Source organism: Salvia splendens, chromosome 6 (assembly GCF_004379255.2).
Source record: "Salvia splendens isolate huo1 chromosome 6, SspV2, whole genome shotgun sequence".
Taxonomy (NCBI): domain Eukaryota; kingdom Viridiplantae; phylum Streptophyta; class Magnoliopsida; order Lamiales; family Lamiaceae; genus Salvia; species Salvia splendens.
Genome location: NC_056037.1, coordinates 21,374,552 through 21,503,859, shown reverse-complemented (window position 1 = coordinate 21,503,859; position 129,308 = coordinate 21,374,552). Strand labels below are relative to the sequence as shown.

At 37.9% G+C, this 129,308-nt stretch overlaps 4 protein-coding genes and 3 long non-coding RNA genes across 8 annotated transcripts; 3 read left to right on the top strand and 4 right to left on the bottom strand.

Moving 5' to 3' along the window:
* Positions 1-22,395: 22,395 nt before the first annotated feature.
* LOC121808962 (secreted RxLR effector protein 161-like) lies at positions 22,396-22,941 on the bottom strand. The gene has a single exon (XM_042209519.1). The coding sequence runs from the start codon at positions 22,939-22,941 to the stop codon at positions 22,396-22,398; it is 546 nt and encodes a 181-aa protein (XP_042065453.1).
* Positions 22,942-30,076: 7,135 nt separating this feature from the next.
* Positions 30,077-31,671, bottom strand: LOC121809830. Its single transcript, XR_006052311.1, has 2 exons — positions 30,487-31,671; positions 30,077-30,378 (listed from the first exon to the last, which is right to left on the bottom strand). It is a non-coding gene; the product is annotated as an uncharacterized LOC121809830 (long non-coding RNA).
* Positions 30,699-34,389, top strand: LOC121809831. The gene is made up of 2 exons (XR_006052312.1): positions 30,699-30,835; positions 34,168-34,389. It is a non-coding gene; the product is annotated as an uncharacterized LOC121809831 (long non-coding RNA).
* An 18,301-nt stretch (positions 34,390-52,690) lies between these two features.
* LOC121806751 (probable 1-acyl-sn-glycerol-3-phosphate acyltransferase 5) lies at positions 52,691-55,153 on the bottom strand. 2 transcript variants are annotated; one of them, XM_042206885.1, is made up of 4 exons: positions 55,001-55,153; positions 53,977-54,630; positions 53,703-53,833; positions 52,691-53,211 (listed from the first exon to the last, which is right to left on the bottom strand). In XM_042206885.1, exons 2-4 carry the CDS (start codon positions 54,537-54,539, stop codon positions 52,805-52,807), a joined length of 1,101 nt encoding a protein of 366 aa, XP_042062819.1. In that variant the 5' UTR covers positions 54,540-54,630; positions 55,001-55,153; the 3' UTR covers positions 52,691-52,804. The 2 variants fall into 2 exon arrangements, with proteins under 2 accessions (XP_042062819.1, XP_042062820.1); XM_042206886.1 differs by having other exon boundaries at positions 54,699-55,121.
* Positions 55,154-59,763: 4,610 nt separating this feature from the next.
* LOC121809779 (cytochrome c biogenesis protein CCS1, chloroplastic-like) lies at positions 59,764-63,577 on the top strand. The gene is made up of 8 exons (XM_042210578.1): positions 59,764-60,198; positions 61,315-61,534; positions 61,613-61,724; positions 61,951-62,223; positions 62,297-62,562; positions 62,652-62,808; positions 62,892-62,975; positions 63,081-63,577. The coding sequence occupies exons 1-8, from the start codon at positions 59,841-59,843 to the stop codon at positions 63,225-63,227; spliced, it is 1,617 nt and encodes a 538-aa protein (XP_042066512.1). The 5' UTR covers positions 59,764-59,840; the 3' UTR covers positions 63,228-63,577.
* A 25,182-nt stretch (positions 63,578-88,759) lies between these two features.
* LOC121806342 lies at positions 88,760-91,192 on the bottom strand. Its single transcript, XR_006051663.1, has 2 exons — positions 89,815-91,192; positions 88,760-89,256 (listed from the first exon to the last, which is right to left on the bottom strand). It is a non-coding gene; the product is annotated as an uncharacterized LOC121806342 (long non-coding RNA).
* A 15,775-nt stretch (positions 91,193-106,967) lies between these two features.
* On the top strand, positions 106,968-123,023 carry LOC121806538 (4-hydroxy-3-methylbut-2-enyl diphosphate reductase, chloroplastic-like). The gene is made up of 9 exons (XM_042206617.1): positions 106,968-107,196; positions 107,715-107,914; positions 109,127-109,273; positions 116,741-116,773; positions 117,130-117,261; positions 117,574-117,648; positions 120,852-120,957; positions 122,635-122,729; positions 122,880-123,023. The coding sequence occupies exons 1-9, from the start codon at positions 106,968-106,970 to the stop codon at positions 123,021-123,023; spliced, it is 1,161 nt and encodes a 386-aa protein (XP_042062551.1).
* Positions 123,024-129,308: the final 6,285 nt, after the last annotated feature.

The window sequence follows — 129,308 nt, the reverse complement described above, 5'->3', positions numbered from 1 at the left end:
CTAAAAGAAATAAAATAGGTATAAAAAGTTGGGGTGTTACAATCTACCCATCTTAACAAAAATTTCGTCCCGAAATTTGCTTACGTCCTTCGAATATAGAATTTCTCCATCATCTTGTCTTCCAAGCAGCTTCCTCATGTCGTTTAATTATAAATTTGTAGTTGAAAGTCACATCGCTGCCACTTTTAATAAATTACGCGAGATTAGACTATATTAAATTAAATCCGCCGCAGTTCGCATCATCCCTCCTTGTCTTGCACGCTCTTTTTGCGTTTGAACTTCATTTCGTCTTCGCTATCTTCCACTTCTTGAAATCTTCCTCGTATTCTTTTTATTTTTGTCGTTAAGGGAAAGCGTAGGAAATAGTAAAATAGTTCACACATCAAAATTTCCGTAACAGAAAAGGAGTGGCTGATTTTTGTGGGAAGAGATATATAATAATTATGTGGAGATTTGGTTTGTTGGAAAGATTTTAGAGGGAAGATGGAGATTTGATGAATAAAACCGTGTAGAATGAGGTTAGGAGAAGGAATTCATGTTGACTGAGGATTTAACTACTGAGATTAGAATAATTAATTAATATTTCACAGCTTCTTAAAATTGGTCCCAACTAAAAGAAATAAAATAGGTATAAAAAGTTGGGGTGTTACAATCTACCCATCTTACAAAAATTTCGTCCCGAAATTTGCTTACGTCCTTCGAATATAGAATTTCTCCATCATCTTGTCTTCCAAGCAGCTTCCTCATGTCGTTTAATTAACATTGTAGTTGAAAGTCACATCGCTGCCACTTTTAATAAATTACGCGAGATTAGACTTTATTAAATTAAATCGCGCAGTTCGCATCATCCCTCCTTGCTTGCAGCCTCTTTTGCGTTTGAACTTCATTTCGTCTTCGCTATCTTCCACTTCTTGAAATCTTCCTCGTATTCTTTTTATTTTTGTCGTTCAGGGAAAACGTAGGAAATAGTAAAATAGTTCACACATCACATTTCCGTAACAGAAAAGTAGTGGCTGATTTTTTTGGAAGAGTATTATAGTCAATTATGTGTAGAATTTGGTTTACAATCTGAACAGATTAGGGAATATTTAGATATGATGTATAAACCAGTGTAGATTAGGTTAGGAGAAGAATTCAGTTGAGCTGAGGTTTGACTACAGGATTTGAATAATTATTACTATTTCACTTCTTAATTGGTCCTCACTAAGAGATAAATAATTAAAAAAGGGTTGGTTTGTTTACAATGCTACCCCTCTTAACAAAAATTTCATCCCGAAATTTTCCTCTTTCTTACGTCCTCGATTAGAATTCGTCCATCATCTTGTCTTCCAAGCTTTTCCTCATGTCGTTTAATTAATATTGTAGTTGAAAGTACACATCGCTGACCACTTTAAATAAATTACGCGGATTAACTATATTAAATTAATTCGCGGCACTTCGCATATAATACCTCCTTGCTGCACGCCTATCTTTTGCATATTGAACTTCATTTCGTCTTCGCTATCTTCCACTTCTTGAACTCTTCCTCGTATTCTTTTTATTTTTGTCGTTAAGGGAAAGCGTATGAAATAGTAAAATAGTTCACATATCAAAATTTCCGTAACAGAAAAGGAGTGACTTTTTTTTGTGGGAAGAGATTAATAATTATGTGGAGATTTGGGTTTGTTGAAAGATTTTAGGGAAGATGGCGATATTGATGAATAAACCGTGTAGAATGAGTAGGAGAAGGAATTCATGTTGACTGAGGATTTAACTGCAGGATTAGAATAATTAATTAATATTTCAGCTTCTTAAAATTGGTCCCAACTAAAAGAAATAAAATAGGTATAAAAAGTTGGGGTGTTACAATCTACCCATCTTAACAAAAATTTCGTCCCGAAATTTTCTTACGTCCTTCGAATATAGAATTTCTCCATCATCTTGTCTTCCAAGCAGCTTCCTCATGTCGTTTAATTAATATTGTAGTTGAAAGTCACATCGCTGCCACTTTTAATAAATTACGCGAGATTAGACTATATTAAATTAAATCGCGCACTTCGCATCATCCCTCCTTGTCTTGCACGCTCTTTTGCATTTGAACTTCATTTCGTCTTCGCTATCTTCCACTTCTTGAAATCTTCCTCGTATTCTTTTTATTTTTGTCGTTAAGGGAAAGCGTAGGAAATAGTAAAATAGTTCACATATCAAAATTTTCGTAACAAAAAAGGAGTGGCTGATTTTTGTGGGAAGAGATATATAATAAATTATGTGGAGATTTGGTTTGTTGGAAAGATTTTAGGGAAGATGGAGATATTGATGAATAAACCGTGTAGAATGAGGTTAGGAGAAGGAATTCATGTTGACTGAGGATTTAACTGCAGGATTAGAATAATTAATTAATATTTCAGCTTCTTAAAATTGGTCCCAACTAAAAGAAATAAAATAGGTATAAAAAGTTGGGGTGTTACAATCTACCCATCTTAACAAAAATTTCGTCCCGAAATTTGCTTACGTCCTTCGAATATAGAATTTCTCCATCATCTTGTCTTCCAAGCAGCTTCCTCATGTCGTTTAATTAACATTGTAGTTGAAAGTCACATCGCTGCCACTTTTAATAAATTACGCGAGATTAGACTATATTAAATTAAATCGCGCACTTCGCATCATCCCTCCTTGTCTTGCACGCTCTTTTGCGTTTGAACTTCATTTCTTCTTCGCTATCTTCCACTTCTTGAAATCTTCCTCGTATTCTTTTTATTTTTGTCGTTAAGGGAAAGCGTAGGAAATAGTAAAATAGTTCACATATCAAAATTTTCGTAACAAAAAAGGAGTGGCTGATTTTTGTGGGAAGAGATATATAATAAATTATGTGGAGATTTGGTTTGTTGGAAAGATTTTAGGGAAGATGGAGATATTGATGAATAAACCGTGTAGAATGAGGTTAGGAGAAGGAATTCATGTTGACTGAGGATTTAACTGCAGGATTAGAATAATTAATTAATATTTCAGCTTCTTAAAATTGGTCCCAACTAAAAGAAATAAAATAGGTATAAAAAGTTGGAGTGTTACAATCTACCCATCTTAACAAAAATTTCGTCCCGAAATTTGCTTACGTCCTTCGAATATAGAATTTCTCCATCATCTTGTCTTCCAAGCAGCTTCCTCATGTCGTTTAATTAACATTGTAGTTGAAAGTCACATCGCTGCCACTTTTAATAAATTACGCGAGATTAGACTTTATTAAATTAAATCGCGCAGTTCGCATCATCCCTCCTTGTCTTGCACGCTCTTTTGCGTTTGAACTTCATTTCGTCTTCGCTATCTTCCACTTCTTGAAATCTTCCTCGTATTCTTTTTATTTTTGTCGTTCAGGGAAAACGTAGGAAATAGTAAAATAGTTCACACATCAAAATTTCCGTAACAGAAAAGGAGTGGCTGATTTTTGTGGGAAGAGATATATAATAAATTATGTGGAGATTTGGTTTGTTGGAAAGATTTTAGGGAAGATGGAGATATTGATGTATAAACCGTGTAGAATGAGGTTAGGAGAAGGAATTCATGTTGACTGAGGATTTGACTACAGGATTAGAATAATTAATTAATATTTCAGCTTCTTAAAATTGGTCCCAACTAAAAGAAATAAAATAGGTATAAAAAGTTGGGTTGTTACAATCTACCCATCTTAACAAAAATTTCGTCCCGAAATTTGCTTACGTCCTTCGAATATAGAATTTCTCCATCATCTTGTCTTCCAAGCAGCTTCCTCATGTCGTTTAATTAACATTGTAGTTGAAAGTCACATCGCTGCCACTTTTAATAAATTACGCGAGATTAGACTTTATTAAATTAAATCGCGCAGTTCGCATCATCCCTCCTTGTCTTGCACGCTCTTTTGCGTTTGAACTTCATTTCGTCTTCGCTATCTTCCACTTCTTGAAATCTTCCTCTCATTCTTTTTATTTTTGTCGTTCAGGGAAAATGTAGGAAATAGTAAAATTGTGCACACATCAAAATTTCCGTAACAGAAAAGGAGTGGCTGATTTTTGTGGGAAGAGATATATAATAAATTATGTGGAGATTTGGTTTGTTGGAAAGATTTTAGGGAAGATGGAGATATTGATGAATAAACCGTGTAGAATGAGGTTAGGAGAAGGAATTCATGTTGACTGAGGATTTGACTATAGGATTAGAATAATTAATTAATATTTCAGCTTCTTAAAATTGGTCCCAACTAAAAGAAATAAAATAGGTATAAAAAGTTGGGTTGTTACAATCTACCCATCTTAACAAAAATTTCGTCCCGAAATTTGCTTACGTCCTTCGAATATAGAATTTCTCCATCATCTTGTCTTCCAAGCAGCTTCCTCATGTCGTTTAATTAACATTGTAGTTGAAAGTCACATCGCTGCCACTTTTAATAAATTACGCGAGATTAGACTTTATTAAATTAAATCGCGCAGTTCGCATCATCCCTCCTTGTCTTGCACGCTCTTTTGCGTTTGAACTTCATTTCGTCTTCGCTATCTTCCACTTCTTGAAATCTTCCTCGTATTCTTTTTATTTTTGTCGTTCAGGGAAAACGTAGGAAATAGTAAAATAGTTCACACATCAAAATTTCCGTAACAGAAAAGGAGTGGCTGATTTTTGTGGGAAGAGATATATAATAAATTATGTGGAGATTTGGTTTGTTGGAAAGATTTTAGGGAAGATGGAGATATTGATGAATAAACCGTGTAGAATGAGGTTAGGAGAAGGAATTCATGTTGACTGAGGATTTGACTGCAGGATTAGAATAATTAATTAATATTTCAGCTTCTTAAAATTGGTCCCAACTAAAAGAAATAAAATAGGTATAAAAAGTTGGGGTGTTACAATCTACCCATCTTAACAAAAATTTCTTCCCGAAATTTGCTTACGTCCTTCGAATATAGAATTTCTCCATCATCTTGTTTTCCAAGCAGCTTCCTCATGTCGTTTAATTAACATTGTAGTTGAAAGTCACATCGCCGCCACTTTTAATAAATTACGCGAGATTAGACTTTATTAAATTAAATCGCGCAGTTCGCATCATCCCTCCTTGTCTTGCACGCTCTTTTGCGTTTGAACTTCATTTCGTCTTCGCTATCTTCCACTTCTTGAAATCTTCCTCGTATTCTTTTTATTTTTGTCGTTCAGGGAAAGCGTAGGAAATAGTAAAATAGTTCACACATCAAAATTTCCGTAACAGAAAAGGAGTGGCTGATTTTTGTGGGAAGAGATATATAATCAATTATGTGGAGATTTGGTTTGTTGGAAAGATTTTAGGGAAGATGGAGATATTGATGAATAAACCGTGTAGAATGAGGTTAGGAGAAGGAATTCATGTTGACTGAGGATTTGACTGCAGGATTAGAATAATTAATTAATATTTCAGCTTCTTAAAATTGGTCCCAACTAAAAGAAATAAAATAGGTATAAAAAGTTGGGGTGTTACAATCTACCCATCTTAACAAAAATTTCGTCCCGAAATTTGCTTACGTCCTTCGAATATAGAATTTCTCCATCATCTTGTCTTCCAAGCAGCTTCCTCATGTCGTTTAATTAACATTATACTTGAAAGTCACATCGCTGCCACTTTTAATAAATTACGCGAGATTAGACTTTATTAAATTAAATCGCGCAGTTCGCATCATCCCTCCTTGTCTTGCACGCTCTTTTGCGTTTGAACTTCATTTCGTCTTCGCTATCTTCCACTTCTTGAAATCTTCCTCGTATTCTTTTTATTTTTGTCGTTCAGGGAAAACGTAGGAAATAGTAAAATAGTTCACACATCAAAATTTCCGTAACAGAAAAGGAGTGGCTGATTTTTGTGGGAAGAGATATATAATAAATTATGTGGAGATTTGGTTTGTTGGAAAGATTTTAGGGAAGATGGAGATATTGATGAATAAACCGTGTAGAATGAGGTTAGGAGAAGGAATTCATGTTGACTGAGGATTTGACTGCAGGATTAGAATAATTAATTAATATTTCAGCTTCTTAAAATTGGTCCCAACTAAAAGAAATAAAATAGGTATAAAAAGTTGGGGTGTTACAATCTACCCATCTTAACAAAAATTTCTTCCCGAAATTTGCTTACGTCCTTCAAATATAGAATTTCTCCATCATCTTGTCTTCCAAGCAGCTTCCTCATGTCGTTTAATTAACATTGTAGTTGAAAGTCACATCGCTGCCACTTTTAATAAATTACGCGAGATTAGACTATATTAAATTAAATCGCGCACTTCGCATCATCCCTCCTTGTCTTGCTCGCTCTTTTGCATTTGAACTTCATTTCGTCTTCGCTATCTTCCACTTCTAGAAATCTTCCTCGTATTCTTTTTATTTTTGTCGTTCAGGGAAAGCGTAGGAAATAGTAAAATAGTTCACACATCAAAATTTCCGTAACAGAAAAGGAGTGGCTGATTTTTGTTGGAAGAGATATATAATAAATTATGTGGAGATTTGGTTTGTTGGAAAGATTTTAGGGAAGTTGGAGATATTGATGAATAAACCGTGTAGAATGAGGTTAGGAGAAGGAATTCATGTTGACTGAGGATTTGACTGCAGGATTAGAATAATTAATTAATATTTCAGCTTCTTAAAATTGGTCCCAACTAAAAGAAATAAAATAGGTATAAAAAGTTGGGGTGTTACAATCTACCCATCTTAACAAAAATTTCGTCCCGAAATTTGCTTACGTCCTTCGAATATAGAATTTCTCCATCATCTTGTCTTCCAAGCAGCTTCCTCATGTCGTTTAATTAACATTGTAGTTGAAAGTCACATCGCTGCCACTTTTAATAAATTACGCGAGATTAGACTTTATTAAATTAAATCGCGCAGTTCGCATCATCCCTCCTTGTCTTGCACGCTCTTTTGCGTTTGAACTTCATTTCGTCTTCGCTATCTTCCACTTCTTGAAATCTTCCTCGTATTCTTTTTATTTTTGTCGTTCAGGGAAAGCGTAGGAAATAGTAAAATAGTTCACACATCAAAATTTCCGTAACAGAAAAGGAGTGGCTGATTTTTGTGGGAAGAGATATATAATAAATTATGTGGTGATTTGGTTTGTTGGAAAGATTTTAGGGAAAATGGAGATATTGATGAATAAACCGTGTAGAATGAGGTTAGGAGAAGGAATTCATGTTGACTGAGGATTTGACTTCAGGATTAGAATAATTAACTAATATTTCAGCTTCTTAAAATTGGTCCCAACTAAAAGAAATAAAATAGGTATAAAAAGTTGGAGTGTTACAATCTACCCATCTTAACAAAAATTTCGTCCCGAAATTTGCTTACGTCCTTCGAATATAGAATTTCTCCATCATCTTGTCTTCCAAGCAGCTTCCTCATGTCGTTTAATTAACATTGTAGTTGAAAGTCACATCGCTGCCACTTTTAATAAATTACGCGAGATTAGACTATATTAAATTAAATCGCGCAGTTCGCATCATCCCTCCTTGTCTTGCACGCTCTTTTGCGTTTGAACTTCATTTCGTCTTCGCTATCTTCCACTTCTTGAAATCTTCCTCGTATTCTTTTTATTTTTGTCGTTCAGGGAAAACGTAGGAAATAGTAAAATAGTTCACACATCAAAATTTCCGTAACAGAAAAGGAGTGGCTGATTTTTGTGGGAAGAGATATATAATAAATTATGTGGAGATTTGGTTTGTTGGAAAGATTTTAGGGAAGATGGAGATATTGATGTATAAACCGTGTAGAATGAGGTTAGGAGAAGGAATTCATGTTGACTGAGGATTTGACTACAGGATTTGAATAATTAATTAATATTTCAGCTTCTTAAAATTGGTCCCAACTAAAAGAAATAAAATAGGTATAAAAAGTTGGGGTGTTACAATCTACCCATCTTAACAAAAATTTCGTCCCGAAATTTGCTTACGTCCTTCGAATATAGAATTTCTCCATCATCTTGTCTTCCAAGCAGCTTCCTCATGTCGTTTAATTAACATTGTAGTTGAAAGTCACATCGCTGCCACTTTTAATAAATTACGCGAGATTAGACTATATTAAATTAAATCGCGCACTTCGCATCATCCTTCCTTGTCTTGCACGCTCTTTTGCTTTTGAACTTCATTTCGTCTTCGCTATCTTCCACTTCTTGAAATCTTCCTCGTATTCTTTTTATTTTTGTCGTTCAGGGAAAACGTAGGAAATAGTTAAATAGTTCACACATCAAAATTTCCGTAACAGAAAAGGAGTGGCTGATTTTTGTGGGAAGAGATATATAATAAATTATGTGGAGATTTGGTTTGTTGGAAAGATTTTAGGGAAGATGGAGATATTGATGTATAAACCGTGTAGAATGAGGTTAGGAGAAGGAATTCATGTTGACTGAGGATTTGACTGCAGGATTAGAATAATTAATTAATATTTCAGCTTCTTAAAATTGGTCCCAACTAAAAGAAATAAAATAGGTATAAAAAGTTGGGGTATTACAATCTACCCATCTTAACAAAAATTTCGTCTCGAAATTTGCTTACGTCCTTCGAATATAGAATTTCTCCATCATCTTGTCTTCCAAGCAGCTTCCTCATGTCGTTTAATTAACATTGTAGTTGAAAGTCACATCGCTGCCACTTTTAATAAATTACGCGAGATTAGACTTTATTAAATTAAATCGCGCAGTTCGCATCATCCCTCCTTGTCTTGCACGCTCTTTTGCGTTTGAACTTCATTTCGTCTTCGCTATCTTCCACTTCTTGAAATCTTCCTCGTATTCTTTTTATTTTTGTCGTTCAGGGAAAACGTAGGAAATAGTAAAATAGTTCACACATCAAAATTTCCGTAACAGAAAAGGAGTGGCTGATTTTTGTGGGAAGAGATATATAATAAATTATGTGGAGATTTTGTTTGTTGGAAAGATTTTAGGGAAGATGGAGAAATTGATGTATAAACCGTGTAGAATGAGGTTAGGAGAAGGAATTCATGTTGACTGAGGATTTGACTACATGATTCGAATAATTAATTAATATTTCAGCTTCTTAAAATTGGTCCCAACTAAAAGAAATAAAATAAGTATAAAAAGTTGGGTTGTTACAATCTACCCATCTTAACAAAAATTTCGTCCCGAAATTTGCTTACGTCCTTCGAATATAGAATTTCTCCATCATCTTGTCTTCCAAGCAGCTTCCTCATGTCGTTTAATTAACATTGTAGTTGAAAGTCACATCGCAGCCACTTTTAATAAATTACGCGAGATTAGACTTTATTAAATTAAATCGCGCAAATCGCATCATCCCTCCTTGTCTTGCACGCACTTTTGCGTTTGAACTTCATTTCGTCTTCGCTATCTTCCACTTCTTGAAATCTTCCTCGTATTCTTTTTATTTTTGTCGTTCAGGGAAAACATAGGAAATAGTAAAATAGTTCACACATCAAAATTTCCGTAACAGAAAAGGAGTGGCTGATTTTTGTGGGTAGAGATATATAATAAATTATGTGGAGATTTGGTTTGTTGGAAAGATTTTAGGGAAGATGGAGATATTGATGAATAAACCGTGTAGAATGAGGTTAGGAGAAGGAATTCATGTTGACTGAGGATTTGACTGCAGGATTAGAATAATTAATTAATATTTCAGCTTCTTAAAATTGGTCCCAACTAAAAGAAATAAAATAGGTATAAAAAGTTGGGGTATTACAATCTACCCATCTTAACCAAAATTTCGTCCCGAAATTTGCTTACGTCCTTCGAATATAGAATTTCCCCATCATCTTGTCTTCCAAGCAGCTTCCTCATATCGTTTAATTAACATTGTAGTTAAAGTCACATCGCTGCCACTTTTAATAAATTACGCGAGATTAGACTATATTAAATTAAATCGCGCAGTTCGCATCATCCCTCCTTGTCTTGCACGCTCTTTTGCGTTTGAATTTCATTTCGTCTTCGCTATCTTCCACTTCTTGAAATCTTCCTCGTATTCTTTTTATTTTTGTCGTTCAGGGAAAACGTAGGAAATAGTAAAATAGTTCACACATCAAAATTTCCGTAACAGAAAAGGAGTGGCTGATTTTTGTGGGAAGAGATATATAATAAATTATGTGGAGATTTGGTTTGTTGGAAAGATTTTAGGGAAGATGGAGATATTGATGTATAAACCGTGTAGAATGAGGTTAGGAGAAGGAATTCATGTTGACTGAGGATTTGACTACAGGATTTGAATAATTAATTAATATTTCAGCTTCTTAAAATTGGTCCCAACTAAAAGAAATAAAACAAGTATAAAAAGTTGGGTTGTTACAATCTACCCATCTTGACAATAATTTCGTCCCAAAATTTGCTTACGTCCTTCGAATATAGAATTTCTCCATCATCTTGTCTTCCAAGCAGCTTCCTCATGTCGTTTAATTAACATTGTAGTTGAAAGTCACATCGCTGCCACTTTTAATAAATTACTCGAGATTAGACTATATTAAATTAAATCGCGCACTTCGCATCATCCCTCCTTGTCTTGCACGCTCTTTTGCATTTAAACTTCATTTCGTCTTCGCTATCTTCCACTTCTTGAAATCTTCCTCGCATTCTTTTTATTTTTGTCGTTCAGGGAAAACGTAGGAAATAGTAAAATAGTTCACACATCAAAATTTCCGAAACAGAAAAGGAGTGGCTGATTTTTGTGGGAAGAGATATATAATAAATTATGTGGAGATTTTGTTTGTTGGAAAGATTTTAGGGAAGATGGAGAAATTGATGTATAAACCGTGTAGAATGAGGTTAGGAGAAGGAATTCATGTTGACTGAGGATTTGACTACATGATTCGAATAATTAATTAATATTTCAGCTTCTTAAAATTGGTCCCAACTAAAAGAAATAAAATAAGTATAAAAAGTTGGGTTGTTACAATCTACCCATCTTAACAAAAATTTCGTCCCGAAATTTGCTTACGTCCTTCGAATATAGAATTTCTCCATCATCTTGTCTTCCAAGCAGCTTCCTCATGTCGTTTAATTAACATTGTAGTTGAAAGTCACGTCGCAGCCACTTTTAATAAATTACGCGAGATTAGACTTTATTAAATTAAATCGCGCAGTTCGCATCATCCCTCCTTGTCTTGCACGCACTTTTGCGTTTGAACTTCATTTCGTCTTCGCTATCTTCCACTTCTGGAAATCTTCCTCGTATTCTTTTTATTTTTGTCGTTCAGGGAAAACATAGGAGATAGTAAAATAGTTCACACATCAAAATTTCCGTAACAGAAAAGGAGTGGCTGATTTTTGTGGGTAGAGATATATAATAAATTATGTGGAGATTTGGTTTGTTGGAAAGATTTTAGGGAAGATGGAGATATTGATGAATAAACCGTGTAGAATGAGGTTAAGAGAAGGAATTCATGTTGACTGAGGATTTGACTGCAGGATTAGAATAATTAATTAATATTTCAGCTTCTTAAAATTGGTCCCAACTAAAAGAAATAAAATAGGTATAAAAAGTTGGGGTATTACAATCTACCCATCTTAACCAAAATTTCGTCCCGAAATTTGCTTACGTCCTTCGAATATAGAATTTCTCCATCATCTTGTCTTCCAAGCAGCTTCCTCATATCGTTTAATTAACATTGTAGTTAAAAGTTACATCGCTGCCACTTTTAATAAATTACGCGAGATTAGACTATATTAAATTAAATCGCGCAGTTCGCATCATCCCTCCTTGTCTTGCACGCTCTTTTGCGTTTGAATTTCATTTCGTCTTCGCTATCTTCCACTTCTTGAAATCTTCCTCGTATTCTTTTTATTTTTGTCGTTCAGGGAAAACGTAGGAAATAGTAAAATAGTTCACACATCAAAATTTCCGTAACAGAAAAGGAGTGGCTGATTTTTGTGGGAAGAGATATATAATAAATTATGTGGAGATTTGGTTTGTTGGAAAGATTTTAGGGAAGATGGAGATATTGATGTATAAACCGTGTAGAATGAGGTTAGGAGAAGGAATTCATGTTGACTGAGGATTTGACTACAGGATTCGAATAATTAATTAATATTTCAGCTTCTTAAAATTGGTCCCAACTAAAAAAATGAAATAGGTATAAAAAGTTGGGTTGTTACAATCTACCCAACTTAACAAAAATTTCGTCCCGAAATTTGCTTACGTCCTTCGAATATAGAATTTCTCCATCATCTTGTCTTCCAAGCAGCTTCCTCATGTCGTTTAATTAACATTGTAGTTGAAAGTCACATCGCTGCCACTTTTAATAAATTACGCGAGATTAGACTATATTAAATTAAATCGCGCAGTTCGCATTATCCCTTCTTGTCTTGCACGCACTTTTGCGTTTGAACTTCATTTCGTCTTCGCTATCTTCCACTTCTTGAAATCTTCCTCGTATTCTTTTTATTTTTGTCGTTCAGGGAAAACGTAGGAAATAGTAAAATAGTTCACAAATCAAAATTTCCGTAACAGAAAAGGAGTGGCTGATTTTTGTGGGAAGAGATATATAATAAATTATGTGGAGATTTGGTTTGTTGGAAAGATTTTAGGGAAGATGGAGATATTGATGTATAAACCGTGTAGAATGAGGTTAGGAGAAGGAATTCATGTTGACTGAGGATTTGACTACAGGATTTGAATAATTAATTAATATTTCAGCTTCTTAAAATTGGTCCCAACTAAAAGAAATAAAATAAGTATAAAAAGTTGGGTTGTTACAATCTACCCATCTTGACAAAAATTTCGTCCCAAAATTTGCTTACGTCCTTCGAATATAGAATTTCTCCATCATCTTGTCTTCCAAGCAGCTTCCTCATGTCGTTTAATTAACATTGTAGTTGAAAGTCACATCGCTGCCACTTTTAATAAATTACGCGAGATTAGACTATATTAAATTAAATAGCGCACTTCGCATCATCCCTCCTTGTCTTGCACGCTCTTTTGCATTTGAACTTCATTTCGTCTTCGCTATCTTCCACTTCTTGAAATCTTCCTCGCATTCTTTTTATTTTTGTCGTTCATGGAAAACGTAGGAAATAGTAAAATAGTTCACACATCAAAATTTCCGAAACAGAAAAGGAGTGGCTGATTTTTGTGGGAAGAGATATATAATAAATTATGTGGAGATTTGGTTTGTTGGAAAGATTTTAGGGAAGATGGAGATATTGATGTATAAACCGTGTAGAATGAGGTTAGGAGAAGGAATTCATGTTGACTGAGGATTTGACTACAGGATTTGAATAATTAATTAATATTTCAGCTTCTTAAAATTGGTCCCAACTAAAAGAAATAAAATAAGTATAAAAAGTTGGGTTGTTACAATCAACCCATCTTGACAAAAATTTCGTCCCGCAATTTGCTTACGTCCTTCGAATATAGAATTTCTCCATCATCTTGTCTTCCAAGCAGCTTCCTCATGTCGTTTAATTAACATTGTGTTGAAAGTCACATCGCTGCCACTTTTAATAAATTACGCGAGATTAGACTATATTAAATTAAATCGCGCACTTCGCATCATCCCTCCTTGTCTTGCACGCTCTTTTGCATTTAAACTTCATTTCGTCTTCGCTATCTTCCACTTCTTGAAATCTTCCTCGCATTCTTTTTATTTTTGTCGTTCATGGAAAACGTAGGAAATAGTAAAATAGTTCACACATCAAAATTTCCGAAACAGAAAAGGAGTGGCTGATTTTTGTGGGAAGAGATATATAATAAATTATGTGGAGATATTGTTTGTTGGAAAGATTTTAGGTAAGATGGAGAAATTGATGTATAAACCGTGTAGAATGAGGTTAGGAGAAGGAATTCATGTTGACTGAGGATTTGACTACATGATTCGAATAATTAATTAATATTTCAGCTTCTTAAAATTGGTCCCAACTAAAAGAAATAAAATAAGTATAAAAAGTTGGGTTGTTACAATCTACCCATCTTAACAAAAATTTCGTCCCGAAATTTGCTTACGTCCTTCGAATATAGAATTTCTCCATCATCTTGTCTTCCAAGCAGCTTCCTCATGTCGTTTAATTAACATTGTAGTTGAAAGTCACATCGCTACCACTTTTAATAAATTACGCGAGATTAGACTATATTAAATTAAATCGCGCACTTCGCATCATCCCTCCTTGTCTTGCACGCTCTTTTGCGTTTAAACTTCATTTCGTCTTCGCTATCTTCCACTTCTTGAAATCTTCCTCGCATTCTTTTTATTTTTGTCGTTCATGGAAAACGTAGGAAATAGTAAAATAGTTCACACATCAAAATTTCCGTAACAGAAAAAGAGTGGCTGATTTTTGTGGGAAGAGATATATAATAAATTATGTGGAGATTTGGTTTGTTGGAAAGATTTTAGGGAAGATGGAGATATTGATGTATAAACCGTGTAGAATGAGGTTAGGAGAAGGAATTCATGTTGACTGAGGATTTGACTACAAGATTTGAATAATTAATTAATATTTCAGCTTCTTAAAATTGGTCCCAACTAAAAGAAATAAAATAAGTATAAAAAGTTGGGTTGTTACAATCTACCCATCTTAACAAAAATTTCGTCCCGAAATTTGCTTACGTCCTTCGAATATAGAATTTCTCCATCATCTTGTCTTCCAAGCAGCTTCCTCATGTCGTTTAATTAACATTGTAGTTGAAAGTCACATCGCTACCACTTTTAATAAATTACGCGAGATTAGACTATATTAAATTAAATCGCGCACTTCGCATCATCCCTCCTTGTCTTGCACGCTCTTTTGCGTTTGAACTTCATTTCGTCTTCGCTATCTTCCACTTCTTGAAATCTTCCTCGTATTCTTTTTATTTTTGTCGTTCAGGGAAAACGTAGGAAATAGTAAAATAGTTCACACATCAAAATTTCCGTAACAGAAAAAGAGTGGCTGATTTTTGTGGGAAGAGATATATAATAAATTATGTGGAGATTTGGTTTGTTGGAAAGATTTTAGGGAAGATGGAGATATTGATGTATAAACCGTGTAGAATGAGGTTAGGAGAAGGAATTCATGTTGACTGAGGATTTGACTACAGGATTTGAATAATTAATTAATATTTCAGCTTCTTAAAATTGGTCCCAACTAAAAGAAATAAAATAAGTATAAAAAGTTGGGTTGTTACAATCTACCCATCTTGACAAAAATTTCGTCCCAAAATTTGCTTACGTCCTTCGAATATAGAATTTCTCCATCATCTTGTCTTCCAAGCAGCTTCCTCATGTCGTTTAATTAACATTGTAGTTGAAAGTCACATCGCTGCCACTTTTAATAAATTACGCGAGATTAGACTATATTAAATTAAATAGCGCACTTCGCATCATCCCTCCTTGTCTTGCATGCTCTTTTGCATTTGAACTTCATTTCGTCTTCGCTATCTTCCACTTCTTGAAATCTTCCTCGTATTCTTTTTATTTTTGTCGTTCAGGGAAAGCGTAGGAAATAGTAAAATAGTTCACACATCAAAATTTCCGTAACAGAAAAGGAGTGGCTGATTTTTGTGGGAAGAGATATATAATAAATTATGTGGAGATTTGGTTTGTTGGAAAGATTTTAGGGAAGATGGAGATATTGATGAATAAACCGTGTAGAATGAGGTTAGGAGAAGGAATTCATGTTGACTGAGGATTTGACTGCAGGATTAGAATAATTAATTAATATTTCAGCTTCTTAAAATTGGTCCCAACTAAAAGAAATAAAATAGGTATAAAAAGTTGGGGTGTTACAATCTACCCATCTTTTTATTTTTGTCGTTCAGGGAAAACGTAGGAAATAGTAAAATAGTTCACACATCAAAATTTCCGTAACAGAAAAGGAGTGGCTGATTTTTGTGGGAAGAGATATATAATAAATTATGTGGAGATTTGGTTTGTTGGAAAGATTTTAGGGAAGATGGAGATATTGATGTATAAACCGTGTAGAATGAGGTTAGGAGAAGGAATTCATGTTGACTGAGGATTTGACTACAGGATTTGAATAATTAATTAATATTTCAGCTTCTTAAAATTGGTCCCAACTAAAAGAAATAAAATAAGTATAAAAAGTTGGGTTGTTACAATCTACCCATCTTGACAAAAATTTCGTCCCGCAATTTGCTTACGTCCTTCGAATATAGAATTTCTCCATCATCTTGTCTTCCATGCAGCTTCCTCATGTCGTTTAATTAACATTGTAGTTGAAAGTCACATCGCTGCCACTTTTAATAAATTACGCGAGATTAGACTATATTAAATTAAATCGCGCACTTCGCATCATCCCTCCTTGTCTTGCACGCTCTTTTGCATTTAAACTTCATTTCGTCTTCGCTATCTTCCACTTCTTGAAATCTTCCTCGCATTCTTTTTATTTTTGTCGTTCAAAGAAAACGTAGGAAATAGTAAAATAGTTCACACATCAAAATTTCCGAAACAGAAAAGGAGTGGCTGATTTTTGTGGGAAGAGATATATAATAAATTATGTGGAGATTTGGTTTGTTGGAAAGATTTTAGGGAAGATGGAGAAATTGATGTATAAACCGTGTAGAATGAGGTTGGGAGAAGGAATTCATGTTGACTGAGGATTTGACTACATGATTCGAATAATTAATTAATATTTCAGCTTCTTAAAATTGGTCCCAACTAAAAGAAATAAAATAAGTATAAAAAGTTGGGTTGTTACAATCTACCCATCTTAACAAAAATTTCGTCCCGAAATTTGCTTACGTCCTTCGAATATAGAATTTCTCCATCATCTTGTCTTCCAAGCAGCTTCCTCATGTCGTTTAATTAACATTGTAGTTGAAAGTCACATCGCTACCACTTTTAATAAATTACGCGAGATTAGACTATATTAAATTAAATCGCGCACTTCGCATCATCCCTCCTTGTCTTGCACGCTCTTTTGCGTTTGAACTTCATTTCGTCTTCGCTATCTTCCACTTCTTGAAATCTTCCTCGTATTCTTTTTATTTTTGTCGTTCAGGGAAAACGTAGGAAATAGTAAAATAGTTCACACATCAAAATTTCCGTAACAGAAAAAGAGTGGCTGATTTTTGTGGGAAGAGATATATAATAAATTATGTGGAGATTTGGTTTGTTGGAAAGATTTTAGGGAAGATGGAGATATTGATGAATAAACCGTGTAGAATGAGGTTAGGAGAAGGAATTCATGTTGACTGAGGATTTGACTGCAGGATTAGAATAATTAATTAATATTTCAGCTTCTTAAAATTGGTCCCAACTAAAAGAAATAAAATAGGTATAAAAAGTTGGGGTGTTACAATCTACCCATCTTAACAAAAATTTCGTCCCGAAATTTGCTTACGTCCTTCGAATATAGAATTTCTCCATCATCTTGTCTTTCAAGCAGCTTTCTCATATCGTTTAATTAACATTGTAGTTGAAAGTCACATCGCTGCCACTTTTAATAAATTACGCGAGATTAGACTATATTAAATTAAATCGCGCACTTCGCATCATCCCTCCTTGTCTTGCACGCTCTTTTGCGTTTAAACTTCATTTCGTCTTCGCTATCTTCCACTTCTTGAAATCTTCCTCGCATTCTTTTTATTTTTGTCGTTCAGGGAAAACGTAGGAAATAGTAAAATAGTTCACACATCAAAATTTCCGTAACAGAAAAGGAGTGGCTGATTTTTGTGGGAAGAGATATATAATAAATTATGTGGAGATTTGGTTTGTTGGAAAGATTTTAGGGAAGATGGAGATATTGATGTATAAACCGTGTAGAATGAGGTTAGGAGAAGGAATTCATGTTGACTAAGGATTTGACTACAGGATTCGAATAATTAATTAATATTTCAGCTTCTTAAAATTGGTCCCAACTAAAAGAAATAAAATAATTATAAAAAGTTGGGTTGTTAAAATCTACCCATCTTTACAAAAATTTCGTCCCGAAATTTGCTTACGTCCTTCGAATATAGAATTTCTCCATCATCTTGTCTTCCAAGCAGCTTCCTCATGTCGTTTAATTAACATTGTAGTTGAAAGTCACATCGCTGCCACTTTTAATAAATTACGCGAGATTAGACTATATTAAATTAAATCGCGCACTTCGCATCATCCCTCCTTGTCTTGCACGCTCTTTTGCATTTAAACTTCATTTCGTCTACGCTATCTTCCACTTCTTGAAATCTTCCTCGCATTCTTTTTATTTTTGTCGTTCAGGGAAAGCGTAGGAAATAGTAAAATAGTTCACACATCAAAATTTCCGTAACAGAAAAGGAGTGGCTGATTTTTGTGGGAAGAGATATATAATAAATTATGTGGAGATTTGGTTTGTTGGAAAGATTTTAGGGAAGATGGAGATATTGATGAATAAACCGTGTAGAATGAGGTTAGGAGAAGGAATTCATGTTGACTGAGGATTTGACTGCAGGATTAGAATAATTAATTAATATTTCAGCTTCTTAAAATTGGTCCCAACTAAAAGAAATAAAATAGGTATAAAAAGTTGGGGTGTTACAATCTACCCATCTTAACAAAAATTTCGTCCCGAAATTTGCTTACGTCCTTCGAATATAGAATTTCTCCATCATATTGTCTTTCAAGCAGCTTTCTCATATCGTTTAATTAACATTGTAGTTGAAAGTCACATCGCTGCCACTTTTAATAAATTACGCGAGATTAGACTATATTAAATTAAATCGCGCACTTCGCATCATCCCTCCTTGTCTTGCACGCTCTTTTGCGTTTGAACTTCATTTCGTCTTCGCTATCTTCCACTTCTTGAACATACAATCCGTCGTCCCTCATCAAAAACTCGTTTTTTTCTCAAACATCAGCAAATACTCTTCTCAACTCGAAATCAATCCCTCAATAGAAAGATTCTACTCCCTCCTTATAAAAATTTTCTCATCTTTCTTTCTAAAAAATTTTCTCTTCTTCCTTTCTCCAAAGTTTACTCATAAAAATTTTCACATAAAAATATATTACCTCTTTCTTGGTTGAGCGTGGCGAAACGGGATGTTGAGCATTCCAAATTTAACCTTATTTTAGTCTAGCGAATCGAATCTAGACTAGGGCTGAAAAAGACTCTCGGGTCCAGAGCGGAAATAAAAATTGCTCTGATACCACTTTGTCACGCCCGCATTTTCTAAGGATAGAAAACACGGTTGATCACGACTAGGGGAGGATTAAAGAAGCGGGGAAGAAAGGGGAAAACAACACAACTCGACCATAGTTCGAAACAAATGAGAATAGCTTGAATAAAAATCAGAGTATCATTTTAACAATTGACAACTCAAAGGGATTATATCCCAACAATACATAAACTCAAAAGAAACAACATTCAGTGGAAGCATTTCGAGAGTAGAATAATGCTATGTATGAAGACACAACATATTCTAGACATTTGATAGACATTCTTCACTTTTATGCTCAACACCCACCGCGCTCGTCACCGCTCAACCTGCACATTTTTTTTAAAAAGAAATGCAGGGCTGAGTACTTGATGCACTCAGTGGACAAATGCCAAAACAATTTTATAAAAACAGTTATATTATGCCACCATTGAGTGACCTCGGGGTTTTAACTTGAAAAGGCCCGAGACACTAAAAATATCTCAAACACAAACTTTCAACTCATCCTCAAATCGTTTTTCTTCATCATTTCAAAACACAACCATTTCTCCTTGAATTATTTAAGAAACTGCCATATTTGTTCTTTAGGGTGCCATGTAAGGGGGCCACTTTCCACGAGCACGAAAATCGGCCAACCCGTTCGATGACTCACGGTCCTCATCGTGTACACTAGTCCGAGTAGGGACGCACCCTTGCTAGGACCCGAATTCGATTAAACTCATAGTAGGGACTCACTCCCCACTAAGCAATCATCAACATCAACATCAATCTCATCAACATCAACAACATAATGTGAAACGAGAATGTGGCCGCAAACTCAATCAATGGACCGGCCGACCCAAAAGACGGCTCACGATCCCCATTGGTGTACACTAGCCTGAGTAGGTACTCACTCCCTAGTCAGACCCGAATTCGATTTCAATAGGTCTAGTAGGGACAACTCCCTTGCTAAACAAACAAATAGGCATTTCTCAAAACAAAATATGGCATGGTATTCCCTTTGCAAACTTTATTTTCCTCAAAAACGTATTTGAAACACAAATCACTTTTCCGTCAAGGTCGATCATCAATTCACATCACATCATCAAAGCTAAGCAATTTATAATATCACTCAATAAATCAACACATAGCACCACATAACATGCACAACAACACTTTCACTTTGATTACATATCTCGCCTCATCATTGGAATAAATATAATAAATCAATCACACATAACATGATGCTCAAACCGATATCTTAAAACGAAAGCTCTTAAAAACACTTTAGTTCGAAAGCCCACCTCGTTCGTTTAAAGCCTTAACTTGTGTTCCATTCCATTTTTGAAAAGTGTGCATGACGTCACCCCTTGATTTGCCTAATAACATCCCCAACTTATTTCTTTAATTTGCCAGAATCGGCCCACTTATGGCCAAAATCCTTAAAAAAAAGAATAGCTCATAAAATACTCCATCGTCCCATGCATTCTTTTTTCCAAACAAAACCCTACTTGAGGGAAATCAGCGGCGCCTCCATTCCTCTTCCTCTCTCTCTCTCGCTGGTTGTCGCCGGCAAAAGCACAGCCCCACCGCCGCCAATGCCGCGACGCAGCAGGAGCTGATGCTGCTGCTCGTTGGTTCACCCTTCCTCCGTCCAGCCTGGTCTCTCCATCGCCGCTGCCCCACGCTCCAAATTGCAGCGTCGTCGCCGCTTCCATCTCCTTCGCTGCCTTCCTCACACCGCTGTTGTCACTGCATGCGGACAGCTTCGTCGCTGCTCGGTCGTCATCGCCTGCAGCCAGCGCTCCTTACTTTTTCCCTCAGTCAGATAGCAGCCTTGCTGCTGCCAAGGTGCAGTTGACGTCGTCGCCTCGCGAGTTCGTCGGACTGCTGTTCTAGCCCCTTCACCGTCGACTCGAGACAAGTCGTGGATGTCTATCAAAATTCAGCCCGTCTCGGCCACAGCCGCCGCTCAGTCGCTGCTGCTGCTGTTCGGGATTCGTCGAGCAGACGTGCAGTGCCATCGCTGTCCCGATCAGCATCGCACCGCCGCTGTCACTCCTCCATCTATCTCTCGTCATCCCCTCTTCACTCTCATGTCTCCGATTTCATAGAAAGAACTCTTAACGCTTCACATGCCTCCATCTCCTTTCCTCTTTCGATCACCATCACTCATCTCTCTGTCAATTCGTTTTGTTCCATCAATGTAAACTCTGTAACTAACGGTTCTTTCCCTATTTCTATCCCAGATTTATGAAAGATGGAGACGTGTGATATATAGATGAAACCTTAATTGTTCTTGTTCCTATTTTTCAGGTGGTGCTGCCAAAATTTCCGTAATAGAAAAGGAGTGGCTGATTTTTATGGGAAGAGATATACAATAAATTATGTGGAGATTTGGTTTGTTGGAGAGATTTTAGAGAAGATGGAGATATTGATGAATAAACCGTGTAGAATGAGGTTAGGAGAAGGAATTCATGTTGACTGAGGATTTGACTGCAGGATTAGAATAATTAATTAATATTTCAGCTTCTTAAAATTGGTCCCAACTAAAAGAAATAAAATAGGTATAAAAAGTTGGGGTGTTACACAACTGCAACACGGTTGCTTCACTCTGTATCGTCTGCAGGCAAGGGAAACCTACAAAGAGGAAGCTATACTTCGTTTGCGAAAGAAAAGAATGTCGTTTCTCAAGTAGTGTGAGCCTATCGACGTAGACGACGTCGTGACTTCCTCAACCTCACTGCTCAGATCTGATTTTGAGAGTTTTGGCTTGATTTTTGTTGGAAATGTTTTTGGATTATTTGTGTGAGCTGATGTTGATAAGAGATGAAGTTCGAGAGAATGTTGAATCTTATTTCACAGAGAGAATCGATCGATTATACAAGAATCGCAAAGTGGGAAAAGCTAAACTAAACTAACTAACTAACCGACTATTTAAACAACTCAAGAACTAACGGCTAGTTAGATCAACGGCTAGGACTTATTCCATATACTAATCTTTCATCCGACGGTAGCTGAACATCCGAAGCTTGAGTGGGCTTCAGCGAGCCTTTTCTTCCATTTCTCTCGTGAATTGAATCGTTGAAGTAGTTGGTGTAGCTCAGTGATCATCCTCACAAATCTCCACATTGATTACTTAGCTCACCATTACTTCATTTCGCATATATTCACAAGCTCCATACACAAATCAAGCTTGCTCTTGGGCAATGGTTTTGTTAGCATATCGGCTGGATTCTCAGCCGTGTTCACCTTGAACACTTTCACCTCACCCTCTTCTATCTTCTCCCGAATGAAGTGTAAGCGCATGTCGATGTGCTTGCTCCTTTTTGGTACACTTGATGTTTGGCTAAGCATAATGCACTTGAATTGTCACAGCCAATAGCCACTGCCTCTTGAACTATCCAAAGTCTTTCAATATACCCCTGAGCCAGAAACTCTCCTTGACTGTAGCTGCTAGAGCCATAAATTCTGCCTCTGTTGTGGACAATGCAACCACAGCTTGAAGGCTACTCTTCCAACTTATAGCAGCACCATAGAGTGTAAATATGTAGACAGACTGGGACCTTCTAGTGTCTATGTTTCCTGCATAATCAGAATCTGACCACCCCATCAAAGCATCATCTGTACACTCCTTTGCACCATCAAACAAGATTCCAATGTTGCTGGCTCCTTTCTGATATTTCATCAACCACCTCAGAGCTAACCAGTGCTCCTTCCTATGGTTTGACATGTACCTGCTGGTTGCAGACACAGCTTGAGCTATGTCAGGCCTTGTGCTAATCATAGCATACATAGCACTGCTAATTATACTTGCATAAGGTATCTTCTGCATTTCAGCTGCTTTTGCATCAGATTTTGGTCTTTGGTCCATTGAGATATTATAGTGCTGACCCATAGGAACTGACACTTCTTTCACATTTTCAAGCCCAAATTTTCTGAGCATTCTTGAGACATAGTCATACTGAGTTAGCCATATCTTTCTCCCTCATATCTCTGATAATGTTTATCCCCAGAATTCGTTTGGTTGGCCTCAGATCCTTCATCTCAAATGCTGATCTTAAACCATTTTTAACTTTCTGGATTTCTTGTTTACATGCTCCAGCCAACAACATGTCATCAACATAAAGTAATAAGTAAGCCACAACAGCTCCACCTTCATGCTTAATGTAAACACATTCATCAAACTTGAAGCTCACAAAACCAGTGTTGAGCATATGATCATCAAACTTCCTATGCCATTGCCTGCTAGCCTGCTTCAAGCCATATATGCTTTTCTTTAAGAGACAGACCATTCCTTTATCTTTTGGTCTAATGAAGCCCTCAGGCTGCTGCATATAAATTATCTCTCTGAGATCTCTATGCAAGAAGACCATTTTTACATCAAGCTGCTCTAGCTCCCATCCTCTTCTTGCCACTATGGATAGCAGTATCCTGATTGATGCATGCTTCACTAAAGGGCTAAAAACCTCATCAAAGCCAACACATTGTTCTTATGTGAAGCCCCTAGCCACTAACCTTGCTTTGAACCTTACCCCACACTCTCAGCAGCTTCAATCTTTTTATTAAAAATCCATTTACAGCTTACAACTCTTCTTCCATCTGGTTTCTCCACCAACACCCAAGTACCATTTTTAACAAGGATTTTATTTCCTCTATCATAGCCTGCATCCACCTCTCCCATTCTTTACTCTGCATAGCTTCATTATAAGAGCAAGGCTCTGAATATTCAACCTCCTCTGCCACTAATAAAGCATAGAAAAGGAATTCTGCATCTGAGTACTTGGCTGGTGGTTTGATAGTTCTTGATCTATCCCTTGCAAGTTTCCAGTTTCCAGATTTGTTGGATCAGGCTGTTGAATGGTTTGATCACTCATCACTGGATCAGAAGGCATCTCAATAGTTTGATCAAATTGTTCAGGCTCCACCTGAATTGTAGGCTCCACCTCAATCTCAGAAGTGGAACTTATTGCTGCAGCACTTATATCATCTGACCTTTTTCTGAATGGAAGTCATTTTCCCAGAATATTACATCTCTACTAATGATAACTTTTCCATTTCCAGGCTCTATGCACTAAAGCCTATAACCCTTGACTCCTGGTTGATACCCCAGCATTACACATTTCAATGCCCGAGCTTCCAATTTTCCTTGCTTCACATGAGCAAAAGCCTTGCATCCAAAAGCTCTGAGTTCAGTGTATCTGCCATAGCTCCCACACCATCTGAAATCTGGAGTGTCTCCATTTATGCTGGAGGATGGACATTTGTTCATGAGCTTGGCTGCAGTAGAGGCTGCCTCTTCCCAAAATCTCTTTTCCATTCCAGAAGCAAGAAGCATGCATCTCTCTCTTTCCAGAATTGTTCTATTTGCTCTCTCTGCTACCCCATTTTGTTGGGGGTTTAATGGTACAGTCCTGTGTCTTTTGATGCCCTTTGATTTACAGAACTCATCAAACTCCTTAGATAGATATTCAAGTCCATTATCAGTTCTGAGACACTTCAAGCACATGCCTCTTTCTGCCTCTACCTCTGCACACCATTCCTTGAATTTCTTGAAGGCTTCAGATTTTTCTTTTAATATGTATAGCCATAACTTTCTTGAATGATCATCAATAATGCTCATGTAATATCGACCACCCCCAATGGATTTCTCTTGAGAGGGGCCCCGAAGATCACTATGTGCATAGTCTAGAGGTTGTGAGGAAGAGTGAGTGCTTCTGGTGTATGGCAATTTCTTAGCCTTTCCCAAAATGCACTCCTCACATGGGACTGTTACCTCATCACCTGAGCACTGCAGAACACTCCTTTTAACTAACTCCTTCAAACTCCCCATTGATGGATGACCAAGCCTTGTATGCCATTGGCTCAGTGTACTAGATGCCACAAGATGTGCTTCACCAGAGTTCTTACTGCAGATGAGTGCAGTCATATATTACAGACTCCCCCTCCTTTCTGCCCTCATAAGCACTTTCCCATCCTTACATACCTCCATTTTGCCATTTACAGAGTTGAAGGAGCACCCTTTTCTCTCCAGAAAACCGAGTGATATCAAATTCTTTTTTACATCAGGAATGTATCTAACTCCACTCAGCACTATTGTGCCTCTTTTATCACCAGATTGCAATCTCACAGAGCCAATACCTTGTATTGAGCAGACTTGATTATTGCCAAGTACCACAGAACCAATGGCCTCACCAATATCTTCAAACCACTCAATGTTTGGACACATGTGGAAGCTACAGCCAGAGTCCATAATCCAAGACCCCAGAACATTATCATCAACCACATTCAAAACCTCATTCACCTCCTCATCCTCCATTCCTTCAGTTGAGTTAACCGTCTTCCCTTCACTTTCTTGCTTTCTCTTCCAAGCAAAACAATCTTTCTTTAAGTGACCAAGCTTCTTACACCAATGGCAGGATCGTGTCTCCTTCTGACCAACTGAAGCATTCTTGAATGTTTCTTGAGGTTTCTTGAACAACTTCTTCCCTTTGTACTTTCTAACGTTGAGGCTCTCTGCATTCGATCCAGTAGTCTTCAACTCACATTTCTGAAGTTATTTTGCTCTCAAAGCTGTTTGAACTTCAAGTAATGTGATGGTTCTATCACGACCATATAGAAAAGCATCACAAAATTGATTAAAAGATGGTGGCATAGCGTTCATTAGCAAGATTGCCTTGTCCTCGTCTCCTATCGACACATCGATGTTCTCAAGGTCATCCACCACCTTATTGAACTCTTCCAACTGCTCCAAAACCCCAGTTCCTTCCAAGAATCTATAGGAGTAGAGGCGCTGCTTCATAAACAGCCTATTCGCCAGAGATTTCGTGAGGTAAAGATCTTCCAGTTTTGACAAGATGCTCGCCGCCGTTTTCTCCTTCGCAACCTCGCGAAGCACCTTATCACCAAGGCTAAGCATGATTGCACTATGCGCTTTTGCCTCAATCTCAGCTTTCTTGGCAGCCGTCTTCTCATCCACGGCTGTCTTTCCCTTATCTCCCTCTTCTTCAGCCGACAATGCCTTTGCCAAACCCTGCTGGATTAACATCGCTCGCATCTTCATTCTCCAAAGAGCAAAGTCGTTCTGGCCGGTAAATTTTTCTGCCTCAAACCTAGAAGCCATCGTCTTCGCGGATTCGCTTCCCCTAAGAAAAACGCAAAATCAGAACAGCTCAAGAACACGCTCCTCGTCCCACAAACGACGCCAATTTGTTGGAAATGTTTTTGGATTATTTGCGTGAGCTGATGTTGATAAGAGATGAAGAAGTTCGAGAGAATGTTGAATCTTATTTCACATAGAGAATCGATCGATTATACAAGAATCGCAAAGTGGGAAAAGCTAAACCAAGCTAACTAACTAACCGACTATTTAAAAACCTCAAGAACTAACCGCTAGTTAGATCAACGGCTAGGACTTATTCCATATACTAATCTTTCATCCGACGGCAGCTGAACATCTGAAGCTTGAGTGAGCTTCAGCGAGCCTTTTCTTCCATTTCTCTCTTGAATTGAATCGTTGAAGTAGCTGGTGTAGCTCAGTGATCATCCTCACAATTTTATCATCAAGCAAGGAGAACAATAGGGTAATAGAAAAATTAGTGAATGTTGTAATATATGGTGTTTGTTTCTTTGTTGTTGTAGTGATTGTTTTATCACACCCCGACTTGAGATCCAATTATTATGAGCCCAAATGATTTATTAATTTTTCACCCCACTTTGAATATGCAAGAATTAAACGTCTCACCCAATTTCTATTTCACAAAATCAGGCTTTGACAAGCTGAAAAAGGGAACCAAATCGGTTTCTACATACATATAGCCCCATGATCCCACGTTTCTATATCATACGATCTTTCTCCACTATTCATTCAGTTTCAAATCGATGGAGGCAGCGGCGGTGACTGGACCGAGGCGAGAGCAGCAGCAAGAATCCGACAGTGGTTGTTCGGTGGTGACGGCAGATCGAGAGCGCAGTGGTGCTGTGGAAGAGAATAGAGATAACAGTAGTGGTGAGAAGTAGTAATGGAGAAGTGAGAGAGAAGGAGTTGTTTTGGGTGGTTGATCGTGAGTTTGAGAGAGAGATATGAGAGTGTTTGTTGGCGAAAGATTTAGAGAGTTAGAGAGTTTGGAGACGAAGATGACTGTGAAATTGGGGAAGGAAGAGAGAGAGGAGATGACCGAGACGGAGGCGCAGTGGATTCGGCGCAAGAACTGGGGCGACGCGAAGGAGATAGAAACGGCAAGGCGCAACGTTCTGGATCAGCAGCTAAGACGAGCAGCGACGGTGCTGTGATGGAGACGGTGAGGAGAAAGGCCGGGGCAGCGACGTGAAACACCTAGAGGACAACGAAGTGACGAACTCGCTGCTGTGATTACCACGGTGCTGCAATCAGTGAAGAAGAGAGATTATGAATTTCACTCCCATTTTGGGATTTCATCTAAGGTGAAAAGTAATGAAGTATTGGGCTTTGTTTTATTTTAATGTTTGGGACAAATGATTAATTTTAATATTTGAGCCTACTGTTTTTGATAAGGAGATGGATTGGAATGGAAGATTAGGCCGGAGTACATTAAATCAATGAGTGACTTCATGCACGCGTTTCAAGAATGAAATGGAACACAAGTTAAGGCTTTAAACGAACGAGGTGGGCTTTCGAACTAAGTATTTTGTGGGCTTTCGAACTACAGTATTTTTTTCAAGAGCTTTCGATTTAATATATCGGTTTGTGCATCATGTTAAGTGTCGAAATGTCTTCTAAGTGTGATTGAAATTATTCCATGATTATGTGAGATATATGGGTTTAAAGTGAAAGTGATTGTCCTGTGTTGCAATGTATAGCTTATTGAGTGGCTGTGGTTGTGATCTGCTCGACTTTGTTGATATGATGTGATATGATGCTCGACCTTGATAGAAAAATGATTTATGTTTCAAATACGTTTTTGAGGAAAATAAAGTTTGCAAAGGTTATTGTCATGCCATGTTTTATTTTGAGAAATGTCTATCTATTTGTTTAGCAAGGGAGTTGTCCCTACTAGACCTATTGAAATCGAATTCAGGTCTGACTAGGGAGTGAGTCCCTACTCAGACTAGTTTACACCAATGGGGATCGTGAGCCGTCTTTTGGGTCGGCCGGTACAGTGATCGAGTTTGCGGCCACATTCTCGTTTCACGAATTGATGATGTCGATGTTGATGTTGATGATGTTGTTGATGGGCTAGGGAGCGGAGTGACCCTACTATGCCAGACGATGGTAATCGAATTCGGGTCCTAGCAAGGGTGCGTCCCTACTCGGACTAGTGTACACGATGAGGACCGTGAGTCATCGAATTGGTTGGCCAATTTTCGTGCTCGTGGAAAGTGGACACCTTACACGGCACCTTAAAGAACAGATATGACAGTTTCTTAAATAACTCAAGGAGAAATAATTGTGTTTTTGGAAATGATGAGGAAGATGATTTGAGGATTAGTCGAAAGTTTGTGTTTTAAAATATTTTTAGTGTCTCATGCCTTTTCTAAAGTAAAACCCCGAGGTCACTCAATGGCGTCATGGCATAACTGTTTCTATTAAAATGTTTTGGCGTATGTTCACTAAGTACTAAGTCATGCATATGTTTTCCCTATATGCAAGTTGAGTTGTGACGAACACGGTGGGTGTGAGCAGAGTTGGTGAAGATTTGTGTTTGCTTTTAAATGTTCCGAATATATTATGTCTTCATACATAATATTATTCTTCTCTTGAATGCTTCCGTTGAATGTTGTTTCTTTTGAGTGCATATATTGATGAGATATTGTATTCCTTTGAGATGTCAATTGTTGAGACAATACTCTGATTTTATTCCAGTTATTTCTATTATTTCAAGCTATGGTGTTGTTGTGTTATTTTCCCCGTTTCTTCTCCGCTTCTTTAACCCTCCCCTAGTCGTGATCAACTGTGTTTTCTATCCTTAGAAAATGCGAGCGTAACATGTTTGTATGTTGAAGTAATTGAAATGAAATTTCACATGTTTAGATTACAAAACTGGAGTACAATTGTTGCAATGCAAACTAAAATTAATCAAAAATTAATCCTCCCTCCGTCCCCAAAAATAAGGACATTTGGGACAGCATGAGAATTAATGCATAATTGGTAAAGAAAAATAAGAGAGATAAGAAGAATGGTAGTTAAATCAGTGTTAGTGGATAATTAGACCCACATTATTATTAGTGTTTAATGGTGGGTCCTAGTGTTATAAATTGTAAATAAATTGATATATATGGGTAATGAGTTTGGGAGAACTTTCTGTAAATAGAAATGATATATTTTTATGGTACGGAGGAAAAATGAAAGTTTTCTTATTTTTATGGGACGGGGGTACAAATTTGGTTACATACAAAATGTTTGATAAAACTCCCTTCGGATTTGGAAAGATTGTTGATGTAAAATACTTTCGAAGTGAACAATCTGAGATGATTGTGGTATCATATTCGTTTGGTTTGTCTTATAAATAGATAGGAAGTTATTGTCAGGTTGTCTTACAATTAGATGCACACAACAACCAAGTCATAATGGAGTAAATATTTCGTATACTGACAACACAATTCAAAATAGGCATTCATATTCATATCATACGTCGAAGTAGTCCCAAAATAAGGATACAAACCCAACAACCAATGGCACTGACTGATTCCAAAAAGAGTAAAAATAAGGTTACAAACCTTGCACTGACTGATCCCAAAACAAGTATTCTTTCATCACAACATGCTCACAGTAGTAACACAAGAGTATCATAAAATAAATATAATCATTCCACTCAAAAATATGATTGTGCAAAAGGGTAATTACGTTATTCTACACCCCATGTAAACAATAATCCCAAACTACAAAAATTATCTTATCCAAACACTATTCTTTTTTCGGTGTGAAAATTTTATCCTATTTTAACCATGATGATATATCTTATCCACCCAATAAATGTAATACATGCCATTATTACTTTTTCTTTATGTTAATGTCTTCGTTAAAATTTAATGGAACCCGCTACCCCTTTTGTTGATTATTAATATTCTCTCTCTGTTCGTTAAAATTTAAATAAGAATCGAACGAACCAAAACGATTTTCATATAATTATGAAAATTTACAAACATCGATAAAGAATAGAAGGTTTATTCTAGACTAAAAGTGTTTGAATATCTTTTTATATACATATCAAGCTACTATCTAGTTACAAAATATTTTACACAAGAATTGATGAGATGGAGTTTAAGAATACAAAATATGCATTTTGGGCCTCATCTCCCCAAGCCCAAATCACACTCTTCACGGGCCGTGTCAGAGGTAGCCGTTGGGCCGGGGGCAGCGAGGCCGTATCGCGGATGGCAGCTGGCAGCCCAAGTCTTGTTCCACCTGCAAGATAAAAACAAACTTGATCAATAAAGAACAAGAGGAATTTAAAGAAAGCATATTAAAGGAATGGGACAACCCCTCTTTAACTTGGGAAGACCCAAGACTCACCAAGAACAGAAAGTTAATGCCTGCAAATCCCCTCCTCAAACCAGCACCTATGGACTACTATCCTCCAAAAACCACCCCTGCAATGAGCAAACAAATTGGAGTAATAACCAAGTACCACCAAATTCAAGTCATACAAGGTGAATCAACTAGAGAGATATGCTGCAAAGTGGAGACAAACTACCATATCAGTCATTTAATTCACCAAAGTACACCAAAATTTCTCTACAAAGACCCCCTCCATACCACCTTCGGATCCCCTCCCACACACCCCAAAAATTAAGCAAATTTGGAGAGTTAGAGAGCTTGTTGTTCTAGGAGCAAGAATTCAAGGCAGTAACTACTTCAAGAGGTATTTCACCTCCATCCCTTCTCCCAGTCTTTTCTCATAGCATCATGTAGAAGCTTAAAAACTTGAATCACAATCTGCCCAAGCATGCTCTCTTACTTTTAGAATAAAGCTTAACAATCCCTCATCTACAACAGTAGCAAGCACAAAACCTTCTTGTTTAAAGACCAAGAAATTAACGTTTAGAAAATTGTTGTAACACAGAGTTTAGAACGAGAAATACTAGGCAGCCTCATGAACAAAACCAGTAGAAGCTTAAGCTGATCAAGAACTCACCCCAGCAAACTATATCATACAAGACTTTAACTTGGAAATTAAATCTAGCTAGAGGGCTTAGCTTAGTACGGGGCTGTCCGGCACGAGTCGAACGACGACGGAGTTAGACACCCAGCCTGGAATTCCTGGGTTGAGCCGACGGCGCTGAGGGATGGCGACTGAACCGCCAAGAAACGGAGCCACCACCGAAGAGTGAGAGGGGAGGTGGAGCTCGGAGAATCGCGACGGCTATGGCGCGACGAAGAGGGCAGCGGTCGGCGTGCCCTCCAGAGACGCGGTTTCTCACCTGAACCGACTGAGCCTCGGTCGATATAGGAGTAGGAGTGAACGTCTAGACGCGAGGGTATCGACGACCCTGCGACGCCGCCGACAGAGCGCCGGCGGTTGACTGCCGCGATGGAAGCAAATCGGCGTGAGGGAAGGGAGGCGCCGTTGAGCTAGGGTTGTGAGATTAGGGATTGGTATGAAGGAGTGATTTGGGGGAGGAGTTTTGACCGATGGGGTGGAAGAGTAAGAGGGTAGGGCTGATGGTGTTGGGACTACCGCTGCCGAAGACACAAAAAACAAACAGGTCCTTACGGATCTATTTAGGTGATTATGCATTCGATTTCAATATCATGCAATTAACTTAGATCTATAGATGAACACATCATAAACACGTAAACATGCATTTTGATGTAGATTTGATTGTTACCTCATGATACATCATAGGATTGATGTTGCTTGCTGTACCACCAGGAGATCCTTGATTTATCGACCACGAATCTTCCATACTATTCCCACATCCTTGATTATTCATCCGTGTGGGCAGATCTCGAACAATCAAATAAAAGTGATATGAGATCTAGGGAAAACCAATCACAAACACGAAATTATCTTGATCTAATCTTATGAATTAGGATAGATGAAGAACAAAAACTAAAACCCTAATTCTCCCATGTGCTAGGCACGAAAACCGAGGCCAAGAGTGAGAGAGTGAGAGAGAGGCGCCGACTTTAGGCGGCTAGGGTTAGGGTTTGGAGTGTTGTGTGTTGTGTTGTGATGTGCTAGGGTTTCCCATCTCTTTACTATTTATAAGCTTGGACTTATTGGGCTAGAATGGGGATCCATGGAATGAAATAGATGTTGGGCTCACCCATTAGATAAATATCTAATTAAATCAAATGAGTCATGGTTTAATATATTATTAATGGTATATTATTTTGTTCCACTAAAGAATAATATTACACTCTCATCTAAATCACCAAATTACAAATAACTTGAATCCATTTTATTTTATAATATTTCCCGCGTTTAAGATTATCTTAATCCGTCAATTTAATTCTTTGTCTGCTATATGACTTGAACTAAATTAATTCTCTAAAGAGTTTTCTAGTTTGAAACTTTATTTATTATTCATGGAATAAAATTCCAACTTTCCAAATTTTTGAATAATAAATTCTTTTTTCAAACACCTCTTGAGGATTTAATCATACCACACTAGGCACGCGAATTCTATGAAATAATATTCCAATACCTTCATGTTATTCAATTACTACCACCCAAGATATCATGTTTGAGTTATGTACAAACTCTCCCATATTGATAAGTCAAAGTGGCGTCTGATTAAATAAACAATATTGATATTCATTTCATAGACTAGAAAATACTAAAATTTCTGAAATATATTCTTTCAGTAGATAGCAATAAAGAATACATTTCGTATTAGATCCTTTCAATGCTTTACCACACCGGTGTTACTAATATCTTCTTAGGTAAGAGAGAATTATCACAAACACCGCAACAATACCAATAGGTAGCCAAAATCTATATAGGTTGTAAATACGTTTTTCTTCTTACTAGATCTGTCCAAGTCGCCTACTGGAAAACTGATGAGCAATCATCGAATTTCCCTACTTTGACCTTCTTAGTGAGAAGCCTTAGACTTGTTTAATATATTTCAATAAATAAACCATTATATTATATTATTTATTCTCATAATTAGGTAAACAAGTGAACGTGGCGTTTCTCGTATACATGCACAAGCTGATTGTACAAAGGCATGTAAGCTCGAAGCATCTTTTAGTATACAAACCCCAACAGATGGGCCACTATTTTCTTGAGGTTGGGACTTGTTTCTTTGAATTGGGAAATTAATTTTTAGGTTGGGAAATTAATTGGAGGAATGGGCTACCCTTGAAGGAATTTAATTATAGAGTTGGGTCACTCCTTAATAATTTTAGGTTGGGATAAGAACCTCCTAAATTTTTGGCCCGATCAAGTAATTGATAGACCACTAATTAATTTCACGATGATAAACTTAATTTCCCGGACTTTATTTTAATGCTTGAATAATTTGCATAGGAGGGAATGCTCTCTTAGTTAAGCGAATAACTTTGTAAATCTCCAAATAAATTAAATCGCTTGATTTAATTAATGCTCAAGGACTTTTCTAGGAAATGGAAAAAGAATTCAAGGACCACGCACTTAGGAATGCATTAACGTTTAAGTCTTCTTAATTTCTTAAGCCTAATTAAGTATTATTCTTATTTCTAAGGGGCGTCTTCGCACGTCGTTTAAGACCGAATCAAGGGTACTTTTCGACTAAGTAGATAGCTATTAAGGTGGGCATTCTTTTAAAAATGTGACTTTTAGCATAAATATGTGAAATTTTCTATACATGTTTGTCATGCCATGTTTTGCTTTTACGATACCTATCCGCTTGGCTATGCCAACTATGATAAATCGAATTCGGGTCCCAGTAGGGCCGCAAACCCTACTCGGACTAGTGTACACATATGGGGATCGTGAGCTAACTTTCGAGTTGGCCGGTCCAGTGATCGTCGTGGAATGTGGCTACATTCTCGGTTCTCATACGTTTTAGATATGGTATCTATGTTATGTGATTGCGCAATCAATTTTATGAAATTAAAGTAATTTTAGTGACTCTGCCCTTTTAAATAAAACCTCGTGTTCACTCAACTGTGGCTGACAAATTAAAACGAAACTTATGTTTTTGGCACTATGTCCACTGAGTATATTAAGTACTCAGCTCTGCATGTTTCTTTTCTAACGTGCAGGTTGAACGTGATCGAGGAGGTGAAGGTGTTGGGAGATGATATTAATAAGTAGCAATAGGTAGCCCAAAGTAGTGTGCCTTCACACATGCTACTTTGTCTTGGTCTCTTCTGGTGCATTAGGAACTTTTTACTAGGAACTTATGAACCTAGATAACTCACTCAGATTTTTATTTTGACCTTGTATCACTTTCGCATCTGGAACAATTGTTTGAGCTTGACTTATCAATTATGTTTCCTTTTATTTCAAGACTTTTGGTCACAATATGGCCACGCTCACTATCACTAGTAAGATGTGGTCGTGACAATAAAAATACTGATTATGAAATATCCCTTTAGTAAATCTTTTGAGCCTTCATAGACAAGGTTGCCCCACCAGATTGATTTGTTTTGTGTATGGAGAGGCTCTGATGAGCCTCATTTAATGCATTGACTTTTGGGTGATATTATACGTATTTGGAGAGATAATGCGCAAAATTTGAGTTTTTTTTTAAATTAACTCATATAGAAAGGAGAAAATTACAAATAAACTCCTATAGAAAGGAGGAAATTACAATTGATGTCAAGAGGGCTCAAACTCGGCACATCATACAATAATATCTAAGCTCATTGCCGCTAGGACAAAGGCTCTGGACATGCGCGAAATTAGAGTTAAATGTGCAGGAATTGCCGGTGGATCAGTTTGAAGGTGTAACTTGACCAAGCATATGAAATCGTCGCAATTTGGAGCAAAAATGCAAAAATATCCGCCAACTGATCAAGGAAACAAAATGGCGTGTTGGCATGACAAATTGTACGAGAAAAGATCTAAACCCTCTTTTACTACAAGGGCATATATGCCAAATCAGAAGAGATGGTGGTCCAGAGCCTTTGTCCTAGTGGCAAGGAGCTTAGACATTATTGTCTGAGGTGCCGAGTTCGAGCCCTCTTGACATCAGTTGTAATTTCCTCCTTTCTATAGTATAGGAGTTTATTTGTAATTTCCTCCTTCGTATAGGAGTTAATTTTTGCAAAAAAAAAATCAGAAGAGGTGGTGCCCCAGGGTTTTGAAGCTGGATCAGAAGCTTTCCACATTAAAGAACTTGCGCTTAACGCCACCGCTCACTTAGCTTAGTTTAGTTTAGTTTAGTTTAGTTTAGTTTAGCTCTCGGTTCTCAGTGTTCTTAGCCTAGTTGTTCCCGAAACAATTGCGCATTTACTGTTTTTGCAAACACATTAGTGTAGATTTAAGGTGTGTTGATGTTTTTGATAGTGGAATTGACGCCTCCATATTTGAAGCTCATTCACTCCTCGCTTTCTAGTTAGATTTAACGGTTTTGACGGAGGAATTGTAACGCCCCACTTTTTGAACCCTAATTTTTTCGAACCCTAAGTCGAGTGCTTTTATTTCTTTGATGGTCGCGAATTAAATGACAAATAGTTATGTGACTTCCTTGGTGACCTAATTTTATTTTGACCGAGTCAAATTCGTTGATTTTATGACGTGGCTTTTAAATAATTGATGCGGGATGAAATATATTGCGGTGAATTATTTCTTCCTAAGGGTGAGTGAGATTTAAATAGGATCATCAATAATTACCTTGCCCTTTTGTTGACAAATTTTCGACCACTATTAATTGTAGGAGAGGAATTCTATTTTCTTGGATTTAATTATTTGCTTGGGATAATTATCCAATTAAATCCAAAGCCTAATTACTTTATTTCTTCATGAGAAAATCGATTCCTATTGTTGTGCTAAGGGAGATTTTGAAATCTTCCAAATTTTGTGAGAGGAAGGAATTATTTATTATTTATTTGGATCCCTTCTTTATTTCTCTTCATGAATGAATTGGAATATCTTAGCAAATCCTACCTTACTTTATTTTATTAAAGATTTGAAAATTTTTCCTTGTGGGAGGGCCAAATCACACGCCTACTTCCTTATAATGTGGGAGGACTTTTATTAATTTTCTGCTCCGTATTATTTTATTCTACTCCGTGAAATACAAATTTAATCATAGGCTAATTAAATAGCCTATGATTTTCGAAATTTCCTCAAATTCCTCCCGAAATTCACGCCACTCTACCCCTTCAAATCTCCCCAAATCCTCATCTAATTAATTCTCCCAAATCTTTCATTAATTGTGGGGTATTCTATTCTTAACTCTATAAATAAGAGACTAAACCCCTAACCTAGCCACCACTCCCTCTTCCCACACGCCCATCCCCTCCCCTCCACTCCTCTCACACTTGTTCTTCTACTCCACTCAAGATCCTTTGCACCCTTGCCAAGAGTTTGTTGAAGAATCAAGATTTCTATTTGTTCTACCGATTGTTTCGATCAAGGAAGGTACAATCAAACCTCTATTCTTCATCCTCTCCATTCAAACATTCTTTTGACTCCCTCATGCATATAGTGAGTGTAGGGATCTCAAATCTAAGGATCTAATCGGTGGGGAAATTGTGTTTGTATGTGTGTATGCGTTTGAATACAATTGCGTGAAGTTTAAATAGATCATTGGTGAATGATGTGTGATTATATGAAAACATGAGTGTGAGGACTCTTTTAAGCATGTTTGTGTGTTAGAAGCATGAAAAGGGTATGTTTGAATGAATGGGGATAAAACCCTAATTCGAATTTTGAAACATGAAAAAACGGTGAGTTCGGGCAGTAGGCTCCGACGCGTATTTGACCGACCAAATGAACTCCTTTTTGTTCGATTCCTTTTTCTGAGTAAACTTCATGGTGTCTTCTATGTTGTGTGTGCGTTTCAACCCTTTTGGACAAAGGATGAATGTTTGGTAAATTTTTGAAGTTAACTGCGCAGTTCTGCCCGAAAATGTTTTCTCGACCAGTAGGTTACGTTTTCGATTTGACCAACCAAAAAAAGGTTATTTTGACGTGAATTTTTAACTGGAAGTTATTTGATGAGTCTACTGCATTGTGGTAAAATTTTAGCCCCAACGGAAGTCGGGTGAATTTTTGATGATTTTTACAAAATGATTTCGTAGTGCTGCCAGATTTCTATCTTTACAAAAAAGCAACTATGTTGTTATGTGAAGTGATATACATGATTTATATATGTGTTAAAGAACCACTCTATGATGAAGTGATATGTTATTCAAGGATGTATGTTATGGTGTGTTTCCTTTTGTCGATGGGGAAAAAGGAAAAACGTGGGGACATGCATAATTATGAGTCAATGTTTGTGACTGATTGATATTACATATTATCTAAAGGTGATAACTCGTGCGCGAAGCGTGATAACAAAGGGAAAGCAGTACTTGAAATCTAAACGGTCGAGGTGGGCTTTCTTTTAAATGAGGACAATGTCCTAAATGCTTTATTGACGGAAAATTTCTATGTTTATCATGGCGTGTTTTGTTTTAACGTGGCTATCTGATGTGGTATTTGCCACAATTGTTTAAATCGAATTCGGGTCCTCGTAGGGCCGCAAACCCTACTTGGATCAGTGTACACCTATGGTAGACCGTGTGCAAGCGTACGGGCTGGCCGGTCTAGTGACCTGGTTTGCGGCCACATTCCTTGTTATGTATGAGCAGATATGGTTGACGTCTATGGGAAAATGACTGCGCAGTCGCGATTTTTGAACAATGGAATATTTTGGTGCCTCGGGCCTTTCTAGAGCTAAAACCCCGATGGTTACTTACATATGGCATGATAAAATATACTCTTATCTAAAATGTTTTCGGCATGAGCCACTGAGTATTTTATAGTACTCCGCCCTGCATGTGTTTTCCCTATGTGCAGGTTGAGCGGCGACGAGTGGTTCGTGGTGTTGAGCAAAAATAAATGAATTACTATGGTTGTCTTGAAACTCCGAGTGCCGTGGTGTCTTCACACATGACTTCACTCTTCTCTTGGATGCTTCCGCTGTGACATTTTCTTTACTTATCTTTTATTGAACTTTGAAACTGTTTAATTGGATGTGGAAAACCCGTCATCTTTTGGATAATGTCAAACCTTTAAGTCTTTTCCTTTATTAAACATAAATACCCTTGGTCGTTTATTTATTTAACTTAAATTCTTGGTCAAACCGTTATTGAAACTCTAGTTTACTATGTCTGTTCATCAAGTCCTTTAATCACGATCGCCGCTTTTACTAACCCTAAAGGGCGGTCGTGACAGTTTGGTATCAGAGCCTCAGTTCTTTCCGCTCTGGACCCAAGAGTCTTGTTTAAGTCAAAAATATATTCACGTGTAAATTGGCTAAATGAAAAACGTCGAGAGCTCAACACCACAACTCGTCCTTGCTCAACCACGAAGAATGAGGTAAAAAGTATTCTGATGGATTTTGTTATGAACTGTGAAATGTTGGAAATTTCGATAGGAATATTACTCTTGTGTGAGGAAAATACTTCTATGAAAATCGAAGTTAATATAACAGTTTGGAAGTTTTGGCTTGGGATATGAAATGATGAATATGTATGGATATGAAATTGCCAATTGCGTCTATGCCAACGATAATAATGCCAATATGTATGAATATGTATGGATATGAAAATGAACTTGTATATTTTACTCGAATATGTGTTAAATCTATGAGTTGGATGAAATTATATGATGATGATTATGCGATTGCAGCATGAAGCAATATCTATGATAGTAAATTGAGCATGCTACTGTACCTAGTTGTAAAGTGTGCAATGAATGTAAACCTTACGATAATAATGAACGTGGAGATGCAAAATGCTTAGTACAAGGCGAGCGGCCTATGGGGAAGTCGGCATACTACGACTCGACGAAACGCGAAAACGTGCAAACAAATAACCTTGGGATATAAATTCTTGACATGATGCTACTTACATACCTAAGTCTTTTGATAATAGCCATCTTCATACGCATCATGTTCTCAGCATCTCACTTTTAGATGGCCCATCAGTATTATGCCCCGATGCGTAATCGTTACTCCAGCAATAGGAACCACCCAGTTGAGTGCTACCAAGACTACGAGTGGGATGGGAAGCTCTTCCTTATGTCCTACGTCACCGGGTTTTATGATAGATGGATGAATGCCTACGCGTATGGGGGAGCCACCCATCACGAGGGGATCCAAAAGCTCATCTACACTCTACCATCTCCTTGGAGCGAGTGGACCGCCCAAGCGTCTGAGTCTTTCATATGGTATAGCATGCCCGAATATACCGCAGGGGGGATTTGGTCGGCCTTATAAAGGTGCTACTTCCGGCCATGACAGCTGCATTTGACGGACCGCCACGTGATCCACCTCCACATATCTATCCGCCGATTCAAGCCCGCATGCGGAAGAATCACTGCGACAAGGAGCCACATGTCTCTCGTGTTCCTAAGAGAATGAGACTCGGGATGCGTATCTCAGCCCCTCTAAGAATAGACAGAGAGGTCGATGGGATGCTCGGGATGACCCCTCCACTCGTAGGTGCCGAGGAGGAAAGTGAGGAGGAGGATCCAGACGAGGAGGAGGACCCAAATGAAGGAGGTGTTGGAGAAACCGAAGGGAAAGAGGATGGGGGTGGAAAGGATTAGACATGATGATTTTAGAATACCTTATTAAGATGTCCCACGTTTTGATACTTTACCGTTTTGCTTGACTTTGGCATTTCTTTTTCCACGTTGTTTTACCCTTGTGTTTTCTTTATGATGGAACTAAGACCTCTTAGCGGCAACATTTGATAATTCTATGGAAATTTTTGTCCTTGCTATCCTATTGCACAATCGTACCCTGCCATGCTATCGTTGTCTTTTACGTTTAATTGAATATTTGTGATTTGCCATTCTATTGTATAAATTGTCTCCAATTACACTATTGAATGATTACCTTCTATTATTCTGTCGAGCAATCCCTCTTTTGCCACCTTGTAACACAATTGCCTCTTGCTATGCTACTCTGCAATTACTCTCTTGCTATCACTTTGTACAGTTGTATTTTGATGCCCTGTTTTGCAAAAGCTCCTTATTATTCTATGATGCAATTGTCCTTTGATCCCCACTTTTCAACCATACCACATAACCATTCTTGGGATTTCATGCAATAATAATTCTTGTGATAATAAATCAGAATGCCGCCAAGACGTAACATAAGGCGTGAGAACCCGGAACCTATCCCTCAGACGGTAGAAGGAAGTGTGACACAACGCATCCCTCCGCCACCACCTCCTCCACCTCCGGTCGACCGTGAGATCGTGAAGCTGTTCTTAGGTCAGAAACCTCCCGTTTTTGATGGAATGGAAGAGCCGGCCAAGGCCGAATCATGGATACGCTCAGTGGAACGTATTTTCACAATCTTGGGGTGCAACGATCGAGAACGAATGACTTGTGTGACCTACCAACTAACCGAGGCTGCTGACTTTTGGTGGGACACACGGATGAAGACAATGCCCCGAGAGCAAGCAGCGGGATGGCTTGGGAGGGTTTCAAGACAGAGATATACAATAAGTATGTACCCAAAAGCTATCGGAAGGCGAAGGCATCCGAATTCTACAATCTGACCCAAGGACGCATGACTGTGACCGAGTATGATCGTGCGCTCAGCAGCATGACTCGATACGCACCTGATCAGGCCGATACCGACGAAAAGCTGGCCGAAAAGTTCCGTGGAGGACTAAGGCCTAAGATAAGGATGTCGTTGGCTAGTCGTGGGAAACTACCCTACGCGGAAGCTTTGGCCCTTGCACTAGACATTGAGGCAGCTATGCCCCAGGAGAGGGTGAAGGATAACACCGCTTTGGCACCACCTCCACCACACTACTCCCGAGATAAGAGGAAGTGGGAGGGAAACAAAATCCCATATGACAACAAGAGGTATCAGCACACCCAGAACCAACCGCAATATGGGGGAGGGCAAAACTCATCTAACCAGAGAGGGGACTTCCTACCCAAGCCACCCCAATGCAACGTGTGCTCCAAATACCACTTTGGAGAGTGTAGAATCTAGAACGCCACTAAGTGCTTTAACTGTGGGGGAAACGGTCACTTCTCTAGAGAGTGTCCGAGCAAGAGGGTGGCAATGGAGTCGAGGCAGAACACTCAAGGACCCCGCATGCAGCCAAGGGCACCACAAATAGAATCAAGGGGAAATCGCGATCAACCTCCGCGACAACAACAACCTTATCGCCCAAGACTTCCTTCTCAGGCTAGAGCATATGCCTTGAGTCGGAAACAACCCAAGATCGAACAAGGGAATCAAGAAAACGGAAACCTGGCAGGTATGGGCAAAACCCTCGACACTCCTTTCGTTGTGTTGTTTGATACGGGCGCATCGCATTCATTCATATCTGACTTGTGTGTGGATACTTTGAGCTTGCCTGTTAACAAATCTGAACTTAAGATGGTAGTATCTTCACCAGTGGGTGGACAATAGAAATCTCACGAACATGCACGAACGTAGAATTTGTTATGAGAGTAAGATAGTCGCTCACGATCTGCAAGTTATGGCAATCGGAGACGTCGACGTAATTTTAGGAATGGATTGGTTGACCACGAATTTTGCGACGATTCATTGTAAGGAGAGACAAATATCTCTACAAGCCCCGGGAAAGGAACCCACCATATACTATGGAATCTCGATGAACCGACGAACCTCTATCATCTCCGTGCTTCAAGCTAGTACGATGGTGAGGAAAGGACGTCCTGCTTATCTCGTCTATCTACAAGGAGAGGAGAAAGAAGAAAGGAAAATGGAAGACGTAGCCGTAGTACGGGAGTTTCCAGACGTTTTTCCTTAAGCTTTGCCTGGACCACCGCCGGATCGACAATTGGAGTTCACAATCGACCTAGCACCAGGGTCGGCGCCTGTGTCCAAGGCACCATACCGAATGGCGCCTAAAGAGTTGGAGGAACTCAAGATACAGCTCCAAGAGCTTATGGACCTGGGTTTTATTAAACCCAATATCGTGGGGCGCGCCTGTGCTTTTTGTGAAAAAGAAGGACGGATCGATGAGAATGTATATCGATTATAGGGAGCTGAACAAGATGACTCTCAAGAACAAATATCCACTGCCAAGGATAGATGACCTATTCGATCAACTTTGAGGAGCCGGTGTGTTCTCTAAGATGGACTTAAGGTCCGCATACCATCAGTTGAGAGTCCGAAGAGAGGATATACCAAAGACGGCTTTTCGTACGAGGTATGGCCACTATGAGTTCGTCGTGATGCCGTTTTGATTGACAAATGCACATGCGGTATTCATGGACTTGATGAATCGAGTGTTTCATCCGTACTTGGATAAGTTCATTTTGGTGTTCATAGATGACGTACTTGTTTACTCAAAGAATGAGAAACAACACAAGGAACATCTGCGAATCACCTTGGAGACTTTGAGGAGCGAAAAGTTGTACGCCAAATTCAGCAAGTGCGAGTTTTGGCTTAAGGAAGTAAATTTCCTTGGTCACAACGTGTCGATAGAAGGAATCTGAGTAGATCCCGCTAAGGTTGAGGCGGTGCAACAGTGGAAAGCACCTTCAACACCAAATGAGATTCGGAGTTTCCTAGGTTTGGCGGGATACTATCGAAGGTTTATAGAAGGGTTCTCCAAGATAGCGAGACCCATGACACAACAACTCAAGAAGGGGGTAAAAGTCAATTGGACTCTCGAGTGCGAGGCAAGTTTTCAACTCTTGAAGGAAAAGCTAACTAGTGCACCGATCTTAGTTGTGCCAGAACCTGGAGTGAACTACGTGGTATACATGGACGCTTCGAAGGTGGGACTTGGATGTGTGTTGATGCAAAACAACAAGGTGATTGCTTACGCATCCCGACAATTGAGGCCACACGAGTTGAACTATCCAACCCACGACTTGGAGTTAGCGGCAGTGGTACACGCACCTTAAAGATTTGAAGACATCATCTCTACGGAGTTCGATGTGAGATCTTTACTGACAACAAAAGCCTGAAATATTTCTTCGAGCAAAAGGATTTAAACATGCGACAACGAAGATGGCTCGAATTGGTGAAAGACTACGATTGTGGCATCAATTACCACCCCGGCAAGGCAAATGTAGTGGCAGATGCCTTGAGCCGGAAGGGTCATTCCCAACTGGCCACATTTCTCACCAACGAAGAAAACCTGGTCCATGAGTTTAGTAGGATGCGTTTGGAGGTAGTGAGAGCACCCGAAATGGTGGAAGCGCGAATCGCCACTTTAGTTGTTGAACCTGATCTAAGGTTGAGAATTGTTGAAGCACAACGGATAGATGCGAAACTAGAGGAAATACGTGTAGAGGTGTGAACCGGCGAATCTGGAAACTTTAGTGAAGAAGGTGACAACGCTCTTACCTTCAAAGGAAGACTATGCATGCCGGACAACGAGGAGCTCAAAAATGAAGTGATGAGCGAGGCACATGAGACTCCTTACACCGCCCACCCAGGAAGTACGAAAATGTACCAAGACTTGAAGAAGTCCTTTTGATGGAACGGTATGAAGAGGGATATAGCGGCATTTGTGGAGCGCTGCTTAGCCTGCCAACAGGTGAAGGCTCTACATCAACGACCGTACGGGAAGTTGCAACCACTAGAAATCCCCGAGTGGAAATGGGAGCACATAGCCATGGACTTTGTGACAGCATTGCCAAAGACGCAAAGACGGAATACTGCCATATGGGTGATTATAGACTGACTCACCAAGAGTGCACACTTCATACAGATTCCCATAACCTATGGATCAAACAAGCTAGCTCAAATGTATATAAAGGAAATAGTGCGACTGCATGGAGTCCCAGTGACGATCACGTCTGACCGTGACCCGAAATTCACATCAAGATTTTGGATCAGCCTACAACGTGAGCTAGGCACTCGATTGAACTTCAGCACAACATTTCACCCGCAGACGGATGGGCAATCCGAAAGAACGATCCAAACCCTCGAGGATATATTAAGAGTCGTGGTGTTAGACTGAGGAGGAAGTTGGGAGTCCGCGCTACCGCTAATTGAGTTTGCCTACAACAACAGTTTTCAGGCAACGATAAACATGGCGCCGTACGAAGCCTTGTACGGGAGAAAGTGTAGATCCCCGCTCTACTGGGACGAAGTGGGTGAGAGAAGGGTACTCAGGCCCGATGCAGTCGAAGAAATGGTTGGAATCGTTCGACAAATTCGTGCGAGGATAAAAGAAGCTCAAGATAGACAGAAGTCATACGCGGATGCACGACGAACCGACTTACAATTTCAAGCGGGCGACAAAGTCTTTTTCAAGGTGTCCCCGTCGAAAGGGATAACGCGCTTCGGTGTCAAGGGAAAATTGAAACCGCGATTTATTAGGCCTTCTGAAATCCTTGAAGGAGTGGGTACTGTTGCCTACCGTTTGGCGCTACCCCCACCCAAACCTTGGAAACGTGCACAACGTCTTTCATGTGTCGCAATTGCGGAAATACGTGTTTGACCCAAAGCACGTGATTCATTACGAAGAAGTCACTTTGAACCCGGACTTGAGCTACCAGGAGAGACCCCAGATGATTTTAGACCAGAAGATCTAGAACGTGAGAAATAAACCAGTTGCTTATGTGAAAGTACAGTGGAGAAACCACGGGGACGAAGAAGCCACATGGGAGCTTGAGGACAAGATGATGGAATCGTACCCAGAACTCTTCCCATGAAGGTACCAAATTTCAGGACGAAATTTCTTTTAAGAGTGGTAGGATGTAACGCCCCACTTTTTGAACCCTAATTTTTTCGAACCCTAAGTCGAGTGCTTTTATTTCTTTGATGGTCGCGAATTAAATGACAAATAGTTATGTGACTTCCTTGGTGACCTAATTTTATTTTGACCGAGTCAAATTCGTTGATTTTATGACGTGGCTTTTAAATAATTGATGCGGGATGAAATATATTGCGGTGAATTATTTCTTCCTAAGGGTGAGTGAGATTTAAATAGGATCATCAATAATTACCTTGCCCTTTTGTTGACAAATTTTCGACCACTATTAATTGTAGGAGAGGAATTCTATTTTCTTGGATTTAATTATTTGCTTGGGATAATTATCCAATTAAATCCAAAGCCTAATTACTTTATTTCTTCATGAGAAAATCGATTCCTATTGTTGTGCTAAGGGAGATTTTGAAATCTTCCAAATTTTGTGAGAGGAAGGAATTATTTATTATTTATTTGGATCCCTTCTTTATTTCTCTTCATGAATGAATTGGAATATCTTAGCAAATCCTACCTTACTTTATTTTATTAAAGATTTGGAAATTTTTCCTTGTGGGAGGGCCAAATCACACGCCTACTTCCTTATAATGTGGGAGGACTTTTATTAATTTTCTGCTTCGTATTATTTTATTCTACTCCGTGAAATACAAATTTAATCATAGGCTAATTAAATAGCCTATGATTTTCGAAATTTCCTCTTTATTCCTCCCGAAATTCACGCCACTCTACCCCTTCAAATCTCCCCAAATCCTCATCTAATTAATTCTCCCAAATCTTTCATTAATTGTGGGGTATTCTATTCTTAACTCTATAAATAAGAGACTAAACCCCTAACCTAGCCACCACTCCCTCTTCCCACACGCCCATCCCCTCCCCTCCACTCCTCTCACACTTGTTCTTCTACTCCACTCAAGATCCTTTGCACCCTTGCCAAGAGTTTGTTGAAGAATCAAGATTTCTATTTGTTCTACCGATTGTTTCGATCAAGGAAGGTACAATCAAACCTCTATTCTTCATCCTCTCCATTCAAACATTCTTTTGACTCCCTCATGCATATAGTGAGTGTAGGGATCTCAAATCTAAGGATCTAATCGGTGGGGAAATTGTGTTTGTATGTGTGTATGCGTTTGAATACAATTGCGTGAAGTTTAAATAGATCATTGGTGAATGATGTGTGATTATATGAAAACATGAGTGTGAGGACTCTTTTAAGCATGTTTGTGTGTTAGAAGCATGAAAAGGGTATGTTTGAATGAATGGGGATAAAACCCTAATTCGAATTTTGAAACAAGAAAAAACGGTGAGTTCGGGCAGTAGGCTCCGACGCGTATTTGACCGACCAAATGAACTCCTTTTTGTTCGATTCCTTTTTCTGAGTAAACTTCATGGTGTCTTCTATGTTGTGTGTGCGTTTCAACCCTTTTGGACAAAGGATGAATGTTTGGTAAATTTTTGAAGTTAACTGCGCAGTTCTGCCCGAAAATATTTTCTCGACCAGTAGGTTACGTTTTCGATTTGACCGACCTAAAAAAGGTTATTTTGACGTGAATTTTTGATGATTTTTACAAAATGATTTTGTAGTGCTGCCAGATTTCTATCTTTACAAAAATGTGAAGTGATATACATGATTTACATATGTGTTAAAGAACCACTCTATGATGAAGTGATGTGTTATTCAAGGATGCATGATATGGTGTGTTTCCTTTTGTCGATGGGAAAAAAGGAAAAACGTGGGGACATGCATAATTATGAGTCAATGTTTGTGACTGATTGGTATTACATATTATCTAAACGTGATAACTCGTGCGCGAAGCGTGATAACAAAGGGAAAGCAGTACTTAAAATCTAAACGGTCGAGGTGGGCTTTCTTTTAAATGAGGACAATGTCCTAAATGCTTTATTGATGGAAAATTTCTATGTTTATCATGTCGTGTTTTGTTTTAACGTGCCTATCTGATGTGGCATTTGCCACTATTGTTTAAATCGAATTCGGGTCCTCGTAGGGCCGCAAACCCTACTTGGATTAGTGTACACCTATGGTAGACCGTGTGCTAGCGTACGGGCTGGCCGGTCTAGTGACCTGGTTTGCGGCCGCATTCCTTGTCATATATGAGCAGATATGGTTGACGTCTATGGGAAAATGACTGCGCAGTCGCGATTTTTGAACAATGGAATATTTTGGTGCCTCGGGCATTTCTAAAGCTAAAACCCCGATAGTTACTTACGTATAGCATGATAACTATACTCTTATCTAAAATGTTTTCGGCATGAGCCACTGAGTACTAATACTCAGCCCTGCATGTGTTTTCCCTATGTGCAGGTTGAGCGGCGACGAGTGGTTGGTGGTGTTGAGCAAAAATAAATGAATTACTATGGTTGTCTTGAAACTCTGAGTGTCGTGGTGTCTTCACACATGACTTCACTCTTCTCTTGGATGCTTCCGCTGTGACATTTTCTTTACTTATCTTTTATTAAACTTTGAAACTGTTTAATTGGATGTGGAAAACTCGTCATCTTTTGGATAATGTCAAACCTTTAAGTCTTTTCCTTTATTAAACATAAATACCCTTGGTCGTTTATTTATTTAACTTAAATTCTTGGTCAAACCGTTATTGAAACCCTAGTTTACTATGTTTGTTCATCAAGTCCATTAATCACGATCGTCGCTTTTACTAACCCTAAAGGGCGGTCGTGACAGGAATTGACGACTCCGACGTCGAAATCCTGCTTTCATTACTGCTTTGTGAACGTTGTAGTTAGATCTCGAGTTTCATCGGAGGATTTGATGACTCCGCCGTTGGATCTCGGTTTATTTTCAAGTTTTATGAGGTTGTTGTGATTTATAGGGTGCAATTTAAGTACACAAAACAAGTAATAAATCCCTAAAAACACTACCTCTACAAGTATACAGACGTGCAATGCAGTATAAAAGGTGTCGAACCCACAGGAAGGACATTAATTGCTAAGACGGTTAAACCTAACAAAAAAGCAGTAAATTTGTTTGATTTTGAATTTTTTGATCAGAAGGCGAGTGAAGGACGAATCGAAAAAGTGAAAGGCAAGGAAGTCACGATAAAGAGGGAAGACTACTCCTAGCTTGTTTTGGGTCACTTGTTCAAATGAATCCTAATGTCTAATTAATTTCCATTATTTATCTTACGCTCTCATGCAGTTGATCACTGATCGTAGAATTTTACACCTAATATAAGTTGATCACGTCTCCTAGACTCTACTTACCAACCCCTCACTCATACAGTCGCGTAGTAAGCTCGGGTTTGGCTTATAAAAATGTTCAACACACAAGATCCACCCCGAGCTATACCCTGATCAGTTTTAGCCCAGGGTTCCTTATCTATGTTGGCTCCCTACTCCAAGTTAAAGAGACATTGAAGTTTGCTAGCAAAACCCAAATACGTATAGAAATAAACACATAGACAAAAACCAAAATACGAAAATCAATCAAAGCACAATCATGGATTCATATTTACAAGCTTCCCTAACTAACTAGGAGTAATCCCTAAAATCTAGCCACTCATAGTGGGCAACAATACTAGAAAAGAAATAAATGCTACCATATGGGCAAGATTAGGGAAGAATTAACCTCAAGCTGCTTCTTCTTCTTCTTCTTCCTCCCAAAAATTGACTTCAAGCCTATTTCTCGCTCTAAAAATCACCTCCAGCTGCCAAAAGATCCTTTGGAAGTCGTGCCCTAGCTATTTAATAGTTAGAGCTTGAAAACACCCAGTAATGATTGCCCGGTCGGGCGTTGTTTTGCTCAGAAATCGCCCGGTCGGGCGTTCTTTCTGTATCGCGACATGCCCCCAAATCGCTCGGTCGGGCAATTTCCACCCGGACAGCGCGTTTTTCACTGCACTCCGCAGTCTTCGTAAATCAGTCATATCCGCGCGAAGGTTTTTCGAAGTTGAATGCAATGGTGGTCTTGTAGAAGCATTTTAACTTAATCTTGAAGGGCTAATTACTGTTCAGATTCGGACCTTTTTTCCTTTCTCCTCTTTCTCTTAGAGCTTGGTCTTTGTCCTACAATATATCAAAATGAGTCCATTTTTCACCTTAAAAAGTATACTAAGATAATGCAATAAAGGACTAGAATTTGATTCACATCAGAGGATTACGTTTGTTCTTGCTGATGTTGCCGAGTTACTCATATTTTCTTGAATGTTTTTCGCAATTGGTAGTTTAGATGTTTAGATCAATGTTGATTACGCGCTTTCCAGTAGTTTAGTTGTTAGATCTAGTTATTCACGTGATCGATTTCTCAGATATGTTAGTTCAAATTATGCATGCTAGCTTAGTTTGTGTCCGTTTTGCTTTCCATTAAGTCCATTAGTGTAAGATCCAGTGATCCCAGTGCCGATTTTATGTTTCCGTACATTTTCCGGTAAGTCATCCATGGTGTTCATAATTGCTTTGTCTATAGTAGGATAGAGGATGAATAAGGTAGAAAAACACAACAAAATCTAAAAAATAGTTTTAGTTTAATTGTTTTTGTCTTTATGCATGGCTAGTTTAGGTAGTGGTCCTCTTTTCACTTTTTCACATGCATGTCCATTTTAGGAACTTTAGCTTAGCAAGTAGGAGTAAGCCTTAGTTGCTTTTTAAATGTTTTCATTTTTCAATTTCTTTTCGTACGTCCATACTCCCGTAGTCAGTTAGCTTAAGTTTCCAGTTCAATCTCCCAAAACCAATAGTTAAACTTAGCCCACATCCAATAGTTAAACATGGCAGCATCGGCGGATCCAGGTGGGGTCGGGCGGGGTCGGCCGACCCCACCATCGGCCTCGGAGTTCCACTGGAAAGCTCCTTTCATCAGCCTCCGACCCAACGCAGTGAGATTATGAGGAGACTAGCATAGAGAAAAGAAGTGAGGCAGTGGGAGGCGGTTGCCGAGAATGAAGAGATGGAGAGGTTTGAGAAAGTGAAACGGAAATGGGTTTTGCGCAGTGGTTGAGGAGACAAGTTGAAGATGGTGAATACAAAAAGTCTTTCTGCTCATTATTGATTTCTATTCCCTGTATTATTATTTACTCCTAGCAAGCTATAATTGAATACTATAGCATATAGAATTACGTGTATTTGATTAAAATTAATACTCCTACTACTAGATTAAATATCTTGAATTATGTGTATTTGATTGTAAAATAGGCTTTGAATTTTTCTTTCTTTATTTGTATTAGTTCTTTAGAAAATATGTCTCATCTAATAATTTCATTTAAGGTTAAATTTATTTTTTATATATCAATATATCATTTTATTTAACTTAAACACATACTTCAATAAATATAAAATAAATACTTCTTAATTTCTTCTAATTTTGATTTTATAATTAAAATTTTCAATATTAATATTCATATTCATATTCAAATTATTTTTACATTTGTAAAACTTAGGATGTTACAAAAAAAATTGGGATATTGGTACCTAAGTATTTTGAAATTTCCCAAAAATTTGTTTTTTCTACAAATATTAAACTTGGCATATAATATCACAAATTTAAATAGTTGTTGAATTTTTTCCACCAACTAAAAAACCCGGCTACATTTCATTTGTTATTACATCACATAAGATATGATTACCACTTAAAAATAATAGTGGTGTGTGATTACAAAATCTCTAGATGCCAGATTGGTTATTCATCTCATTTTAATGTAGGAGTAATTAGATTTTGTCGCCGGTGAGAAAAATTCGACAACTATTTAAATTTGTGATATTATAATATGTCAAGTTTAAAGTTCGTGGGAAAAATAAATTTTTGAATTTTTTTCTAATATTAGGAGCCAATATCCCAAAAAAATTATACATGTTGTTTGCATACTATCGGTACTCAGAATAATTATATAAATTAAAAAATATATTTATAAAAATAATAATTTAGATAATTATTTTAAACAGTACTATTATTATTTCGTTCGACCCCACGATATTTAGTTCCTGGATCCGCCACTGCATGGCAGCAACCAATCCCCTTTCATCCAGAACGTCATGTCCACGCAAACAACACACAATAACCCTCCATCCTTGTGGATGAGATCTTTACTTCCCTTTGCTAATTAATAGTATTGTGTTTGTGGGTTACGTTTGGATTGATTGCACATCATATATAAAAATCAAGTTGTGAGAGTTTTTGGTACAAACATAATCTGTGAAACCCTACGTATAAAATGGAGTAGTAAAACCCTAAATTCTGAAACAATTTATACATTTGCAATCTATGGACATGGGTCATCCTCTATTATGGCTGTAGTTGGGGATAAGTTAAAAAATCTCATTTGGCCACACTAAGCATAAATTATTAAGATTTTTTTTTATTTTCCCCTTTGTTTGTCACTTTAATTATACTCAAAATCTTTAATATGCCCCAGCTAGCTTCAATTATTGGTTATGAAAAATTTAATAAGAGTATGTTTTGTGTAATATAAGTATGATTTGTACAAAAGATGTTGTGGTACAAATCATTTATGTGTCTTAGTTGGGCTATACATTTTTTCAAAATTTTTAGTGTATTCAAAATATTTTCATTTCTTTTCAAAATGTTTTAACCTTTGGCACCAAACTATTTATATATTATGTACTTTTTTCTAAAATTTCCAATAAAAGTATGATTCTGTCCTTAATATTTAAATTTAGGTAACTAATTGAAGGTATAGTTCTTGATATTTTAAATAATCTATTGACTAATAATCTAATATATTGAATAATTACTAAAAAAAATAGCACATTACTTTCTTATGATGGATAGTAAAAAGAAAATATATTTTTTGAAAATGCGAGAAGATGACATTTTGGTTGTATATTTAACTTAAAGAGGGCTAAAATATTCGTCTACTTTATTAACATTTATGATACTATGTAAATAAGTTAACATTAATAAGAATCTTTTATTTACAACATTAATGAGTATATACTGAAACTTTTTTTTCTATTTAAATTTTTTATTTTTTATTTTTTATTTTTCATAAAAAATAATATTATAGTATGTTATTGTTATAGGAGTATATTTTTTTATCTCTTTCATAAAATCAATAAATTTAAATTATGGTTGTATGTATATTCCATGTAGCTATATGTACCATGACATAACAATTTATTAGAATAAGATACTTAGGTTTAATTTTGTTTTAAGCAATATAAAATTCCACTAATAATGTTTTATTTTGTAATTTTTGTACATCCACCAATAATGTTTCATTTATTTTTTACTACTTTTGGTAATGGACCCCACGTTCCGCTAACTTTATCTCACTCATATTTTGTTATAAAATTAATACTATTTAAAAATATGATTCACCTTCTATTCATTTCTTCATTCACTTTTGATTGTATTTCTTAAAACTTGTGTCAAATTAAACTGAGTCTATTATTCTTAGACGGGAAGTACTTATTTTGGCAATGTAATTTTTTAATATAATACATTGATTTGTTGTCTTATTATAAATATATATGTATGCTACGAAATTAGATTATCTTGTTTTACAATAAGACCCGTATTTTAAAAATATTAATATATAAAAAGACCGTGCATCGCACGGGTGTAAAACTAGTTTCGTGTAAAACGCAATGTGCAGCTCAAGCCAGCTTTCAGGCTCGCACATGGTATTTATTTGCCGCACCTATTCTGCTTGCAAAGCCATTCAATAATTCTGGGTTGTCCATCTTTCAAAATTTGAAAAACAATCTAAGAAAATTTGAATAATAATCAAAGAACTTCTCATTTTTCTGATCTTTCTTACAAACAATTCCACTGAAATCGAAGTTGAACAAAACGTCTAGCAAACTAAGGAAGATAGAAAGGGTTAACACACAGACACGTGAAGCTGCACGAATGAAGGATGCATCTATTCTGCATGACATAATCAAGTGAAGCTGCAAGATTTTTACGCAAATATAACACCATAAATGAAGGATTATATAAAGAAACAACAAGTACAACAGTCTGCAGAAAGCAGAAACAATCCTGCTTAACAATTCGCTACTTCTATCTCAATATCTAATGCAATTGCTACACGAAAATGGGCGAAGGTCGAATATCGAAATACGTAGCTGAAGCCATGTAGGCACAGACTAAATAAACATATACCTTAAACCAGATTGAGGAAAAGAAGAGGAGATACATGCATGTCGCTGTCAAAATCATAACAAAAATGAAGTTCAATATACATTTCATTGTAGACAGGCCTACCTCCGTACCTTCACGAGGGAAACATCCCAGTTCATAGAAATCAGAAAGCATCTGGTCTTTGAGGCTGAATCTGCTCATCAGCCATGACGATACCTCATCTTCAGATGAGGGGATGTCGCTTAGAGAGATACGCTCAACATGGATGTGGACTTCAGAGGGGTCAATTCCATAGGCATTGTCCATGAACGTTGGGCAGTTATGCCGGTAGCCTATGGTGACGTCATAAACTGCATACATGAGAGATTTCCATCAAAACGAGTGTCAGTGCATATTCAAGGGAAAAACATGCTCACAAATGCCTTTTAACCTATGTTGGTTGTTCGAGTAGGACTGTGTCATGGACTAGCTAATGTGTGTGTTCGTTGTAAGGGTCATAATTGGAATGTGCACTTCAAAAATAAATGGTTGAGTTGAATCCTGTTGAGTAATCGTGTTTCTTGGAACCTTCCAGAAGCAGCTAGTTCTAGATATCATTGATGAAGTACTAAGATATGACTGTACCCAGATCAACATAAGACATCCCTATCAAACCCGAGTAAGCATTAAATGGAGACGCATTCTAGTATTTTTTTCCCTATCCCAGTCAAGTTATTGTCGTCATCCATTATTTCGATTTAATTAAAAGGATATCATGCCCCTTATACATATAGCCTTTAGATAGAAAAGTTCATCGCCCAACAAAAACGAAAAAGGTGCAAGAAAGGAAGACATAAAACACCTGCATCCAAGGAGTCCTTCAACTTTTCCAAACATGCATAAAAGCCCTTTGTCTTCGGAAGTAACACGTTTTTCAGAATCGGAAGTCCATTCTCAGAAGCATACATTTGACTACGAATGCACTTTTGCTCTCTGCGGTGTACATAATAAGTTGAAAAGGCAGTCAATAACATTGTATACACAAATCTGAAGGAGTAGTTAAGTTTAAACATACACAACGAGAAATAAAGGCAAAAAAAAGTATCATAGGAGAAGCAGGTGATAGAGAAAAGTACGTGAAATCAGTGCCCTCTGGAAATACAGCGAGCCAGAGAGGATCTTGAGGATCTTTAAAAGACGACAGCATCTTGCACATCACTGACTCATCAGCCTCCCATTTCCTCTCCACGGGAATAAACTCCATGACATGGAATACCCATCCAAACACTGGCATTTTCATCAAGCTGCTCTTAAGAATATACCTAATCGCCCCTTCACGTCCCTTTCTCAAAGCAAGATCCCACAAATACATCCAATCCACCTCTGTTCTATGGTTAGCAATCAAAAGCACCCGTTCCTTGGGAGGCACAAAGTCCCCAGAGAACACTACCTTGGTCTTATTCAATTTCTCGAACCAGAATGGCCAAAGAGCAATCCATATCCCGAAAAAGAATGCAGTTCCATTCCTGCTGTGATGCAAACTGAAAAATCTCAAGGGAACAGCGGTCCAAAAGCCAAAAAACACTAACAGTACGAACGCTGTCAAGATTAGGATGATCAAACACAGAACGCCCCTTATAACTCTCAACGTAGTCAATGCACGGTGCCTTTGTTTCAACTTGGGAGCTGAGGACTCCATGAATTGAAGTAGTTAAAACTTTCAAATTTATCAAAATGTGATGAATTCAGTCACAGTTTAACACATTTTGAAGAACAGATTCCATCAGAAGCTGCAGAGAGTAGTAAGAATTAGAATCTTAAATCACATATAAAAAAAATGTGATAAATCCAATCATACTTTCCAGTAAGGTTTTTGTTCATTTCCAGATCACCGACACCTTCAAAATCAGATCTAAGAATCTAAAGATGCTGCATAATAAAATAACAAAAAAAAAGAAGGAATGGCTAAAGCTTAAAACAGAGAAGGCTACACCATCCATCTATATCATATCAGGAACGTATTAACCACATAATCAGTAAGATAAATGAATATACGCAATTAAATTTGGGGGAGATCCAAAAACAGTAAAGTAAAGAGTAAAGTATAGGATTAGAACAAAATCAAACATGATGAATTTGAAGAAAAGTTAAGGGAAATACGGTATTTTGGGTGGAATTTCGCAAAGGAGATTTCTACAGTGGCAGCTGAAGTCAAGTTCCCTTGTGGAAAATGCTGCTCTGCAATGCAATCCAATCCAATCCAATCCCTTTTCCTTTGCAACCAACCAATCGAATTAAATTTGTTAGATGGAAAGGGACGCTGTTTTTGTATATATGCATATCATTTATTTTAGGCATATTTGCACATAAAATCAACTAACTTTTTAAAAATTTATTCTTAGTTGTTGAAATCATTTATAATTACTCTTTCAATCTCATTCAACATGTCCATCTTTCCTTTTTATCTTCTCAAAATCAATATGTCTATTTTCTATATTTAGAAACAAATCTCTCACCCCTCTCTCATTAAAATAACAATACCTCCTAAAATTTTGTATCACTAGAGAATGTGGTCATCTTGAGTGGGACAGAGGGATTACATCACATAAAATATAATTACCACTGAAAAATGAGAATAGTGTGATTACAAAGTCCTTAGAAGCCCGACATGATTATTTATATCATAGATTTTATTATCGGTACAAAAAAATTTGACAAATATTTAATTTCATGATATAATGTCAAGTTCACAATTTATGGTAAAAAACAAATTTTGGAAAAATTTCATGCAGATCAATTTGCTAACACTTGAAGCTCACACTAGGCCTGGTATTTTATAAATTGCTGTAAAGCTTACTAAATACTCCACGTATCACGTATGTGTACAATTTTAAGGAAAAATATGTGTCAATGATAAAAGTTTTGCCAAAATATCATTTATTAAAGTGACTTGAGTTTATCTCCCGATAATGTCAAATTCTCAATCGAGAAAAGTCAGTAATTTTGAACGTGACTTTGAGAAAAAAATTTGTATGTACAGTAATTGTTCGAAGATTCAATATTTGATTTGAAAGTTTTTCCATATCAAATTATCTGATTTTAATTATATACTCGGTTCTTAGCCCTAGTGTGGAAGGTAAATTAAGATATCATAATAATATAATTAAGGTAAGATGGATTTTTTAAGATAAGCATCAAGATACAAGATAAGAATTTAATGCTGTTGATTAATAAGTTAGATAAAAATAGAAGCTAAATAATTGAAGTGTTTTAAAGACTAGATTGATATATAGATTAGATTTGCATTCGCACTTTTGCCCTTATAACTATATGAATTTATATAATTTAATGTATTTTTTAACTTATTTAGTTAATCAATAGATTATAAGTTAGATGTTAACAGATAAATTTTTGACAACCGTGAAAGTAACACCAATATAAGCTATAAATAGAAATAATATAGTATAGTTAGTGCGATTAAATCTATGGAAAAACCTTTACATAAAAATAAAACTAATCTCGAATAAAATTAGGCCCATTAAGTGTAGGTTCAAAAAGTTAATATTACGATTAATGTTTTAAGAGTGAACCAAGAAAATATAAATGGTCCTTAAATTATGAATTTATTTTATCGGTAGTCTCTGAATTTTGAAAATATCATCCATCCCCTTTAGATTTTGCTATAATTACGTTGGGAGTACTTTGTCACTATTAATGGTGATTTTTGGGGAAAAATACCCTCCAAAGCCATTTTATAGCTGGAGGGCAATTTTGTCCACTCATAAAAATGGGATATCTGGATATTGGGTATGATATTTTCTATATCTATTTCTAGTACTGAGTTTAATATTTTCTTATAGCTTGAGTGTCTAAAATGCTATTTTTCACTTCTAATTTGTTTTGAGAAAATATACAAAGATTTTATAATACAAAAAAATAGTCCTTTAAAATCACAACAGAAGTAAATAAACATTAAAAAATCACAAGTTTGATGCCTCCTCAAATAGCTAAATGGACAAATACACCCCTCAAGGGATGAAGGGTAGAATAGTAAAAATTGGGACTGAATTTGGGATTTATAAAACTTTTTGACTGAAAATGTGATTTTGTAAATGTTGGGTACTAAAAAAAGTGCAAACCCCCATTTTTTGGTAGGTTCTAAAAAAAGTGCAAACCCCCATTTTTTGGTACTAGTTTTGTAGTTCACTCAAATTAAAAAATACAATTAAATATATTAATTATAAAAATTATAATTACATATTCATTTAGTAATATATTTTGTAGCTAAATTTAATTTAATCGTGTCAACACGATTACTCAACAGGTGTGGTGAAAAAAATCGGAGAATCAATTTCACGAGCGGACTGAACAACTTCGAAACAGACATGATTATACGCAGATGCAAATCCTAAGCAAAATATTAGATTTTGTATAATTTTTTTATTCTTGTTCAAAATATGGATATTAATTTATCATGTGAGAAATAAGGGCATCCGCAGCGGCAGCTCGTTGCTGTATCGGTCTCGTCTCAGCGGGACGAGACAGCAGCGAGACGCCGCTGCAGCCTCTCGGTCTCGTCACTTAGCTCGGGGGGAGGGTGGGTCGGCGGGCCATCTCGCCAAGCGCCAGCGCCACGTGGCGAGCTCAAGCGCACGGCGTGACGCCCACTCGCTGCCCGTGAGTGGGCGTCGTCATTGCTAATGCAATAAATATTTTTTAAAAAATATGATTTTTCACAAAAAATTATAAAATAAATAAAAAATTTAAAAATTTAAACGGTAATATTACCGTTCTCTAAAGGGTAATTTTTTTTCTTTTTTATTCTATAAATACTCCTACTCTTTCATTTTACACCAAACACACTATCCATCATCCTTTTTTCTTCTCATCACTATCATCTCTCTTTCCTCTCCAATTCTTCTTCCAAATTTAATCCATTCATGAATCAATTTGAGCAAATGCGTCGAATAATGGAAGAATCGCTGGAAGAAGAGCGACGTAGGGAGGAAGAGGTCGCCGCAGTGAGTCAAAAGCGACCCCGGAAATACATCCATCATGACCCGGAGGAAGCTGCCGCAAGGTTAGTACGAGATTACTTTTGTAAGAACCCGGTATGGGGAGATACCTACTTTCGTCGCCGTTTCCGCATGCGGCGGGAGCTATTTCTGCATATCGCAAATACATTGGCACCCCGGGAAGAGTACATCCAAGAAGGGTTCGACGCTACTGGCCGTCCCAGTCTCACGACGCTCCAAAAATGTATTGCAGCAATCCGTCAGCATGCTACTAGACAAACGACGGATTTGTTCGACGAGTACATGCACATTGGGGATAGCACTGGGAGACTGTGTTTGATGAACTTCTGCAAAGGCATCCGGGCAGCCTTCACTGACGAATTCCTAAAGAAGCCAAGCACCGCGGATTGTCAGTTTCTGCTCAGACTTCACGAACAAGAGCACGGATTCCCCGGGATGCTTGGCAGCGTCGATTGCATGCATTGGCAATAGAAGAATTGCCTTGTGGCGTTGAGGGGATCATACACGAGCGGCCATAAAGGCACCCACCCCACCGTTATACTCGAGGCCGTTGCCAACTATCAGCTATGGATTTGACATGCGTTTTTCGGGGTCCCCGGATCGAACAACTACATAAACGTGCTCAACCAATCTGATCTCTTCACCGAAGTTTTGAATGGTAAAGCGCCGGTCATCAACTTCACCGCTAACAACCGTCAATTTAAAATGGGGTACTATCTTGCCGACGACATCTATCCAAAGTGGCCAACCTTCGTGAAGACATAACGAAAAATAGGCTCTTTTCGCGCAGAAGCAAGAGGCTGCTCGCAAGGATGTGGAGAGAGCGTTCGGGGTTCTACAAGCTCGATTCAACATTATCAAATCTTCGGCCCGTGCATAATCTTACACAACATGATTGTCGCCAACGAAGGACCTAATGCGGGAAATTGGTTCGACCCTGAAACCGCGGGAAGCTCTTCTGCAAGTAGTCCGCCTCGCAGTGGAGTGCATCCTTCTTTGCAAGAGCGAATATCTGTTCGGGAAAGGACACGTGATTCTATAGCCCACGTCCAGCTCCAGGAGGATATAATGGAGCACATTTGGGTAAAATTTGGCAACCGTTAGACGATCACCGCATCACTTTCCATGATTATGCAGATTTCAATAAATTGTAATATTAGGATTTCAATTATGTATTTTTTGTATTTTCGGATGTTATAATTTTCATGATTTTTAATGATTTTATGAATTATTAGTATTACTTTAGTATTTCAATGAAATATTAATTAAATTTGTTGGAAATAAAAATAAAAAATGAAATTTAATGAATAGTTAAGGAATGGGATGATTAAGAGATGTAGGGATGCAGATGATGTCTCTTATTAGTTAGGAGATAGGGTAAAAAGTGCAGTGGAACCCATGAATAGTGAAGGGATGAGACGGTATTGAGACACGGATGTGGATAGCCTTTGGAAAGATGAAGAAGTTTAGAATGATATGTAATTTACATTTGGTAAAATTAATAGTTTTATTGATCAAATTTGTAATTTTTTTAAAAATATTAGAATTGAATCAAAGTTTGATAATTTTTCCCAGAATTATTCCGTCCATTATTTAATTTTTCTGTTTATTTTGTTTTGATTCAAACTACAAAGAAAGTACGACATCTTTTACGGAATGGAGAGAGTATTACTTTAAAAAAATTTTAAAAATAGAAAATTTTAAAATGATATTATGTGTTTTAATGTATAAAAGAGAAATATAAAGAAAAATATGATAATGAAAAATAATTTTTATCTCATAAGACAAAAAATAGTTATAAATTTATAATTCTAAAGAACGGAATAAAATAAAAATAATATTTATTTATAAACGGAAAGAAAGGATTATTATTAAATGGTGGCAAAATAGGCACTTACCAAATTTGTTATTGGGTTGTGGATATAGCAACCAACGGCCAACGAATTCATCACTCCTCAATCCAAATGAAGTCTCTGAATGTGAAAATTGTATCCCAGATTGTGTTGCACGACCTCAAATTGAGAACCCAGTTTTCACCTCTCAGGAACTCGCTTCTCTGCAGTGCTAAAAATGGCGGCACACTCACTCTCACTTTATACAGAAAGACTGTATTTTGTGAGCTCAGAACCTCTGAGAATAAGAAGAAGAAGAAGAAGACCACAAATATTGAGGCACCTGATCCCGCCGGAGCTCCGCCGCCAATCAAGAAAGGCCGCCGTTCTTGGAAATTGAAGGGTTTCCCTAAAAAAGTCGTCTCAATCCTCTCCAATTTGCCTCTGGCTATTGCTGAGATGTTTGCACTTGCTGCTCTCATGGCTTTAGGTAACCCTACTTCCTCTTTTCACATTTTTCTTTGCTCAATTTTGACTTTAAATCACAATATTATATGTTTTTGGTAGATAAACTATGCATACCCTTATGTAGCTTAATGATTTCTAGAAAATGTTTAGATTAAAGTCCAATTTTGGTCTCTTACATTTGACCTAAAATTCTTTTTGGTCCCATACATTAAGTTTCTTACTTTTTGGTCTCTAACATATTGTTTTTGTACATTTTGGTCTCAAACAAGGTCACAAACTTATTTTTTTGGGCGCGAAAAGAATTTTATGGAATATATATAAGACCAAAATTGGACTTTAATCCTAGATTATAATTAAGTTATTAAATTGATCAAACATTTTGACTGTTAATCTTAACTGAAAATGGTTGTTTTGGACCAAAACAATATGTTTGGGACTAAAAAGTACCAAAATAATATGCTAGGGACCAAAAAGTCACAAACTTAATGTATGAGACTAAAAAGAATTTTAGAGCAAATGTAAGGGACCAAAATTGGAGTTTAGTCAAATGTTTAAGTGTTTCTCAATTGTTTGTAATATGTAGGTGGTGTTCGGTTTGCTAGATAAAATAGTAACGTGATATAATCTAGGATTAAGTTGTGAGATTATTTTAGTTGGATGGGGGTCGCTATGTTAAATTCTCTAAATTTTGTCCCACATCGACTTGGTGAAGATCCTATCTAATCTATATAAGTGTGGATAACCCTCCCCCTTATAAAATCTTTTAAGGGGTGACTGACCCATTTCTAATATGGTACCAGAGCGGGCCCAAGTCGATGATGAATATTATCTCTTTACGCTATGACTAATTTAGGATAGAGTTGTGGGATTCAATCTCATGAACCAACTAATTATCACATGATTATTCATTTAGGATAGAGTTGTGGGATTCAATCTCAATGAACCAACTAATTATCACATGATTATTCATTTATGATAGAGTTGTAGGATTCAATCCCATGAATCAATCTCATGAACCAAACACACTACGTATTTAATTCCGAGATACAATCTTTCATGAACCAAACACACTACGTATTTAATTCCGAGCTTTCAAACTGAACAGGTACTGAATAAGTAACCTGGATATCTTCTGCAGGAACGTTCGTTGAACAAGGCGAGGCGCCAAGTTTCTATTTTGAGAAGTACCCTGAAGAGAATCCAGTCCTAGGATTCTTCACATGGAGGTGGATTCTTACCCTTGGCTTCGACCATATGTTTTCGTCTCCTGTATTCCTGGGAACCTTGATTCTCTTGGGAGCATCACTTATGGCTTGCACATACACAACACAGATCCCCTTAGTGAAGGTAGCAAGAAGGTTTGTTTTGTATCCAATCTTATAATTCCCGTCTCCTGCCCCTTTGCTATTCTTGAGAACATGAATGCTTGTTTGCAGGTGGTCTTTCTTACACTCGGCTGACTCAATTCGTAAGCAGGAATATTCTGATACATTGCCAAATGCATCGGTTCAAGATTTAGGTGTCATTCTAATGGGTGCTGGATATGAAGTATACTTTTTCATCCTTCTTGTGTTTTAATTTCTATACACATCACTGCTCACTCTACGCTACTCAACTGTCGGTTCAACATCTGCTCAAAACATCACAGATTACACTCGAATTTTATATTAGTAGTAGTACTAAATTATGGAAGCTGTATGGTGGTTATGCTTAGATTACTTGTGGTTTTCTTCTGTCTTGTTGAAGATGAGAACCAATTTTGTCATTGTTTTAGGTATTTCTAAAGGGGCCATCGTTATACGCCTTCAGGGGGCTGGCAGGTAGGATTGCCCCCATCGGAGTGCATTTAGCATTGCTGCTAATCATGGCAGGTGGAACTCTAAGCGCTGCTGGAAGTTTTCGAGGCTCTGTAACAGTTCCACAGGGTTTGAACTTTGTTGTGGGGGACGTATTAGGACCGAGTGGATTTCTATCTACTCCTTCAGAATCCTTCAACACCGAGGTTCATGTCAATAGATTCTCGATGGACTACTATGAAAGTGGAGAGGTAGGCAAGCACAATTTTGAAGATTAAAAAGGTTAAAACTTGTAATCTTTAATAGCCTTTTTCTTGATTTCAGGTTTCACAGTTTTTTAGTGATCTTTCACTCATTGATCTTAATGGCAAGGAGGTAATGAGAGAGACAATAAGTGTGAATCACCCTTTAAGATACGGTGGATTCACCATATATCAGACGGATTGGAGTCTTTCTGCGCTACAAGTAATGAAGGATGATGAAGGGCCATTTAATTTGGCTTTAGCGCCACTGCAAATCAACGGAGACAAGAAGCTCTACGGGACCTTCCTGCCTATCTCAGACACGGACTCTACTAGTCTTAAGGGAATGTAAGATCTTCTACCGGTCAGCCAATGTGGGCTTCTCGTTGTTGATACACTGGATAACGCCTACTTCTTCGTTTCTTATTTTCTTTTAGATCAATGCTAGCTCGTGATATGCAATCTATCGTCCTTTATGATCAAGAAGGAAAGTTCGCTGGAGTCAGACGGCCAAACTCAAAACTCCCCATTGAGATTGATGATGTGAAAATTGTTGTGTTAGAGGCAATTGGAAGTACAGGCCTTGAACTAAAGGTAATGAGATGATAAGCTCTGGTCGAACACTCCACTCTTGTTATTTTTCCGTCTTACGTTGTTTTGATTCGTCTTGTGCACAGACTGATCCAGGGGTGCCTATTGTTTACGCTGGTTTTGGTGTTCTCATGCTCACCACCTGCATCAGCTTTTTATCTCATTCACAGGTAAAATCAAGTATGCTTTTTTATTAGTGGAGTACATAATATAGTAAAATCTTGGATCATAAAAACTTATTCTACTACTAATTTTCTGGCTTCTCAATAAAAAAGATATGGGCCTTGCAAGACGGAACAACAGTGGTTATAGGAGGTAAAACGAATCGAGCTAAGGGCGAATTTCCCGAGGATATGAACTATCTACTTGACCAAGTTCCTGAAATAGTTGATTCAAAGCAACCCAAAAGCATGAGTGGCTAGTTTCTACCCATCATCAATGAGAAACTGAATTGGTACCCTTTTCATGTTAGTGATGAAGAAAACGACATCGTTATGATTTATATCGATCGCACTCCGGTGAGGCGTTTGCCTATTTTCGCTCCATATTCATCTCTTGAGAGAGACTGTTAGAGGCTCTGCTCATCTCTCAATATCAGTGATCATATATAGCCTTGTAGTATTATATAGTACATACATAGATCGAGAAATAACAGATGTTTTGAAAATCTTTATTTCATTTCGTTCTTGATGTAGTACAACTTGTTGGAATCGTATTTGATCAATGGACTTTGACCAATTATAAATGCAATGAGATATTTAATTTTGTAAAATTAAATGCAATAGAGTCGATCTACGTTCAGAGTAAATGACTGTAGTATATATTATAGTTTTTTTGTTCGTTTTTTTACTTGTAATTTCCTTCTTATTTTCCATGTAATTTGCTCCCGGCTCGTGTACACAGAAACCGACCCTATCTTTCTAGGACGACGTGTTCTTCATTTCAAAATGTTAAGAATATTTTTGAAATGGATGTCAATCGAGCTTATGAAAGAGTTGGATATATGACGAGGAGTCGAGGACTTGTGTGCTGTGTGCTGTGTGCATCACCAATATAAAACGCTATTATGTACTCCTCCGTTCCATAATAGTGGAGTCATTTTCTTTTATAGCAAAAGTCAACACATTTCTTCTCTTTTATTTTACTCTATCTTACTTTATTCTCTCTTCATCTCTATACCTTCTTCATTTCTTACTTTATTTTTCCTTTAGTTAACTCATTTAACACAAATTTTCTTAAATCGCGTGCCAAAAAGAATCCCATGGGAACCCGTGAAAGAACCGAAGAATGTATCCGCCGAGCCTGGAGATAAGGCGGAATCAGAAATTACCTGAGAAAGAACCAAAAGAAACATCTGGCCAGTCCGAAGCAGAGGTGTTGACGACAAAGAAGCCCAAGAGTGTGAAAAGAAAGCTAGTGCTGAAGGACGATCCGAAGGCAAAGGGTCAACAACCGAAGTGTACAAAGGCGCTTAGGACATGAACTAATGAAGAAGAAGGGGGCCAACACGACCTCTGAGGTGGTGGATATCTCGAGCACAGAAGAAAGAGATTCTCCTACAAAACCTAAGGAGGATCCCAATCAATTACCACCCAGTGAGGAGCCCGCCAAGATCCTGAGCTCACATCACAAAACCCTACAGGCCAGGGAGAGAAGAGGACTCCTACAAAACCTAGGGAAAACCCAACTGTAATTCCCACCAAGCCAGTACAAGAGGTGACCGTTGAAGCCCAGCCAGCCAACCCCACTGCCCAGGAAGAGCCATCTGCATCAATAAAGGTGAAGTCAGATAGTGAAGACGAGGAAGAACGATACCAGCTGGAGAGAAAGAGGAAGGGAAAAGCGCCAGCACAAAAGAAGCAAAGCAACAAGAAACAAAGGGTATAATCCCTACAGCCGTAGTGATCCGAGAGCCAGGACATGAAAAGCCTAGCACAAAAGAAGCAAAACAACAACAAACAAATGGTAATCCCCACAGTCGTAGTGATAAGAGAGCTAGGACATGAAAACCGAAGGCTAAAGGAGGAAAGCAGTGATGAAGAGTACACCTCCGGTGATGAAACAACCTCCGAGGATGACGTATCCTTAGAGGACGAGGAGTTCCAGGAACATCGGCTGGGGAATGAGCACTGCGAGCTTGTCCACCCTCTCATCGAGAGGTTGGAATACTTGCCATTCAAAGTGAAGTTGGATGATGATCTGATGGAGTCCATGAAGCGCTTCGACACACAGAAGCTGCAAGACGCATTTGAAGATAAGGATGACAACAACAAGCAAGTCAAATGTGGTAAGGTACTCCATATTCCCTCCCTTGATGAGTTCGTAGCTCGCGGCCCCTTTCTCTCTTATATGCATGCTTTGGGTTTTGATTGGTTACTTAAGAATGGAGATCCCAGTATACCTTGTTAGGCTGGCAAAAGAATTTTTCACCACGTTTAGGTTTAAAGTTACAACTGACCTGGACGAAGTGTCTATTACTTTTCGGGTATTTGGGAGGGAATTGTCTATGAGCCTGATTGAGTGGACAGTAAGACTGGTGGTGTGTACCCTAGAAGAGGCGATTAGCTCTGAATGGAGGGACATGGAGAGAGGTATACCTAGGAGGCATGTCGATTTCGACCCCCAACAGCCTGGGAAGAGTTAACTCACCCCGTTGCTGGCCAGTTTACTTCTCCTAATCCCGTTCTATCTATTTCAACAACCTCATTCCCCGTCTTGTTCAATTGTACCTCGACTACAACCTTCTAGGCCAAACTAACTCTGCCGTAAGGACATCCATGACAGAATTGTACCTCTTGTGGTGCGCGAGGCGCGATAGGAGAGTACACTTCGTATTCTGGACCGCTTACCAATACCAATTCATTGCTACCCACCCTGCAACATCTTGGGAGCGTTTGTGCGCAATAATATTGTGATGATTGAAACCGAAGACCTTCCCCCGATGTTTATGGTAGACCCTCCGGGCCTCTTTGATATACAATTTTTCACCCGTACAAACACTGTGTATATAAGGGAAGGCGTCCCCCATTTCTATGCTATGGGTGAGGCTGCTATCCCAACTGGTAGGTTGATTGCAGGTCGGTACAGGAGCAAAGGCAAGCTGAGCTGGAGAGGGCAGTGGCAGAGATGGCAATGGAGAATAGGGAGACCCGAACTTAGATAACAAGGCTGGCGGACATGATGGAAGACCATTTCAAGGAGCTAGCGAGAAGTAAGCAGGAAACAAAGCTGGAAAGAGCGGTGAGGAGAGCCAAGTAAATGAACCATAAGAACCAGAGGATGAAGACGGCGAACCCCAAGAGTCCGAGGAGGATGCAAGTGAACCACCTGAGAATGTACCAGAGGAAGCAACTGCACCAGGCTCCGGACCGAGGAGGAGCCAACGTAAGAGATGACCAACTAGACCAACCCAGTTACTTTTCTTTTTAGTTTTTCTGTTTTCTTTTAGTTTAATTTTGTTAGTTTTAACTATGTGTGTTTAGCATGCATGAACCCCTCATTCATAACACTTAGCCTGTTCTATAGTCCAAGCGTGAGAAGATGGGGGTTCATAACGTTGATGCTTTTTTTGAATGTCTCTTTGTTTAGTTTTCTATGAGTCCTTAGCCTTCTCCCACCTAGCCTATTGCATAGTTTAAGTGTGAGAAGTTTTTATGTACACAATATGTTTTCCTTGCTTTGTGTGTTTTTTGTGTTTATGGGAGTCATTATACTAGCCATCTTGTTTTCCACTTCACCGCCCATGCTTGAGGTCAAGCAAATGTGAAGTGGGAGGGGGAATAATGGAAAGTATAACATGTATATATGTGTTGTCACTTATGTGTTTTCGCCGGTGTAGTCCTTAATGATAGTTCTGTTGGGACTACCGCAGGGGAAGTCACAGAAAACAAACAGGTCCTTACGGATCTATTTAGGTGATTATGCATTCGATTCCAATTTTATGCAATTAAACTAGATCTATAGATTAACACATCAAATAAACACGTTAATATGCAATTTGATGTAGATTCAATTGTTACCTCTTGATCCATCATAGGATTGACGTTGCTAGCTGCACCACCCGGAGATCCTTGATTTATCGACCACAAATCTTCCATACTATTCCCACGTCCTTGATTATTCATCCATGTGGGCAGATCTCGAAGAATAAAAAATAGTCTAGATGAGATCTTGGAAGAACACTACACCAAACAATATATCTCGATTCAATTCTATGGATGAGAATAAACAAGAAGAAGCTTAACCAAAACCCTAGATCTCCCTAATATGATGGCTTGAAAATCGAGGCAAAGGGAAAGAGAGAAACTGATTTCTCGGCGTCTAGGGTTAGGGCTTGGAGTTGTCTTGTGTGTTGTGGTGTGCTAGGGTTTCCATATCTCATCACTATTTATAAGAAGACTTGTTGGGCTAGGATGGAGATCCATGGAATGATTTAGATGTTGGGCTCACCCATTAGATAAATATCTAATTAAATCAAATGACCCATGATTTAATATATTATCAATGGAATATTATTTTGTTCCACTAAATAAAAATATTGCACTCCCATCTAAATCACCAAATTACAAATAACTTGGGTCCATTTTATTTTATAATATTTCCCGCGTTTAAGATTATCTTAATCCATCAATTTAATTCTTTTGTCTGCTACATGACTTGAATTAAATTAATTCTCCAAAGAGTTTTTCTAGTTTGAAACTTTATTTATTATTCGTGAAAATAAATTCTAACTGCGCAGATTTCTGAATAATAAATTCATTTTCAAACACCTCTTGGGGATTTAACCATACCACAATGGGCACGCGAATTCTATGAAATAATATTTCAATACCTTCATGTTATTCAATTACTACCACCCAAGATATCATGTTTGAGTTACGTACTTACTCTCCCATATTGATAAGTCAAAGTGGCGTTTGATTAAATAAACAATATTGATATTAATTTCATATACTAGAAAATACTAAATTTCTGAAATATATTCTTTCAGTAGATAGCAATAAAGAATACATTTCGTATTAGATTATTTCAGTGCTTTACCGCACCGGTGTTACTAATCTCTTCTTAGGTAACAGAGAATTACCACAAACACCGCAACCATACCAATAGGTAGCCAAAGCCTATATAGGTTGTGAATACGTTTTTCTTCTTACTAGATCTGGCCAAGTCCCCTACTGGAAAACTGATGAGGATTCATCGAATTTCCCTACTTTGACTTTCTTAGTAAGAAGCCTTAGACTTGTTTATTATTTTTCAATAAATAAACTATTATATTATATTATTTATTCTCATAATTAGGTAAACAAGTGGATGTGGCGTTTCTCGTATTCATGCACAAGCTGACTGTACAAAGGCATGTACGCTCGAAGCATCTTTTAGTATACAAACCCTAACAATCTCCAACTTATACTCAAAGAATGCTTTCGAGTGTACCAACTGTTTTATTGGCCCTGTGCTACACATTCACACACATTTTCTCCCACTTATACTCAAAGCAGGATTTGGCCATTATGTACTCAAACTATAATTATTATAAAAGAATCTACCAATATAGTTACTAGAGTACATAAAAATGAAAATATACTTGTAATTCATATCCTTAATTCTTGCTTCGAGCACGTTTATTTGTTCAAGATATTTCCAGGTCCTTTGATCCAGTGGAATAATTTTATGTGCCTTTCTCAAGTGCACTTATACATATTCCTCTATCAAAATCCAATATTTTTTATCCTTCTGAATTTCTACTAATTGAAAGTAGAATACTTATAGCAATATATAAAGTTTTAATCATGTCGAATATGATTCCCAAAACTTTAATTGTATAATCCCAATTTAACTTGGTATTATCCTTGCTATATTATTTGTGATGTAAATATATGTATGAACTTAATTATCTCACCATAATGACTAATTGGCAATTAGTCGTTAGGACAAAATAAAACTGAATGAGTGCATTCTTTGTTTTATAGTCATAAATTCCAAGAGTTCGTTATTTATCAATTGTTGTGATCTCTAGAAATACTTTCTTTGGAAATCCAAAAGTATTTCTAATTTTAATAGTAAACTTGGAAATACCTTTTAATGTTATTAGAGTTTTGAAAGTTTTGCAAATTACCACTTCTTTCATTATAGGGTGTGAGCCCTTTTAACTCTATCGAACATTACCTTAATTCCATTTATGAATATTCTATGAGACAAAATTTTGCTCCCACTTTCAAAAGTAGAAAAATTGAAGTCTCAATATTCTTTAAGCTATTATAACAATTTAAACAGCTTCTGGAGTTAAATTCATCCTATTTTAATAAAACGAGCTATAAAGCTCTTATTAAACACTTGGAATTTAATCGTTTCTTAAGAAAAGCTCCCACTATTTTAATTATCACTTTTCACAACAAAATAAATAAAACATCAACTATTCAAATAGTTAACTCTTAGCTTGGAACATTAAAAATTTAATGTGCACACTATATTTACTATACAAGAATTTCTAGCATTTATAACAAATACTTATCTTGTGACTAGTTGAATTAATTCACTTGTCTTTTAATCAATTATTGCGATTATTTTTCTTGCTATATATTTATTTGAACAAATGCGATCGTAAGATCATTTTATTTTGCTTTGAATCCATGTCAAACATAAATGTTCTATTGATTCATTGACAAAATAATGGTTCAAAAACTTAAGGATTAAAGAAATTTAATAATCAACACAACTAGAAGTGAAACTTCTTAATAATTGAATCAACAAGTATAACCACAAGTAAACATTTTGATATTAAACCTCGTTTCATTTGATGACATAATTAATCGGATAATCAAAAAATTTATTTTTCTAATAATGCAAGCATTATAAAATGATATTGATAATCCAAAACGACAATTGATAATCTAGGAATATAATTCCACATCAATAATCCCATATGATATAAAAAACAAACAATATATAAATATCAAAACCTCAAAATTCAACAATCGTAAATAAATGCAAAAACTAGACTTCCACTGTTCAAAACAAAAATGTCATGGCTAGATTAAAACCAAATCTTCCTCCCAATCACATTAGCTTGACTTGAACTCTCTGCCATGTCAGACTCGTGTCTTAGGTCAGAGGAGTTCTTCGTAATGCCACCTTTCATCTTCCTTATCTTGACTTGGGCATCAATGAGCTTACTAGAGAGTACTAGAAGAGATGTTAGCCAACAAGTGTATAAAATCTCATTCCTTACATTCTCATAGCTCTTTGGAAGCCCATCGAGGATCATGAGTTGTTGGGTTTCCGAGCCTATTTTCCCACCCAATGTCTCAAGTCTATCAAAACCGTTCATCATCTCTACGACATAGTCGCTGATGTTTTGGTTTTCTTTCAAGACGGTTTTCCTCAACGTGTTCACCACTGATCTCATAAGACACTTGGTGGACATTTCATCAAACCATTTGGGTTCTTGTATAGATGACCTGTCGGGCTTGTCAATCCAGCCAAGAGCATTGCCGACCGAGGCCAACAAAAACTTCTTAACATGACTACTCGCAGTATCCCATCGATCATAAGCATCCCTTTTCTCGTTTGACAAGTGATAAGCAGAGGGGCGATTCTTAGTGAGGATCTATTTCAAATCACTAGCCAACTGATCAGTGTCAAGTCTCCTTTTCCATTCCATAAAAGCATCAGAATCGCGTTCCTTTGATTTAAGGATTGCACTATAAATTTCCCAAGTAGTAGCCATCTTTCGTTCAAGCTGAGAATAAACACCAATAATAAAAACATGTAAAATTTAATAGAATTTCAAATAACCACATAACAATTCATCTATTTCATCCACAAAAATCAAGCACAAACGTTCTTCAACGAGGAGGCCGTGTCATATTCATGCAAGAAATTCATTAGTTTTACTGGCCACAATGTCGACAGATAGTCCAGAGACCATAAGAATGGCATGGCTGACTAACATTGCTAAAGCGTTTTAACTATAAAATTAAGCACTAAGGATTCATCACTTGTGCGTGAACTCCTCTAAAGAAAGGTCGAACCAGACAAGCACCTCCTCCTATAGCTCCCTCTAAGCATTATTAAAATACAAGTCCTTATAATTTCGCAGCAATATTGCTCTGGTAAAGACCAGTCGCGATATTACTGAAAAACTAATTTTATGATTTTAATAACCTTTATCTAGAGAAATCTAAACATACAAACTGGTAATGTTCCTCCCGTAAAGACAGGCCGGTCACTACTTCGTACTTAGATCAATTTTGTAGAGGCCATATACAAACGAGTTGTAATTATCGCTTCATATTTTCGAGTTGGTGGTTTTAATAGTTTAATTATCACTTAAGCAGATTAGGCGAACATCCACATTCAAAGTATAATTAAACATGTACTAGCTATGCATATAATGTAACAAGTACATAGGCAATGCACGAGCTAAACTAGATTTTAACAAATAAAATCATAACTCTAATTAAATATCCATCAATCATCATTAAAAACATGTAAACTCACTTACAAAAGGTTCACATAACCATAATGACGAAACTTGATTATTTAATTAAGCATCTAATATAACTATATTCACATAAACAAGATTATCTAGACATTAAGTCTAATCTCAAATAATCATACATTATTAATTAAAACAACGTATCTTGATTATTGAACTACCTTTTAATATACTTAGGATTTACTTAGATAGAATTAATCCATCATTATCATAAAAATAATGTCTAGGTGTATATCATAAAAGATTAGTCAAGTCTTAATTTAAATGCCCACTTAGATATATAAATCCGCATTTATCCAATCAAGACTAAATCCATTTAAAACACATCAATTAAATTCGAGAATTAAAATTCTCATAGCTTTCATAAAATCACATGATAAGAATAAATTTATTACATCTTTAATTTATAACGATGTTTTCTAGATGAAACAAAATTCACCTTCATCAAAGATTAAAGACAAATTTCAACTTGAATAAATAATTAAGGATTTTAATAGCAAAATTAATGCTATACGAATTTCCCATACCTTTATATCAATTTGATGTTATCTAGATGAAACAAATTCACCTTCATCAAAATTAAAGATAAAATTCAAATTTTAAACTAGGAATTGAATTCCAATTAAAATCCAATTAACTATTTCAAACTTTAATAATTGAGGATTTTAGTAGCATGTCAATGCCAAATGAATTTATCACTTCTTTAATTAAATTGACGTTATCTAGATGAAACAAAATTCACCTTATATCAAATTAAAGACAAAATTTAAATTTTAAACTAGGAATTGGATTCCAATTAAAATCCGAGGTTTTAAACAATTGAAAAACTTATGTTTTTTCCTTAGGTATATTTCTAGGAAATAATTCCATAACACACCAATTAAAATAAAGACAATTTCAATCAAATTGAGAGAATATTCTTTAAAATTCCATCCTTTTATGGAAAGGCCAAAAATTAGATCAATCAAATATTCAATTTCCTTATGTTAATTATCATGATATTATCTAGATGGAAAGAATCCATCAAAATCAACGAATCAATAAATTAAATCAATTATTGAACTAATTATTCCAATTGGCAATTTTTAAAGAAGGCAACATAATCTCTTTAAATTAGAATCTTGATTAAAAAATTATTCATTCTAATTTACCACAAGTTATATAATTATTCTAGGTTTAGGATTTTAAACCAAAATTATAAATTACTTGTTCATCGAGAAACGAAAGCACGAAAAACGAAACAATGAGACGACGCAAAATCACGGCCCAAACCCTAGCTAGGGTTTCGGGCGCCGTCAGCTGCTGGGACTGCCGTCGTAGCCCCTCGCCGCCGCCTCTGGAGTCCGAGAGCTGCTCCACCGTCGACCGGCGCCTGGAGCCGCCGAACGCCACCGCCGCCACCGCCTGGAAACGCTGCCAGCGACGGGTTACCGCCGGCAAGCATGCACATCCGCGAATCGCGGCTTTTGTTGCTCGTCACCCGCGTTCCCGTCGCCCCCTGGCCATCTGGAATCCTCCTCCGACGAACTGGGGTCATCCTCGACAACGATCAGCGGCTGCAGCAGCCGTCACGTCGCCGGATCTACCGAAGCAGATCCGACACGCCCCCGACAGCGCCTCCGCCGCTACGATTCATCACCTGTCGTGGCTCCCACTGGACTGGAGCTCTCCGCCGGACGATGACAAAGGTCGGCCGTCGCCCCTCAGCTCCTCCGTCGTTGGTAATTTCCAGTGGGCGTGAAGCTAGGGTTTTTGGAAACCCTAGTTTCATTTTTTTGTTTTTCAATTTTAATTAACTCGATTCATCGCGGTCGCTTCGCTTGACCGTGATCTTAAATCTTAATTAATCGTTTCTCAATTGTAACAATCTTTTACGTTCACACCAATATGCACATTTAAATATCAAGCTTTTAGCAATTTAAATTGTTCTAGCATATTAAGAACATAAAACTATAGATCTATGAATACTTGCTTAGATCTAGAATATTCTTGTGAAAAACTTGAATAAAATTCAAGATTCATAATATTCTTTCATTGATCCAAGTATTCAATCACAGACCACTTTATTTATTGATTAAAACATATATATTCACTTAAACACATACATATATGTAATGATTCAAACATATAATCTAGTATATATTACTTAGAATATATAAATCTAATGATGTTCATCATTGATCAAGAATATTTTATAGATCTTAGGATTTAAATCCAATGATCTCAATATTCAATCATCGATCTAGAACATCATATCATAGATCCGAAAATAAAATCAAGAATAACATAGATCCAACACATATTATAAACATATAACATGTAATTGCATTATTTTTGAAAATCCCAAGTTTTTAAACTAATTTTTCAAAAAAATTCAATTAATCAAATACATAATCAGAGCCTAAAAATTGTCTCTGATACCAATTGTTGGGACTACTGCAGCGGAAAACAAGCAGGTCCTTACGGATCTATTTAGGTGATTATACATTCGATTCCAATTTCATGCAATTAAACTATATCTATAGATTAACACATCAAACAAACACGTTAACATGCAATTTGATGTAGATTCGATTGTTACCTCTTGATCCATTATAGGATTGACTTTGCTTGCTGCACCACCCGGAGATCCTTGATTTATCGACCATGAATCTTCTATACTATTCCTGAGTCCTTGATTATTCATCTGTGTGGACGGATCTCGAACAAGCAAATAAAAGTGTTAAGAGATCTAGGAAGAACACTACACCAAACAATATATCTCGATTCAATTCTATGGATTAGAATGAACAAAAAGAAGCTTAACCAAAACACTATATCTCCCTACTATGATGGCTCGAAAATCGAGGCAAATGGAGAGATAGAAACCGATTTCTCGGCGGCTAGGGTTAGGGTTTGGAGTTTTTTTTTGTTTTTTTTTATTGTTTTTTTTGTTTTTTTTGTTTTTTTTTTGGAGTTGTCTTGTGTGTTGTCTTGTGTGTTGTGGCTAGAGTTAGGGTTTGGAGTTGTCTTGTGTGTTGTGGTGTGCTAGGGTTTCCACATTTCATCACTATTTATAAGAAGACTTGTTGGGCTAGGATGAGGATCCATGAAATGACTTAGATGTTGGGCTCACCCATTAGATAAATATCTAATTAAATCAAATGACCCATGATTTAATATATTATCAATGGAATATTGTTTTGTTCCACTAAATAATAATATTGCACTCCCATCTAATCACCAAATTACAAATAACTTGGATCCATTTTATTTTATAATATTTCTCGTGTTTAAGATTATCTTAATCCATCAATTTAATTCTTTTGTCTACTACATGACTTGAATTAAATTAATTCTCCAAAGAGTTTTTCTAGTTTGAAACTTTATTTATTATTCATGGAAATAAATTATAACTGCGTAGATTTCTGAATAATAAATTTCTTTTTCAAACACCTCTTGGGGATTTAATCATACCGCACTGGGCACGCGAATTCTATGAAATAATATTCAAATACCTTCATGTTATTCAATAACTACCACCCAAGATATCATGTTTGAGTTACGTACAAACTCTCCCATATTGATAAGTCAAAGTGGTGTTTGATTAAATAAACAATATTGATATTAATTTTATAGACTAGAAAATACTAAAATTTCTGAAATATATATTCTTTCAGTAGATAGCAATAAAGAATACATTTGGTATTAGATCCTTTCAATCCTTTGTTAATACGTTTTTCTTCTTACTAGATCTGGCCAAGTCCCCTACTGGAAAACTGATGCGGATTCATCGAATTTCCCTACTTTGACCTTCTTAGTAAGAAGCCTTAGACTTGTTTACTATATTTCATTAAATAAACAATTATATTATATTATTTATTCTAATAATTAGGTAAACAAGTGGATGTGGCGTTTCTCGTATACATGCACAAGTTGACTGTACAAAGGCATGTACGCTCGATACATGTTTTAGTATACAAACCCTAACAAGTTTTTTTTATGATGGTTTTTTAGGATTTGTGTTAAATGAATGGGCTTAAAACTCAATCGATTCGAACTAATGGCGAGAGGGAATTGATGGAAATAAAGCATGCTAAAAAATGGAAACCACCTCCCCCATTAGGTCTAGGCCAGTGTAGACGATGCGAGAATGAGAGAAGAGCCCAATCTTGAAGCCAAATGAGAAAGCCCTCTTAAATGATGAGTTAGAAACCTTAAACAGAACACTTTCTACTAAAACACGTAAAAAATAAAAGTGGCTATCATATGACACTTAGGGTAAAGTGACTGCGGGTAGAAAATCCTAAGAGCAGTAGGAAACCGCCCTAAAAATAAAAAAATAAAATAAAAAACACCCACCTTTAGAAACCCACTTAGTCTATTTTTAACTCTTTCTTTTTGTAACCCAAAAAACCACAAGGGACGTGTATGTGAAAGGTACGAGGAATGGAGCAACTGACCAGGAGATACACTTGGTCCCCCCCCCCCAAAAAAAAAGAGAAGGCCCTGCTGACCAGTTGGAGTGCAAAAGTTCAAGAATCAAGCCAAATCAAGGAGGTCACACTGCCAGATGCCTAAACATACACAGTTCCTCCATTCATTGCAATAAAAATAAAATTTGAACCTTAGAGCCTTAGGAACATCCTACTCGTACATTACAAACCCACAACCCCATTGCAACCCTTGAAAGACCCTTAGGAGCTACTTGTGAGATCTGAGTCCGACGCATCTATGGTCTAACATTAATGAGAGAAACAGTCTTAACTTTCCTGGTGAGGCATAAGTGACTGAGTGAATCTAGTGTTTGGCTGATAGTTTGGGCAACCTTGACAAGCGGATATACTGGCTAAGATTGAAAAGGGGGTGGCAAAAGTTCGAGGCTGCTGATATTCTCGGATTTTGCACTGTATTAAGGCCATTATTTGGTCATTTTTTAATGTCAAAATTATATTTCATGTCCATATTTTATATATTTTATCCATTTTGGTATTTTGACATGTTTTGTGAAAATGTGCAAAATAAAGCAGAAAAAGAGCATAAAAAGGTCAAATTCTGGAAACTGGAACTGAAGCGCAACCCAGCGGCCCACTGGACCCAATGCAGCGGTCGCTGCAACCATTCCGGAGAGTTCTGGAGCTGTCCAGCGGCCCGCTGAGCCCGTTCGCGCACGACAACCTGTGTTCAAACTCATTTTGCCGGCGATTCTGAAGTAATATCAGGGCGTGCTACATACCATTCTCTTCGTCTTTGAAAGTTATGGCCATTCTACGAAGACTACGCAATGCTGTCAAGTGCTGGCGGGAATTTAAGGAAGGAAAGAAACTATTACCTTGTTAAGCCAAATCTTTTCCTTAACCTATAGGGCAAGAAAATTCCATCTTTCCTATTACTTGGAGGACACCTTTTACCATGTTTAAACCTTTTTCAAGACTATGTATACCCCATAACCTCATTCATAATATTAATCAATTTATAGTCTTTAAAATTGGGGGAGCACCGAGGCTCCTCCAATCCTAATCCTTCATCTAGACATTCTCTTTGACTAATATTTCCAAAGTTCAAAAGTTAAGAGTACTTCATTGTGCAAGGGCTTGGAGAAGGATCCAAGAAGATCATCAAGGCTACAAGGATTCAACCTTCGGGTTTTATTTTCTTTAGTTCTTATGTTTTCATTGTCTTCCGTTCAATCTATGTTTTTAGTTTATTCTATCACGTGTAACTAAACTCATAGGATTCTAGGGATGTGTTAGTAACGACTTTGGTTAAACAATTCCTATTTCTATTTAACATCCGTTTGTCCTTACTTTGTTTCTTGCTTAAGTTGTTCCATAATACTTCACGCTTGAGTGACACATTCGGTGATTATTTAATATAACTTACTACATAATCGTGAGAGGAGGTTGGCAAGTTAGATCCACTTAATAGACAATACAATTAGCTTCCTTTAAAACGGCACTGTTAATTGAGAGTGAGGACTTTTCAAGAATCTTAGGAGCTTCTAGGAGTTACGTATTTAGGATTGACAACCCTAATGTTTGTAATCAACGTTTGCATCACATGAGCATAAACTAGGTGACTCATTCTATCAAAGTAAGAACCGTGCTAGGGTATTGTAGTTGGAATTTGTATAACCATAACAGTGAACGCACATCCCTGGAATTCTCTTATCTCTTATCTTTTATCTTTGTGATTTATTTGCAATTAGTTGGTTACTTCCTTTTACTTGTTTTATTTTCAAAAAATCCCTAAAACTCATATTTCTCTAGATAGTATTTGACGCTTAGTACATGATAGTCAGTTGCAATTATATTCCCTGTGTTCAATATCCCGGTACTGACTTTTAGCTATACTATTCCTACTCTGTATACTTGCAGGTATTTATAGTGCTAATAAAAAGTGCATCAACTGCTTACAGTTGGATTGAACTCAGACTAGAGGGGAGGAATTGTTGAAAATATAGCATGTTCTATGTGTTGTTTATTTTGTGTTTCTTTTCCTTTGTGTTTTTCGTTGTGTCAGTAGGTATTTTAGAGTCTTTCAAGTCTTTTAGTTTTAGGTTTAGGTCAGTGGTCAGGAGGAGTAACCAGACTAGAATTCGACTTATTGCTTTATTTTGACTAGTTTATTCATTCTTGAGGACAAATATATGTTAAGTGTGAACAGTTTGATAAGTCTCATTCTAGGCTGTAGTTACTGGTCAGTATGATTGGCTTAATCATATATTATGTGCAAGAACGTTATTGAAGTATGCAGGTTAATGTATAAGTCGGGAAGAAAGGTGCCGAAGTAATTTCAGGTGAAAAGGTACCGGAATGGTGCAATATTGACCATGATGCATGCCGCATAGCTCGATACGGAGAAGGAATGATCACTAGGAAACGACCAACTATTTGAGGGGCAAGGATGATATTTCATATGAAGAGGCAGCCCTAGGAATTAGGGCACACCACCCTATAAATAGAAGGTGACATGAAGAAAGAGAGAGACTTTTTGGGAAGTTCCAATTCCACACTTGGAGGCTAGCTCCACCTTTTACCTTTTGTCCTTTTCTTTTTCGGCTTTTTTCCTACAGATCTGGCAGTTAGTCGACTAGTTCGGTCCGATATTCGCTTTTCCTTTTGTCTGTCCATTTATAGTAATTTCTCAGTTTTCACATGCACTCAAGCAGTCCCGTCCCTATATTCACATACACAGTCATGTTCGGACATGATAGTGTCTTACCAGTCACGATATTATATGTCCCTTTTCAGTTTCATGTCCAGATAAAACTCAACCCCAAGCATGGTGGCAAACCAACCCTTCCAGAATGTCGTCTCAATCATGTTACGCAATACGCATACATCCATCTCCGTGGGATTCGACCCTTTATTCCGTTATACTAGCCAGTAGAAGTGGGTTTAGGTTATGATAACAGGTTTTAGGGTGGGTCGGGTGGAGGGGGTCATCTTATAATATACCCCCTCTCTGTCTCAGAAGAGTATGCACTCTTTCCTTTTTAGTATGTCCCATAAGAGTATATACTTTCTAATTTTGGAAACTCCTCTTTCTCTATATTGAGGTGAGTCTTATTCTCCACTAACAATACTTTAAGGCCATGTTTGGTTCCAAGATTCTGTCTGGGAAAGTAATCTAATTCCTTAAATTTTAAATTCATGTGCTTGTTTGAATTTTTAATCAAACCAGGAAAGAAATCAATATCCTGAAAACAAGAAAAGTAGTACAACTTACGAGATTCTGAATCATAACTTTTCTTATGTATTCTTTTTCCCAATTTTAGATATTTAATCAGTACTCCTTCCGTTCCTTGTTAATAGAGGCGCTTCTTTTCGGCACGAAGTTTAAGAATGGTGTGTCAATTAGATAGTGAATAAAGTATGAAACGTGAAGAGAGAATGGAGTAAGAGATATGATTACTTTTTGCTAAAAATAGAAATGACTCAATTAACGTGAAACTTTCTAAAATAAAAAAAATGACTCTATTAACATGGAATGACGGGAGTATAATTTTATTATTATTATTATTATTATTATTATTATTATTATTATTATTATTATTATTATTATTATTATTATTATTATTATTATTATTATTATTATTATTATTATTATTATTATTATTATTATTATTATTATTATTATTATTATTATTATTATTATTATTTATTAATTATTTTATTTATGATTACAATAATTATAATAGTAATAACTATATTATTATTATATTATTTATAATTGTTGTTATCATAATAATAATTATTATTATTAATTTATTAAATAACTATTTATAATTAATTAAATTATGAATCATATAATACTTCTTCCGTCCACAAATAATAGACAAAGTCGTAAACGCATGAGTTTTAATGCTTAATTGGTAAAGTTTGAAAGAAGGAGGAAAAATGTGGTGAAAGTAGTTTTAGTGGATTGTAGGGTCCATATTTAGAATGATCTGTATAGTTAGTGCTCCCTCCGTCCCACAAGAATATGCACTCTTTTATTTTAGTCCGTCCCACCAGAATATGCACTTTCTAATATTGGTAACCTCTTTTTCTCTAATGGGGTGAGACTCATTCTCCACTATCAATATTTTAATTACTTTTTCTCTACCTCTCTCATACTTTATCAATTTTGCATTAAAACTCGTGTCGAACCAAAAGTGCATATTCTTTGGGGACGGATGAAGTATTTGTTTAAAGCTTTACATTTTTAGAACTAGCCTAATTTTTGTGGATGGAGGGAGTAATAACTAATAATACTAATTAAGTTATAAATTAAATTAATCAGCAAGCCGTAGTGAAAATATAAATTATAAAATTTATTCAAATACAATATTAATAAACAATATAATTATATTAATACTAATGTGTATTATCATATGATTTATAATTATAATATCGGTAAATAAATATAATTACAATTATATAATCCCTCCGTCCGCAAAGAATATGCACTTTGGGGTCGGCACGGGTTTTAATGTAAAATTGGTGAAGTAGGAGAGAAGTAAAGAGAAAAAGTAAATAGAGTATTGTTAGTGGAGAATGAGTCCCACCTCATTAGAGAGAAAAGAATTTCCAAAATTAGAAAATGCATATTCTTGTGGGACGGACTAAAAATGAAAGAGTGCATATTCTTGAGGAACGGAGGGAGTATATAACTATATATTTATTTTGATGGATAGTCCATATTTAAATTATCCATAATAATAATAAATATAATAATATAATTATGATCATATGTTTTTACGTAATAATTTATTAAAAAATATTATTATTATTAGTATTAGTATTATTATTATTATTACTATTATTATTAATATTATTTTATTCATAAAAATAATTATTACTAGTATATTTTTATTTAGTGTTTAAATCAAAGTACAAATTTTAAAATTTTGATATTTTCTAAACATAGGAAAGTAAAGTTGTTAAAATCATATTTCTGGGATTTATTTTCTTAGATGTGCATTAAAACCTGTGCTAAACCAAATGTGCATATTCTTGTGGAACGGATGAAGTATTTAGCATCTTGTCAGAGTTCGATCCCTGGCTCTTCCTATGTCAATGAAGCACACCATTTAGTTAGCCCCCTACCGCTTAATGTGTTGACTATTGGAACGAATGATTAGTTCTTTAGATGTCAAGAGAGGGATAACTTGGGAAAGCAAACAAAAAATACAAAATGGTATAATTAGCTTTTTATTAAAGTTAAATCCTTCATCCTTCATCCTTCATCCTTCATAATCTAAAGTGTAGTCATAATCTAAAGTGTAGTGTCAGTTTGGTGAAAATACTATTTTGCCCTTTTTGGCAGGAATTGTAACCTTATCATCTATCATCTATCATCTATCATCTATCATCTATCATAATCTAAAGTGTCAATTTGATGAAAATACTATTTTGCCCTTTCTGGCAGGAATTGTGACCTGATTGTGTATTTATTCTTATTTTCTTTTGCAAATGTTGTAAATATTCAATCTTATTTATATTTTGTTATTTAGATTCTGAGAATGAGTTGTAGGTTGCAGCCTATTTGTCTTAGGCTAGCATAGGTTTTGTAAAAAACAATACTACTATTCTATTACAACACATAAATCTATTTTATTATTCTAAATATCAGATTCGTTTTCAAAATTTTAAATTTGTTTTAAATTCAATTTGTACCCGCACTTTAAAAATAACAGGACTTAGAACCTGTGATATAAGCATCATAAAATAAAATGACAATTTTACAACATAAAAAATAAGAAACTTAGATAATAAAATCAGAATTATAGAACATGAAAAATTAGCTAGCTAGATAGATAGAGAGAGATTGCAGCCCTATTTGTAGGTTCGACATAGGTTGTAGTAATTTAATACTATTCTATTACCAATATATTTTTTCCATATTTCCAATTGTCCCTGATAATAAATGTAACATATATTAGTAATCCATGTAAGTCATTTCTTTAAATAAAATGGCAAAAATGTAGAAACCCCATCAAATTCAGTAATAAGTTAATAATAGGAAGATAAAATAAGAAAAAGACAAATGGTGTCATCCAAGAATTACATAAATTTGACAAGAAGGCTTTTTAGCTAAACTCAAAAAGAGAGGTGAGTTGTTAGCTCAAAATAGAAATTGGAGCTCTCCAATGCCTTACACCAATTTAGGCATAGAAGCTTTAAGCTCAAATTCAAAAGTGAATGAATCTTTATGCCAAATTAGCCACAAAATGCCAAGGAGTTAGGCTATAAATATCAGCCCACCTCCTTCCTCACACCTCTCTATATTCACAATACACAAGATGTGCAGCAAGAGAGGAAGGAGTGGCGGCGAGCTTAAGGGCAGTCCGACGTTCGAAGGAGTCATCGAGGAAAAGAGGTAAAACACTAGCACACCCTCTGCTTTTGTTTCAAACATCATACTTAGCTCAAGAACATAAAATCATGGCTGTAGAACCTCACAACAGTAGCAAACTTCGCCGGAGGGAGCAACAGCAGCTCCGACGGAGGGCACTCACAGCCGGACGAGCCCAGAGCTTCGACGGAGACGACGAGAGGAGTGGGGCGTTGGAGACGTCGCCGCAGCTTCGTTCGATTTAAGACTCCCTATTCTTGTGTGTCGAGAAAGAGAGGACCCGATGTCACGCCCGCATTTTCTAAGGATAGAAAACACGGTTGATCGCGACTAGGGGAGGATTAAAGAAGCGGGGAAGAAAGGGGAAAACAACACAACTCGACCATAACTTGAAACAACTGGGAATAGCTCGAATAAAATCAGAGTATCTCAACAATCAACAACTCAAAAATGAATAATATTTCAGCGATGCAAGAACTCAAAAGAAACAATATTTAGCGGAAGCATTTCGAGAGTAGAATAATGCTATGTATGAAGACACAACATATTCTAGGCATTTGATAGACATTCTTCACTTTTATGCTCAACACCCACCGCGCTCGTCACCGCTCAACCTGCACATTTTTAAAAAGAAATGCAGGGCTGAGTACTTGATGCACTCAGTGGACTCATGCCGAAAACATTTTATAAAAAGTATTTATCATGCCACCATTGAGTGACCTCGGGTTTAACTTTGAAAATGCCCGAGACACTAAAATCATTTCCATTGTAAAATTCGGTTGATCAACCATTTTCCCATAGCTATCTACCATATCTGATCCATTGATGACAAGGAACGTGGCCACATTCCAAGTCACTAGACCGGCCGACCCAAAAGACGGCTCACGATCTCCATAGGTGTACACTAGCCTGAATAGGGACTCACTCCCTAGACAGACCCGAATTCGATTATCCATTGATGGCAAAAGCCACATCAGATAGGTTCCATAGAATAAAACAAAACACGGCATGACAAATATTCATATCATTTTCACATAAAAATATACTTAGGGCATAGCCCTTATTTAAAAAGAAAGCCCACCTCATTCGTTTAAAGCCTTAACTTGTGTTCCGTTCTGTTCTCGAAAAGCGTGTGTGAAAAGCCTTCGTCACCATGAGTGCTCCACTTAGCCCATCTCTTTTTAAAATAGCCATATCATCCATTTTTTTTATTAATTGAGGCCCAATCTTTTAGAATACCCATAGGCCCAAATCTGAAAAACACACTGCCCCTCTTCAACCCACCATCTCCACGTCTCTCTCCTCTTCTTCTCTCTTTCTTCTTCTTTTCTCTCTCGGTCGACTGAAAGGAAAATCCCAAATTCCCATCGGCTTCTGATTTCCGCCGGAGATGGCTACTGTTTCCTTGATTCCGCCGAAGATGGCTTCTGATTTTCGCCGGAGATGGCTTCCTTGATTTCGCCGGAGTCGCCGTCGCAGTGGAGAGGTTCTGCCGCCGATACGCTGCCTCGCACCGCTGCAGCTCCGCCGGGCACACCTTGCCGTTCCAGCCCCTTCACCGTCGACTCGAGACAAGTCGTGGATGTCTATCAAAATTCAGCCCGTCTCGGCCACAGCCGCCGCTCAGTCGCTGCTGCTGCTGTTCGGGATTCGTGACGCCGCTGCTGTCCCTCCTTCGTGACGACGCTGCTGTTCGTTGTTGTTCTCTCTCTGCGTGTCGCCTGCGATGCCGAAGCCGCTGCTCCAATTTCCAGAGGCTCGAATACCTCCTTTGCAATTTCTGCAACTACTTGTGATTGCTTATTCTACATTCCTTCGCTGTTTATGATGATGTACTTTGATAAACATAATTTCTTGTGCTGACTTATTCAAAAGTTGCTCCGGCATAACCTCTTTCTCTCTCTCACGTTTTGTTCTTTGGGATTTGAAGAGTAAGGTTTAAATTATGGAATGATTGGATATATATATAGGCAAAATCGATAGATATTGATGGATTTGGTGATTGGAGAGATTTGAGATAACCAACGATGGATTTGAAATTGATATAGAGTAGTTGAGATATTTAATAAATTCGGTAGAGATTTGGTTTGTTGGAGAGATTTTAGGGGAGATGGAGATAAATAAAAATAAAAAAAACTACCCTAAAAAGGAAAAAGGTGGGCGTTACACCCGATTTGCGGAGGAGGACGGGTCACGACGGGCATTGATTCGCCGAAGGGCCGCTGCTTCTTCTCAAATTAAGAGCATCTCCATCCGTGCTCTTGCCAAAGAGCACGGATGTGGGCCCGGACCCACTTTTATTACTTTTTTACTCCCTGCTCTTCCCCAAGAGCACAACACCCACATCCATGCCCTTCCGCAAGGACATGCTCAAGGGTCCCACCATTCCATTATTTAATTTAAATACTTCAATTACTAAAAACATTTCCACAATATTAAAATGCTTTAAAAATACCCGGAATACTATTACAAATTACAAAAAAATTAAAAATTACATAATTAAAATCCTAAAAATTAAAAATTACATAATTAAATTCATAAATTAAAAAAAACCTCTACTCGTGGCCGAACTTCGCCCAAATGGATGATGAATGTGTGTATTTATAGATGATTTTGGGATTAAATTTTTTTTAAAAAAATTCAAAAATATTTAAAAAAAACGGTAATGAAACGGCTATATTTTTGGGAATCCGATTTTTTTTAATTTTTGGTATTATTTTCGATTTTTTAAGAAAAAGAAAATGAAAATGCCAACAGCCAATAGAAACGCGCCACGTCACCCTGCTCAATGGCACGGACGTGCTCGATGTATCAAGCAGAGCCGTGCCGTTGGCAATAGCACAGCGACGGACATGGGTGTGCCGTGCCAGCGGCACGGACGCCGTCCTTTCGGAAGAGCACCGCTGCGAATGCTCTAAGGGCCTCTAATTTTGGGGAATTGTGAGAATGAATTGGGGATGTCCCGATGGAGGAGGGAGTAATTTTGGGTCATTGTTTAAAGTGGGCGGCCTATTCCATTACTCATGATTTAATTGAGGCTGATTTTGTTCAAGCTTTGGGCCATATTAAATTGGTGTAGGTTGGGCCAGTAACTTAAAATAAATGATAAGAGAAGAGAAGTGAAGTGAAGTTGGGCTGCTTTGGTTGGGCCGAGAATTATTTTTGGGCTGAAGTCTTGGGTTGCAGAAATATTTGAAGATAGAGTCGGACGGAATTATTTACGAAGGAGCTTGGGCTGAAATTAATTTGGTCTTGTCCAAGAATTCTAATTAAGTTCTTGGGCCATGATTAATTAGGGGCATGCATTCTAATTCTAATTCTAATTAAAAGTTTAAGAATTTTCTTAAGTCTTGTTAGTAAGTTGTATTGTTTTTAAAAAGGTTATCTTCACGAGTTAAAGGCGAAGTGAGGAGAATTTAAGTTAAGGAGTTTTAGGCAAACGAGGTGGGCTTTCTGTTAAAGTTTAGTTTTTACGAGAAGTACTTTGTGGACTTTCTTTCAAAATTCAGAAAATAGCTTTAAAGTATGTTTACAGTTTTTATGAGAAGTATTTTTGTGTGCATTCTATTTAAGGTATGATGTTAGGTGCGAGCTTGCTATTTAATGTGCAGCATTATGAAAAGTGCTATTTGCTTGATGTTATTATATGATGTTATGTGTTGCCTTATTGGTGCTTATGAAGTGTAGCTTTGTTGATATTTGTGTTCAGGTTTGACCGATAGAAATGAGTTTTGTTCCAAATATATTTATGAGAAAAATGAAGTTTTGAAAGTTACGTGTTCGGCTTTTGACAAAAGAAAAGAGAAAAATGTTTTATGAGAAAAATAAGGTTGCAAGGGTTATGTCAAGCCATGTTTTGTTTTGAACTTTGCCTATCTGATTGACTAGCAAAGCGATGTCCCTACTAGACCAAGAGTTTCAGTTTTGTGAATTTGGGTTTGTAAGTGGGATGAGCCCATACATTCTGGTTCACCAGGAGTTAGTTAATTCGGGTTTGTAAGTGGGATAAGCCCATACATTCCGGTTCACCAGGAGTTTCGTGAATTCTGTTCACTAGAAGGTTAGTGGGCTTGTGTTCCCTAGGAGTTAGTCAGATACGACATATGTTCTAGGAAAAATAGATCGACAGATCGCTTTTGAAAAAGGAAAAAGAAAAGGAAAATGTTTTAGTGTTCTCGGACCTTTTCTTAAAACCCCGAGTTCACTCAAAGAGTGGCTTGACAAAACCAGTTTTTATGAAAATATATTTCGGCACGTGTCCACTGAGTACACCAAGTACTCAGCCCTGTATATGTTTTTAAAATGTGCAGTAGAGCAGTGATGACGGCGGGTGGTGTTGAGCATAGACGATGAAGATCCTTCGATAGAATAATACTTGGATGTGTCGCATCTCCTTACATGATGTCATCTACTCTTGACTCTTCCGCTGCAATGTAAAAGTCAAGATTTTATTCTCTTGTATCATACACTCTGATTTATATATTCCAAGTTATTCCAGTTCAAGTTCAGTTGTGCCACAGTTTTCCCCTTTCTTCCCAGCTTCTTTCATCCTCCCCTAGTCGTGATCAACCGGGTTTTTTATCCTTAGAAAGTGCGGTCGTGACAATTTTTCACTCTATAAATACCCTTTCCTAACACTTCTACCATCGTTCACCCCTCACACAAAACACTTAAACCCAATCAGCAGCACAAACTTGGTGGAGTTTTAGAGCACCCACAGCCGTGCTCTTGCCAATGAGCACGGTTGTGGGCCCGACCCCACTTTTTCTGCATGCTTTTAGGCAAGAGCACAACACCCACAGCTGTGCTCTTCCGCAAGGACGAGCACAAGGGTCCCACCATACTATTATTTAATTTAAATAAAAACATTTCCATAATATTAAAATTCATTAAAAAACTGAAATAATATTACAAATTACAAATAAAATAAAAAAGACATAATTAAAATCCTAAAAATTAAAAATTATATAATTAAAATCCTAAAAATTAAAAATTACATAATTAAAATACTAAAATTTAAAAATTACATAAATAAAGCTAAAAATATCCTCGTGGAAGACTATTCATCCGGCGGCACTACCCCCAATTATTTTTGGAGGCCCAATATCATGGCCTCGTGCTATCGAAGTTGCGCGGGGGTCATAGTTGACCTATCGGCCATATTGAGTTGGGAGCATCGCCGGATGGAGTCGCGGCGCGACGGCGGTTGGTCGCCGCCTTCTTTCTTCCTTGCGGTCGGTGTTGGGAACCGCTCGGGCCGGCGTCAGGGCTACCCAAGTTAGCTCCGGCGAGTTGGCTAACCACGTCTTCGAAGCCGGCGTCGGATAGGAATACCGACCTTGACCGTTTGGAGGAGCCACTAGAGGAGGATGTTATGCCTCCCCTATACTTCGGATGCGAACGCGTCTCCTGCCAAATGTTGAGGTACTTAAACGGCTTGTAGTTCATGGATTGGTAGGTGTTCATCGCGGCAGTGATGACGTCGACCTCGCTCCGGCCGCTCCCCACCGACCGCTCTTCCTGGAGGTAATACCCCTGGAACTTCTGGATTTTTTCGTTGGCTCAGTAGATGGCGTTGCGCACCATACTCTCGTTCCGCTCGATTATTCCCGTCGGCCGATTTTCATTGTACTGGCGACATATGCGCTACCAATAGTGATCGTCGGATTGGTTCGTGCCAACCTCCGGATCTTCGGAGATTGACAAGAACGCCTTGAACAATTGCTCCATCTACGTCAGAGTGTACGGTGTGCGGACACAGCGAATAGGAGGAGTCGGAGTTTGGGAGGGGGCGGTCGACCTCGCTCTAGGCTCGGGTGTCCACCCGGAACTCCCGGACTTTGGGTTTGAGGAGGGGCCGAAAATTCCGTTTCCGAACTAGGAAACGGTTGTGAACTGAACCAATCGGGGTTCCAACCGTGGGAGCCTTGGGGGTGATCGCCGTCGCCGGACATTGTTATGTTGTAGGAGTGGAAGAAAGATTGAGAATGGAGATGAGAGAATGTAGATAAGAATGGAAATGAGAGAATGTAGATGAGAATTGTGTAGTGTGGTGTGAATTTTTGGGTGTTAAACTTTTATAGATGAAAATGTGTTTTTTTGGGGGAAAAAATGAAAGTTGGTAGAAAACGGATATAATTTTTTTGGGAAGTAAGAAAATATTTATTTTATTTTTAATCATTTTTTAATTAAAAACCGATTTAAACAAATAAAAATATTCAAATGCAATGGCTATGCCGTTGCCCAATCAGCGCCGGTCACGTCACCTGCTCGCTGGCACAGACGTGCTCGATGCATCGAGCAGCACCGTGCCAGCGGCGGACAACGTCTCCCTGCCGGTGGGACGGACGGACGGACACCGTCCTGCTCACCGTTGCAGATGCTCTTAGGGTTCAGATTCTATTCAAATTCTTATCTGCATTCCCCTTTAGTGAATTTTCTTTATATATTTCATCCTGGTTCTGAATAATTGCACTATCTGTATTGAAGTTAATCTATGATATTGAGCTCCTATAAATACTCAGCTACATGATGATGTAGTTATCTAACTTGAATTTGTCATTAAGTCCATGTTTATGTCTTCATTATTTCTCAATGTTAATAATAGTGCTGATGTTTTGCATATGTAAAAACTCATTTTACAATGAATGTAGTTTTCTTATCTTGAATTCGTCATTTTTATGTCATATTTTTTATGTTACACAAAGGGCAAGCCCAACACACATACACCAAAGCTTGGAGGCTTGGTGCTGAAGAAGCCATGGACATGCCCATGGTCGACTAGACTAAGTACTAGCCTAACTATTACAAAACCATCCATCAAGGGAGGATAACTTTAATTCAATACCGATGTTGGTTGAGGTTGGTACATACAGCAGATCCCATGGACCCTTGACCTAGTGGTACGTCGACCGGACCAGATGTCCCAATCGGGTGTGGCCCCCAATATAGGACCGTGACTGGGTGGCGCAGGGTTGGTGAGCGCGTGCACACAATGCCCCTCTTTTGTCTTGGCGCGTGGAGAGTGGGTTGGGGATTTGTCTCATTCCAGCGAGATGTTCCCATTAGTTGTGATCCCACATGGGATGCGTGCAGCACCATGTCGTGTGCAGGCATTGACTGACCGCGGATCTCTGTCTAACCAGAACACGGAAAAATAACTTGGTCAGCGTTGCAGATTTGTCGCCTAGCGGCTGGGCGTGATGGTTGGTTGGTTGGTTTCGCCAACGGTCACATTTGATTAGATGAAACTAATAATATCATCAACATACATTATCTGACAATATATGATTTCTAATTGCAGGGTTTGTATCTGTATTGAAGGTCCTTTGTATTTACATAATTTATGCTCAAACAATGATTAAGTTTACAAAATCTATAGTAATTAAGAGTTGTTTATATCAGGATTCAACATGATAAGTATTTGTCCAATACAAATATGTTAAATAACTTTTTATCATTTTAAATTTTTTTACGAATTCAGTTTACATATTTGACTTATCTTATTATATCCCGTGGTTAGGCCTTCCTTCTTTTTGCTTCCCTTTGTAGAGCACATGAAATGTAGAGTGTGAATATTTTCTCCTAATAACAAAAAATGAGGAATACAATACCAAATTTTTTATCTCGCAGGCATGATTTAGGTTATTAGTTACAAATGTAAAGCCACATCTATGTTAAGAAATCTTTACCTTTGTGAATGAGATTACTGTGGAATCCATTCTTGTGCTTTCATCCCTTTTCGCCTGCAATTAAAAGAGTCATCGAAATATACTGATAGAGATGCACTAACCTACAACAGCTCTTAAATGATTATGTAACGCCCCGATTTTCTAAACCTAAATTTTTGAATCATAAAGTACTTGTATTTAATACAATTAATATTGCGAGAGTCCGTGAATTATTTGTTAATTCTGGACTGCACAATTTAAAATAAAATATAATAGACTGAGAATTAAACTAATCTAATTAAATATTCTCCATGTTGATTTGATTATCAATCGACATTAATTAAATGTTAATTAAATATTCTGTAGAGACTTTTCTCCTTCGTGATGAGTTTTCCCTAATCCGTGATCTGCAAATAAATACCAAATAAATCCAAATTAAATTAAAATCACATAAAAAAAATGTAAAGGAGGAATTCGAATCCTCCTATTTCCCACGACAGAAACCGTCCCTCCCCTCCCACTCCCTAAATCTCTCCCACATCACAACCAAATCCTCTTCTCCTATAATATTTGTTGCACAATCTGTTTCCTTCTATCTCTGCAGCAAGGAAAAAAACAAGAACCACTCGTGCACAATTTCAACTCAAGGTAATAGATCCCTCTATTGTTTTGTACCTAAATTGGTCCTATTTCAGAATCTAACACCAGCGATTGCTATGATGCTATCAACAGAAATAGAAATTCTTCAGCTTCAAGAACCTCCTCTTTCAGCCTTGTGAACTCCACAGCCAAGCATGAAATTTTAGCAATTGTTTCAAACATATCATCATACACAAACTATCGAACACCCGCTGCTGTGATTAAAAAAAACGAAAGAGCATAACTTTGAATAAGGAGAACTTATCTTTCGTGGGGTTGGAGTCTTTCGGGGCTGTACGGGTTAGTTCCGGGACGTTTCGGGGTAAATCGGGGCTGACAACGGTCTGTAACGAACCTCCGACGGCGTGCGAGGGAAAAACGGCGGCGGTGGCTGGCGGAATTGGAGAAGCCGACACCAGCGGCGATGGACGGCGACCATCAGCAGTGTCTCCCGGCGTCTGACGGCGAAGGAGGCTTGGCTGGACGTTGAGGACGACGGTGGCTGGACGACGGCAGCAGCGGCGGCATTGGCGAGATTGGACGACGACAGTGGCGCTGAGCGGCGACGCGGCCAGCATCAGCAATCCCGGCGGCAGAGTTCCTCCAGCACCACCCCAATCGAAACCCAAGCAATTTCGGATGAATTTAAAGCCGCAAATTGGGGGAATCGGAACCGGATTTGTTGGTGAAGGCAACGATGGTTGAGAATTTTTGCAAACTCGGAGAGAGAGAGAGAGTTAGAGAGAGAGGAAGAGAGAGATGTGGGGGGAATGTGAGAGTTAAAATTGGGCTGTTAATTTTTAAGAAAATTGGGCCATTTGTTTTGTTTTAAAAAAAAAGAATCTGGGCCTCCTGTTTTTTTTAAAAATGAATCGGGCCTCACCATTTAAAATCTCAGGTCTTGTTGGGTTCTTTCTTTTTTTTTTGGGACTCCTTAATTAAATTGGTGATGTAAGGTGGGGAAATAATTAAGCTTTGAGGCTTTTAATTTAAATCCTTGGGCCGATGAGTAAATTTAATGGTGAGGAATATTTAATTAATTTCCGGAATAATTGAAAGAGTGAATAACTTTATCATAAGTTGGAAATAATTAATTCAAAGAGAAATAGTTTGCGGGAATTTAATTATATGTGCTTAATTAAATCTTAAGGTTTAATTCGATATCTTCAAAAAAAAAAATACGAGGAGCCAACAGAGGAATTTAGGGCGGCCGCCGAATAATCGAAAACTGAGGAAAACGAGATAAATAACTTTAATTAGGAGGCATGCATTTTTATTTATTTATTTGAAAAGTGTGTTGATATTTAAATATTATCTAGATGTTAAAGGTGAATCATCGCAAGTGAATCGTGATACTAAGGGGAAGAGAGTACTTGAGAATTAAGCAGTCGAGGTGGGCTTTCTTTTACTGAAACTCTTTAATGTTTTCAAAAGTATGATTATGGTGTAATAAGGGTGGTTTAAACTGTTATGTCATGCCATGTTTTCTTGATGATGGGATTGTTGCCTGATGCCTAGTTTGTGAGTTCGCTCCATTAGGCTATAGGGCTATGTTAAACGAATTCGGGTCTGAGTAGAGCCGCAAACCTTATCAGGCTAGTGTACATAGGTGGTATCGTGAGCCGTCCTTGCTAGTCGGCCGGTCTCGTGGGCGAATAGTGTGGCCACACTTTCGTCGCACTAAGGAAATGTTGTGATTGATGGATTGTTGAGAAATTGGGGACATTGTTTTGACTGGCCAGTCTATGATAATGTTTTTGTGAACTCGATTATTTTCTCAAGTTAAAACTCGAGTTCATTGTGGTATGGATGACATAACTTTTATCAACTGTTTTCAGCATTAGCCCACTGAGTATTTTTATAGTACTCGGCCCTGCATGTGTTTTCCCTATGTGCAGGTTGAGCGGCGACGAGCAATTGGTGGTGTTGAGCAATTTAAAATTGAAGCATGTTTTGGTTAGTTGTGAACTATGAGTGTCGTTGTGTCTCCACACATGACGTTACTCTTTCTCTTGAACACTTCCGATGAGACATTGTTTTTACTCATCATTCATTTAGCTTTGAACCTAATTATTTGGATAATGTCAACCTCTTGGCCCTTTTTATTAAATATTAATTATTGCTCAAACTCTTTATTGAAACCCTAGTTTCCTTTGTCTGTTTATTAAGGTCTTTTAATCACGATCGCCCGTATTTATTAACCCTAAAGGGCGGTCGTGAAAAATTAAGTTTCAAGCATTCCTACCTTATGTAATCTGATTTTAGTTTCCCAAACCTCATCAAATGGAAGTCCAATAATCATAACACAAAGTACAAAAGTGAAAAGCCAATATCAAATAACGAAAACAGAAAAATTAAAAGAGGTACCTTGCCACTGGCGCAACCAAATCCTCTGAATCTTCTGATAATAGCCGTTGAATGCATAGAATGTGTGATCTCCAAAGTGTATGGCTTAGACCATCGAAATAACAGTATAAAGCATAACTGGAGATCGAGGATACCTTCGTGCCTGAGGACCTAGCCAAAGAATTCTTCACGTCCTTTCGGTTTACCGGAAGCACAAACTTGGAGGCCAGGAGCGTCTCCTTCCGGGTGTTCGGGCGTGAGCAGAAGATGAGCCTGAACGAGTTCTCTGTGAGGATGGGACTCTATACAGAGGCCGAAGTCGCTAGTGGAGAATGGTTCAGGCGCGACATTGGCCTTCCTCAGAGGAAGCCGGACTTCAATCAGCAGGCCGTCTGGCAGGCCTTGTGCAACGGACGTGCCCCCGATTTCAAAGCCTCTGAGTCCAGACGAACCCATATTGCTGATCCGGCCCTCCGCCTTGCCAAGGTCTACCTTGCCTGCAATCTCCTTGGCCAAGCCAATACACTGGCGATCATTACTCTGGCTGAGCTCTACTTTATGTGGAGCATGAAGGAGCAGAGGAGGGTGTACCTTGGCTACTGGCTTGCTTACTCAATAAATCAGATTGCCACTCGCCCTGCCCGCCACCTCAATATCTGCCATCTTCTCGGGGCCTATCTTAAGTGGAATTGGACCCTGGTGTTCCATAAGGACGTGGAGCATCCCAACAGTTGCCCTAAGCCCGAATTATTTAACCTGGATTTCTTTGTAAGAATACAGGTACTCGAACGGCTGCCCGGCGGGAAGCTTCGCTTCTATACGAAGGCTAGGCAGGAGAGGCAGAAAGAACAGTAGGAGGCCAGGCGCGAGGAAGGGAGGAGGACGACCAATCATCCGGCAAGCCCTGAGAGGCAGCAGAGACGAAGGCTGGAGATGGTCCCCACGACAGAGCCAGAGGAGGCTGCGCGGACTAACAATGAATGGAGGCTCCGCATGGAGTAGATGCTTACGCAGCTGGTGGAAAACTCACATGCCCAGCTGGTTGCTCAAGCTAGGATTCTGGAGGCGATCCGCCAACAGACCCTTGCCAGCCAACCACCACCTCCCTATACAAGCTCTCCTGCGTCTCGACGCCCATCATCTTCCAGGCCACCCACAGCTTCTCCAGTCAACCTCCCCGGAAGCATTAAGTACAACCCCCCTATCTCAGCTCATTTAAATCTCAAAACAATTTTAATTTTATTTGATTTTGGTTTGTATAACTGATTTTCTGCTCCACCTCACACTTAGACCTGTCTTGGGTCTAAGTGTGAGAAGTTATGCATGTTTGTTTTTGTTTGTGTTTGTTGGTATGCTTATATCTGTTTTTTTTTCTGTTTTGATTGGCATGTTTGATTGTTGGCACTATTTCACACTTAGCCCAGTGTCTGGTCTAAGTGTGAGAAGTTTTCCTTGTTTTTTCTATCGTGTCATTGCCTGTACCTAACCCTTTTCCACTACATCCAGTCCCTCAAGGACGAGTACATATGTAGTGGGAGGGGGGAGGGTTAGTTCCAGAAAATAAAAACCATACATGTCAAAAGTTTGAAAACACAAAATATCAGTTAGTAATAAATAGGCAATATGCATGAAATTGGATAAGAGGGAACTTGATTACTTTGGGAAGAGTTAGAGAAAGGAATCAGTATGTTTACATGCAGAAACTTGATTGTAAAAAAACTTGATCAGTTTGAACGACGCAAGTATGATGGAAATGCTCAATTTTTAAACTTACTGTGAAGCCTCTCTATATGTGAGTTATAAGACAAAGTAGAACACTTTCTAATATTTTTTACAAAAAAAAAATAATCACGAGAGGCTGAATTTTTTATGTTTAGATGAAAATTGCACAAGTAGTAAGAACTAAAGGCATTAGGACTTAACCAATTTGAGCCGTTTCTTCTTTCGCTCCACGAACCCGCCTCGTCAAGCAAGGCACCCCTTAGTTAACCAAGTTGAGCCCATACACTTTGACCCGTTCTTTTGAAACCAGAACCCATATCCATACACTTTTCCTTTTCTTTTACAAACACGTGAGGAAAAGAGGTCAAGAGATGATTCATTTCAAAGTAAGGGGTAGTACGATAGAAAGTAAAAATAAAAGGGTAGCCGGGTTGAGCGAGTTAATCAATCAGGTTGATCAAGTCAGAAATCAAGTCAACAAAAAAGGGGGGGGGGGTTGAGAAAAAGAGGGCAGGAAAAAGTTGTAACCCGGTAAGTAGAAAGTTAGAAAAATAAGCTAAAAATTTAAGGCTAAAAGTTGTCACTTGACCAAGTAAGTTATCTAGTGGCAAAATAAAAAGTTCAAATCTTTAGTCTATTAACTCATGTGTTTTTCTTTTTACAGTTTATATTTATAAACTTAGAACCCCTAGGACCCTACCTTGATACACCACTACCCTTAAGCCCCATTACACCCGAAACGAAGACCTTAAGGAACTATCTTGTGCAATCCGATTCGAGGTATTAAATTTATGGCAATACCGAGTGAACAGTCCTAACATCTCTGGTGAGAAATGAGTGACTGAGTGAATCCAACATTGGTTTCAAAATTGAGCAATCTTGACGAACTGACACCTTGATCAAGTAAAAGTGAAAAGGAAGAAGCATAAGCTGCTGGCAAATGGATTGACCTCGACCTCGGGTATGATTTTTGAAAATTTATTCAATCTAATGCATCTATGTGAACATGTGTTTTTATTTCGAGTCTTGTTTTCTTTTTCGTCTTCTTTTACTTTCCTGAAATGAGTAAACCATGCCTGAAATTTGCCTTATGTTTTCTTTTTTTTATACTTGGGGACAAGTATGTTTTAAGTGTGAGCAGTTTGATAAGGCCCATTTCATGCATCGGTTTAGGGGTAAAATGTACGCTACTTGATAGGTTTTATCGCGCAAAGCAAGTGTTAAATGTGCAGAAATGCCGCTTGACCAAGGCAACAAGGCCAAACTGATCAAGCAACTACAAAAGGCGAAAAAGGCCAGAAAGCGGGGGAGTTGATCAAGGGGAGTAATCAAGCAGTCATGGAGGGGACCACTGGCTTCCAGAAGAAGGACATGAGAGGCAATGAGTTGGATGGTGCGCATCATTCTGTTAGCAATGACAAAGTTCTAGAAGGGGACACGTGCTGATATATGAGATGCAAGGACGGAGCTGAGTCATGAATCTGTTACTGAAAAGCGTCGTCATTCTAGAAGGAAAACACGTAGCAATCGATGAGTCGCTCACTCTCAGCGTGAGCGAATATTCCATGCCAAGATCGTTATCCAGCTGGAGGTCATTGCCGAGCTTATAAATAGAGGATGTGCCACCACGCAAAAGGGAATCCGATCTTTTACTTTTCGTCTTTAGTTTAGTTAGTTCTCTAGTTTAGTCCAGTTCTCTAGATAATTTAGATAAAGTAATGCTTAGTTAGAGAAAAGGGCGACCGATGGGAGCGCTACAAAATACTCTATATGTGTTAGCATTGTCTCAAGTTTCCTGCGAGGATCTTCTCAGTTTACTTGTTTTCGTATTTTCCGAAGTGTTAGCTTAGTTTAATTTCAAGTTGCTTTGTAGTTAAAGTTTCGAGCTTTTTGTATTTCGCATGTTCGCTGCACTTGTTTGGATTCTGAATATAAAATCGAAATTGTTCTATTTTCGTCATCATGTTTACTGTTCCAAGTAGTTAATTTTCATTCCAGTCTGAAATTCAATTGACCCAGTAGTTAAAATTCCCTTGAGCAAGTAATTAATTACTTTTCTGTCTAAGGTAAAATCAGTAGTTAAAAACTCCCAAAAGTTAAAGCGTGGCAGCAGCCAACCAACTGTTCACTACTCACACACTTGATACACGAGCTTCTCTGTGGGATAGACCCCGAACTTGCCTCTTTACTGTTAAAGTAGTGCAAAATGGGAAGTTTATAAATTATATTGGTGGCGTGCGAGAGCGAGAACAACTTGATCAAGTAGCAACGACATTTGCTAGCTGATCCATCTGGTTCAGTTATCTCTTCCATATAACTTGAATCAAAGAAAACCGCAAGTTGCATCCGTAGGTCCGCCAATCGTTGAGAAGTTATGGTGTGCAGTGTGGTGCAAGACCGGGGTCCCCGTGGGTAGGAACGGTGACCGGAATCTCACCGATACACAACGGACTATTGAGAGAAGACGAGGGAGAGGAGGAAGAGGGAAATTGCATTAATTCATCAATGATAATAACAAATACAATAATGCTTGATAGAGGGAAAAATGAGAGACTATGAGACTGTGTGTGTGTGTCAACTGGCCAGGAGGGTACCTAGACCTAGCTGTGCCGTTGGGTCTGTGTCTATCTTCCCTATCAACAAAAAAAATACCTCAACCCACTTCTACTGGCTAGTATAGTGGAGTAAGGGTCGAATCCCACAGAGATGGATGTAGGCGAGATACACTTGCAATGACATTCTGGGAGCGGTTGGTTAGCTACCACGTTTTTTTGGGGTTGAGTTTTACCTAGTCGGAAAATGAAATGGAACCTATACCTCTCCTGACCAGTAGGTCAGGGTGGGCTCTAAATGCTGCGTGCTAAAAGAAATTAAAGTGCGTGTGTAAATTAGGGTACGAGTGTGCTTGTGAGAAGCTACTAGACGAAACTTACTAAAAATGGCTAGACAAAAGGTAAAGAGAATCAAAGGACATGCTGGCAGACTCTCTCCTGGGTGTGCAGAAAAGCTGAAAAAGTGCAAGTACAAAAGCAACACAAGTGGTCCCATTATTTGATTGTGACATTATCTTCTTCACCAAGCTAAACAAACAAGATCTAACAAACTCCATTGATGAATGATCAAGCTTGAAAATTCGTAAATGCAATATTTAACTTGAAATCGAGAACGAAAGCTAAGAAAACGGAGATCTACGCAAACTGGTCAGCGGGACAAGGTGACAGAAGCATGCAGAAACGATTCCCATGCATTTTTTGAGGAACTTAACCCGATTAAAACTTGTAAACACTCCAAGAAAACCTAGATCTAACTAAGCAAAGCAGATTCAAGCACTTAAACAACAGAAATCAACATAAAACTATCAGATCTAGCTACTAGGCAGAAAGAAATAATAAACAAGCAGAAACACAAAATAAAACCACAATAAACTTCATTGCATTCAAGATTATCACCCAAAAGATGTTCCAACTAAGTAGCTACTGGAATCCAAGTCAAAGGCAAGCAAAAAAAAACAAGTACTTAAACTAAGAAATCTTAAAAACAAAGCAAGTAAAAGATTGTTTGGCTCATCGTAAACTGAAACTGGAGGAATTTCTGGAACTACGGCGGCTGGAATGAATCAGGCATGATGCTCCTCGCCGGCAGGTGGCCGGAATCTTTAAGTCAGGCTGCTGGATTTAGATGGAACTAAGAGCTAGTGGAGCTATTCTCCTCAAAAGTGATGTAGTAGTGATGATAAGTCCTAAGTGAAGTGGTGTAAAAATTCCCCCTTTTTCTTTATGTTCAGCTCCTATTTATAGGGTGGCTTGCTCTAATTTCTAGGGCTTTCTCTTCATGTGGAATGACAATTTTGCCCTTCTTTATATAGGTGATTATTCCAAGCAAGTCTTTCCTTCTCGTGTCTAGTTTTGTAGCATCCATCCTGGCCAGTTTGCGTATTTTCTGCTCATACTAACCAGTTTGCACACTTTTCGCAGCTTTTTCACTCGAATTCCTTATGAACCTTTCCTCCTGATTTAGTACTTCAACCTGCACACTTTAACAACTATTTTGCAAATATTATCCAATAAAGCACCTTATACTGACCAGTAACCAAGGCCGAGAACGAGACTCATCAATGCTCAGCTTATACAGCTTGCATGTACGAAAATAACAACTCAAAAGCGATCTAACTAACTTCGGATCTGGGCGTCATGCGCGTATGATGATATTCTTCACACGATACACGTGTTGCATGCATCCATGCAACACTTATTCCATTCCATCCAACACTCATTCCTCTTTCTCGCACCAAATCTCCTCCTATCACATAAACCTTGACCTCAAGGTTGAAAGTGAGGGAACCTCTCCTGCATGTCATGAAGGTACTCCCACGTAGCGTCCTCCGGGAAAGAGTTCGCCCAATGCTCGAGAACCTGCGTCGCTGGCAAGTTCCCCCTCTTCACCAACCGGCGCTCCAAGTACTTGACTGGCTCCAAAAAAGTAGAGTTGCCCACCGTAGGCAGAGAGCCATGGAATTGAGCAATAGGGCCCATTTTCTTCTTTAGCTGCGAGACATGGAAAACCGGGTGAATCTTGCAGTCCGCAGGTAGTTGTAATTTGTAGGAGACTTCACCAAATTATTCTCGCATCTTAAAAGGCCAGAAGTACCGGGGCTCAACTTTAGGATCTACCTATCCCGGAGAGCATTCTGTCAGTTGTAATTTCAGATAGACCCAATCACCAATGCGAAACTGACGATCGGATCGATGTTTGTCGTGCTGCTGCTTCATTCTTTGTTGAGCACGACCTAAGTGATGTTTGAGAACTTCTATCATCGCCTCTCGAGCCAAGAGGCTCTCATTGACATCATGCACCGAAGAATCACCACGAAAGTAGGGAATGTGTATGGGCGGAGGATAGCCATACAAAGCCTCAAACGGTGTGGTCTCAATAGTCGAATGAAAGGAAGTGTTGTACCAAAATTCGGCCAAGCTCAACCATTTACTCCAAGTCGTGGGTTGATCACCACACATACAACGAAGATAAGTCTCTAAGCATCGGTTTACCACCTCGGTCTGCCCATCGAATTGAGGGTGGTATGCCGTGGACATATGGAGTTCAACACTTTGCAGCTTGAAAAAATCACTCTAGAAATTACTGATAAAAACCTTATCACGGTCACTGATCAAAATTACTGGAAGGACGTGAAGCTTTAAAATGTGGTCCAAGAAAGCTTGAGCCACAGTTAAAACGGTGTAAGGATGAGTTAAACTCATAAAATGCGCATATTTAGTTAATCGATCCACAACTACCAAGATAGTAGACTTGCCAAAAGATAAGGGAAAGCCCTCTATAAAATCCAAGCTACTTGTGACCAAGCAGATTCAGGAATTGGAATAGGTTGAAGGAGGCCCAGGGAAGCACTATTATCATACTTGAATTTCTGACAAGTATCACAAGCTCAAATGTATTCTCTGATCTAAAAAAAATGTATTCTCTGATCTGATTCTCCATGTTAGTCCAGTAGAACAGAGAAGAGAGCCTTTTATATGTGGCTAGTACCCCAGAATGACCTCCTGAACTAGAGTTGCGAAAGAGATGAATAATCTTCAACCGTAAGGCAACATCCTCATCCACAACAAGCCTGCCTTTCCTCCTCAACTGACCACCAATCCATGAGTACATCGAGTGTTTCTTTGGATCCTGCTGCAAATCAAGCATTATGCTGCAAAGCAGAGGATCTAAACTCCAAGTAGCTTCAATCAAGGGGTATAAATCCGTAGAAACAGAAGTAATTGCCATACACAGAATATCAGAAGAATGTACCTGAGATACATCATCAGGCACTACATTCTCAGCTCCCTTCTTATAGGTTATCTCAAAGTCAAAAGCCATCAATTTAGAGAGCCAACTCAACTACCCAGGTGTTGTGAGTTTCTGTTGCATTAGATATGCTAAAGTCTTGTGATCAGTATGAACCTCAAAGGGATGGTTACTCAATTAGTGACTACAATAAGTAACAACAAACACAATAGCATGAAGTTACTTGTCATAGACAGTTGCGTGTGCTTCATAGAGAGAGTTTTGCTGATAAAAGCCAAAGGGTGACCTTGCTGCATAAGAACAGCTCCAATACCATAGCTGGAAGCATCAGTCTCAACTACAAATGGAAGAGAGAAATCAGGAAGAGCTAACACATGAGGTTTCATCATAACAACCTTCAACTCCAGAAAGGCCTTATCTGCTACCTCATTTCAATTGAATGCATCTTTCTTCAGCAAATCAGTGAAGGGCGAATTACTCCATTTGTCCCTGAAAATTTATCACATTTTATTTTCTGCACACATTTTGGAAAAAAGATAATAAATAGTTAAAGTGGAGAAAGAGTAATATAAGAGAGAGAATAATGTAGAGAAGACTCTCATTTACGTTATTCTCTCTCTTACTTTACTATTTCTTCACTTTATCTATTTATTGTCAATTTTCTAAAATGAGTGCATAAAATGAAATGTGACAAATTTTCAGGGACGGAGGGAGTATACCATAATTTCTAATAAATTTCCTATAGTAACCAGCGATCCCCAAGAAACCCCTCAGCTTAGTGATATCAGTGGGCACATGCCACTCTTGCATAGCTTGTAACTTCTTAGGATCAGTCGCTACTCCTTCCTTGGAGATGATGTGGCATAAGTATTCAATTTTCTCTCTAGCAAAATCACATTTGCTCTGCTTAGAATACAAGGCATGCACCTTCGAGTCTTCCAGTGTCAGATCCACCGTGAAGAAGTGGTTGCATCGCAAAATCCAGCCGGCTAAATCCTCCCCGGAGAAGATCGGAAAGCCTACCTTGGATTGGCGAGTAGCGAAGTAAGGCGCTCGAGTTTGACCACCTCCGGGGGCACCACCGCCGCCCTGGCCAAGCATTCGCGACATCAGCTCATTCTGCTACACCTGCAAGGCGATGAACTCCTCGCGGAGCTCCTTCAGCAGCAGATCACGAGTGTTCTCCGCAATATCGCGAAGTTTATCGAGATCCTCCCACCGACGATCAGCATTGTCGAGCTTAGATGATAGATCGGCCACAACAGCCATGAGCAAATCCTCCAAATGACGCGCATCGCCCGATCGCGTGGACTGATACCACTTGGTGCAAGACCGGGGTCCCCGTGGGTAGGAACGGTGACCGGAATCTCACCGATATACAATGAACTATTGAGAGAAGACGAGGGAGACGAGGAAGAGGGAAATTGCATTAATTCATCAATGATAATATCAAATACACCCCTGTCCCATAAAAATATGGGCAATGTGTATGGCACGAGAATTAAGAAAAAATGGTAAAGTAAGAGAGAGGAGGAGAATAGTATGGTAAAGTAAGAGAGATGGGAGAATGATAGTTAAAGTAGTGTTAGTGGATAGTGGGACCTATATTATTAAATTGATATAACTTTCCTAAAATGGAATGCACATATTTTTGTGGGGCGGACGAAAATGGAAAGTGCACATATTTTTATGGGACGGAGGGAGTAAAATAATGCTCCGCTTATAGAGCTTGCATGTACGGAAATAACAACTCAAAAGCGATCTAACTAACTTCGGATCTGGGCATCATGAGCGTATGGTGATATTCTTCACACGATACAATACACGTGTTGCATGCATCCATGCAACACTTATTCCATTCCATCCAACGCTTATTCCTCTTTCTCGCACCACAGTGGCATCGTGTGGTGGTATGCGTCGTTGCAGTGGTGGGGGAAGAGGGCGGCGACGAGAATGGATAGCATAGTACATGTGTATTTTATGTTTAGGGTTTTAGTTTGGAGAGAGATTGGGTTTTTTTTGTTATTTACATTCTTTAACTTTATGTGTGTATGTGTATTTTATGTTTAATTACATACTACTATAATAATTAGCATAGTATAATAATCTTTAATCTATACCCTATAGAAGATATTTTATAGATTAGTTAGATTGGGTTTTGGTATTAATTATAGTTAAAACGGTTGGGTCACTTTTATTGTTTTTGGGCTGTTATTTAATTTACACTTTGGCCATTCTTTTAATCTATTTAGACTGTTTTATTGAGATTTTAATTTAATTCATCTTTGGGTTGCAGTCTAATATCTTTTGGTTGCATAATTTAAAAGAAAAAAAATATTGAGAAATAAATATTTAATTTTTTTAATTATTATGTTCATTTAATTAAAATCATTTGTATGGTAAATATTTAATAATATCTTAATCATATTTTGTTGTGTTTAACAGTTGAACTTACTAATTTTATTTTATTTTTGGTTCCTATATATGAATATTTATGTTTTTTCACATTTGTTAGAACTCATTATTTATTCCAATTATCTTATTTTTACTCTTTGATCTTTACTAATCCATATATATTGATTATATTTTGCATTGATTATTTAAAACTTTTATGTCTCATGCATAGCACATGTGATAATACTAGTATTTTCAGTTTGACATAAAATACTGATTTTGACCAATAGATATTGTGATCCTACGAATATTAATTACTCCATCCGTTCACAAAAAATAGACTAGTTTTACTATTTTGGGATGTACATTAAAATTAGACTAAGTTGAAAAATGGAAAGTTTTCAACCAATACCAACCCTACACGTCATTCTAAATGTGGACCCCATCAATCCATTAACACTCATTCCACTATTATTTTTCTCCATCTCTCTTATTTTTTTTCATCTCTCTTTCTTTACCAATTATATATTAAAACTCATTCTATTTATAACCTTGTCTATTTTTTATAAATGAATGGAAGTATCTATTATATACGGTGAAAGATTTTAGTTGCGTATGATCACAATTCTAAAGCTATATATACTTATTACTTGCCCGAGAAAACTGAGCTTGGTCTATCCAAAATTAAATTCATATTTATAATTTTTTACCTAGGTCATGGGTATCCTGTCCTATGGTAGTAGGTTCTTGACTTTTGATCCTACGATTAATATTAATTACTACTTTCATCCCTCTCATTAAATATGAAATATTTATTTTGCATTATGAAAATTTGTGTAGTGCTTCATTCGTCCTCTAAAAATTAACAAAATTGTATATGACACAGGTTTTAATGTGAAATTGGTAAAGTAAAATAAAATAAAATAAGAAAAAAAAGTGACAGGAAGTAAAAAGTAGTGAAAGTAGTGTTAGTCGATTGTGAGATCCATATTATTAGTTGTGTATGTTTGTTTTCAAAACTTTCCTTATTTTGACTTTATCAAATTTTGGGGATAACCAAAATGGAAAAAACTAGTGTATTTTATGGGGATGGAGGGAGAATTATTTTATAAATAAAGTGAAAAAAAATAAATTAAAATGAAAAAAATAGAGATGAGGATATTTTAATATTAAAAATATTTTCTTTTCACTTAATTAATGACTGAGAAAGTATCTGTTGGGCGAAAGATGGTAGTTGCATATGATCATAATTCTAAACCCATATATACTCATTCCATGCAGGAGAAAATTGAGCTAAGTCTATCCTATCTTTATTTCTGGCGGCATATTTATAATTTTGCTACCCTAAGTCATGGTATCCTGTTCTATGGTAGTAGATTCATGACTTTTGTTCAGTCAATCCCACTCAAACCTTCTACATGCATGAATGTCTGTGTTTTTTTCTTCTTCTTATTTATAGTATTATATAGCCTTGTAAAAATATATAATATGGGAGTACCAACATTTATTACTCAACGGTATTGCAGAATCTCTGATAAATCAATCTCATATCAACCCAACTTAAGAGGACTTAACTCAAATATAATCTAAAATTAGGCTCGATCCAATAAGACCCTGAACTTATTAACTTCATGTGTGTTCTATGTTCATATCAGGTTTTCATGTCGCATAAAAAATTTTCGACCCTAGCATTACCGATACGATACAATAATAGTTGACATGACACGATAATGATCTCTACCTGATATTACACGATTAAAACTTGATTATACTATTAAAACATGATATAACATGATTAAAATAATAAAATTAAAATATAGTTTTAAAAATATATATAATCTCCACTCACATAAAGTAGACACTCTTTCCAATTTGGTTTGTCCTATATAAATAGTCAACTTCTTTTTTTAGTTACTTTCATTTTCCTCCAATGAGTTGGACTTCATTCTTCACTAACAATACTCTAATCACTATTTCTTTGTATATCTATCCTATTTTACCAGTTGTGCATTAAAATATATGTCATCTCAATAGTGTCGGTTTTTAATGGGACGAGGGAGTAATATTATTTCTTAATATGTTATTCGGTTCCAATCCAACCCAACCCGAAATTATCAGATTTCTATTAGGTTGATTCGATAACGAACCAAACCTAAGACTTGACCTAAATCTATTAACTTGATGCGTGTTCGTACTGATTTTCGTGTCGTATCTTATCCGAACTAATATTAAACATAGTCAGTCCCTTGTCCGAACTAATATTAAACATAGTCAGTCCCTTAGCACTGATACTCTCTACGAACAAGTATTTTAGGTTATGTTTGTTTCATAGGAAAGTAAAATTAGTTGGTAGGGAAAATAATTCATGAAAAATGAATCCTAAAAATATGATTCCTACCAACTTTGTTTTCTCTTGTTTGATAAATTATCGAGATTTCAAATTTTATATTTAATTTAAACACTAAACTAAATACATAACAATTCAATTTTTCATCAACAAAGTTAATAATAAAAAAAATAATAATAATAACGATAACAATAATAATAATAACAATTATAATAAGCTTTTTTTAATAAATCATTAAATGAAATATAATAAGAATTAGAATAAGAAATAATTATAATATATATTATTATAAGCATAATTCAAATAATTATATTAAAATTTTCTTAATAAGTTAACATCATAAAATAAGTGAATAAAAATAACATAATTATTATTTTAATTATTGTTATTTATTGGAATTATAATTGAATATAATTCATAAATTTAAATTTTCACTAAGACTATATTGATTAATTATTAATTTAAGATAAAATAATAAAAATAGTAATATCTCTATTCCATGTTAATTGAGTTATTTTTCTATTTTGAGAAGTTTCAAGATAATTGAGTCATTTTTATTTTTGATAAAAAAATAACCCTCTCTCTTAACACACTATTTTTAATCCCCGTACCGAAAAGAAGCACCTCTATTAATAAGGAACAGAGGGAGTAGTAATTACTACTATTATTATTATTATTATTATTATTATTATTTAATATTTCATGTAATTTGAATAACTATATTTAGTAAATTTGTAGTTACTATTATTATTGGTCATAATTTTAAATAAATTCAAAAAATAAATGGCTTCCTCCGTTTCTGAAAAGTATTAACTATTTTCTTATTAATCCGTTTTGAATAGTATGAATTTTCTAATTTTGTACTCCCTCCGTCCCATAAAAGATGTCTCACTTGCATTTTTAGTTTGTCCCACTAAAGATGTCACACTTCCAATTTTAGAAAAAGTTCTTTCTCACAATAATATAAATATTATATTTTCTCTTTCCACCTAACACACAAAATAAAACCTTCTAAAGTCATGTGTCGTCCCACAAGTGTGACATCTTATGTGAGACGGAGGGAGTATTAGTTAAACAACACATTACCCCTAAACATGATTTTATTTACAACTTATACCATTACACTACACTCTTAATGATTTGGAGCCCATTTTCCACCAATACTACTAACACTATCTTACTTTAACAATTATACATTAAATCCGGACCGAACTAAATGTTCATACTTTTTAGGGCCGAAGTGAATATTAATTTTTAACATAATAATAATAATAATAATAATAATAATAATAATAATAATAATAATCCCCCGACCAACTCAAGATGTCCATCTTTCATTTTTAGTTTGACCCAATCAAGATATCCACTTTCTATACTTGGAAATAAATCATTCTCTCCACTCTCCTTATTAAAATATTCAACTATTTTTTTCTTTCTACTTAACCATCTAACAACTCCTCCAAAAATACCGTGCCACTAAAATATTGGACATCTTGAGTGGGACGGAGGAAGTTAATAGTTATAACAATTTTTTTTTCTTTTTACTTATTCCACCTAACAATTCCTCCTAAATCTCGTGTCACTAAAAGATATAGACATTTTGAATAGGACGGAGGGAGTCATAAGGAGTACTCCCTTCGTTCCATGTTAATAGTGTTATTTTACTATTTTGGGAAGTTTAACGTTAATTGAATGATTTATATTTTTGGCAAAAAGTAAACATTTCTCTTACTTTATTTTCGGTTGCTTTACTCACTATCCGCTTAACACTTTCTTAATCTCTATGCCGGAAAGAAACATCTCAATTAACAAGGGGACTAATAAACAATGATAATAAAAGTAGCCCACATTTAAGAAAAAAGACTTTAACGCATATAAATTGGGCATGCTTTGAAGCGCAGTGTACACCTACTCAAGCTTTCCTATGGCGATCTCTTTGCAACTCTGTCAATTCAACGTACCCCAATTTCCGGCGGAGAAGGGGCTGTTTCCGCGGCCTAAGCCTTACGTTCTCCGTTGCTCCGCCGCCGGAGAAGCTGCTCCGTTAGACGGCAAAGAGTTCCGTCACAACTTCATGAGGAGAAACGATTACAACCGCAGAGGGTTTGGGCATCAGGACGAAACCCTTGACCGAATGAACCACGAATATGCAGGTATATTGACCACACAATAACTTTTCATGTTTAACCAAATACTACACAATAAATTTTTTATTTTTTGTTCGATCACTTTTCTCCAATCATAGTTTAACTGTTTTCCATTATGTGTATCACATATCTCACATACTACCATTTTAAAATTAGAAAATAATAATTTTTTTTATCTAAAATTTTAATAAACATATTAAAAATAAAATGCTAGTAAAATCAAAAGGCTATAAAGTAAAAATGCAAAGTTAATAACTAAATGACGTTAAGAAAAAAACTTAATTGAAACTATAACGTACATAAAAACTAAGAATAAATTAAAACAAAATGATGTTAAACAAGAAGAGTATAAAAACAAATTAAATGTTAAGAACAGTACAAAACTGCCTTGCATGTCTTTAGGGGCATTTCAATCCGAAAAAATGAAAAAAAACACCAAAATACAGAACACTCAAAGCTTAGGGATCATTTAGCACCTAACTTTTCAAAATTTCTGGTTTCGTCACTGGTGACCATTGTGCAAGGTGGGGGTATCATAAAGAAACTGAAGGAGAATGGGAAGCAGCAGACGTGGGGGGAAGTAACGGTAAAGCTGGCGGAAGCTCATGGAATATGCTGGGGTGTCGAGCGCGCTGTTCGGATTGCTTATGAAGCTAGAAAACAGTTCCCCACACAAAACATCTGGCTCAATAATGAAATAATTCACAACCCCACTGTTAATCAGGTTTTGGTGTATTTCATTTTCTTGTTTATCCTATTCATGTAATATATTACGGTTTATTAGACTTATGTAGTGATTTTTCATTTGTCAACGCCGTCCCATAAACCTAGTGTTTTAAAAACCGGACCGGTCCAATTGCGAACCGGTGAGTAGCCCAGTCCGGTTTGCCCCATGAAACCATTAGTATGTTGGGCCGGTCAAACCAGTCTGGCCGGGAACCAGGATCCGTTTTCTTGATTTTTTAAATTTTTTGTAAAATAAGTGGTTTTGGTGGTGCTCGAACTCATAGACCAAGACCATTACCACTCCACCATAAGCATTTCTTGGTAATAACATGAACACTAGTTATTACTCTATCTGTCCCAGAAAGTTTGTCACACTTCTTTTCTACACTAATTTTATAAAAGTAATACTCCACCCTCCACTTTTCTCTACAATTTTCTCTCTAACTTTGCTCACCCTCCACTCTAACTATTTATTATTATTTTTATAAAACTAGTGTAGTAAAGAAGCGTGACAAACTTTCAGGGACGGAGGAAGTATTATATTAAAACAAAATATTTTTTATCTACTCAAACTAATAATTCATATTTAAATTTATATTCTAGTGAGAATGTATTAATATGATAGTAATATATTTATCATCTACTCAGCATTTGTATAACATAGGTACATTATGTAAATATAAGTCGTTATACCTAAGGTTTATAATAAATTATTTACTATATTTTTTTTTCAAAACTAACTAATAATTTAAGGTTATTTATATATTTTGCCATATAATATTTTTTGAGTTAATATGAATTATCTATTTCTATATCTGAAATATTAAAAATTTTATCCACACTAACTTGTAATTTGTATATTTAATTATTAATTCTCAATATTTTTTATATTTATATATTTAATGTATTTTGTTATATATAGAGTTTATTTTATCATTTATTAAATTGAATAAATTTCATAAATTATATATAAAATTTGTAATAGTAAAACGGTTCGATCAGTGGTTCACCTGGTTGGACCGGTTCACTCATCGGTCCAGACCCGAAAAGGAAACTAGTGACAGAGAATAGCGGACGGATGGAGTAATATGGAAAGAAATAATTTTATTCTAATTCATTATCAATTACATATATTATTTCTATTAATAAAAAATGGTCTCTCCTTGTAGCAATTCTTGACATAACATACTTTAAATGTTGCATCCATCAGAGGCTCCAAGAAATGGGAGTGAGGACTCTTCCAGTCAAGGAGGGGAAGAAACAATTTGATCTTATTGGAAAAGGCGACGTCGTGGTGCTGTCCGCTTTCGGAGCTCCTCTAGAAGAGATGAAGCTGCTAACTCAAAAAAATGTTGACATTTGATGAATCAGCGAATTTTTGATGATGATGAATGCTCGTAAAAATAAATTACGACACAGAGAATTTTACGTGGTTCGATTTACTGAGGTAAATCTACGTCCACGGGGAGAAATGGGGGCAGGTTTGTATTGCTTGATCTGCGAATTACAGCTTACAACACAGACTTGCTATATGATTATTTCTCTAGAGAGATTCTAACCCTTTTCTACCAGATCTAAGTTCTATTTATACATTGAACTAAGATCGTGGCTTACATCATCACTCTAGGTCGTGGATGTCGTGTAGGTCATGGCCTAAGATCGTGGCCTGAGTTGACGCCACGTGGTAGTGGGTGTGTTGGAAGTTGTGGAAATCCTGCATGGGTCCACTAACTCCTTGTTCGGTCGAATACTGAGACCGAACTGCTTTGGTTGCCGATCTGAGAGTAGAGCTTGATGCCGACCTGAGAGCAGAGCTTGATTGGTTGGCTTTTACCGAGCTGTAGGCTGAGGCCGAACTCTTTGGTAATGCCGAACTCATCCGAACTCTTTGGTCATGCCGAACTCATACTCTTCCTTGGGCTTCGGGCTGATGGGCCGTCATTGCTGTTGGGCTTGTTTAGTCCGTACCCCATCACTACCCCCCCCGAAAGACGAAGTGAATCACTTCGGCGAAGCGAGTCACTTCGGCATTCTGGATAAAGGTACGGGGGAGGCTGACGTCAGGGGACGTGCCTTGCATGTGACTGCATTAAATGCGACAGTAAAATCCGGCCGTTGAATCCTGAAAAGGTGGGATTCGAAACGGTGCGACGATTTTGAAATCTTCGCCGAATCTGATAAATATGCTCTTTCTTCCTCATTTGAACACCTTTGCTGTTGCGTCTTCTATACTCTCTCTTTCTCGAGAAATTTTCTTCCGCTTTCAAGAGCTTCTTCAGACTTTCTTCACTTTCAAAAAGTAAGAAAAATGTCTTCTTCTTCTTCTTCGGTGTCGGGTAGCGGTAGGAAAGGGGATAAGGGGTCTTCTAGCCGGAAAGAATCCGGGGAGAAGACCGTAGAGTATTTTCACAGTATCTTGAGTAAGGATACTGTGATATCCCTTCACGAGAAATATTTTTTACCTGGGGGGAAGGCGGTGGTTCCCGACGATGATCATAGGGCTAACGACCCGCCGGAGGGTTATGCCACCGTTTACGAAGCCTGCTTAGAATGCGGGCTTCGTTTTCCTCTTCCCCCACCTTTTGTAGAGCTTCTTGATTTTTTTCAACTCCCTTTAGGTCAGGTGACTCCGAACTCTTGGAGGCACTTATCGGCTTTTGCTGCCGAACTGCGTAGGCTAGATAAGGATCTGTCTCTGAGGGCAATCCTTAATTTTTTCCAGTTTAAAAGGAAGGGATCTTGGTTTTACTTGATCCCCTTACAGCCTTTTAGGGCCTTCTGCAAAACCAAGTGGCCGAAATGGCAAAACCGTTTCTTTTTTTATAATAGGACTTCGGCTCCGGGCTTTCCTTGGAGAAGGCCGAAGTCCGTGATTCCCCATCCTCGGTTAGAACCGTTGGCCGAGCTCGAGGGCGAGCTCAATAAGATTCCTATGATTAGGAAACAGTATTCGGAAACTGAGCTCGTCAAGGGCGACCTCGTGTTCAATATCTCGTCTTCGGACGAAGAGGCCGAGGGTGAGGATTTCTCTTTATCTTTATGCTCTACTGCTTTAACGAAGAAAACTAACCTTGTTTTCTTGCTTTTTGGCAGTGTTCATGCTGAATAAGGCTATCCGAAAGTCCTCCGAGCTTGAGGAGCCGGAGAAAGGGAAGGCTACCAGCTCGGCGCCTGATGCCGAGAAGAATCCGAAGAGGCAAAAGACCTCTTCGGGTCCAAAGAAGCCGGAGTCGACTTCGGCAAGTAGGAAGGGGAGGACCCAGAAGCCCCCGAGAGCGCCAGAGAAAGACGTGGTCTTGGCGCCTCCTTCGGAGCATATCTGTGAGCCATTTTTATGGCCCACGGACTTCGCCGAGGTGAATTGTCTTCTTGATTCTTTGGCCTGGCTTCTGTCCTGTATTTTTGGTGCCCTCTGTTGACTTTTTTCCTTATCCATTTTCAGAGGAACGATATGCTCTCCAAGCTCGTCGCCGTCGAACTCTCCAAAGCGTCCAACGACTATGCTGAGATGCAGAGGAAATTGGCGGCTGCTTGTCACCGGGCCGAGCAGGCCGAGGCAAACTTTGAGAAAGCCAGAGCTGCTAGGATTTCGGCCCAGGATGAAGCTCAGTTTGCCAAAAACCAGCTCGTCATCCAGCGAGAGCAGACGAAACGGAGTGATGCTGCCGCCGTGGTTGCCCAGGGGGAGGCTCTCCGTGTTTACACGGAGAAACTCTTTTTGAGCAGCCAGTTCTCGGCCTTTGTCGGTAGCCTGGTAAGGCTAATTGCCGATAAGGGCGAGCAGGGGGCCGATGTCGTGCTGCCTCTGTACAGCCGAGAGATAGCAGCTCGGCTTCAGAATCTGCCGCTCCTTGAGGAGCTCGCTTCATCCTCGGTCCTGCTTTCTGCAGACCGAGTCCGGAGTTGTCGAGCTGATCGGGACGAGAACCTGGAGGCTATCTTTGCCTCCGTGGGACCCGTTTCACCCGCTTCGACTTACAACGGAGAGGGTGAGGCCGAGCCGCTGGAGCGGGAGGCCGAAGTCGAGCGAGCCGGGCATCCGGAGGAGGAAGCCGATCAGGAGACGCAGCAGATCGGCTACGGTGGCGCCGAGCAGGCTGAGGAGAGCAAGGAGGCAGAGGCTGAAGCTGAAGCAGATAAGGAGAAGGAAGCTGAACCTCACCGAGAAGGTGGAGACGAAGCTAGCGAAGTATGATTTCGTCTCCCTTCTCTTAGTTTAGTTTCTTCCTTTATGTAAAATGGCCTTGAAGCCCTCCTTGTATAGAAAAATTTTTTTTTTCTTATGAATGAAAAAATTCTTCTTTCTGCTCTTGTGTCTTCGTATAGCCTTTCGTACTCTCTTACTCCTGTTGTGGTTTACTACCTGCTCGGTAAGCTGAAATGCCGAACTGACGTAGCTGCTTTGTATTCTTAACTCTCAAGGAGCTGGAGGTACTTCACTGGAAGCGGCTGTACTCTTCGGCTTTAGACGAAGCTGAGAAAAGAGCTATAGCCGATCAGACGAAGAATGACGAGCTTCTGGCTCGTTTGGTGAAGCTGGATGCCGATAATAAGGACTTAGAGTCCGATAAGAATGATCTGGAGGCCGAGCTGAATACGACCATTGCTGAGAGGACTGCGTACGAGGATTACATCCGTGTGCGCGGGGGAATGACCATATCAGATGTTCAGAGTCGAGTTGACGAACTGTGGGAGGAATATAATGTACTCCGGAGGAACAATGCGCTGGAGAGCTCGGCTTGCCAACAAGTCGTGACATCATTGCGGCGCTGGGCTTCTCGGTACAACATTGTTCTTTCTCGGCGCCCCTCCATAGAAAGATTCCTTCGGCATATCGTGCCAACAGATGCTCGCACTCCAGATCAAACCTCTGGTTCCCTTGTTCAAAATCCTACTCCCAGTCAACAACGAACTCCGGAACAGCCGGAAACGTCGAGACGAGAACGGGCTCAGGAGCAACCGGAATCGTCAAGACAGGGACGGACTGAAATTCGCCGAGGAGTTGTGACTATGAGCGAGCAAGATCAGCAGATGCTTATTGCAGAGACTCTTCATCGCCGAGGTGTTAGGACTTCTCGGGCTCGGGGAAGAGGCGTTGGGTCGAGGATAGCATCTCGTCGACCTGCTTATTCTTCATCTGCTCGGAACAACCGAACTCGGCTTCCAGAGGATTTTGCAGATAGGTGGCTTAACTTCAGCAACCCTGGACAGTAGAATAGTCCTTTGTAATAGCGTAACGCCATCTTGTAGGGTAGCGGAGTTGTGTGCCGAACAAGATTTGAAAATGAAATTTTGTTTTCGCTTCTAACACTGTATTTACAGCTTAGCGAAAAAATTTCATCGTACTTGTCCTCGGTCTTATGAAGTAAACTTCTTGGACCGGACTTGGTCCTTGATCTGATGAAATAAACATCTTTGACCGGACTCGTCTTTGGTCTGATGAAATAAACATCTTTGACCGGACTCGTCTTTGGTCTGATGAAATAAACATCTTTGACCGGACTCGTCTTTGGTCTGATGAAATAAACATCTTTGACCGGACTCGTCTTTGGTCTGATGAAATAAACATCTTTGACCGGACTCGTCTTTGGTCTGATGAAATAAACATCTTTGACCGGACTCGTCTTTGGTCTGATGAAATAAACATCTTTGACCGGACTCGTCTTTGGTCTGATGAAATAAACATCTTTGACCGGACTCGTCTTGTGTTCTAATTTGGCGATTTTCGTCGCCGGGATCGAACTTTCCCTTGTCCTAATTCGGCGAGTTTTATCGCGTGGATCGGACTTTCCCAGTTAACCGAAGTGGTCTTATGCAGTAAACCTCTTTGACTAGACATGGTCGTCCTCGGTCTTATGAGGTAAACTTCTTTGACCGAACTTGGTCGTCCTAATTCGGCGAGTTTTATCGCGTGGATCGGACTTTCCCAGTTAACCGAAGTGGTCTTATGCAGTAAACCTCTTTGACTAGACATGGTCGTCCTCGGTCTTATGAGGTAAACTGCTTTGACCGAACTTGGTCGTCCTAATTCGGCGAGTTTTATCGCGTGGATTGGACTTTCCCTTGTCCTAATTCAGGCAAGTTTTATCGCGAGAATCGGACTTTTGTTGCAGTTCGTTTCAGACGAAGTGCTTGATTCTTAAGCAGAATTGTGGTCTTGTATCCTCTTTAGAAGCTTTGACACACAATCGTGGGCTTGTTGCAGCTCGTTTCAGACGAACTGCTTGTTTAAGCTGAATTGTGGTCTTGTATCCTCTTTAGAAGCTTTGACACACAATCGTGGGCTTGTTGCAGCTCGTTTCAGACGAACTGCTTGTTTAAGCTGAATTGTGGTCTTGTATCCTCTTTAGAAGCTTTGACGCACAATCGTTGGCTTGTATGTTCTAAAAAGGGGATCAGCCTTTGAAGAACGAGATACCTCAGTTTTATTTGTAAGAGACGACACTCACATAGACACAACGCACGTAGAGACAAGAACAAGTAAAAAACAAAGAAAACACATAAGACTGACTGACCGGACTGTCTCTTACAAATGGAACATTTTGAGGTTGGAAACGTACCATGTTCGGGGTACTTGTGCTCCTGGCGTGAGTCAATTTGTAAGACCCTTTGCCGAGGACTTCTGACACCCGATATGGACCTTCCTATGTGGGCTCGAGTTCGCCCAGCTTTTCTGCTCGGCTTACTTCGTTGTTTCTCAAGACGAGATCTCCCACTTGAAATTGCAGCTTCTTCACCCTTTGGTTGTAATACCGGGCTACTTGCTCCTTGTACTTGGCTGCTTTTAGGCAGGCCAATTCTCTTCTTTCTTCGGCAAGATCTAGTTCGGCTCTCAGTCCATCACCATTCATTTCTGAGGAGAAATTGAGTTCGGGGACTGGATATGCCGATCTCAACCGAATCACGGCTTCAGTGCCGTACACCATCGAGTTCGGCTCCGGTGTGACTTCGGTCATTTCGCCGGCCTCTGATTCCGGCTGCTGTGATTGCTATGCTGGATGGTGCCGAACTGATTGCTCGGCACTTTTAAGCGCAATCTGCGAACACACTTGCTCTTTTTCGATCACCTCGGATGACCGCTATCTCTCCTTTAGTGGAGAAGGTGTTCGGCGAGGATGCCTCTGATCGCTATGACCGGGCTTCTTTTTGTCTTCTCTGGATGAGCTGTCTAAAGACCGTTTTCGACGGTCTGCCTCATCGGCACGAGAAAACTTGTCCGCAATGTCCCACATCTCTTGAGCTGTTTGCGGACCGCACTCCACGAGCTTTCTGTAGAGAGCTCCGGGCAGGATTCCATTTTGGAATGCCGAAATGACAAGTAGATCATTGAGATTATCTACTTGTAGGCATTCCTTGTGGAATCTCGTCATAAAATCGCTGATCTTTTCGTCGCGACCTTGACGTATAGAAAGCAGCTGAGCCGAAGTGATCCAGGCTTCCGCTTTCTGAAAGAACCTCCTGTGGAAAGCATCCATTAGATCTCGGTAGGATCTAATGCTGCCTTGGGGGAGGCTATCGAACCACCTTCTTGCGTTCCCGATAAGCAGCTCGGGAAACAGCTTGCACATGTGGACCTCGTTGAGACCCTGGTTCGCCATGTTATATTGATAGCGTCCCAAGAAATCATGAGGATCCACGAGTCCGTCATAGGTCATCGACGGAGTTCGGTAGTTCTGTGGTAGGGAAGTTCGGGTAATATCGTCCGAGAACGGAGTCCTCAATGCTCCGTACATGGCGAACCCGACATTTCTTCGGTATGGAGGAGATGGAGTTCTCCTGTGATTCCGGTACCGAGGATTCTTTCTTCTGGAAGACATGATACTACTGCGGTAGTGACTGTCTCGTATGGAGGGAGAGAGAGAATCCGCCGTTTTCGCCTCCGGCTGCTTTTGGCTTCTCTGCAGGAAGGTTAAGAATTCCTCCTGCTTTTCAGCCAAAAACAGCTTGACAGCCCCGTTCAAATCGGGCTGCTGGGAAGACTCGGTGTGACGGCTTTTGGAGCGGCTTGTTCCTCCGCCATGAGAACTGGTGGTGGATTTATCCCTAGGCTGTTTTCCAGACCTATGGGATGGATTGGCTTCCTCCTGGTTCTCACGGGCAGGAATACGGGTACTCTGCGATCTGGTATGCATTTTTTGGGTTGAAAAAATGGTCAAAAATTCGCTTTATCACAAATTTGGTTCTCTGATTCCCACAGACGGCGCCAGTGATGAATCAGCGAATTTTTGATGATGATGAATGCTCGTAAAAATAAATTACGACACAGAGAATTTTACGTGGTTCGATTTACTGAGGTAAATCTACGTCCACGGGGAGAAATGGGGGCAGGTTTGTATTGCTTGATCTGCGAATTACAGCTTACAACACAGACTTGCTATATGATTATTTCTCTAGAGAGATTCTAACCCTTTTCTACCAGATCTAAGTTCTATTTATACATTGAACTAAGATCGTGGCTTACATCATCACTCTAGGTCGTGGATGTCGTGTAGGTCATGGCCTAAGATCGTGGCCTGAGTTGACGCCACGTGGTAGTGGGTGTGTTGGAAGTTGTGGAAATCCTGCATGGGTCCACTAACTCCTTGTTCGGTCGAATACTGAGACCGAACTGCTTTGGTTGCCGATCTGAGAGTAGAGCTTGATGCCGACCTGAGAGCAGAGCTTGATTGGTTGGCTTTTACCGAGCTGTAGGCTGAGGCCGAACTCTTTGGTAATGCCGAACTCATCCGAACTCTTTGGTCATGCCGAACTCATACTCTTCCTTGGGCTTCGGGCTGATGGGCCGTCATTGCTGTTGGGCTTGTTTAGTCCGTACCCCATCAACATTGTTGATACAACTTGTCCATGGGTATCCAAGGTAGTACTTACTTCGTTTTCCTCATCTCAATCATGTCCATCACTATTCATAATTATTCTCTATTTAATAAAATGATTTATATAGTTGTTCTCATAACTAATATTTCTATTTTCCATTTTGGATAATTGTGTTTTTATTTTAAAATAAAATGGGATCATCTCTGATCGGAAATGGATTTCTATTTTTAATGAATTTCTCTCACGTGGAAACAATCTTATTCTTCACACTTTTCTTTTATATAATTAATTTTACATTAAAATTCATGTCATAAACTACCGAGAATATATTTGATCTTATTTTTTAGGGTATTCTATAATGAAAATTCGGGTTAAAGATTTCCGATAAATTATTATAAGGTTTGGCACACGGTAGAAAAACACAAGAAGGAAGAGTACACATCAATAATCCATGGCAAATACGCTCATGAGGAGACTGTGGCTACTGCTTCATTTGCCGGCAGCTATATCATTGTCGAGAACATGGAAGAGGTAATTTACAAAATTCAACCCAATATATTCGTGAGCAGTTTTACCAACAAGTAATAAAATAAGTATATATCATATATGCGAATGATAACTATAAACACAAATATTGACATATGGTGGCCGCCCATATCTTAACTAAAATTTAGTGGTTCGGACATGCGTCCAACCAATTGTAATTATTGAAAGAGAAAAAAAATAAAATAAAATAATTTTTACAATTATAATTAATTAGATATATCACATGTCAATATGAAATTTTATTTCGGCAGCTTTCGAGTAATATTAAAGTTTTATTTTATACGATGGCACTTGCAGGCAACATACGTATGTGATTACATTTTAGGTGGTGGACTTGATGGATCCAGCTCTACTAAAGAGGCATTTCTTAAGGTATATGTGGACACTACACATATCGTGACTTTTTTTATTATTATTATTACATATAGATAATACGAAAGAAGAGTACAAGTTCTTTATAATTGCATAAAATGTTCATTATAAGTATAAAATGTTTATTACAAATATAAAATCTTAATTAAAGTGCATGCAATGTTCGTGGTTTGTAGTTATGCAATAAAAATTGGTTATTAACTGAATACATCCATATAGGATTGTCTTAAAATGACAACACATCTTAAAGTGACACCATACTACCATTCCTAGCCAATCATTTGTACATGTGGACGAATAATCAGCTGTCATATGACAATCATAAAAAACGCTCAAGGGAAAATTTTCTAAGGCAGCAATATCCAATACGGTAGACTGCAATTTTTGCCCGACTGCAATATCCAATACGCTAGACTGCAGTCTAGCGTATTGGATATTGCAGTGTAGCCTTTATAATATTGCAGGCTACATGATGATACGATCATCCTCTACATATTATTAGGGAATATCCTTAAGATATTATTCTATTTAGTTATCTTTTATTTCACCATATATTTTCCATATCTTTGTTTTCTTGTTCAATAAGTTAGGTAGTAGTATTCTAGTATTATAAATAGCAGAGCTTGTTATCATTCAATCAATTAATGAAATTAGTATTTCGTCCAACTTGGCTTGAGTATCAAGTATAATTTTCGTTCCTTATTTGCTGCTCATCGGAGAACGTCCGAGAACCGGCAAATCGTGAGCCTTCCTTCGAGCTTGTCGAAGGATTGATCATCCTATCCGTCCGAGAAGATCGCCATCCGGTCACGTTACGGAGGACGTCCGTAACAACTGGTGCTTTCAATCCCGTACTCATCCTCCATCTTCGTTCATCTATATTTCCCAAAAAAAAAAAAAAAAAAAAAAAAAAAAAAAATTAATTCAGCCACAGCACTACCATCACAACCGCATCTAATCCACTCCACCGTACTCATGACGTCAACACACCATGGCCAATATACGTCGGAACTGCCGACGAGGGAGGCGACGCCGGCGCTGCAGATCTGCCCGCCGCGACACCCCAACACCGGCGACTATCGACCGGACCAAAGAGATCAATCCGGGAAGTCTTCTGTCGACCCAATCACTTTAGGGTTTGAAAAGTTGAATGCTCGCTTCGACAACTTGGATCGACGGTTGGACAATTTAGCACGGCAACCGTTCAACCGGGAGCCAAGGCAGACTCGTCGTCGCGACAACTGGGACCCACCATGGACCCGTCGGACCACTGCATATCAGCGTTCTTCATCCTACGAGCTAGATATGTACTCGCCATCACCGCCCAAGCGCCGACCTACCTGTTGGGACCCACCTGTCTATCGAGAGACACCAAGGCAACGCCCCTTCAACGAGGTCTCGGTGTATGATCAGCCGTTGGGCCATGTCCCTAACTCACGTCGGAATCAACCTTACACGGCGCGTGACACAGCGGCGCCGCTGTACACCTTTCCCAGAAGGTATTCCGTTAGAGGGCCCGCGTCTCGGCAGCCTCGTTCAGCAATCATAGCAGAGGAACCGATTAATGCAGAGTTAGATCACTTGTTGGAGGTATGGGACAGGAAGGAAACTCATGTCGATGCCACAGATGACCGAGTGAGCAAATTCCGATCATTATCGCAGCCCGATGAGCCAGTTGTTTCTTCGTCGCACCGGACGCTAGAATACCCTCCATCGAGAAATACTATGGCTTCTCGTGGGCAGTCGGGTTTATACCCCAATGTCTCATTGGCTCCACCGCGACACAGCACCACCGAGTCTATAAATCTTAGGCCGGATTTCCAACCACCTCAGGGAAACCCATCGATCCAGCGACGGCCGCTCGTATTTCAGCAATCGGATCAACCTGCGACTCGCCAGCCTTCATGTTTGGAATCACCTCTGACAACAACCATTTCGGCAAAGCAGCCCAACCAAAATTACCAACCGTCGCCGCCGCTGCCCCAATCAGATCGCCAGCTGCAGCGGCCGAGTCCTTTACCGCCTTTGGAGCTGCTACCCTACGCCGCTCCGGGACCTTTCCAGCCCTTGCACTCACTGCCCGTGACAACACCATTGGCGGTGTCTAATCTGCATCCACAAGCTGCTATCCCGAGCTCAATGAAGAAAAAATGGGTAACAAATATACAAGAAGGAGAAGAGATGATGGAGATTGAGAATATTATAGTTGAGTATAAGGCTGCACTTGAGACAACAAAATCGGACCTTATAGTAGAAATGGATGAGCTGAGATTAAAGTCTAAAGAAGTGGGTAAGAAAGGAGATGGTTCTTACACGAGTTTGCCCGTAATGGCTTGTGTCTATATGGATTGGAATGTAGGTGAGGTTACAAGTATGATTCATCGATCAACCTCGCTCGATACCGATGCAAGGTTGATCCCTCCGCGCAATGACACGCCATGTTTGAGCATTCTGAGAGGCGTGAACAAGATTTTCATTTTGGCATGGAATTCTGCCGACAACATTGGGTCTCCTTTGTTGATTTTTGACAAGGGTGAAAAAGGGAGACATTCAGCTGTTCGATATGTGTTTGATCCGGGAGGAGACGCCTAGCTAAAGCTTTTGCTTTCAACTCTCGTCAATGGTTCGTGGTTCCCACCTTGAGGACAAGGTGGATTTCAACCGTGGGGGAGTTGATACGATCATCCTCTACATATTATTAGGGAATATCCTTAAGATATTATTCTATTTAGTTATCTTTTATTTCACCATATCTTTTCCATATCTTTGTTTTCTTGTTCAATAAGTTAGGTAGTAGTATTCTAGTATTATAAATAGCAGAGCTTGTTATCATTCAATCAATTAATGAAATTAGTATTTCGTCCAACTTGGCTTGAGTATCAAGTATAATTTTCGTTCCTTATTTGCTGCTCATCGGAGAACGTCCGAGAACCGGCAAATCGTGAGCCTTCCTTCGAGCTTGTCGAAGGATTGATCATCCTATCCGTCCGAGAAGATCGCCATCCGGTCACGTTACAGAGGACGTCCGTAACACATGATGTCATAGTGTCACTTTAAAAGGTGTTGTCATTTTAACGCACCCCGTCCCTATATCTATATATACATATATGTTGGTGGTCTTAAGCTCTAATTAGTATACATATGAAAAGAGTATTTAGTATCTGTATATGTATTGTAATATTATCCAACCCATTCTTATTCAGAAATTCAAATTTGCGATATCCAAGGGGTTCGATCCTGATAAAGATCTTGAAAAGGTAGGAATTGCGAATCAAACTACTATGTTGAAGAGAGACACGGAGAATATTGGTAAGTTTTGAAGATATATAAAAATAAAATTGTCAAAAAAATTATGAACTTAAGTTGAATTATAGTCAGTGGCGGAGGGAGAGGGGACATTGGGGGTACGAGTGTACCCCCAAAATTTTTTTTTTTTTAGTAGTATTATGTATTTTACCTCCATCGCCTACTCTCTATCTCTCCGTCTCCTCTGCACAGTTTCAGAAACAATGGCGGAACATAGTAGTAAAGCCCTCTTGGAGCTGGAAGCCAAGCGAGGCGGCGTCTCCTCCACCTCAAACTTAGGTAGCAGAATCCATTTCTCAACTGATTTATATTCCTTTCTCTCTCTCTTCAGCTTTCTTGTTTTTCCCTCTTCTTAATGCTCAGCGAAGATTTGCGTGTGCCAATTTTGCAGAATCACTCTTTTTATGCAAGAAAGATCCAACCTTTACTCCTTCTGATGCTTCTCGTCAGAAGCCCATGGCTCCTCTGCCCAAGAGCCAATGTAGTGAATGATAAGCCCTTTATGCTTTCTTGGAAATTATCGGTTGTGTTGTTTTTTAATCAACAATTCACTTCATATTGTTGGTGTATTGTCCAAAATTGTAGAAAATCTCATTGCAAAATTGCTACCTTAGCTTCTGTTGTGGACTTTTTAGTAGTATTATATATTTAAATATAAATTCTGAGTTTATATTAATAATATATGTATAATGTCCCCCTATTTGACTCAACCTTTGAACGATTGTTTGGTCACTTTCATTGAGAAAGATGTGTTTCTACAAGTATCCGATGATGATATAGTGAATCGTTTAGAAGAAAAATAAATTAGATATAATGTAGTTTATTTTTGTATTTTGAAATGTATGACGCTAAAATTTGTATATTTCAAAATATATTGCTTTTAGTATTAATTTTTATTTTTGGTATGTTATATAATGATTTATCATATGACTCGCAAGTCGCACCCCCGAATATAAATTCCTGGATCCGCCACTGATTATAGTTCGTTCATCAACTTTAAAATCGTTCAAAATCATGAATTTTAAATTCTTTTTAAAAATTTTCCACGTGATGGAATTTGGAAGTAATTGTATCAAACGTTTCTAGAAATTCTACTAGAATAGATCACCTTGAAATTTTATCATTTTTCTCAGCACACTTAGTAAATAACTTTGTCACATAATCATTTTTCTCAACATACTTAATTAGTGAAAAATATATTAAAAATCGATGTATTTCAGCATAGGAAAATTTTAGAAAATGTTAAAATTCATAATTGTGATGATGGCTGATTTTTAAAGTTGTTGGATGAACCAAAATTCATAATTCTTCTAGCAATTTCCCATACATAAATTCCTAATATTTTATACTCCCTCCGTCCATGAAAAATAGGACATATTGTGAAGGAACGTGTTTTAATGTGGAATTGGTAAAGTAAGAGAGAGAGAGAGAAAAAGTACGACAGAAGTAGTGTTAGTGGAATGTGAAGTCTATATTATTAGTAAGAGAGAAGGGAAAAAAGTAAGAGAGAAGTAGTATTAGTGGAATGTGTAGTCCATATTATTAGTAAGAGAGAAGGGAAAAAAGTATGGGAGAAGTTGTTGAACACGTTCCTTTTAAAAAATGACAAATGTGTTCTATTTTTCATGGATGGAGGAAGTATACTATAAAGATTAATGATATTTGTTGATCATTGTACAGGGAAATTAGTTGAGAGCATCATGATGCGCAAATATGGGGTTGGAAACATTACAAAACACTTCAAAAGTTTCAACACTATTTGCAATGGAGCTCAAGTAATACTACTTCCATCACTTTACATTACTTCTCAAATCTTCTAACCAAATGTTCCCTAAAAAGGTGTCATGAATAATAGTCGGAAGAGAGTTTTTTCCTTGTATCATTGAGCTAGTTTGTACAATTAAGGTGTATTATATCAATTATAGGAGCGGCAAGATGCAACTCACAAATTGGCTGACGACGAGGAACTGGATCTAATCCTCGTCGTTGGCGGATGGAACTCTAGCAACACATTGTCCCTTCAGGTGATCGATCGCCCAGGAGCGTGGAATTCCTTCATTTTGGATTGATACACACAAGAGGATTGGTCCAGGAAACAAAATCTCTCACAAGCTAATGGTATCCATTTTCCGCATCATTGTCTAAACTTTTAGATTTATCACGAAAATAAATTAAATATTACATAAAATAAGAAAATCTCATGACATCATTTTTTTATCACATCTTCTCTAAAAATGGATAACATAGAGAAATATTACTATTTCACTAATATTATACGATAATATTATCCTGAATTGCAATCAACACTACAGATGAAAATAATAACGTGAAATAAAGAAAAGAATAATCTATGTTTTCCATAATGTTTCCTTTGAGAAATTAACCAAATCAGTAAGTGTGGTGGTATGTGTAGCACGGGGAGTTGGTGGAGAAGAAGGAGTGGATTCCCAAGGGTCCGATTACCATTGGCATTACAGCCGGTGCTTCAACTCCCGATAAGGTATTATTAACAAAATAACAAATTAAATACTCACTTAGTTTCATGTTAATCGAGTCATTTTTCTATTTTGAGAAGTTCCAATATAATTGAGTCATTTCTATTTTTAGCAAAAAGTTTCTTTCTCCTAACCTTACTCTCTCTTATTTTATTCACCTTCCACTTAACACATTATTCTTAATCTTCGTGTCGAAAAAGAAAATATCTCAATTAACAAGGAACAAATGGAGTATTACGCTATGAAATTGATCAATTTTACTATATTTCCCATGAAAACTAAAAAAATTGGAAGTTTGATACTCCATTCGTCCCACCGAAGATGACTCATTTTCCTTTTTAAGGTATCCCAACTAAATCGATCCATTACTAAAAGTGAAAACACTTTTATCTCTACTGTATTTCCACTTTTACTTTATTGTCTATACTTAACATACAAAATAAAGTTGCATAAATAATGTGTCATCCAAAGAAGAGGCCATCTTCCTTAAGAAGAAGGAGTAATTACTACCATGAAATGGATCATTAATTTAAGAATAAAAATATTTTAGAATGAAATACTAATTAGAAAAAAAATACTTTAAGATGGTAATATTGCAAAATGGAAAAATTAAAATGCAAAAATGTTGCATATCAATATATAGTGAGAATAAGAATTAATATATACATCCATGGGCTACTTCTCTTATTATAAATTAATTTTAAGATGGAATTTTATGAACTCGATTATGAGTATTAAATATTTGATCCACAGTGTATTGAAGATATCATTGAGAAGGTGTTTGAGATCAAGCGTGAGCAAGCGTCGTCGTATGCTATATAGTGCTACGAGAGGCACCAATTAAGAGCTTTCGAGTTTATGATACACGCAGCTTCGTCTATATGGATATTAGCACGACCCGTGAAGATGTTGTATATACCTTTGCGGTGACTAAAAATAATTTGTAAAGTTTGTATGTGGTACTCCTCTGTTATTTGAGTCATCTTCCACGTTGGGTTGTCTCAAGTTGCTTGAGTCATTTATCATTTTAACTAAAAACAAAATATCAAATCTCATCTACTTTTTCTTTCTTTTACTTACTCTCTTTTACTTTATTATCTCATCGGCTTTATTTTATCTTTATCTAACTCACTAAACACCACTTTTTTAAATCTCGTGCCGAAAAGAAACGCCTCAAGTAACGTGGAACGGAGGGAGTATATTAAAGAGTATTTAAACATATGACCAAAATACGAAGCTATTAGACTTAGATTAGTAACTCCAGAAAGATTGATAAGACCCTTACAAAGCCCTCACGCTTAATTAATAGTACCTTTTTAGGGGAATTAATTATAGTGTTAACTGGACCGATCTACCACATAAATCCCCCTTCAGTTACTTTACGTGTTAAGAATTCATCATAGAATGTGTCTTTCAAAGTATAATAGAATAGTTTAGAATAAAATGAACATGAATTATGAATATAAAAAACTAAAATTATATAAACAAAAAGAGTTACTAACACATTCATATAATTCTATAGATTTAGTGTCCATAGACAAATAACAAAAATCCATAAATTGAAGGGAAAATATTGAAAACGTTTAAAAACAATCTAAGATAAAAATAAAAAAAAGAATGTTGAAAGCTTCAATCTTCTCTTTACTTCCAACTCCAAACTTCATGTATGAACAATGGCAGAGAGCGGGAAAATGATAGTATTGATGAAGTATGAAGGGTATTTATAGGCTCAAGGATGTTTTCCTCCATAAGATATGATTTCTGGCTCAACATGGTAAAGTCATGGATAGAAAGTAGCTCAAACAGCTATGCCGCATAAACTCAATGGGCCACTAAATTGATCTCAGCGGACTCTGTATGGACTTCTCGCCACCAATGTCATCGAACCGCCGACCATGTCTCAACAATTGTTGGGCATGTTCAGCTTAAGGTTCAGCTTCAGGCTCAATTTTCGAGGCAGGGTGTTGGACTCCTTGATGGCCACTGGTTAGATCGATGAAAGGATGTTACTCGTTCAAAACTGATCATGCACAAGTAAAAACAATTAAGGTTCAACGCGGACTGATCAAGAAGCTTCGGCTGACGGATCAAGCAGGCTACTAAACTTGTCGTTAGGTGCGCAAACAGAGACGAGGACCTTCAAGACCTTAACCCACAATACTATGAATAAGTTAAGGGAAGTAAGGTCGAATCCCACAGAGATGAAGGTGTTTGAACATGCGTTATGGACATTTTGGAATGGCTGTTATCACGCAACTGTGTGGATTATGTTTTACTCTATTGGACTGAACTGATCAAGAAATAAAACTCTAATGGATCAACTAGACTAAACATGCTATAAACCATCAACATTCTGAATTGATCAAGCAAGGAACTAAAGCGGAAGTCAAAACAGAAAAGTAGCGGGACCACCACATACGAGCAAGAAAAGCTGTAGAAAAGCAAAACGGTGATGCAGACTGCTTCCTAACTAACTCTAATCGTCTTCTTCCCCAAAAACACCAAATTAAACATGGCCTAGAACGTCATTTCAGATCGGAAACATATCATGTACCCAAAAAGAACGATTCACTGAATTCAAACTAGATCCATGCAATTTAATCACATACGAAGCAGATCAAACAATAACTGACCTATTTCATGCAAAACTCAGAACCAAACTTTCAGATCTACCTAAACCAAACTGCAGAAGACTAGATCTAGGCAATCAAATGCGATCAACCTTACATAAAATCAAATCAAAGTTGCAAATTCCAGATCCAACCCAACATCCATTAAAAACTTCAGGGCATCAAACATTTCCAGAATTCTAAATCAAAACAGAAAGTGAACTCAGATTCAACAAAGCACTGATCACAAACTTAGCGAAATAGAAATTAAACTAAGGTAAACTCAGAATAACACGATCCAAAACAAGAATATCTTTGGAAACAAACGGAATGCGGAAATGAAAGATTGTATCGGCTCCTCGGAGCTAACATGCAGAAACAGAGTAGCGATTTCTTCTAAATTAAGCTCTCTCCCTCAAAGTGAGGAGGTAGAGAGTAATCTTCTGGTAGAAGATTACTCCTTCTTCTTCTTCTTCTAGCTTCATTCTCCTATGGTTGCTGCTGATTTCCGTGAAATGGTGTGGATGTGGGCTAAGTGATGAGTAGTGAATGTAATTCTCAGTGATTTCGTCGTGATGATTTCTTCTGTGTCCCGCCTTCTATTTATAGGACGACTTCAACACCAATCCCTAGGGTAAATCCTTATGATTTGGCATTAATACTCTTGCATAGGAAGACACCCTGCATTCTCTCTCCTCTGACTCATCCCTGGAAGCTCATTTATATCAGCCCCTCTTGATCAATTCGCACGGCTGTCAGGCTCAGTCGCTCCGTTCTCGCTAGCTTGATCAGTTTGCTCCACCTCTAGGCAATTTTTTGCTTCTGTTCCCACTTGATCAAGTCGCATTGCCACTTAGCAATTTTTCAATCATGCACACTAAAACTCTACTTTTCTTTATGTTATCCTCCAATTCAGTATATTAACCACCACAAAAACTATGCATGAAACGAGCCTTATCAAACTGCTCACACTTAAACCATGTCTGTCCTCAAGTATGAAAGAACAAGAAAAAAGAACAAGGCAAGTTACATGCATGGTTTTCCTTGACCGACACTATAAACAACCTAGACTGACTAAACAAGACTCAATCATAAAAAACAAAAGTAAAAGACACACATAAAAAGGAAGAACACTTAACATAGGATAACAAACTCATGCATAAAACTGGCTCAATTTCAAGCAACCTTTCCCACAAACTCAAGATCATTTCAATTGTTGGCAGTCCCGGATTCCTCCCTCCCCTTGTTCAGCCTGATCAACTTGTCATTTTGTCAAGATTTCCTTTATTCTCACCAGCTGTTGGATTCACTCAATCACTCAATCCTTACTAGAATTGTTAGGACTATTCTCTCATTCATTTTGCCGAACCACTGATGCCTTGAGTTCTACTGACACAGAACAGCTCCTTAAGGTCTTTGATTAAGATGTAATGGGGCCAAAGGGTAACATTGTGATCAGGAAAGAGTCCTAGAGGTCCTAAGTTCAGAAAGTTTCAGCAAAAAAAATCGCATAAGGACATGTGAACTCATGGACAAAAAATGGAAACAACCTCCATTTTACAATTACACTTACCAAAACTTAGAGATGTTCCCTTAGTGTTTATGTGTTTTTGGGTATGAACTGGTTTATGAAAAATAAAGGCAAGATTCCCTTAGTAAGAGTGATTGAAGAGATGATGCATGTTGATTTGTGAGATTCTCTCCTTCAATAAACCAAAGTCAGTTTGGAGGATGTGAGAACGATGGAAATGCTTTAATCTAAGTCCTCTGTGAAGCCCTCTAAAAGTGAGTTAAAAACCTGGAGTAGAACACTTTCTACTTATAAAAAATAGAGTGGCTACCGTTGATGCTACGAGGGAAATGACAGGAGGTAGTAAGTACTAAAGGCGGTAGGGTAACCAGTTGAGCCTGATTCTTTCGAACCTGTCAACCAGCCTCTTTGTAAAGGCACCCCCTAGCTAACACTTTCGAGCTTGAATAATCAACGTTTTCCTTGTAAACCATAACTTTCTTTTCATGTGAACAAGGGGGCAAGGCTGGGGCAACTCACCAATAGGGTATAGAGGATAGGTTGAACCGTTGGAAAAAGAAAAAAAAGAGGGTATGGGCAGAAAAAAAACCAAAATGATAGAAAATGAAACCTTTTAGTAAAAAGGCAGGATAAGTTGTAACCTGGCCCAGAAAAAATAAAGAGAAAAGCAAAGGAAAAGAAGTCTTAGAAAAGTGAAAGAAATAAAAAGGGCAGGAAATAATGTAACCTGATCCCGGGAAAGAAAGAGTCAGATAAATAAGGCCAAAATGGCCAGGAAGTACCTCCAAGTTTTGGGAATCAAGTCAGAAATGAGCAGGGAGGTTGTCCCAGTTCTGTCTCGAAGTTCACACATTCTCATATTTTGGGATTGAGTTTCTGTTTATTTTTGAACCTAGAACCTCTAAGACTCTTACCTGATCTTGATAATACCCTTTGTCACCATTATATCCTAATCAAAGATCTTAAAGAACTGCCCTAAGTCAGCAGAACTCGAGGCATCAATGGTATGAAAAATGAATAAGAGAGTAGTCTTAACAATTCTGGTGAGGATTGAGTGACTGAGTGAATCCAACAGTTGGAAAGGATATAACCTATCTTGACAAACGGACAAGCTGATTAGGCAGAAGGGGGGAGGGAAAGGAATTTCAAACTGTAGACAATTGGATTGACCTTAAGCTTGTGGGGACAACTGCCAATAAGATAAACCAGTTCTATATTTTCTTTTTTATGTGACAATGTGTTGCAGTTTACTTATGTGGTTTTCTTTTCAAAAACTTACATGTTAAGTTTCTGTTTTACAGTATCTTTGAATGAGAGAGCTATGCATTGAAACTTGCCTTATTTCTTTATTCTTATCTTTCATACTTGAGGACAAGTATGGTTTAAGTGTGAGCAGTTTGATAAGGCTCGTTTCATGCATTGGTTTTATGATAAACTACACCATTTTCTGTAAGCTAACGTACAATTGTGAGCCAGGTGTGTATAAAATCCACTATAATCAAGAGCTGCATGGATCAACTGGGCGGACAGACGGATCAAGAAGAATGGAGTCAATTTACTGCACCGCAATGGATCAAGTCAAATCAAACGGAGGCAGCAGGAGCACCCAGATAGGAGATTGTGCCCAACTTAAAGATCCCCAAAAGCTAAGGGCAAAGAAGAATTTTGAAGAGGAGGTTGCCCTAGGGATCAGAGCCTCATGCCTTCCTATAAATGGAA

Bases quoted from the DNA above. Each gene is read 5' to 3' on its own strand.
- LOC121806751 (XM_042206885.1), bottom strand. From the start codon at position 54,539: ATGGAGTCCTCAGCTCCCAAGTTGAAACAAAGGCACCGTGCATTGACT. The intron at 53,834-53,976 runs GTACTTTTCTCT...TGTACACCGCAG, and splicing joins CCAGAGGGCACTGATTTCAC to AGAGCAAAAGTGCATTCGTA. The intron at 53,212-53,702 runs GTGTTTTATGTC...TCATGTATGCAG, and splicing joins GAAGGACTCCTTGGATGCAG to TTTATGACGTCACCATAGGC.
- LOC121809779 (XM_042210578.1), top strand. From the start codon at position 59,841: ATGAAGTCTCTGAATGTGAAAATTGTATCCCAGATTGTGTTGCACGAC. The intron at 61,535-61,612 runs GTTTGTTTTGTA...GCTTGTTTGCAG, and splicing joins TTAGTGAAGGTAGCAAGAAG to GTGGTCTTTCTTACACTCGG. The intron at 61,725-61,950 runs GTATACTTTTTC...TCATTGTTTTAG, and splicing joins TAATGGGTGCTGGATATGAA to GTATTTCTAAAGGGGCCATC.
- LOC121806538 (XM_042206617.1), top strand. From the start codon at position 106,968: ATGGCGATCTCTTTGCAACTCTGTCAATTCAACGTACCCCAATTTCCG. The intron at 116,774-117,129 runs GTAGTACTTACT...AATTATTATAAG, and splicing joins CTTGTCCATGGGTATCCAAG to GTTTGGCACACGGTAGAAAA. The intron at 120,958-122,634 runs GTAAGTTTTGAA...ATCATTGTACAG, and splicing joins GAGAGACACGGAGAATATTG to GGAAATTAGTTGAGAGCATC.
- LOC121808962 (XM_042209519.1), bottom strand. From the start codon at position 22,941: ATGCTCAGAAAATTTGGGCTTGAAAATGTGAAAGAAGTGTCAGTTCCT.